This window comes from Apium graveolens, chromosome 9, assembly GCF_009905375.1.
Source record: "Apium graveolens cultivar Ventura chromosome 9, ASM990537v1, whole genome shotgun sequence".
Lineage (NCBI taxonomy): Eukaryota > Viridiplantae > Streptophyta > Magnoliopsida > Apiales > Apiaceae > Apium > Apium graveolens.
The window spans coordinates 12,700,831-12,845,009 of record NC_133655.1 but is presented as its reverse complement, the minus strand read 5'-3'; the positions used below and the strand labels follow the sequence as shown (position 1 = coordinate 12,845,009).

The 144,179-nt window shown below is 36.9% G+C and overlaps 3 long non-coding RNA genes and 1 other non-coding gene across 4 annotated transcripts; all 4 read right to left on the bottom strand.

Annotated features, from left to right (window-relative positions):
- Window positions 1–47,066: 47,066 nt before the first annotated feature.
- Window positions 47,067–49,039, bottom strand: LOC141682988 (uncharacterized). Its single transcript, XR_012560035.1, has 3 exons — window positions 48,934–49,039; window positions 48,724–48,863; window positions 47,067–47,296 (listed from the first exon to the last, which is right to left on the bottom strand). It is a non-coding gene; the product is annotated as an uncharacterized LOC141682988 (long non-coding RNA).
- A 3,542-nt stretch (window positions 49,040–52,581) lies between these two features.
- LOC141688077 (small nucleolar RNA R71) lies at window positions 52,582–52,688 on the bottom strand. The gene has a single exon (XR_012561544.1). It is a non-coding gene; the product is annotated as a small nucleolar RNA R71 (small nucleolar RNA).
- A 21,450-nt stretch (window positions 52,689–74,138) lies between these two features.
- On the bottom strand, window positions 74,139–104,011 carry LOC141683241 (uncharacterized). The gene is made up of 3 exons (XR_012560199.1): window positions 103,917–104,011; window positions 75,465–75,536; window positions 74,139–74,644 (listed from the first exon to the last, which is right to left on the bottom strand). It is a non-coding gene; the product is annotated as an uncharacterized LOC141683241 (long non-coding RNA).
- A 1,795-nt stretch (window positions 104,012–105,806) lies between these two features.
- On the bottom strand, window positions 105,807–107,060 carry LOC141682918 (uncharacterized). Its single transcript, XR_012560005.1, has 3 exons — window positions 106,915–107,060; window positions 106,716–106,793; window positions 105,807–105,854 (listed from the first exon to the last, which is right to left on the bottom strand). It is a non-coding gene; the product is annotated as an uncharacterized LOC141682918 (long non-coding RNA).
- Window positions 107,061–144,179: the final 37,119 nt, after the last annotated feature.

Genomic DNA, 144,179 nt, shown 5'->3' with positions numbered 1-144,179 from the left:
GCTGAATGTTTGTAAAATCTTGGACACATTCTCAAGAGGTGTGTGGAGACCAATTTGGTTCTCAATTGGGAGAAATGTCACTTTATGGTGCAACAGGGTATTATTCTCGGGCACAAGGTTTCTAATAAGGGTCTTGAGGTGGACAAGGCCAAGGTGGGGGTCATTGAGAATCTTCTTCCACCCATTTTTGTCAAGGGAATTCACAGTTTTCTTGGTCATGTGGGTTTCTATAGGTGTTTCATCAAAGACTTTTCTAAGATTTCGAAGCCATTGTGCAGTTTGCTAGAAAAAGATGTTCCTTTTAAGTTTGATGGCTAATGCCTTACAGCTTTTGAGACATTGAAGAGGAGTTTAATCACGGCACCTGTCATAACTGCACCTGATTGGAGCCAACCTTTTAAAATGATATACGATGCAAGTGACTATTCAGTTGGAGCAGTTTTTGGGCAGAGGAAGAACAACATATTTCATGTGGTCTACTATGCTAGTAAGACCCTAAATGGTGCTCAACTGAATTATACTACTAAGGAGTAAGAACTTTTGGCTATTGTCTATGGTTTTGAGAAATTTCGATCCTATCTACTTGCGACTAAGGTGACAGTTTTCACTGATCACGCCGCAATTTGATATCTCGTCTCAAAGAAGGAATCGAAGCCTACATTGATTAGATGGGTTCTTTTGCTTCAAGAATTTGAACTAGAGATCAAGGATAGAAAGGGAACTGAAAATCAAGTCGCTGATCATCTCTCACATTTTGAGAATCCTAATGCTACTTCATTGGATAAGACATTGATAAATGAGTCTTTTCCCGACGAGCAGTTGTTTGGAGTGCAAGAAGAAGAACTATGGTTTGCAGACATTGTGAACTACCTTGTGAGCAATATCATGCCTCCTGACTTATCTTATGCTCAAAGGAAAAAATTTCTACATGAAGTGAAGTGGTATTTATGGGATGAGCCGTTTCTTTTTCGACAAGGAGCTGACCAAATCTTCAAGAGATGTATTCCTTACAGCGAAATGGGGGGGGGGGCGGATCTTACGAGATTGCCACTCAACGGTTTATGGAGGACATTATGGTGGCGAAAAGACAGTAGCTCGTATTCTTCAGGAAGGTTTCTTTTGGCCGACCTTGTTTAGAGATGCTCACCACTTCATTTTGAAATGTGATCGATGTCAACGTGTGGGTAATATGTCTAAGAAGGATAAGATTCCTCTTAATGTGCTTTTAGAGGTTGAGGTCTTCGATGTTTGGGGAATTGACTTCATGGGGCCATTTGTCTCATCTTGTAACAATTAGTACATCTTGTTGGCAGTTGATTATGTGTCGAAATGGGTTAAAGTTAAGGCTTTGCCAATGAACGATGCGAAAATGGTGCTTAATTTTCTTCACAAGCAGATATTCACAAGGTTTGGAACTCTAAGATTTATAATCAGTGATGAGGGGTCGCATTTTTGCGATCGCAAGTTCGCTGCTATGATGTAAAGGTATAATGTGAATCATCGCATTGTCATGGCTTATCATCCTCAGACAAATGGTCAAGCTGAGGTGTCTAATAGAGAGATCAATCACATTTTAGAGAAAGTTATGTGTCCATCGAGGAAAGATTGGGCTTTGAAGCTTGATGAAGCTGTTTGGGCGTATAGAATGACATATAAAACTCCATTGGGAATGTCGCCGTTTCAGTTGATTTATGGTAAAGGATGTCATTAGCCTGTAGAGCTCGAGCATAAGGCATATTGGGCTTTGAAAAAATTGAATCTGGACTTGGATGCAGCTGGAAAAAAAGAGGATGCTTCAATTGAATGAACTCGACGAGTTTCGACTTCAAGCTTATAAGAACAACAAAATATATAAGGAAAAAGTCAAGAGGTGGCACGATAGGGGTCTATTGCTCAAATCATTCGTGTCGGGGTAACAAGTTCTTTTGTTCAACTCTGTCTCCGTTTTTTTCCTAGAAAGTTGAAATCAAGGTGGTCAAGTCCCTTTATAATCAAAACTGTGTTTCCACATGGAGCGGTGGAAATTATTGAGAATGATCCAGGCCAAGCATTCAAAGTAAATGGACAGAGGTTGAAGCATTACTATGGTGACATGGCAAACTGTGAGGTGGTTAGTGTTGTTTTATTGTTCATTTGATCTCGCATTTCTACGTCGAGCTAGCTACGAAAAACAAACGCTTCTTGGGAGACAACCCAAGTATGTTGTACATTCGTAGGTAGAGGAAGCAAGAAGAAAGGAGAAAAACATAAAAAATCAGAAAAAGAATAAATTTCATGGCCAACTACAGAAGCAAGGCGCGCCCGCGCTAATCTAGCACGCGGCCGTGCCGTTTTTCAGTAACCAAGTGCGGCCGCGCTGTCCAAGCACGCGGACAGCGCGGCCGCGCCGGTTGTCCAGAGAGTAAGCGCGCCCACACTGTCCTAGCGCGCGGCCGCACCGAGTCCTGTTCGAAATTTTTTTATTTCAGCAGAATAAAGAGAAAAATCGGGAATTTTACTCCAAAATCAATTCCAACCCAATTTTTACTCTTCCATATCCCTAATTCCCTCTCCAAATCAAACCTATTACTTCCACGATTCCCATAATTAATTCCTACTTCTATTCCTTATAGAATTCTCACCTCTCCACCTATAAATACATACACTTATACACAACTTCTCCACCAATTCACAAACTCTCAAACACAAATTCTCTAAACACTTACACTTTTATTTTCTCTTCTTCAATCCCGATGGTACCCAAGAGACAAAGAACACAAGTAAGCAGCAGCAACACCGATTCTTCATATGCGGGTGGTGTGAGGCCCAGGTTTTCTACTCCTGGGGCTGAAGAGGAGTACACGAGGCTTCTCTCGAAGCCTATTGCTGAGGAGCGTGGTTTTCTACTATCAGGGAATGATGGTAAACTTTTGGAGATGATTCTTGAGATGAGCTGGGTTCCTTTTTGTGAGGCTCCCGTTACTGTGCCCATGAGTGTTGTGCGAGAGTTCTAAGCCAATGCTAAGGCGGAGAAGAATGGCTTCACGGTGGTTAAGGGGATGACTGTCGAGTATAATGCTGATGCTATTAGGAGGGTGATTGAGCAGCCTGCGAGAAAGCCCGGTCAGGACACTTGGAATGATAAGACTCCGGAGGACTTTGATTTAGATCTGATCATTGTAACTCTTTGTGTGCCTAAGACTCATTGGAAGTTCAAAAGGGGCATTACTGAGTACTCCACTTTCCCTGCGTCAAGCATGAACAGGTTTGTACGAGCATGAAACTTATTTATTTGTGCTAACATCATGCCATCTTCGCCTATGCATGAGATTACTGTGGAGCGTGCTCATATACTATAGGGTATTCTTCAGGGTGATTAGATTGATTTAGGGATGGTGATTTATCAGGGGATTCTGAGATTTTTGAGAGGAGGTACTACAGGTGCTATTCCGTATGCGTCCGTTGTGACGAAGTTGTGCGTGGCGGTTGGTATTCATTGGCCAGCACATGAGCAACTGTAGCTTCCTAGTGCTCCTATTGATAGTTCTACGCTACACAACATGGTTGAGTGCTATAGCGGCAAGCCCGATCCTAAAGGGCTTGGGTACTCTTTTGATCATCTGCCAGGTGGTAGGCCCATGGAGGCTGCTACTTTGGGAGGTTCTCAGCATGCCCGTCGAGCATCTTGGAGAGCTCAGTATGGAGAGGAGGCTGGTCCATCACAGTAGGAGCAGGAGGGAGTGGGAGCAAATATTGGAGCTGGTTTGAGTTCGGCGCAGTATAGGCGTCTTGCGAGGAGGATGGATGTGATGCACGACTTCCATAGTTGATTTGCACATGATCTCACCCAGGCACTTGGGACAACTTTTAGAGCCACCGGAGTTGACATCCAGTGGCCAGTTTTTGGTGAGGATTCTGTGTATCCACCACCAGACACGCCTGACACTCCTCCCATTGAGGGTGATGATTCTGATTCGCAGTAGGTATGCCTGAATTCCTTACTATTACCTTCACTGAGGATAGTGAATATTTTAAGTTTAGGGGTAGTAGTTGAAGGAATATGTTTGTGTGTGAGTCACATATAGTTGCATGTTCATGATAGTTTAGTTCATATAGTTTGCATATTTTGACATGTAGTTTTTTTTTACTATTATTATTTTTGGTGGTTTTATGCATTTGCATTATAACATGATCCCTTAGATGATTTTTCCAATTAATTGGTGATATTGATGCTAGTTTAGTGATGTCGTATTTAGTGATGTTGAGTCTTATCGAATTGATTTGCTTGCAAGAGACACTTGTATTTCACTAAGTCTTATAGGTTGCTAGAGTGTTAGATCATGATCATGGTTTGTTGGTTTGTCGAGGTTTAATCGCTTGTTTATATTTAGAATTTAGGATATTCTCTTAATAATAAAAGACATGGATATTTAAAAATTGGAGAAAATTGGATTTTATTTCTAGTTGTATGGCTACGTGAATGGCTAGTAGCCGGCTCATATTTATATGAGTAGTCTAGGGTTGAATGAGATGGAGCGAAACACACTCATTCAAAAATTTGTTGAAAAAAAGAAAAGAAAAGAAAAAAAGAGATTAAGTGTTATGTATAATTGATCACAAGTGGGCTCTTTAGTACTCGAGTTATTAAGTTCTTAGGGGACTTTATGCCTAGTGACCTAAGGCTTTTATAGTCTGGGATCCGCTAACCTAACGCTCGCTACATGGGTACTATTGTATAAGTCTTTTGTGGACCTCACTCATTGCACGATCAAATAAGCATGTTTGTGTTGTTTTGAATAAAAGCATGATTCCATAGAAAACTCCGATATAAGAATTGAAGTGTTATAAGTTATTTTGAGTCTAGCTTTTATTCTATTTATAGATTAGCGATTGTCTTGGTGAGTAGTGAGTCATGATTGTTGATCTAGTTGCGATATTATATCTGTAAGCATTTGCATACACGCACGTCTCTGGTTTGTAGATTGGTTTGTGAGGTTTGATTGATCTTTATGCGAATAACTGCATTTGGTGAGGTGTTATTTGTTTATTTGTTTAGTTATTCTTTGGGGATCATTGCATTCATTTAGTTGCATTCATACATTTTTATTTTCTTGTTCTTTGAGTCTGTTTATGCTTGACGACAAGCATCGATTCAAGTTTGGGGGGATGTTGAGTGGCATTTATGACACTTTATTATGCTCTAATAAGCTTTGAATTGATGCATTTGTACTCAAGTTGTTAAGTGTTTTAACGTGTTTTCAAGTGTTTTTGCATTTCAGGCATTATCTAGGTAATCAGGTGAATTAGCATTGTTTTGGTTCTAATTTGGTGTCAAGGTGGTGTTGGAATAAAAGCTCGTTGAAAGCCGGCTCAAATCTGCAAGAAAAATAAAGAAGTCAAGTTCTGGCAGAAGCCCAGTGTGCCCGAGCTGATCAAGCACACGGCCGCGCCCAAAGTACAGAAAGTCAGCGCGCCCGTGCTGATCAAGCGTGCGGCCGCGCCAGGTCAGGATGCAGAATTCTGATTATATTCTAATTCAAATTGGAAGACTCCTCTGTTGATTAGGGCTTCTATATAAACAACTTTAGGTCATTTTAATAAGATATTAAGCTAGAGACATATCAAGGAGAGCCGTAAGAAGACCGTGTTTAGCACAATTCAACGAAGACGAAGAAGATCTTGTTTTTACTTGTGAATCTTTGTTCTAAGTTGTAACTTGGATGCTAGTTTTCTTATTTGTGAACCTTAATCTTGTTTTGTACTTGGTTTTATTTATTCGTTATATAGACTACGTTTGTGTAATAACTTGAATTTTTGAGACCTTGTAAAACGTTTAATGAATAGTAACCCTGACGGACGGGAAAAACTTTTGAGCCCACACTATGTAGTGCATGAGAAAATGAGTTTCGGAGTTGATATTGTGATTATACGTACCAAATGAGTGTATGTAAACGCTATTAGTTTTCGAAGAAAATGAACTTTGAAAAACGACCATATTTACGACTCATCGAGGATTACGGGAATCACAATATAATTACAAGATTAAAACCCTACGGATTTATATCCAAGTATGATAATTCAAAACATAAGGAATAAATACGAAAGGAATTACGTCGCGAACCATTTACGAGGAAGTATTACGAAAATGTTTAAGCGACCGAGCGAACGCGTAAACGATTAAATAAACGTAACGCACTAACTAACCATGGTAAGAAAGTAACCATGGTTACTTTATCAAATAGTGAGCTAGATATAGGATGATCAACCAAGGCTAATGAAATAGTGAGCTAAAGAAGCTAAAACAAGTAGCTTAGCTTATAAACTAGGAAGCTAGTTAGATTTGTCCATGGATTTGGCAACAAGAATAAACCTAGAATTCTAAACTAGAGAATATCAAATCAATATAATTTATCACCAACATAATTTCCTAGAAGAAACCAAGGAAGAGTTAAAGGGATCATGAGGTGCGCATCCTGAATTTGGATTCCAAATGTGCAAGAGTTAAAGGATGAGCTGCTGCACGAAGGGCACAGCTCCAGATATTCAATCCACCCAGGAAGTACGAAGATGTACCGTGACCTTAAGGAATATTATTGGTGGCCTAACATGAAGAGAGAAGTAGCAGAGTGGGTCAGCAAGTGCTTGACATGCCAGAGAGTGAAGGCTGAACATCAGCGACCTAGTGGACTATTACGGCCCCTGAAAATTACGGAATGGAAATGGGAGCATATAACCATGGATTTTGCGACAGGCCTACCAAGGACGAAGACCAATCAGGACGCCATATGGGTTATCATAGATAGATTGACAAAGTTCGCATACTTCCTACCAATCAACAAAAGGTACATCGTAGATAAGCTGGTGGATATTTATTTGAAGGAAATTATAGTGAGACACGACGTTCCTGTAGCCATAGTGTCAGATAGAGACCCAAGGTTTAATTCCGGATTTTGGAGAAGCTTCCAAGAATGTGTAGGCACCAGACTAAACATGAGTACCGCTTACCACCCCCAGATTGATGGACAAAGCGAAAGGACTATTCCGACCCTATAAGATATGCTAGGAGTATGTGATATTGATTTTGAAGGAAATTGGAATGACCACTTACCCCTGATCGAATTTTCTTAAAACAATAGCTATCACGCTAGCATAGGAATGCCTCTGTATGAAGCTCTTTATGGACGGAGATATCACTCTCCCCTATGTTGGGATGAAGTTGGAGAACACAAGATAATAGGACCGGAGTTAGTCCAACAGGCCAGGGAAATGGGGGGACTCAGCAAGAAAAGACTGGTAGCAGCTCAGGACATACAAAAGAAGTATGCCGACCAGACCAGGAAGGATAGGGAATATGAAGTAGGAGATTTAGTGCTATTGGAGGTATCTCCGTGGAAAGGAGTGATTAGATTTGGGAAGAAAAGGGAAGTTGAGTCCCATATTCATAGGACCCTTTAAAATTTTGAGGAGGATAGGACCTCTAGCTTACGAGCTCGCCTTGCCTCCTAATCTGCAACAAGTGCACAACGTGTTCCACGTGTCCATGTTAAGGAAGTACCATGCAGATGCACGACATATAATAGAATACGAGCAGGTTGGTTTACAACCAGACCTGACCTACATCGAGCAGCCAGTAAGGATAATGGACCAAAAAGAACAAGTGCTGAGGAACAAGACTGTGAAGATGGTTAGAATCTTATGGAGAAATCAAAATGTCGAAGAGTCAACTTGGGAACTTGAAGAAGCAATGAGGAATATATATCCCCACTTATTTTCTAATTGATTCCGGGACGGAATCCTTGTTAGAGGGGAAGACTGTAATAACTCGAATTTTTGAGACCTTGTAAAACGTTTAATGAATAGTAACCCTGATGGACGGAAAAAACTTTTGAGCCCACACTATGTAGTGCATGAGAAAATGAGTTTCAGAGTTGATATTGTGATTATACGTACCAAATGAGTGTATGTAAACGCTATTAGTTTTCGAAGAAAACGAACTTTAAAAAACGACCATATTTACTACTCATCGAGGATTACGGGAATCACAATATAATTACAATATTTAAACCCTACGGATTTATATCCAAGTTTTTTAACAACAATCTTGAGGAGTAGTTAAAAGCAAGATCTTAATTTTTTAGAGAGAGATGCTCTCCCTTCTCTCTAGAAATGTTTTTCCCCGGCTTTACTACTTTTATTTTATCCGGATCTAATATCCATTAGTCCGTGTGTTTCTTTCACTTAATTACTACTTTTGTCTCCCGCCCATTGCAATTTACTTCCCCCCTTTTTATTTCTTTCCTTTTTTACCTTATTACCTCATCTTCTCCATTTATTCACTGAATATTCCGCCATTGATTTCTTCTCACGAGCTCTGAATTATATAGCTTCTACTCGATTTAATACTATCTAACTTCTCCATGGGGTCAGGGAACTCATAAAATTCGGGTAGCATGAACTCTGAAGAATTTTCGAACTTTATTGGCCACAACTACATCGCCCCTCCCTTATTGGCTTTACCAGCTCCTCATCACGAATTTTTGTTTGAAGAGGTAGCTTATCCAATCCCTCTATCTCCAGATACGTTTCGCAGGGTACAAAAAGATGTTAATCTTATTATAGCAGGTGGTTCTACTCGAATTGAACCTGGTCCAAGCCAGGAAGCTTCTCAATCCTCTAAGAATTCTTAGACAACGTCAATGGATTCTATTACTCAGCAAGGTAAAAACTCAACTCCTGTTCTCGAGGATTTACAAGATAGTTTTCATGTGCAAAATGGGATATTGACTGTTTTTGTGCCTAAAGATTCTGAGAATATTAATAATTTGGTTAATTCTGAGATTGTTGAACATGTTGTTTCTAATACAAGTACAACAGAACTTGTTGTTTTACCTGCACAAACCCCCCCCCCTTAAAAAATTGGAGCTCTGTTATTACGAAGAATATTCCAACTGTGGGAGCTAGTCAAAATCACAATATCCAGATTATTTTCAATGAAGACGGGTCGGCAACTTTAAAACCTCCAAAATATTTTCTTCAGAATGCAAGAAAGATGTGGGATACGAGTCTTTTGGGCCATTTTATTGGTGGAAGCTTTGATTTTAAAAATATGTCCGAATCTGCTTTCAAAATGTGGAAAAATAAAGGTTTGATAAGGGTGTTTTACAGTTCTAAAGGCTATATCACCTTCAAGTTTAATACGGTCCAAGAAAAGAATGCAGTTCTGGCTTTAAATTCGGTTCAAATTGGTGGTAGAACCTTGTACTTAGTTCCATAGATGGAAGAAAATTAGTTCAAAAAGAATGTGATCGAGACGGTGCCATGCTGGATCAAATTCGAGGAAGTGCCTCATTCTTACTGGTCGAGGGAAGGTCTCACTTTTTTGGCCAAAGTAGTTGGAGTGCCCCTGAAGTTTGATGAATTCACAGCTAAATTCGAACCAACAAAATATGCCTCGGTTCAGGTATTACTCACTTATTCTAGTCCAAGACCTGATTATATTTGGGTTCCAGTTTTGGACGAATGTGGTCATGAAGAACTTGTGAAAGTTAGTATTATTTACCCACAGCTGCCATATTCATGTAGTCATTGCAAAGCCTTCAGGCATTCTTTCTCTAGATGTATACATAACCCTGATGCAGTGAAACCAGCACCCAGATATAGGGCTGGAGGAGTAAACCCTAGAGCTGCCAAGGCTGCTAAGGTTAATTTAAATGGCAAAAAACAGGCTCCAACAGATTCTGCTGCAGACAATGAAACAGGTAATTTGCTTGGTTTATCAGGTGTTAACACAGATGTCAATCCAGATCTGCTAGGGGAGTTTATGGGTTGTGATCTGGTGCTAGATGAAGATCAAACAATAGAGGATGTTCAGACAATTGAGGATATTGGTTTGGACCAAGGTGGTGATGGTTTGGATAATCTGGTAAACTTGAGTAAAGATTTGGACATTGTCCCGGTTGATGATTTGGCAAATTCTGAGAATCAAGCACCGGAATTTATCCCGGGTGCTCGATTTAATTCTGATAAAACTAACCAAGATGGTGACTTGGTGTTAGAGCAAATTACCACAGCTGTTGATCAGACTGCATCAGCTAATTTGGAGAGTTTGGAGAATTTGGAGTCAAACACTCTTCGTTTGATCTCTGCTACAGTTCAGGGAAATGATTTGGAACCTTCTCAGCTACCTGTTGAACAGATTGATTTACCAGCTAAATCCCCAGGTCGGAAACGTCGGCGTGGACGTAGCTAGGATGCAGCCCGTAACCCTGCACCTGTAGCACCTTTGACTCGAGCTAGTGCTACTGTGGCTGCTGCAACTTCTAAACAACAATCGCATCCTGTGGTTATTGCTCTAAAAGCTTCCAAGGCAGACTTAGTTGATGAAGACGGGTTCACTTTGGTGGTAAACAGAAAAAGTCCTGCCAATAAACAGAGTTCCAAACTAGCGTTGCAGCCAGTTAGCCTCAGAAGGTTACAATGATTTTTGCAACTTGGAACGTAAGGGGCATCAACAAAGCCCCTCATCAAAAAGAGTTACAAAATTTCATTTTTGTCAATAAATTGCATTTTATGGGAATTCTGGAAACAAAAGTTAAGAGTGATAAGGCTTTAGCTATCTCGAAGAAAATAAAAAAAAGAGTGGAAATGGTTATTTAATTATACTCACCATTACAATGGTCGAGTTTGGGTTGGATGGAATCCTGATGTTTGGGATATTTCGTTGCATTCTATGACTAGCCAAGTTATTACATGCAATGCAGTTGTTTTGGAAAAGAACCTTTCTTTGCTAGTTTCTTTTGTGTATGCGCATAATGACGCGATTGATCGAGTTCCTCTTTGGAACTACTGTTTGAATCTGAGTTCTACCACCTCTCCTTGATGCCTTCTTGGGGATTTTAACTGTGTGGTTAATCTTAGTGAAGTTTTTGGAGGTAGGGAGCACTTTACCCCGGACATGCAAGTTTTTCAGGACTGTCTTGCCAGTTGTGGTTTGGGCAGGGTTCGTACTGTGGGAGACAATTTCACATGGACTAATAAACGTCTCACTAATCCCGTGTTTAAATGTTTAGACAGAATGGTGGCGAATGGGGTTTGGTTTAATCTTTTTACTGAAGGAAATATTTTTGTTAAGCCTCGCAGTCTTATGGATCACAATGCTCTTCTTTTCGAAGAACCAATGCAGCTTCAAAGAATTGGAAAACCTTTCTAGTTTTTTAATTACATGATTGATGTCCCAGGGTTTCAGGATTCTGTTGAAAAAGCTTGGTCTATGTCTTGCTCGGGGTCTTGTTATGCTAAATTTGCCTGCAGGCTTAAGATATTAAAGGTCTTACTTCGTCAACTAAACAAGGCTCATGGCAACGTCTCCTCTAATGTGTTAGTGGCTCGAGCTAACCTTGAACAACTCCACGTGAATATGCTTAATAACCAGGATTCTTCACTTCTTTCTGAGGAAAAGAATTTGATTAATATTCTGAATTTAGCTTTGGATGAGGAAGAATCTTTGTACTTGCAAAAATCTAGAGTTAAATGGATGGGCCTTGGCGATGGAAACAACTCCTTCTTTCATCAACAATGCAAAGCTGATTGGAACCGAAATAAAAATTTGGTGCTTGAAAATGACTCCGGGAATTTGGTGCATGGCCAACATCTTTGTGCTAGTGTAGCTGTTCAATACTTTCAAACTTTGCTTAGGCCTGAAGTCACTCACTCTCCCATTGACCTAGATGTTGTTGATTGTCAGGTTCTGACAGATTCTCAAGCCACTATTCTCAGTGCTGTTGTTAGTGATGTTCTTATTTACAACACCTTGAAGAAGATGAAGAAGAACAAATCACCTGGACCAGATGGGGTTAATGTCGAATTTTTTCTCACAACTTGGAGCATTACTGGTACGGATTTCTGTAATTCAGTCAAGTCCTTCTTTGCCACAGGGTTTCTTCCTTCAGGAATAAACTCCACCCTCATTTCCTTGATCCCTAAAGTTAATTCACCTACTAGAATTGATTATGCCCACAGTGATAGATATTGCCCGATCTGCCTTTATACATGGGAGATCCATTTTAGACAATATTCTGCTAGCACAGAAATTGTTCAGAGGTTATGGGAGGGATACTGGGACTTCTAAGTGTGCCCTAAAAATTGATCTTCATAAGGCTTTCGACTTCTTGCATTGGGACTTCATATTAGCTGTCTTGGTTCGGTTTAATTTTCCTGACATTGTGATTAAGTGGTTGAAAGCATGCTTATTTACAACCAAATTCTCTGTTAAATTAAATGGGATCATTCATGGTTACTTCAAAGGGATGAACGGTATTCGACAAGACGACCCTTTGTCACCCTACATTTTTGCTCTGTGCATGGAAGTTTTATCTGGGTTTCTCAACAAGGTTCCTCTAGGGTTTCGTTATCACTGGCATTGCAGAGAGATGGGATTAACCCATCTATTTTACGCAGATGACGTTCTCTTTTTCAGCCATGGCTCTCAAGTGTCTGTAATGCACATCATGGACTCCATAGCAAGGTTCTCTACTTGGAGTGGCCTAGTCCCGAGCATCCATAAGAGTAACAGCTACTTGTGCAACTTTGATAGCAGTTTTACTACTTGGTTTGATACTTTGTTAATTCCAAGAGGTACTTTACCAGTTCGGTTTCTTGGAGTTCCATTGATTATCACCCAGCTCTGTGTCAATGATTGCATGCCTCTTATCAACAAAATAACGAGTAAACTGAACTCATTGACTACGTTACTTCTATCTTTGGTAGGGAGAACCCTTCTTCTCAAGTCAGTTATCTGTGCTATAGAGATGTTTTGGTGTAATCACTTTCTTCTTCCAGGTACAGTTCATGCAAATATTCAATCTCTTCTCACAAGGTTCTTATGGCGGGGTAATATAAATCATAAAGGTGGTGCAAAGCTTTCCTGGCAAACTGTATGTCTCCCCAGAGAGGAAGGAGGTCTTGGTTTAAAGAACATGCTCGAATGGAATAAATCCCAGATCATCTGTCATTTGTTAAAGGTAGTAACCAAATCCACCACCCTATGGACCTCCTGGGTGAACAAAACGGTGCTCAAAGGTAAAAACTTCTGGACTACAAAAATTCCTTCAGATTGTTCTTGGATTTGGAAAAAACTGTTAAAGTTGCGTCCTTTGGCTATGCGGTTTGTGTCGTTTAAAATTGGAAATGGAGAGTCTATCTCGATTTGGTTTGATCCCTGGTGGCAACACACATGCTTAGCATCTTCTGTGTTCTCCCCCATTATTTCTCAGAGTGGATTGCACCATAACGACAAACTCGACGCTATTATTTGCAATGGTGTGTGGTCTCTCCCAACAGTAAACTCTCGAAGCCATCACCTTGACCCTATGCCGGTACATTGGCTTTCAACCTTTGAGCACCCAGCTTTGCATGTAGGGCCTGATCTTCTGTTATGGAATGGCGTTGATGCTTTGAAAGCCAAACCTTGGCATATTTGGGATTCTATCCGGTTTAAAGCAGAATTAGTTCCTTGGTACAAAGGAGTTTGGCATAAACTTCGAGTAAATCGTTATGCTCACCACCTTTGGATTACATGTCATGGCAGACTCTACACTCTAGCTCGTCTGCATAGATTCGGTCTTGTGGTTTCTCAGCAGTGCTTCCTGTGTATTTGTGGTCGAGAAACAGACTCCCACCTCTTCCTGCATTGCTCGTATAGCAACTGGGTTCTTCGCAACCTTATATCCCCTTTCGATATTGCCTTTCAAGGGGAGTATTGGAACAGTTTCATCATCTTTCTTATAGATCTCCCGGATAAAACAAAGAGCATATTAGCACTGTGTTGTGCTCAAATTTTCTGCTACCATATATGGCGTGAGCGTAATGCTAGAGCTCATGACTCGGGAATCCTTGGACCTAGGAAGCTTTTAAATGGAATCAAGAAGGACTTTGTTGCTAGACTTCATAGCTCGGCTTGGTTTTCTAAAGTTTTAGAAAGTAGACCAGATTTTATTCACTGTACTAGCTTGTAGTAGGGTTTCTTTGTTTTGTTGCTTTCTATCTCCAATCTTTTTGTTTTAGATTGGTTATAGATAGTCTCTCTATGGCCTGTCATAGAGCATAGGGTAGATCCCTTCTGTTTCCCTTTGTTTATTGCTATATACATAATTTAGCAACAAAAAAAAAATATGAAAGGAATTACGTCGCGAACCATTTACGAGGAAGTATTATAAAAACGTTTAAGCGACCGAGCGAACGCGTAAACGATTAAATAAACGTAACGCACTAACTAATCATGGTAAGAAAGTAACCATGGTTACTTCATCAAATAGTGAGCTAGATATAGGATGATTAACCAAGGCTAATGAAATAGTGAGCTAAGAAGCTAAAACAAGTAGCTTAGCTTGTAAACTAGGAAGCTAGTTAGATTTGTCCATGGATTTGGCAACAAAAATAAACCTAGGATTCTAAACTAAAGAATATCAAATCAATATAAGATATCACCAACATAATTTCCTAGAAGCAACCAAGGAAGGAAGCATAAAAAAAAACTCTCCCCATTTCTTCATTTGTTCCATTCGGCCTTTTTCATCAAGCCAAGGAATTCAAAATCAAAACCTCAAGTTCTAGCCATGGTTAAATCCTCCCATTAATTCTAAAACTTCCTAACAACCAAACTAAGGTAAGATAAATCTTTGATCTTTTTTATTAAGGTTTTATGGGTGAAATAAAATCAAGAAAGTTGAGAATGAATAGTATGAATAGTAACTCTTCTTTGGTTTCTTGATTTCAGTGGTGGTTTTAGGTTCCAAAAGCTATATTAATCACTCCCAATACTTCACCACCATCAAGAAGACAACTCAAGATCTCAGTAAAGGTAAAAATATTTGACCCACCTTTATTTAAGATTCAATTTCAAGATCCTTTTAGTATGTAGTTGTAAACCTAGTTTTAGTGGTGATATTGTTAAGATCTTGATGTTTAGTTAAGTAGATTTAAGGTTGATTGTTATTTCCTCAAGAACGTGATGTTCTTGAGAGGAGTTATTTTTTTGATGATGATATGATGATTGTTAGTGGTAGTATAAAGATTTAAGGCGTAAACGAAACTACGATCGTAAATGTAATCTCGTTAAAACGAACAAAACGTAACTTTAAGTTTCTGCAGAAAGTCCCGAAGATGTAAATTATAGTTTCTTGAAAAATAATCCTTTATTATGATAGAAAATGTTATAAGGATCATTTAGGCGCTTGAATCGCTTGATTCCGATTTACGGATCAAAAATTATGGCCGTTTTACTAAAAGTGATTTACGCGACAAAAACTGCTACGAATTACGAACTTTAAAAATATAAAGGATCAACTTAAGAAGGTTCATAAATCATGATATTTTCACAGAGAGTGGAATATTTAGTTTCCTAACTTCTATAAAAATTTCAAGTGAGAATAATGATTTTTCGATTTTATAAAAATATCGGACCCGAGACCGCCCGATTAGAAACCGTAGAATCCATAAGCGGAGCCGACGGCGAAAATAAAAATGAACTGATGATACTTAGAAAAAGGAAGTGGCCATAATGTGTATAAGGACTTAAAGGACTAATATGGGTAAAATAAGTTGAGAGGGTGCATAATAAGTAGCGCATGAGTGCGAGTCGCCGTAAATTAGAACGGGACCTCACGAAATGAATTATGTTTATGATTATGGATTTCCGAGCGGAACCTAGAGCATCCTCCACCTCGAGATACCCAGGCAAGTTTACAAACCCAACTCCATTTACTGTTGTGTTGTGAAAGGATTGTTTTATTATCATTGCATAAATACCATATTTTCCATGATACGTAGTTATTGAATTTTCGCATAATGTAGCGATGTTGTACGATATGTATATATCGTGAAATGTTTATTCCGCTATAAGCGTGACGTATTATAATAAGACCGAGAGTCGGTCAGGATTTCAAGATAAAAACCCGGGAACCATTCCGGTGATATTATAGGACGATTACAAGTCCATAGTAGTATGTTTTAAAGGGACTCAACGTCCACTTACAAACATTAAAAAACCTCAAATTTTTATTAAAACGATTTTCAAAGATCGTATTTCCTCAACTATATTTTATTGTTCGAATAATTAATATTATATACCTATTTATTTATTATGGGAGAAGTATACTCCAACGATTATTTATTTCAAACCCGCTTAAACATTAAAGATTATTACATTACGTAGACATAAATTAGTTGAGGAATATTATTTCAAATATTCTTTTAAAGTAAACTCATTCGAGGTTTAACCATTTATCGATTAATATTTAATTATTTATTATTTAATAAAGGATTTATTTACGATTTATAAATCATAAAATCTGATGTAAAATACTTTCTGATTTTCGGCAAATCATTCGAATAGTTTCAGATCGTCGAAGAATATTATCTCGACTTATTTTGAATATTTTGATTATAGTTCAAAGAGAAACTTTCCCCCCTTATCTAATTATCTGTTGACAACGGTCAACTCACATCCTTAGTACTTCCTCCGAAAACTTCTGAAAGTATATATATATATATATATATATATATATATGAAGTAAAGCTATGCCTATCAAAAAGTAAAAAGCTTGGTGGAACATCGATGTGGTTCGAGTTCTCGAGATATGATAGGATTTCCTGAAGGACAAGGGAGGGGTAGGATCCAAGTACTTCGTGTATTGGATAGACTACTGGTACCGTAGGAGACAGTACAATATGTACCTAAGGACCTGCGAAGTGTGTGTATACCCGAAATGAGGACACATAGCCCGTATGCGGCAAGGGTGATAACCGAGATGCGAAGGTGTCGTCCTTCTACTAGTAGAGAAGGTTACTTTTATCGTAGTACGACTGATCATCGTATGCGGTGGCTCCAATGAATGTCCTATTCTTCCAATTGGAATTGCGATGCAATATTGTAACCCAAGCCTAGGTGCTGGGTTCACTATTAAGGTATTCGCAGGATAACAAAATCCCCTACATAATTGTTTTTATAAGAAGGTGTGTATCACCAAGGAAAACTATTTTTGAATAAAATATAATTATCATATATGATATTTTACATAAGTTTATCATACAGTTATTTTCATACTGTACATTATTATGTTGGGCATTATAGCTCACACTCATTTTCTTAAATTGACACAACACAACAGTGAATCAAGATGCCTTCCATGAGAACCACAACCAAGAAATGGGTAGGAAACGGCCAGCTATTCCATAGATTGTTTGTTGCTGCACAACAGTTAGTCCGAATAAGCTGGATTGGTTTCCAGTTGTTTTTAGTTCGGCTGATTTATAAGTATGACTTTTGTAAGGTAATAAATAAGAAACATATATTTGGCCGAAGGACTAGCCTTACTTAAAGTTTATTCCCCGGTAAGACTTAACTACTTTTGGGTTGTAATAATTATCACTTTATGGTTTGGTTTACTCTAGTAATGAATGGTTGGTTTCCAAGACAATAACCTATAAGTGTGAGTGTGTGATAAGTGTGGGGTCGTGAAGTGTGAGTATTTATATATTATAGTGTGAGGTATATGGTTTATTGTGGTTTAGATGGCGTGGCCTCCGAGACTCCTGACCCCGGATTTTGGGGCGGATGGTATCAGAGCCTTAGGTTATATCAAATCTTGGAAATGATAGGATATAAAATACGTAGACTTAAGAATAATAAATAATCAATTAGAACTCAAGTCGAGTTCGTCGTCAGGCTATATGGGTAGTCTTGGCAGTTTTACCTTCAAGGGAATTCCGACTCTAAGTTAGTAACACCTTGCCTATTGTGTCAGGTACCAGTGGAGCCTATGAGAGAGGTTGACCCTGTTGATGATGTTATGGTTCCTGAGCGAGACCCTACTTCTGAGCCAGAGAACCCACCCATTGATGACTCAGATAATGACCCTACTGAGGATGCCCTGAAGGAGGAGACTGACCTTCCTATCCCCATAGTTAATGATGTTGAGATGCCCCAGGGAGATGACTTAGGCTGGAGGGATGTAGAGATATACCCTCTCCTAACTGTTCGCTCTCCTACACCACACCCAGGGATGCAGAGCGCTTTGCCCTATACTGATGATAATGAGGAGGATGGGATATATGCATAGATCTACGAGGCTTATGATATATCCTCTAGCAACCCAAACTCACCTTTACCACCCCCGGCGATCATACATGTAGTTGTACACGACTGGATAGTGGCTCATCCTAATACAGAGATCACTGCAGCATCTGCTCGCATTGTGTAGTTACGCCAGGAACTGACGGCTGAGAGAGCCACCAGACTAGGATACCCAGGGGATTTCAGAGCTACTTCCCCAGCCATAGCCTGTAGAAAGATTCATGGGATTGAGCTTCGTACCCGAGTTCAGATGAGGATGACGGTGATTGGAGGATACATCCCGGTAGTTGACGCAGAGCTAATGTTGGCCGGAGCGATGAGGAGAGTGTGTGATCTCATGCGCAATGACTGTGACTGAGGGACTAGTGACTAGATATGGACCTTGAAGAAGGCTAGGTGACTTTTCACCAATTTTGATAGGATAGCTAGTAGTAGATAGCTTTCCTAGCCCTTCAGGGTACATGACTTATGTATTTGCATTTCAGTATTTAGGACAAGTAATGATGTATTATAATCAGGCCATGTATGAACTCGGTTAGTTGTTTTATCCCCAAGATATAATTGGGAAACCCTACGGTATATATATCTAGCAGTTAGTAAGAAATTGGTTTCCATATTATTGCACTTAATAAAAACTTGCTAGATAATAAATGACATGCATATATATGAATAAATAATCCAATTGTAAAATATTGCAACTGTATTGACAAAATTTTCCTTATCAGAACAATGCCACCCCGTAGAAGAAGAACCAGGGCACAACCCGCAGAATCTGTTAACCAAAAATGGAATGACCCTGACCCTGTAGTGAATGAAGAAAGTGAAGAGGACCTAGACTATAATGAATATGATGAGCAAGAATATATAGAAGAAGAGGCTGAGGATACCCATCAGGGAGGGAACCCCATGAATGAATTTATGGAACTTTTAAGAGCAAATCTGAACCAACAACCGCATGCTGCCCAACAGACTGCAGCCACTGCCTTCAGGGCATTCAAATCCCTCAAATCCCCAGAGTTTCTAGGATCTGCCGACCCCGTAGAAGCACGGGCCTGGCTCAAGGAGATAGAAAAGTCCTTCGAGATACTAGGTGTAGAAGAACGACACAAAACCATTTTTGCTTCTTACATGTTGAAAGGAGAAGCTAATTACTGGTGGGAGTCCAGACGAAACCTAGAAACTGATGTTGTGATTCCATGGGATAGGTTTACCCGACTGTTCTTAGACAAGTATTTCCCTAGGTTTATGGAGACCCAGATGGAGATTAAGTTTCTGGAGTTGAAAGTGGATAAGATGACTGTGGCAGAATATGAGGCCAAGTTTACTGAGTTGTCGAGATTTGTGTCTGAGTTTGTGAATACCGAAGAGAAGAAAGTGCGAAGGTTTCAGCTTGGTCTAAAATAGTGGATCCAAAATCGAGTGTCGGTACTAGAGCTGACAGACTATGCCACCTTAGTACAGAAAGCCTCGATTGTTGAAGCTGGCAGTGAACAAAGTGTGAAGGAAAAGGAAAATAGGAAGAGGAAGATAAGAAGCCAAGGCGGAAGAGGAGAAGTAGGAACCGGGAACAGGAGCCTTCCAAGCAGGTTTATCAGGGGAGTAGTGTCCCAACCTGTAAGAGGCCCCGGATTTAGAAAGGCCCCTAGTGAGAGTGTTGGCCAGGGCGGCGGACCATCTAGGGCAACATTTCATAGCAAACCCCGTGCCCTAACACCGGAATGTTAGACATGTGGAAAAAGGCACCTTGGAGTATGCTCCCAGGCGAGAACCCCTCTGAAATGTTACAGGTGCGACCAACCCGGATACCTTGCCAACAACTGTCCCCAATACAACAAGATATGTTTCCAATGTGGAAAAGTAGGGCACATGAGGAAGGATTGCCCGACATTGAAGCCCCCATCCTCAGGGATGAGCAGAGCTGTATCCAATCGACCCCCAGCTGCTAGGACCTTCAACATGACCGTTCAGGATGCTGTCCTAAACACTGACGTGATAGCAAGTACCCTTCTGATTTTGCCAAAAATTTAAAACTTAACGACATACCCTTACGTGAGATATTACAAGTGGAAATAGCAAACAAAGAAATAATTCCTGTGAATCAAGTACACCCTAAGTGCAAGTTGAAATTAAAAGGGAAGGTCTTCAAGGTTGACCTAATCTCATTTACGTTAGGAGAATTCGATATAATCTTAGGAATTGATTGGCTATCCAGTAATGGAGCGCAAATAGATTGTGAGCGGAAAAGAGTAAAGATAAGAAGAGTGTTAAATGGAAAAGAAGTAGTGTTTAGAGGTCAACGACAGAACCAAAAATTAACCCTTTAATTGATTATTCTTATTAACCAATTAACTAATAATTAAAACACCTTTGAATCATTAATCCCTTTTCTAAACACTTTAGAAAAATAATTCTCTCACTTGATTTAATTTCCAAAATTAAATTCTTAATTAATAATATTAAGAATTAATTAAATCTCATTTAATTAATTATTAAATCTGCTAATTAATTATTTATTTCACAAATAAATAATTACCAGCCATTATTAATTAATTCCTCCACCATTAAATCATTCTCTTTTATGGTGTGACCCTGTAAGTTCAATATTAAGCCGGTAGTAGAAATAAATAATAATAAAACTATTTTATCATTATTTATATAAATTCTCTAATTCATTAAATATGATTAATTAATAAATTAATCATATTTATTCTACATCGTGAGGGATACTTCTCAGCATATCGCGACTATCCGGATAATACAAATTCACTGCTTAGAATACCAAGAACCTATTCAGTGAGTAGTTACCGTACAATCAATTCCTTCTACCCTGCAATGTCACGATTAAATACAAGGCATGGAACTTGTGTCAAGCCTATCTTATTTAATCATTTGCTTTCCCATTCATATGCTTGGTTCTATTTAATGTAAATTAGAAACTCCTTTCTAATTTCATTCACTCGGGCCAGAGATTCCTGAACTAGCATAAGTGGATCAGCATTGAGTATTCTCTTCCTTCACCGGAAGGGGTAGATCCTTTATTGATCATACACTATCTTCGTGTATACATTCCTATACCCAGTAGAGCCCTTATAATTGTCCCTGGAGAGTAAGAACTAAACCAAAGCATAGTTCAGTGTACACAAGATGACCTCAAGTCTAAGGATACTTGTACAACTATCACTATGTGAACAACTGCTGACACGTGAGTGAACTCCATCAGTTGTTCAGCTGTGTGAGTCATGTTCAGTGAACTTATTCTATAATTAGCACCTACATACTAGCTATAGTGTCATCACATAAATGTCTATGAGAACAGACATCCTTCATAATGAAGCAAGCATAGTATGTACCGAACTTTGCAGATTACTAATTACCAGTTAGTAATCCTACGACCAGGAAATATTTAAGTTTAGAGTTATCATCTTTTAGGTCTCATTATTATGATCTCATCATAATCCATAAAAAGCTTTACTCTAAACTATGGTATATCTTATTTAAACACTTAAATAGATAAAGCCCGCAATAAAACCAAAAAAAGTCTTTTATTAATATCAATGAAATCAAAATAGATTACATAAAAGTTCTTCCTAAATCATCATACATGATTAGACTTAGGACACATTTCTTTCAGTAGATACCAAGAAGGAAGTTCCTAATATACAGGACATACCCATAGTGAACGAATTCGAGGATGTGTTTTCAGAGAACTTACCAGGGTTGTCACTCGACAGGGAAATAGAATTCGCTATAGAATTAGCACCAGGAACAACACCAGTATCCAAGGCCCCATATAGGCTAGCCCCAGTTGAGATGAAGGAATTAGCTTCTCAACTGCAAGAATTATTAGATAAGGGAATGATAAGACCCAGTGTGTCGCCATGGGGAGCGCCAGTACTGTTTGTAAAGAAAAAGGACGGCAGTATGAGATTATGCATAGACTACCGAGAATTGAATAAGCTGACAATTAAGAATATGTGCCCACTCCCTAGGATTGATGACCTATTCGACCAACTCAAGGGAGCTGTATATTTTTCCAAAATAGATTTGAGGACAAGATATCATCATTTGAAAATCAAACCTGAGGATATACCGAAGACTGCTTTTCGTACTAGGCATGGGCACTATGAGTTCTTAGTAATATCATTTGGACTAACCAATGCACCCGCAGCCTTTATGGATTTGATGAACAGAGTGTTCAAGAAGTACCTAGATATATGTGTGATAGTTTTTATAGATGATATTCTAATCTACTCAAAGACAGAGCAAGAACATGCAGAACATTTGAGGATGAAATCTTGAGGAATGAGAAATTATATACCAAGTTCTCGAAATGCGAGTTTTGGTTAAGGGAAGTTGTAAGTCATATGTCATAGCCTATTTGTATATTCGAGGATTCAACTCAACTCAAATAAGAATGTAATAAGTAAATAGTGGATCTACCGTCAGAGAGATCTCGCAAAGTAACATCTGTCAGAGGATTCAGAAACAAGGTTCATCTACAGACTTGAGGAGTTAATTCACTGGAAGAAGCTCAAGAAATTGATCAAGCCTCAGTGATGCAAATCAAGATTGTGGATTTAATCAAGTGACAGAGATCTCGTCGGATTATCATTAATTACAAGGATTTAATCTGAAGAAAATCAAAGTGTCAAAGTCAAGACATGAAGAAACGTCACGGAAGTTAGTCACTCATGAACCAGACAGTACATCGAGTGTCAACATTGAAGTGGTGGAATCGATTCATAATTGACAGTGATTTTCAGAAGATTTTCAGAAGAATGGTTGCTGCTCAGGATTAGTATTAATTATTTATTAATTAATTAAGTCATATAATTTAATTAAGAAAATAAATTATATCTGCAATGATTAATTTATTTATTAATTGAATAAATTGATTAATTAATTCAGAATTAATATTAAGGATTTTCAGAATTTAAATTGAATTAAAATTCATTTAAATTCAGCAAGACAAATCCGATTGTACTAATATGACAATCGGTATGACAATCAATAGTCATACCGAAAGTCATGCTAGTACAAATAATTGTCTTGCCTAAAGTTACACTGGAAGAGGATTGTCTTTCTAGTTCAATCAGGTTGTCTTGCTAGTTCAATGAGATAGTCTTGCTAGTTCATTCGATAGTCATACCGAAAGTCATACTAGCTCAACTGATTGTCTCACCGAAAGTCTTGCTAGTTCAAAAGGATTGTCATGCCAGCTCTATTCTATTCGGTTGATTACTTAAAGACAGAAGCAGCAATACATTCAACATCCAGAATATCCAATCCAACACACAGAACTCGAGAACAAAAAGAAAAAGAAGCAGACACAATATTTCATCTTCTCTGCTACTTCAAGATTAAATTTCTAGTTTGTAAAGTTAAATCCAAACCACTAGAAATCTTTATCTTGTTCTTGTGTAACAATCTAGCGGATCAAAATCCCTAGAACTTAATCTCAAATCGCGTTTAGCATTTGATTCTAATTATTGCAAAAATAGAAAAAGTTCATGTCAAATTTATTCTAAATTTGTGATAATTAATTTGAGATTAATTCCTTGTAATCGATACAGTTGTTGTAACACCTTTCAAGTTTAATAATATTTTTATTTAACTTGAATTTTGTTTCACATTTTTTATTCCGCATTTAATTCGATTATTTGGTATTGTTTGTATTCAACCCCCCTTCTACAAACTCATTGGGACCTAACAGAAGTTTAGTTCTTAGGACATGTGGTGAGTAGCAAGGGAGTTTTAGTTGACCCCGCCTAGATAGAGGCAGTGTCTAACTGGGAAAGGCCAACTACCCCAACAGAGGTTAGGAGCTTTGTGGGTTTAGCAGGATATTACCGGAGATTCGTGCAAGACTTTGCTAAGATAGCTGGTCCACTGACTAGAATTACCCGGAAGACAGAAAAGTTTGTATGGATAGAGAAATTTGAGAAAAGCTTTCAGGTCCTGAAAAGGAGGCTGGTGTCAGCACCAGTGCTTGCTCTTCCCGATGGAAAAGGAGAGTTTGTGATATACAGTGACGCATCGCTTAAAGGATTAGGATGTGTTCTTATGCAACACGGAAAAGTTATAGCGTATGCCTCTCGACAATTGAAGGAGTATGAGAGCAGATACCCGACGCATGATCTAGAATTAGCAGTCATAGTGTTTACCCTGAAAATTTGGAGACACTACCTGTATGGTGAGAAATGCGAGATTTACACTGGCCATAGGAGCCTCAAATATATTTTTACTCAGAAAGAACTGAACATGAGACAGAGCAGATGGTTAGAGTTGATTAAGGACTACGACTGTAAAATTTTGTATCACCCGGATAAAGCCAATGTGGTGGTTGACGCCCTTAGTAGGAAGGAAAGACTCAAAATGATAATGACATCTGAAGAATTAATTAAAGAATTTGAGAAAATGGAAATTGACGTGAGGACGACCGGTAAAGGAACAGAAGGATTATTTGAGATTAAGCTAGTGCCGGAACTGACTGAAAATATACGAGTATGTCAGGAAAAGAAGATGAGTGAAGAAAGAGGAACATTGACCGGAGAGGAAGTGAGATGTGAGAAGGACGAGAAAGGGATCATGAGGTATGCATCCCGAATTTGGATTCCAAATGTGCAAGAGTTAAAGGATGAGCTGCTGCACGAAGCGCACAGCTCTAGATATTCAATCTACACAGGAAGTACGAAGATGTACCGTGACCTTAAGGAATATTATTAGTGGCCTAACATGAAGAGAGAAGTAGCAGAGTGGGTCAGCAAGTGCTTGACATGCCAGAGAGTGAAAGCTGAACATCAACGACCTAGTGGACTATTACGGCCCCTGGAAATTTCGGAATGGAAATGGGAGCATATAGCCATGGATTTTGTGACAGGCCTACCAAGGACGAAGACTGATCACGACGCCATATGGGTTATCATAGATAGATTGACGAAGTCCGCACACTTCCTACCAATCAACGAAAGGTACACCGTAGATAAGATGGTGGATATTTACTTGAAGGAAATTGTAGTGAGACATGGCGTTCCTGTAGCCATAGTGTCAGATAGAGACCCAAGGTTTAATTCCCGATTTTTGAGAAGCTTCCAAGAATGTGTAGGCACCAGACTAAACATGAGTACCGCTTACCACCCCCAGACTGATGGACAAAGCGAAATGACTATTCAGACCCTAGAAGATATGCTACGAGTATGTGCCATTGATTTTGAAGGAAATTGGAATGACCACTTACCCCTGATCGAATTTGCTTACAACAATAGCTATCACGCTAGCATAGGAATGCCTGCGTATGAAACTCTTTATGGACGGAGATGTCGCTCTCCCCTATGTTGGGATGAAGTTGGAGAACACAAGATAATAGGACCAGAGTTAGTCCAACAGGCCAGGGAAATGGGGGGACTCATCAAGAAAAGACCGGTAACAGCTCAGGACAGACAAAAGAAGTACGCCGACCAGACCAAGAAGGATAGGGAATACGAAGTAGGAGATTCAGTGCTATTGAAGGTATCTCCGTGGAAAGGAGTGATGAGATTTGGGAAGAATGGGAAGCTGAGTCCCAGATTCATAGGACCCTTTGAAATTTTGAGGAGGATAGTACCTCTAGCTTACGAGCTCGCCTTGCCTCCTAATCTGCAACAAGTGCACGACGTGTTCCACGTGTCCATGTTAAGGAAGTACCATGCAGATGCACGACATATAATAGAATACGAGCAGGTAGATTTACAACCAGACCTGACCTACATCGAGCAGCCACTAAGGATAATGGACCAAAAAGAACAAGTGTTGAGGAACAAGACTATGAAGCTGGTTAGAATCTTATGGAGAAATCAAAATGTCGGAGAGTCAACTTGGGAACTTGAAGACGCAATGAGGAATAGATATCCCCACTTATTTTCTAATTGATTCCGGGACGGAATCCTTGTTAGAGGGGAAGACTGTAATAACTCAAAATTTTGAGACCTTGTAAAATGTTTAATTAATATTAACCCTGACGGATGGGAAAAACTTTTGAGCCCACACTATGTAGTGCATGAGAAAATGAGTTTGAGAGTTGATATTGTGATTATACGTACCAAATGAGTGTATGTAAACACTATTAGTTTTCGAAGAAAATGAACTTTGAAAAACGACCATATTTACAACTCATCGAGGATTACAGGAATCACAATATAATTACAAGATTAAAACCCTACGTATTTATATCGAAGTATGATAATTCAAACATATGGAATAAATACGAAAGGAATTACGTCGTGAACCATTTACGAGGAAGTATTATAAAAACGTTTAAGCGACCGAGCGAACGCGTAAACGATTAAATAAACGTAACGCACTAACTAACCATGGTAAGAAAGTAACCTTGGTTAATTTATCAAATAGTGAGCTAGATATAGGATGATCAACCAAGGCTAATGAAATAGTGAGCTAAGAAAGCCAAAACAAGTAGCTTAGCTTGTAAACTAGGAAGCTAGTTAGATTTGTCCATGGATTTGGCAACAAGAATAAACCTAGGATTCTAAACTAGAGAATATCAAATCAATATAAGATATCACCAACATAATTTCCTAGAAGCAACCAAGGAAGCAAGCATAAAAAAAACTCTCCCCATTTCTTCATTTGTTCCATTTGGCCCTCTTCATCAAGCCAAGGAATTCAAAATCAAAACCTCAAGTTCTAGCCATGGTTAAATCCTCCCATTAATTCTAAAGCTTCCTAACAACCAAACTAAGGTAATATAAATATTTGATCTCTTTTTTATTAAGGTTTGATATGTGAAATAAAATCAAGAAAGTTGAGAATGAATAGTACGAATAGTAACTCTTCATTGGTTTCTTGATTTCAATGGTCGTTTTAGGTTCCAAAAACTATATTAATCACTCCCAATACTTCACCATCATCAATAACACATCTCAAGCTCTCAAGAAAGGTAAAAATCTTTGACCCAACTTTATTTAAGATTCAATTTCAAGATCCTTTTAGTATGTAGTTGTAAACCTAGTTTTAGTGGTGATATTGTTGAGATCTTGATGTTTAGTTAAGTAGATTTAAGGTTGATTATTGTTACCTCAAGAACATGATGTTCTTGAGAGGATTTTGTGTGTTGATGATGATATGATGATTGTTGGTGGTAGTATAAAGATTTAAGGAGTAAACGAAACTCCGATCGTAAACGTAATCTCGTTAAAACGAATAAAACGTAACTTTAAGTTTCTGCAGAAAGTCCTGAAAATGTAAACTGTAGCATATTCATGAAATTTAAAAATATAAAGGATCGACTTAAGAAAGTTCATAAATCATGAAATTTTTTACAGAGAGTAGCATATTGAGTTTCCTAACTGCCGTACAAATTTCAAGTGAGAATAGTGATTTTTCGATTTTATAAAAATATCAGAGCCGAGACCGCGCGATTAGAAACCCTAGAATCCATCAGCGGATCCGACCGCGAAAATGAAAATAAACTTAAGATACGTAGGAAAAGGAAGCGACCATAATGTGTATAAGGACTTAAAGGAATAATATGGGTAAAATAAGTTGAGAGGGTGCATAATAAGTAGCGCATGAGTGCGAGTTGCCGTAAATTAGAACAGGACCTAAAGAAATGAATTGTGTTTATGATTATAGATTTTCGAGCGGAACCTAGAGCATCCTCCACCTCGAGATACCCAGGCAAGTTTACAAACCCAACTCCATTTACTGTTATGTTGTGAAAGAATTGTTTTACTATCATTGCATAAATACCATGTTTGCCATGATACGTAGTTATTTAATTTTCGCATAATGTAGCGATGTTGTACGATAGGTATATATCGTGAAATGTTTATTCCGCTATAAGCGTGATGTATTATAATAAGACCGAGAGTCGGTCGGGATTTCAAGATAAAAACCCGGGAACCATTCCGGTGATATTATAGGACGATTACAAGTCCATAGTAGTACGTTTTAAAGGGACTCAACATCCACTTACAAACATTAAAAAATCTTAAACTTTTATTAAAACGATTTCCAAAGATCGTATTCCCTCAACTATATTTTATTGTTCGAATAATTAATATTATATACCTATTCATTTATTATAGGAGAAGTATACTCCAACGATTACTTATTTCAAACCCACTTAAACATTAAAGATTATTACATTATGTAGACATAAATTAGTTGAGGAATATTATTTCAAATATTCTTTTAAAGTAAACTCATTCGAGGTTTAACTATTTATCGATTGATATTTAATTATTTATTATTTAATAAAGGATTTATTTATGATTTAAAAATTATAAAACCTAATGTAAAATACTTTCCGATTTTCGGAAAATCATTCGAATAGTTTCAGATCGTCGAAGAATATTATCTCGACTTATTTTGAATATTTTTATTATAGTTCAAAGAGAAACTTTCCCCCCTTATCCAAATATCTGTTGACAATGGTCAACTCACATCCTTAGTACTTCCTCCAAAAACTTCCGGAAGTATATATATATATATATATATATGAAGTAAAGCTATGCTTATCAACAAGCATAACGCTTGGGGGAACTTCGATGTGGTTCGAGTTCTCGAGATATGATAAGATTTCCTAAAGGACAAGGGAGGGGTAGGATCCAAGTACTTCGTGTATTGGATAAACTACTGGTACCGTAGGAGATGGTACAATATGTACCTAAGGACCTGCGAAGTGTGTGTATACCCGAAATGAGGATACATAGCCCGGATGCGGCAAAAGTGATAACCGAGATGCAAAGGTGTCGTCCTTCTACTAGTAGAAAAGGTTACTTTTATCGTAGTATGACTGATCATCGTATGCAGTGGCTCCAATGAATGTACTATTCTTCCAATTGAAATTGTGATGCAATACCGTAACCCAAGCCTAGGTGCTGGGTTTACTATTAAGGTATTCGCAGGAAAATAAAATCCCCTAAAGAATTGTTTTTATAAGAAGGTGTGTATCACCAAGGAAAACTATTTTTGAATAAAACATAATTATCATATATGATGTTTTACGTAAGTTTATCATGCAGTCATTTTCATACTGGACATTATTATGCTGGGCATTATAACTCACACTTGTTTTCTTAAATTGACACAACACAACAGTGAATCAAGATGCCTGTCATGAGAACCACAGCCAGGAAATGGGTAGGAAACGGCCAGCTATTCCGTAGGTTGTTTGGTGCTGCACCACAGGTAGTCCGAATAAGCTGGATTGGTTTCCAGTTGTTTTTATTTCGGCTTATTTATAAGTATGACTTATGTAAGGTAATAAATAAGCAACGTATATTTGGTCGACAGACTAGCCTTACTTAAAGGTTATTCCCCAGTAAGACTTATCTACTTTTGGGTTGTAATAATTATCACTTTATGGTTTGGTTTACTCTAGTAATGAATGGTTCATTTCCAAGATAATAACCTGTAAGTGTGAGTGTGTGATAAGTGTGGGGTCGTGAAGTGTGAGTATTTATATATTGTAGTGTGAGATATGTGGTTTATAGTGGTTTATATGGCGTGGCCTCCGAGACTCCTGACCCCGGATTTTGGGGCGCCACAGTTTGTTATACCATGCTTTCATCGGAACCCACGTTGATGATGAATCCGATCATGGGCTAATCGTTATCGTGGGGTTCTAGCGGATTTATTTATGGATTTCTTTAGTTAAATTATTTTGATGCCTTAGTATGTGGTGATTGTATGATAGCCTAGTATTGGTTGTGCGTATTCGTCTTATGAGCGTAACGAACTTATAAGATAGTGCGTTAATTCTTAATGAAGCGAAAGTGAATTTAAGGATTTAGAACTTGTCAAGCTAGCATAGGTTCATATTTTGTTATGCATGATTCGTTGGTAATTTTAACCTTCTTACTTGCCCTATGTAATCAAGATAGATAACTTGTGTTTAAACCGTTATGTTGTCAAATTCTATAGACATATAGGGTCTCAATATAATTGGTTTATATTCATCTTTTATCTCTTTTATGGATGCCTGGTAGTATGGTACTCGTGCAACGAAATTTGGCGTTTATCAGTTTCGTGTTATCTGATTAGTGTCATCACTATTGCATGCTAAGGTTGAGAACAATAAGACTATTGAATGAAGTATTTAATGAAGTTAGAATCCCATGTTTGTCATATATATTAATTCAGTCAATTTTATCCTCTTAGTTATAATTGTTAGTTTAATTCTTAGTTATAATCAACTCAATTTGTTATTCATCTTAGCATTGAATAACAACCATATCATCGGTGTATAAGTGCATAAATTAATTAATCAACCAAAGCCAGTCTCCGTGGGAATGAACTAGAAAAGATTCTATACTACTTGCGAACTCGTATACTTGCGTGTATTATTAGCGCGTGTTTAGCGACTAACATTTATACGCGGTACGCGGTAAAGTCTAAGTATGTTAATTTTATTATGTCCAGAATAAAATATAGATAAATAAGGTATTTTTCTGGTAATTTTTAGAGTGGTATATGATTTTATTTTGATTTATGAATTTATTAACTATTTTCTAAATAATTACAAAATCATTTTATAAAGCCGGGAATCGTCCAACCTCAACCGTTTTTATGTTTTTACAACACGAAACTCTTTCGAGAACTCCTTCCTAACCCAATATGGTAATTTCAGACATTTTCCATGTTTTGATTTCTTCAATCCGGATTACGGTTTGACCCGTGCGCGGCCCGGCGCAATATTTTCAATACGCTAACCCTTTTCGATAACATTATCTTTGTACAAATCATTTTATAAAAGCCCGGTTTTGATAATTATCCGAAATAGGGTAACGCTTATCCAAAACAGGATAGTGCTTATCCAAAATAGGATAGTGCTTATCCAAAACAAGGTAATGTTTATCCAAAACGATCGTATTTATAGTTACTTAACGGGTAAGAAACATATTTATCGATCCAACACGATCCAGAACGTACTAATATTCCGTAAATATAAATAGCCCTTTCTTATTTCATTTTACTCGTAAAATTATATTTAGGCAGTACAAACCAGTAAAATACAGAGAAAACCCTAATAAATACCTCGTTCTTAAAAATCAATCGCACAAACGAAGGTGTTATCGAACTCCGATTCGAGCGTGTAATATATCAAAACGAAGCTTTCGAAAACCTCTTTCTGAATCCACCATCTATTTTTGTGCAGAAATCAAGGTATTTTCTTATTTAATTGTTTTAATTCGAATTATTTATGGATAAAATTGTGAAAATTTGTTCTTGATGTTGTTGATGTGATTTGATGACTCCATCGTGTAGATAATATTTTTCTGGTCATTTTGGTATATTATACTTCAAATTTGGAGTTCAATAACATATAGAAAAGGTCGTTTGATTCTTAGAAATAAAATTAGGGTTCTTGATATGAATATTCTTAACTAAGATTAAGGGATTTCTTTGTTAAGGGTTATTCTTTAAAATTGATCGTGCCATATTATAGATCGTGAGAAGACAAATCTATTGGTGTATCTGTAATTAGCAAACGATAAACGTAAAGGGTTAGCCGGAAAATTTAAAGTTCGCCGGAGTCGAGAACTTCCGGTCGAATTTCCGGCGACACCACGAGTCCGTTGTGTGAAGTGATAGCAGAAATGGAATCTTGGTCTTGCACTCTTCTGATATGCGGTTTTTCAACATATTCTGGGCAGGCGAGACGAAGGCCGGCGATGTCGCCGCCTTCGGCGCCGCCAGGTCATGGGAGAAGACAACCGAATTGCAAATCGGCCCCCAAAGTTTTGCCTAACTTGCATTTTTAGTATTTTAGTTATAAAAACTTTCAAAAACTAGATTATTGTTTTAATTATTTTCAAAAACAATATTCCGTTAATTTTAAAATTTTGAAAATGTTTATTTAATTATTTAAATTCAGAAAATTATTTTAATTATTTGTTTACTCAAAAATAAATTGAAATTATTTTTTTAATTAATTTTAATTATTTTATGATAGGGATGAATAAATCCTGATTGCATAATTAAATATTACAGTTTGGGCTGCAAGGCCCAATAAGAAGATGTATGACATTCAGACCAGAAAGGTTAACATGTTGATCAGGCCTGATGGACCAGATCAGGCCTGATGGACCAGATCAGGCCTGATGGAACACAGAAGGCCCAAAAACCCTGTATATTAATTAATTTCGTAATTAATTAATAAGGGAAAAATCAGCTATTGATAAGAGTCCCGATAAGGATATAAATCCTTGCAGATTAGCCTCAAGGGGACCTAAAAGGATAAGGAATCAGTTTCCTACCATCTAGGACTCCAAAGTCCATTCTAATTATGAGACTTGCCCACCAAGTCTCCTATACCAAGTCCAATTCAAGGACTCCCAACATCTATATAAGGGGCCTCACCCCACACATCAGAACTACGTTTTTTGGCTTGATTCTCTAATTCACAGAGATACGTAGGCATCTCGTAAAGGCAAAATTAAGCTACGAAACACGAGAGCAGCCATTAAAGGCCTTGAGCTCACGTACCTTAGTAATAAATACATCAATTATATATATTAGTTTTTTATCCATAACATTTTGCGCCGTCTGTGGGAAAGCACAACAACAACCATGGCGAGAACACGAAGAACAATTAGAGCTCTGGAGGAAGGAACACCATCAGGGACAACCCAGGTGATTTCGTCAACCGTGGAGATTCCTCCCCATTCAACTTATGCATCTACTCAAGGGGAAGCCCAGATAGGGGCAACTCAACCTCAGCCACAAGGGACGACTCCCCCGACTATTCAAGGAAGTGGATATGCTGGGCGGAGTGAAGCACGAGGGCAATCGCCCCCCTATATACGTGGTTTGGCTCCTATCCCCGAGGATCGGGAATTTTCTGGTCCTTACACTGAGAGAGACTCCGAATCTTCGGATGATGAAGTGGCCCCAAGAAGGAGACGTCCTGGCAAAGAGCCGATGGCAGATGGAAGGCAACGCCCTCGAAGCACCCAAGGGGCGAATCCCCAGGAAGTGCAGGAAAGGATCAGAGCTCATGAGGCTGAGATCCAAAGGCTGAGGCGTGACTTGGAAGCTCACCAGGCCACCAGACCCCAGATACCTCCTAGGGGAGGAATCCTCCTCCTGTCATAGACCTGGATGGTCCGGTACAAAGAAGGGTTGTCGCCCCAAGAACTGATCCAAGCAATCTCCTTCTCCTTGGAGATCCTGATGATCCAACTCCACCTTTCACAGAAGAGATAATGAATGCCCATATCTCAAGGAAATTCAAGATGCCCACTATCAAATCTTATGATGGCACGGGAGACCCCGCTAATCATGTTAGGACATTCTCTAATGCACTGCTGCTGCAACCCGTGAATGATGCTATAAAGTGTCGGGCCTTCCCTCAAACCCTGTCGGGTATGGCTCAAAGATGGTACAGTCGCTTGCCCCCAAACTCTATTGGATCGTTCAGAGAGTTAAGTCAGGCTTTTATTAAGCAGTTCATCAGTGGGAGAGTCCATGAGAAAAGTTTAGCATCTCTTATGAGTATTGTGCAGGGAGCTAAGGAATCTTTGAGAGATTACCTGAATCGTTTCACAAAGGAGACTTTAAAAGTCCCAGACCTTGATGATAAGGTAGCCATGATAGCACTGCAACAAGGAACTAGGGATGAGTTTTTCAAGATGTCCTTGGCCAAACGTCCCCCTGAAAGCATGTTGCAGCTCCAAGAGAGGGCAGGGAAGTATATCAAGGTTGAAGAAAGTATGAGGAAGACCGTAGTAAGTAATGAGCCCACTGGAAACAAGAATCGGAAAACTGATTTAGAATATATTGCTAAGGACAAGTATCCTAGAACCGAACAAAATTCTGATTCAACCTCCAAGAAGGGAGGACCTGGGCAAAAGTTCCCTGAATATGCTAAGCTGAATGCTCCTAGAAGCCAGATTTTGATGGAGATTGAGAAAGATAGAGATATTCGCTGGCCTAAGCCCTTGAAGGTTGATCCCGCAAAACTAGATAAGAGCAAGTATTACAGATTTCACAAAGATGTTGGCCATGACACCGATGAGTGTAGGTAATTGAAAGACGAAATTGAGTTTTTGATTCGAAAAGGAAGATTGAACAAGTATACTGGAGAAGGAGGGGACAGGAATAATAATGGAAAGAAGAACTTTGAAGATCGTAGGAGGGACCAAGACGATCAGGGGCGGAATCCCCAACCTAGAGGGCCGGTTATAAATGCAATTTTTGGAGGGCCGCGACCTCGAGGGCCTGTGATAAACACGATCTTTGGAGGTCCAACTGCTGCTGGATTGTCCAAAAATTCCAGAAAGGCATATACTAGAGAGGTTATGCATATTGTAGGAGAAGCCCCGAAGAAGGCCAGGACAGAAGTGACATTAGTTTTTGATGATTCTGACCTAGAGGGTGTAAAGTTTCCTCATGACGACCCGCTGGTCATAACACCGATAATAGGAAATAGCCCGGTTAAGAGGGTCCTTGTGGATAATGGTGCTTCTGTGGATATCTTTCTCCACGACACCTTTCTAAGGATGGGGTATAACGACTCCCAGTTGACACCAACCGACATGCCGATATATCGATTTGCTGGAGTAGAATGTCCTGTAGAAGGGATAATCAAGTTGCCAACCACCATAGGTACGGAACCAAGGCAAGCAACGCAGATGTTGGATTTCGTGGTAGTAAAGGCTAGTTCAACTTATAATGCTATCATGGGAAGAACAGGGATACATGCCTTCAAGGCAGTCCCTTCTTCCTACCATTCAGTCATGAAGTTTGCCACCCGAAACGGGATTGGAGAAGAGAGAGGAGATCAAAAAATGGCTAGAAGCTGTTATGTGGCCTCGTTGAGGGCAGATGGAGTCGGGGGGCAGGTTCTTCCTATTGAAGATATGGATGTCCGAGAAAATGACGAGAAGAGAGGAAAGCCAGCAGAAGACTTGGTTTCGGTTCCTTTAGACCCCGAGAATCCTGAGAAGATGACTTTTATTGGAGCCACATTAGAGGAGCCCCTTAAAGGGAAGTTGGTGAAATTTTTGCAAGAAAATAGTGATATGTTTGCATGGTCAGTAGCTGATATGCCAGGCATAGACCTGGAGCTAATTACTCACAAGTTAAACGTGGATCCAAGCCGGAAGACAGTGAAACAAAAGAAAAGAATTTTTGCCCCGGAAAGACAAGAGGCTATAAAACAAGAAGTAGAAAAGCTCTTAGAGGCTGGTTTCATTGAGGAGATTCAATATTCGGAGTGGTTAGCAAATCCTGTAATGGTGAAGAAGGCTAATGGAAAGTGGAGGATGTGTATAGACTTCACTAATCTGAATGATGCATGCCCTAAAGACTATTTTCCGTTGCCAATGATTGATACTTTGATTGATGCCACTGCTGGGCATGAGATGCTGAGTTTCATGGATGGATTTAGTGGATACAACCAGATCAAAATGCATAAGGATGACATTCCAAAGGTATCATTCATCACTGACTTTGGTGTTTATTGTTATCTTGTTATGGCATTTGGTCTTAAGAATGCAGGAGCCACCTATCAAAGGTTGGTAAATAAAATTTTTAAGGACCTTATTGGAAAGACTATGGAAGTCTATGTAGATGACATGTTAGTCAAGAGTCTAGTAAAGACTGATCATATAACCCATTTGAGGGAAGCTTTTGAGGTCCTGAGGTACCACAAGATGATGTTGAATCCTACGAAGTGTGCTTTCGGAGTAGGATCTGGAAAATTCTTGGGATTGATGGTCTCAAAGAGAGGAATTGAGGCTAACCCCGATAAAATAAAGGCAATCCTGGACATGGAACCACCAAAAACTGCCAAGGATGTTCAGAAGCTCACAGGAAGGGTTGCTGCGCTGGGACGATTCATCTCTAAGTCAGGAGACTAGTGCCTATCATTCTTTAAGTCATTAAAAAATATTAAGGACTTTGTATGGAGCGAAGAGAATCAGAAGGCTTTCAAAGAATTGAAGCGATATATGGCGCAGACCCCGTTATTGGCCAAGCCAGTTTTGAGTGAAGTTTTGTTCTTGTACTTGGCTGTTTCAGAGAGTGCCTTGAGCGCAGTGTTGGTTAAGGAGGAACTAAAAGTCCAGAAACCCGTATACTATATCAGCAAAATTCTGCATGGTGCTGAATTGAATTATTTAACTATCGAGAAATTTGCTCTAGCATTGGTAATGGCTTCGAGAAAGCTGCGTCCTTACTTTCAGGCTCATCAGATTGAGGTGCTAACAAATCAGCCACTGAGAAATATCATTCACAGTCCCAAGGAAAGTGGGAGATTGATTAAGTGGGCAATATAGTTGGGAGAGTTCGATCTCAAGTATAAGCCGCGAACGGAAATAAAAGCCCAGGCGCTAGCTGACTTCGTGGTGGAATGTACCATACCCAACCAAGAAGTCGGGGGGCAGGGAGATACCACACCACGAGACAAGGGAATCGATAATGGGGACAAAGAGAAGGAAAAAGAATATTGGGTTCTCTATTTTGATGGAGCATCAAAAACAAACTCCAGTGGAGCAGGATTGGTTTTGCAAAGCCCTGATGGGTTCTTAATTGAGTATGCTATGAAGCTAGACTTCCCAACCACAAACAATGAGGCAGAATATGAAGCCCTGATAGCTGGCCTTGGCCTAGCGGGAACACTTAGAGTCAAAAACTTAAAGGTCCGTGGGGACTCGAAGCTGATCATATCCCATGTAAAGGGAGAATTTGAGGCAAGGGATGATACGATGGCTAAGTATGTCCGCCTAGTAAGGGCTGTGATGACCCAATTTAATGAATGCCATGTTGAGCACATTCCAAGGGAAGAAAATGCTAAGGCAGATGCGTTATCAAAGTTTGCTTCATCGGAGATAGAAGAAAGTTCAGGAAGTGTGTACTTCCGTGTTTTGAAGACTAGAAGCATAGATGTTAAACTTGTGGCTCCTATAGGCCTGGGGACGTCGTGGATTGATCCTATTAAGGCTCACATTCAAACCGGTTGGTTGCCAAGCGATGCAACTGAAGCACGGAAGTTAACTGTTCGGGCACTAAGGTACTCTTTAATAGATGGGATTATGTACAAAAGATCTTTCGTGGTTCCTTATTTAAGGTGTCTCAGGCCCGATGAGGCACGCTTGTCTCTTGAAGAAGTGCATGAAGGCATTTGTGGACAACACTTGTGGGGCAGGGCTTTGGCTCATAAGATAACTCGTTTAGGCTTTTATTGGCCAGAAATGATGGTTGATGCCAAAGAATATGTGAAGAAATGTGACCGTTGTCAGAAGCATGCACCTGTTGTTAGACAAACCCCTGAGATGCTGACCTCTATCAACTCGCCCATTCCTTTTGCTATGTGGGGAATGGATATTTTGGGGCCTTTCCCCATGGTCACGGCACAAAGGAAGTTTCTGATTGTAGCCATTGATTATTTCACCAAGTGGATTGAAGCCAAACCCTTGGCCAAGATCACAACTAAGCAGGTTGCACAATTCCTGTGGAAAAACATTATGTGCCGATATGGAATTCCCCGTATCCTCGTCACTGACAATGGAACACAATTCAACAATGAGGAAATCAAGAAGTATTGTGAAGAAAATGAAATTGAGTTACGGTTCACCTCTGTGGCTCACCCACAAGCCAATGAGCAAGCGGAAGTAGCAAATCGAATAATCCTGGATGGACTAAAAAAGAGGATCGAGAAGTCAAGAAATAATTGGGTGGATGAGATACTTCCCATATTATGGGCCTATAGGACTACCTGTAGAGTCACGACAGGAGCAACGCCCTTCATGTTGGCATATGGGGCAGAAGCAGTAGTTCCTGTGGAGATATCACATTCCTCTCCAAGGATTCAGGCTTTCAATGCAGAAGAAAATGAGGAAGTGCAGAGGTTAGCCCTGGATCTAATTGATGAAGTGCGAGATGAGGCACATGCAAAGATAGTGGAATACCAGAAAAAAGCTTCGTTTTATTACAACCTAAAGGTTAAAGAAAGATTCTTCAAGGAAGGAGATTTGGTATTAAGGAAAGTGGAAGCTTCTGGTGTAGGACAGAAAGGAAAACTTGCCCCAAATTGGGAAGGGCCGTACAGAGTCAAGAGCGTTCAGGGTAGAGGAACCTACAAGCTGGAGACTATGGATGGTTTTGAAGTCCCGAGAACCTGGCACACACAAAACCTGAAGGTTTACTATGTGTAAGATAATCGAAGTACGATTCTCACTTGTCATTGTGACAAGTAGGTTTAAAAGCACCTTGAAGCGTTGTTTGCGTAGGATTTTATATTCCAGTAGAATTTACATTGTCTAGTTATTATTGATTAGGGTCAAACCCATGCTATATAAGGTTTTGGAAAACCAGACTTCATATTAAAGAGTTTGAAATTATTTCAATCTAAGGATGTTTAAAGTTCAAATGCATATTAAGTATTGTAAAGATAAAGTAGAAAAAGGAAAGTATGAAGGGCATAGGAAAAGGACGTACCGTCGCTAAAGCCTGGGCTCCGATAAGCTCATTCCCCTCTAAGTCCTATTGAAGGACAAAGTCTTGATAGTCCACCGGGGAGATGGAATGCTTAGACCATTCCTTGGCCAGCGCCGTGCTGCCAACGATTGAATCCTTGCCCCGGATCCCCCAAGCAGGTTGAAAATAGGCCCCTGGCCTCTGCTTGGTGCGCAAAACTTGGCTGGGGCCTTCCTCGCCTGGTTCCATTGCTTGGAGGAGGAACTCAGGGAAGCGGTCACCAAGGCGTGGGTCTTTAAAGACCTTTCCAGCCCTCTTCATCCTGGTTGTCTCCAGGTCTTTAGGCTTGGTAGCCTCCTCAATCTTCTCAGCCACTGCGACAAGCGAGATAAGTTCAAGAATCAGCGGAATAAAAAATGAAGGAAATAAAAAAGAGGTAAGGAAGGAAACTTACTTTTCTTAGGGACGGGCGAGAGGCTGTGTTGTACCAGGACGGTCTCCCGGATAAGGTCCCAAGAATGGGAAGTCCCATTATCTTGCGTAAGGAGGTTGAAAGCTCCAGCCTCCTCCTCAGACAAAGTTATATCATTTGGGCTCCCATCGACGACAAGCCCAAAGGACGACCGAAATAGGGTGCCCCAATCTCCACCCTCCCAAACGACGAACAAAAAATATTTCTTCCACCCCAAGTTGTTGTCAGGGATGGACTTCCCGTTCACAATATGGGGAATAGTGGGGCGCTGGTTTAGAGAAACCCAACCCGTACTTTTATCAGGGCTGTTTTTGAACTGGAAAATTTTCCTGAAAATGGCAACGGAAGTAGGGACATTGTGCTTGGTACATTGTGACAGATAGCACAGAATAAGCCTCCAAGAATTAGGGGGGAGTTGGCAAGGGCTGATGCCCACATCAGCCAGTAACAGAGGAATGAACAGATGAAAAGGGAGTCTGATACCTGCCCTTAGAGTATCCCTATAGACGCATAATACGTCCTTCTTCTACTGGCAGGCCCTATCGGCCGGACCTGCAAGAAACAGCTTAAAAGGTTACTTGATTTTGAAGCAGCTGCTCAACTTTTCCAGCTCTTTGGGATCCCGCAAAGCACTAATATGGTCGTGCGCGTCCAGATGCGCATCAGACGGGTACTCATCCCCTCGAGTGTTGATCATGTTGATTAAAGAAGTGTACCCTGATCGAATAGGGAATTTGTTGGACTTTCTAGCCACGTTCATTTTGGCCAAGCGAGTCATTTTCTTGTCAGCCATCTGAAAAGGGGGCGGCACATAGACGTGTTATCCTAAAAAAGGCACATAATGGAAAGAAGACGCAAGAAGTAAAGGGAGGGATTTTACTTGAAGAAGTGCTCCTAAAAAAGGCTTTGAGCTCCAACTTGCTGTTATTGCTCTGAGAAACTTAGCAGGAGTAGAAAGAAGAAAAACTTAGAAATGAGAAACTGAGCAGTAGTAGCCTCTCCTTACTCCTTTATATAAGAGAAAAAGGGAAGTTGAAGGGACAAAAGCCCAGAAAAAAGGAATATTCCAGAATAATTCAAAGGAATTCTAGAGAATTCTAAATCAATAAAGAGGCCCAGTAAGATTTAAGGCCCAATAAAGAGGCCCAGTAAGATTTAAGGCCCAATAAAGAGGCCCAGTAAATATTTAAGGCCCAATAAGAAGGCTAGGCCCAAATCCAATTAGGATTTGGAAAAGGTAATAACCTAAATTTTAGCCCTAAAAGTTGTAAGGCCCAATGAAGTAGCTAGTGGAAGACCAGAATTCAGGTCTAATCACAGGTCGAGAATCCTGCCCGAAATCTTTCGAGCAGGCACCCGAAAATAACGGGTAAAAAAGACCAGGATTCAGGTCGAATTCCAGGTCGTGAATCCTGCCCGAAATCTTTCGAGCAGACACCCGAAAATGACGGGTAAAAAAGACCAGGATTCAGGTCGAATTCCAGGTCGTGAATCCTGCCCGAAATTTTTCGACTAGACACACGAAAACAACGGAAATAACAGGACTGGATTGAGGTCGAAGCTTCGACCAGGAATGAGGTCAAAATGAACCAAGTATTTTTCAAGAATGGAGTTTAAAACCTAGACTAAAACCCAGGTCGAAATCGACTAGGATCCTGGTCGAAAACCAGGTCATGAATCCTAGTCGAAATCCTTCGACCAGGAAGCATGAGAAACAGAGAATTTTCAAACAGGATTTAGGTCAAAACATCGACTAGAATCCTGGTCGAAATCCTAGTCGAAAAGTTCAAGACCAGGAATTGAAAAGAGGGGTAAGTTTTCGACGTAGATCCAGGTAGAAAGTTCGACTAGAATCCTGGTCGAATTCCAGGTCGTGGATCCTAGTCGAACTCCTTCGACAAGAATTGCAAGACTGACCCATATTTTCGACTAGGATCCAGGTCGAAATTTTGACTAGGATCCTGGTCGAAAAAGGGCTGAAAATCTGAAAAATACCAGAAAAATAAGGATAAATTCCAGAAATTAAAGGAAAAAATCCAGAAAATTAAGAAAAAATCCCAGAGTCAAGGGAAGAATTCCTGAAAATTAAGATAATTCCTGAATAAAGGAAATAAAAGTAAATTGTTGTAAACGTGTAGGTCGCTCCACACTTTACGCAAAACGATACCCAGTAAGGGAATAATTGAACTTAACTTTCGCGAAATCTTATACGGTTTCTCAAAAGTTGGGGGGCAAATGATAGGGATGAATAAATCCTGATTGCATAATTAAATATTACAGTTTGGGCTGCAAGGCCCAATAAGAAGATGTATGACATTCAGACCAGAAAGGTTAACATGTTGATCAGGCCTGATGGACCAGATCAGGCCTGATGGACCAGATCAGGCTAGATGGAACAAAGAAGGCCCAAAAACCCTGTATATTAATTAATTTCGTAATTAATTAATAAGGGAAAAATCAGCTATTGATAAGAGTCCCGATAAGGATATAAATCCTTGCAGATTAGCCTCAAGGGGACCTAAAAGGATAAGGAATCAGTTTCCTACCATCTAGGACTCCAAAGTCCATTCTAATTATGAGACTTGCCCATCAAGTCTCTTATACCAAGCTCAATTCAAGGACTCCCAACATCTATATAAGGGGCCTCACCCCACACATCAGAACTACGTTTTTTGGCTTGATTCTCTAATTCACAGAGATACGTAGGCATCTCGTAAAGGCAAAATTAAGCTACGAAACACGAGAGCAGCCATTAAAGGCCTTGAGCTCACGTACCTTAGTAATAAATATAGCAATTATATATATTAGTTTTTTATCCATAACATTTTAATTAATCAATTAATTAGCTAATAAATGATTAAATAATTTAAATAATTATTAATTAATCTTAATTGATTTAATAATTAGATTTAATTATTTAGTTTTGATTTAAAAATTCCGAAAAATAATTTCGAGTTTAAAATATCGGTTTGTCTAGTGTGTGCCCATGGGCACATGCTAAGAAAGTGTGATTGATAAGTTGTAAAAATTTGATTGGTGGGGATTTTTGTGCATGCATGGGGCTCAATCATTATTAATGAGCTCTCCGCCAATCAAATTTTTACAACTAATTTGTCATACTTTCTTAGCATGTGCCCATGGGCACACACTAGAAAAATCTAAAATATTATTTTTAAAGCTCGATAATTATTATAAAATTATTTTAAAGTCAGATTCGGGTGTTCGAACTCTATTATTTAATTATAAAATGATTCGGAGCTCGATTTTAATTCCAAAAAATGTTCAAAAATTCATATTAAATACCTGAAAAATCATTTTTACCCCGAATCTTCTTTGAAAAATTATTTTGTTCAAATATCTTACGTGCTATGTGCTATATGTGATCTGATTGTTGTATAACATGATTGTATGTGCATTGTTTGACTGTTTTTGCTGTAAGTTTCAATCCGTACATCGGATTTGGGTGAAACGAAGGGTAGATAAAAGCTTGTATCGAATCGAATGAGATGGGAAGTAGTGTTGATGAGTATATGTGATGTCTAATATAGGAAGCGAGGTGTAGAAAGGGAAAGCAAGTGGTCAGTGAGTGGGAACCAATTGACAAATATTAGTAAAGTGAAAGCGAATTGATAAGGAAAGTGTCCCTCAACTTTCTTGTAGTATAATTGCGAATACTTTTGAACTCTTTTTATTATGTTACAATTATTCCATGTAGTTCCTATTCTATATTGCAAGTACTTTGAAGTATTTTTAACCCTAAACCCTGATTCTTAATGAACTTGAGCCGCGAACCTGATTTCTTGTAAACCACTGATTGTTGAATTCTTGGATACGAACCACACATATCCAATACTACTCCACAAATACATATCTACCACATACTGATCTTTGATATGAGATTGCTTAACAGACGAACCTTTATGCCTTGTATAACAGAAGACCATTCCTTGTAACCTTTGAACCCTTGGTCTTCTACACTCTGATCTTTCCCTGGATTGATAGTCAATCTCCTTGTTTACCTTGTTATACCTTCATGGTGTTGTGAATCACCTGATGTTTCAAGATAAATGTTGTTTATGATTCAGTTTATTGAATTACATTATTTATCATATTATTATTATAGAATTGGATTGTTTTTAAATATGGACCAGATTCGTGGTCGGGCCAGATTCGTGGTCATAATAGGCCAATGTGTGCCTTGGATCAAGTATATAGAGTAAAGCTGGGAGCCTTGCTCGGGGTTAGTGCGTGACTGATCAGCAGCCTAACCTTGGTTTTTAAAAATGAAAGTGAATATCCAATTCTAATCATTGCTTATCAGAAAACTTGATTCCCTTTATCATTTTAATTGATCATTATCTAATCTCAATGCTGTCATTATGACTTGCTGAGCTAGTTAGCTCACTCTTGCGAATCTGTTTGTGTTCTTTTCCAGTTAAGAAGGAAACGAGTGGTGGCGAGGATCCCCAGTCGAGTGTGCAAGCTAGGTTTTCAGGTTGAAATGGAATAAGCTAGTGGAAGTTGTGTGGCTTAGTATGTGTTAAAAATTTGTAATAAAGCTTGAATTTAGATGTAAGATAAATAAATTTGGGAATTGGTACATTTGTAATAAATAAGATTGTGGCTTGTGGACATAGTTTGAACTATTGCGATCCGTGGATATGGTAAGTAGGGTTATTGCATATATTTTTATTATATAAACAGGTTTAAATATGGTATGTGTGAGTGTGTCATGGACCCCAAACTTCTGACCTGGGTTTGGAGGGCGCCACAAGTTTGGTATCAGAGCTAAGGTTTAAAGTCACTACCACAAGCCTAGATTGTCGGGAATAGGTAGAGGCTTAAGATTAGAATTAATAAATGGAAAAATAGAACGTCGAGAGGTTGAGTGCGGCTAAATAGTAGGTTTTAGTATGATTCGTGACGAGATGCAAGATTCTTATCTAGCAGTGTAATTTTCAGATAGCGGTGATGTCAGATTCCTTTATCTCGATATCATCTAATCACTCGGAGCCTTCAGTTGGAGAACTGTTAGCTGATCCACGCCCTGCTCTTCCACCGGTGTCAGCTATAGTACAAGTTGTGACGGTTGCACCATTACAAGCTATTCCACTTCCTAGCGTGAGACCACCTATTCGAGGACCCCCACCTGCTGATTCTGACTCTACCAGACTTTCAATGGCGAGTGCATCTTTTCAATTTACTCCACACCTTGTCCCATATCATAAGTATGAGGCTCTTCTTTTAGAATGAGAGGCCTTGTTGGCCCATATTCAGGAATTACAGCACATCATAAGGACTATAGATGTTGACAGGAAAGTAAAGGAGCTTCGGAATGAGATTCAGGTGACCCTTAGAATACTTGAGGCTAGATTTCATGGAGCTACCTGCGAGTATGTAGCCCCAGATGCTCTTATGGGGTGGGCCAGAGAAGCATTGGAGGATTTTGAAAGGCTTGGTGAACCACAGTTTCCATAACAGAAATGATGTGACGACTAATATATGCATAATAGTGTGTAGTGTGTATTATCGGACTTTTGGTAGGAATGCGAATAAACTAAACCTACTGAATAAGGTATAGGCCTGTTGTACCTTTGCCTTTAATAAAATATTTTGCGCTTGTACCACCAAACTTTGATATATATATCAGTACCTTTCCTTTCCAGCATTGTCATTTAATTACCATACATGTTTTATCTTATTACACCAGTTATAAAACTCTTGTGATAACATATACCCTATTCCCCTTAACTGTTTACATTCTGTAAAGAAGCATGCAATTTACTTAGTTCAACTATTGAAAATGTTTTAAAAAAGAGATATTTCTGTTTTACAAAATCTTTTCATAAAAAAGATTTTGTTTTAAAGGCTAAATAAATTGTTTGATTCTTTACAGAAAATGTCTCCCAGAAGAAATTCCTGTTCCACCAACCAGAATGAAGAAACCTACAACAACTACAACAACAACATCCAAGACAACAACAACCAGAATGCCAACCCAGGTCCCATTGACCCAACTGTAGCCCAGATTCTTCAGATCTTGGCTCAACAGATAGTTCACCAGACTCAACAACAGCAGAAGCAGACCAACATTCAGGTAACCTTTAAGACCTTTCAGGCGGTGAATCAACTGGAGTTTAAGGGTTTTGTAGATCCTATTGAGGCAAGAGTCTGGCTGAAGGAAATTGAGAAGGCGTTTGCCTTAGTTAAAGTGAGAGAGGAGCAGAAGACTGAATTTGAAAGTTATTACTTGAAGAATGAAGGCACCTACTGGTGAGAAATTGTTAAGATGTTGGAAGGTACAAATGATGTTACATGGGATAGATTCAAGGAGCTATTTTTAGAGAAGTATTTCCCCCAGTTTATTCAGGATCAAATGGAGTTGAAGTTTCTAGAGCTTAAGTAGGGAAATATGTCAGTGGCAGATTAGTAAATCACTGACAGAGGTTTCTATGTCGTGTTTTATGATACGTACTGTGAAGTAGTTCATAAGATCACAAGGAAAACTGTTTTCAAAGATTACAGACATGGAAACCTTTACGAAGCCAAACTTCATGCAAATATTAATGGTCTAGAAACTTGTCTGGTAAACAAAGCATCAATAGATGAAAGTTGGAATTGGTACAAGAAGCTTTCTCATCTAAACTTCAATAATCTCAATGAACTGGCACTACACCATATTTGACCTGTAGCAGCACAAAAAAAAGTGTTAAAATGGTCAAAAGTGTTACCTAAAGCAAAAAAACTGGCTATGGTTACAATTTTTGAAACTTTGGGGGTGCTGGATTTGCCTCTGCTACAATAGGTGTCTACGGTTACACTTTTTGAAAATTTGGCAACACCTCTCAATGTGTTACAATATAGTACCTATAGTTATATTTTCTATTTCTATGGTAACAAGTTGAAGGTGTAACCACAGTTCTGTTGGAACACACATTACCCTTTAGTGACACCAAAAATATATTGGAATAGACTATTTTGTAACACCATTTTAGCTATTGTAACACAAGATTGTAGTACGGTTAAATTCTTGTTACACTCTTATATTTTTAATAACAATCTTTCTTGTTTATACCAACATAACAAAATGTAATATTGGTTACACTTTCTGAATTTGAAAATGTAATAAAATATAAATCTACTTCACTTGATCAAAATATAACATTAAGGATTGAATACATAGTCAACTTGAAATTCATCCGAACATTACAAAGTATTAATAATAATACAGAACATCCTAGCTACTGTCAGCAAACACATCTTTCCTCTTCTTATCAAGTAATATTGACGTAGCCTGCGAACAAGTAGAAAAGTTACCAAAATGCAACTTGCGCACCAGCATTTCTTCCTCCACCTAAACAATCAAGTAGGTGATTCAGACAGTAATGCTAGTTTAAAGCAGAAGAAACTAGACAAAGAGTCACCACCATATTATAGAATTACGGTTACACCAAGAAATCAAAAGACTTAAAAGGGTATAATTAGAAACTAAAGCTATTGGAATATGTACAGAGACGAGCATTAGATGATTTAAAATAGATAAAATCAACATGTAAGTAGTGAGGGCCAATGCTTAAAGTAAATCCGACAACCAAACTATAAGAACATGTAGAAATTATGCCAACCATTACAGCATCTCCCTGAAGGCTTGCGAAAGAATGCAACACAATTAGGTTGAAGGACCGCAACTCCTACCACCACCACCACTAACTTTTCCTGCATAAATCCATATTGAAAGTAATATCCAGAGCAACCAAATTGCTTTCTTGGAAGCCGTGAATTCCACTTACATTCTGCTCTAATTTTCAAAGTATGATATTTTATGAAGTGTGCCTGTTTGCTCACAAGCAGAATAGTTTGGAATTAATAAAAAGACTACCAATATATCATGGTGTACCCTGTTAAGCAATTTTATTAGACAATTAAGTCATATAAGAACTCCACAATGAAGTAATAGAACTTCTACCATTACATTAATTAAAGTAACATAATAGTAATAATGATATATTTTATATTAAATATCAAGGACAGTTTAAACAAAGTGAAGTACGATGACACCAAACTTGGAATACATGATTATAAGCCATGAGTTCTATATCCCTGTAAATCTCTGTCACCATCCATATTCCAAGGGCGTACAGCTCTTTTAATTTCTCTTTGGCATCATTGATACGGGAGTCAACTTCGTGAAGCTTGTCATGCAGGGATTGCGGAAATTGAACTTGTTCAATATAGTTCAGACAATTGACCAGCCATTTTATGCTAAATGATCTCTAGAGTTGGCATTGGCTTTTCTGGCAACAAATTTTGAGGGGTCAGAGTCACAAGTAATATCTTATTATCAACTTAAACATATATGCTCACAAATTAAATGGACTACTCTATGGCCTCCATGTCAAGTACAAATATCTATCTTCATCAATCTTACACAATAAAGCTGATTTGAGAAATGTTATTGAGGTAGATCCTTAAGGTTTTAACTTAAGGTCACCTTTTAGGGTTTCTCGGTGATGAACAGGTTCAATCAGAGCACTTGGAGTAAGGTCCAATATGAAATGATATTAGCCTTCTTGTCTTTTTTCGAATACTATCGGCCCTGATTTTTTCTTCTGGAAAACGTGAGAAACTTTGTATCCTTCAACAAAGGACAAACATTTCGTTTAACCTTGGCTTCCCTCCTAGAAATGGGCTATCAGGTACACATTTATCTTTTTTTGATTACATGTTTTCTCACATAATGCTTATTAAAAATGGTCAATATTGAGAGGTTTGCATACAAGGAAATCTTATTTAAAGTATCTTCCTCTACACCCTAGGATCTTTGAGAAATTTGTTGATAATATTCTGCCAGTAAAACAGCCTACTTAACTTCCTATCTAGAGATACAAAATCAGCCTATCAAATTGTATAATAAAATCCAATAATGAGCTTGAATCAGCTACAAGTTTCATACATGTGCAGCTTATAATTATGAAAAAATTAACCCTGTTAACAGATCATGACACCTCAACCATGATTGAATTCGGAAGATACTTCTACCAATCACATTTTAGAAGGTTATAAACGAAGAAGGAACTGTTAAAGTAATTGTTTGTTTTTATGTTGTTTAGGTACGGTTCGGGATCCTAGAAGCTGGGGCTTCTGGAGTTTCCCAAAGCCGCAAATGTGCATTTATATGGGAAGCCTCCCCTGAAGAGATTCTCCCTGAGTGGCCAGAACCGATGCACATTTTTGCTGGCCCTAAACTTAAAATTTCCTTAAGCAAAGGTGTGCAATATTCCGCTGCCCGAAGCACTGCAACTGGTGCCCCGTTTTGTGCTATAACTGTGAAGGATATAATTGGAGACCTTCCTGTTGTTCGAAACGGGGCTTCGGCTACACCAATGGAGGTTAGCGGTGTTCTATAATTTTAAATAAGTTGTTCTATTTGTAATGTTCCATATTATTGTTTATTTGACTACTCTATATATATATTGTATTTGACAGTACACAAATGAACCTGTCTTTTGGTTTCAAAAAAGGATCCGATGAGAATCATAGGTCTTTTGTGATAATAACTTCAGAGAGTTTCTTGCCACAAGACAAAACATCCTCAAAAACCTATTTTTTACCCCTTATTACAGAAGTGACTCAACACTTGAGTAATAAATGGACCTTAACAGTTAGCACCAAAACTAAATGTATCCCACTAAGGCAACGGATGTAAAAATAGGTGACATACCTGGGAGGGCTGCATACATTCCTCATAAACTGCAAATGGCTAACTTTTAGGATGTTTAAAAGTCACGTGCCTATTTGCTTGATTCCGGTTTGCTTGATAGTGAGTGTAAGAATATGGGTGAGGTGATTTTGAGAAGCCACCTGCACCCCGTAAATATAGAGTCAACCTGCATAAAAATGATATTTGGTAATTAAAGTGCATTTAACTCACATATACTTCAGTCATTTGCTTAGAAACTTGTCGATTAATGCAGATCGGTTCATCAGGCGACTCCCCATAACTTAGAACTTCAAGTTCCAATATGGCAGCTTTACCTATAAAATAAAAAGACATGCCATAATAACAAAAGCGAGTTAATTTAATGGTGACACCAATCAGGTAACATGTATGTTTAGGGGAATGAAAGCTCAATAAAATGATTGTGCGTGTAGGTAATAATAATATCGCTACCACTATCACCGCAACAAAGTAATTACAAAATACATAGATTCTAAACTCTAAAAAAATCACATTCGGTTAGGATTTACAATGCTATATATATCAGATCATTCATAAACCTTTATCATACAGTCCCACAATATTTGTTTTATTCCGTATTTGCATCAACAATAAATTTCAAAACTTGTAATAATAAAAGTTTGAATTCGGGATAGTTAAGCAAATTCTTATTTAATTTTTTTTATATTTGCGTGAGCACACACACACACCACTATACACGAAAATCTCTCCAGGAGAGTATTACTAATATCCATATAGAAGAAATTATAATATCCATATAATAGAGTATTTGATTTTGGGGGCATTTCAATTTGGGAAGCAACAACTTTAGTAAGAGCCATGGAAATTGAGAGAGGGAGAGGGAGAGAGGGGGAGGGAGAGAGAGAGTGTTGAGTGGCGTTTATGACACTTTATTATGCTCTAATAAGCTTTAAAATTGATGCATTTGTACTCAAGTTGTTAAGTGTTTTAATGTGTTTTCTAGTGTTTTTGCATTTCAGGCATTATCTAGGTAATCAGGTGAATTAGCATTGTTTTGGTGCTAATTTGGTCTCAAGCAAGTTCTACATCTACAGCTACGGTTCATTCTATTCTCACCTTGGGCTCCTGGGTTTTACCGAGTCCCAGTTCTCGCCTTCAACACAGGCGACCGCTCCTCCAATTCTGGTTGCAGCACTTTTATTACCCCCAAGTCGATTCTCACAAAGAAGACTGTATATTATGGATTGATAGACCCCTTCACAAACTCAAAACTTGGCAAATTTGGGACTCTTTCAGAATTCATTTCCCTATTGTCCCTTAGCACTCGTCTGTTTGGCACAGATTAGCCATCAACAGGTATGCTCACTTGAAATGGATTCTGGCTTTGGGGAAACTGTATACTTTTGACATATTAGCTTTTTTCGATATTGATCTGTCTCGAGAATGTCTTCTATGCCCGGAAGGCCTAGAAACTGCTAATCACTTATTTGTGCAATGCCCTTACAGTCATTATATTTTATGTCGCTTGGCGTCCATGCTTGGTATTTCTATTAGCCAATACTTCTCCTGGGCCGATATTATACATCAATGGGCATCCCTTGTCCCTGCTGCATTCGTCAACTAGCTCTCTTATCCCTATAGATTTTTTTATCATTTATGGCGAGAAAGAAATGCAAGACTTCACAACAAAGGAAACCATGGGCCTGCAAAGCTTTTTGAAGGAATGCTCATTGATATCAAAAAAAAACTCCACTCCTCCATCTGGTTTTTGAAACAGACTTGTATTCACCATTATAGTATTTGGCTAGATTAGATGATCTCCCTATTTTGTTCTTTCTATCTGTAATCTTGCTTGTAGATTGCTTAGAGATAGCCCCCTCTAGGGCTTATCCTGGAGCCAGGGTCATCCCTGTATATTCTTTAGTCTTTTTTATATATATTCAATTTAGCCAAAAAAATTGGTGTCAAGGTGGTGTTGGAATAAAGCTCGTAGAAAGTCGGCTCAAATCTGCAAGAAAAAGAAAGAAGTCAAGTTTTGGCAGAAGCCCAGCGCGCCCGCGCTGATCAAGTGCGTGGCCGCACCCGAAGTCCAGAAAGCCAGCGCGCCCGTGCTGATCAAGCGCGCGGTCGCGCGAGGTCGGGGTGCAGAATTCTAATTCTATTTTAATTCAAAGTGGAAAACTTCTCTGTTGATTAGGGCTACTATATAAATAACTTTAGGTCATTTTTAATAAGATATCAAGCTAGAGACATATCAAGGAGAGCCGTAAGAAGACCGTTTAGCACAATTTAATGAAGAAGAAGAAGATCTTGTTTTTACTTGTGAATCTTTGTTTTAAGTTGTAACTTGGATGCTAGTTTTCTTATTTGTGAACCTTAATCCTTAATCTTGTTTTGTACTTGGTTTTATTTATTCGTTATAAAGACTATGTTTATGATACCATGCTTTCATCGGAACTCACGTTGATGATGAGTCCGATTATGGGCTAATCTTTATCGTGGGGTTCTAACGGATTTATTTATGGATTTCTTTAGTTAAATTGTTTCGATACCTTGGTTGTGGTGATTGTATGATAGCCTAGTATTGGTTGTGCGTATTCGTCTTATAAGCGTCGCGAACTTATAAGATAGTGTGTAAATTCTTAATGAAGCGAAAGTGAATTTAAGGATTTAGAACTTGCCATGCTAGCATAGGTTCATGTATTTGTTATGCATGATATGTGGGTAATTTTAACCATCTTACTTGCCCTGTGTAATCAAGATAGATGAATTGTGCTTAAACCGTTATGTTGTCAAATTCCATAGATATATAGGGTCTCAATTAAATTGGTGTCTATTTAGCTTCTATCTCTTTTGTGGATGTTTGGTAGTATGGTAATCGTGCAACGAAAGTTGGCGGTTATCAGTTTCATGTTATCTGATTAGTGACATCATCATTGCATGCTAAGGTTAAGAATAATAAGGCTACTGGATGAAGTATTTAATGAAGTTAGGTTCCCATGTTTGTCATATAAATTAATTTAGTCAATCTTATTCTCGTAGCTATAATTGTTAGTTTAATTCTTAGTTATAAACAACCTCAATTTGTTATCATCTTAGCATTGAATAATAACCGTACATTGTTGCTCAAGTACATAAATTAATTAGTTAACCAAAGCCAGTCTCTGTGGGAATGAACTAGAAAGAATTCTATATTACTTTTGAACACGTATACTTGCGTGTATTATTAGTGCGTATTTAGCGACTAACAAGTTTTTGGCGCCGTTGCCGGGGACTGCAGAGTTAATTTTTAGTTTATGTATTTTCCATCAGTGGTCATTAAAGTTCATTGACTCGGACATTGTTACTTATCTGTTTCCTTTTCTTATTTCAGGTGATCTAGCGAGCGTGTATGCATACGCGTTCTCAGACACGTAAGAGAAATCTGGATCAAGCCGAGGAAGAAGCGATAGTGGTTCGTAGGGAAGTTTTCGAGGACAAAGAGAAGGTAGAGGAAAAAGAAAAAGTTGAAGAACCAGTTGTAGTAGCGATGGGAGATCAAGCAGAAATTCTGAAGGCTTTGATGGACTATTCTCAGCCTAAGATCAATGATATTCAGTCTAGAATCATCAGACCATCCATCAGGGCTAATACTTTTGAGATAAAGTCAAGCACGATTTAGATGACCCCAACATGCACATCAGGGATTTCATCGAGATCTGCGACACTTTCAAGTTCAATGATGTGACTGAAGATGCTATCAAGCTGCGACTCTTCCCATTCTCTCCGAGGGACAAGGCTAAGTGTTGGTTACATTCTCTACCACCAGGGTCTATCACCAAATGGGAGGATCTTGCGTAAAAGTTTCTCACTAAATTCTTTCCTATGGCGAAGACTGCTGCAATCGAGAATGCTCTTACTCGGTTTGCTCAGTAAGCAGGAGAACCTCTGTGTGAGGCTTGGGATCGATATAAGGAGATGCTAAGGAAGTGCCCACACCATGGCATGCCTGATTGGATGATTATAAACTATTTCTATAATGGATTTGGTGCTACTTCTAGACCCATGCTTAATGCAGGACCAGGAGGAGCCTTGTGGGCTAAGAGCTATACTGAAGCTTATGAACTTATTGAACTGATGGCTGCTAATGAATACCAGAATCCTTCCCAGAGGCTGACTCAGGGAAAAGTTATAGGAATTCTAGAGTTGGACGCAACAACTGCTATCGCTGCCCAACTTAAGGCGTTGACGATGAAGGTGGACACTTTGGCTAATTATGGAGTTAATCAAATTGTTAGTATCTGCGAGCTTTGTTCTGGTGCCCATGAGACTGATTAGTGCACAATTTCTAGTGAATCCGCTTAGTTCTTAAGCAATTTTCAGCGATCGCAGCAACCTGTGCCAACCACCTATCATCCTAACAACCGCAATCATCCTAATTTCAGCTGGAGCAACGCTCAGAATGCGGTTCAACAGCCTTATCAGCAGTATCTAGATAAGCAGTACAACCCCCCAGGTTTTCAGCAACCACAATATGAACCAAGACAACAACTCCAGGTACAACAAGCTAATGAGAAATCTGAATTAGAGGAGTTGAAGCTTATGAGCAAAAGCCAAGATGTTTATATCAAGACCTTGGAAAATCAAATCAGACAAATTGCAAATGCCTTGCTAAATCGTCAACCTGGTACATTGCCTAGTGACACTGAAGTGCCAGGAAGGAAGGAAGCTAAGGAGCAGGTAAAGGCAATCACGTTAGAAAGGTTGCGAATCCCGAATAAACTCAAGAGTTGACTGAAGAAGCTGGGTTTGAGGAAGAAGTAGAGCAGCAGGAAGCAAAAGTGGAACCAAGGAAGACTACTGTTGAGCACACTCCTCCTGAGGGTAATATAGGGGAGAAACAAATCTATCCTCCACCGCCTTTCCCTAAGTGGCTGCAGAAGAAAAAGTTGGACAAGTAATTTAAGAAGTTTCTGGAGGTGTTCAAGAAACTTCATATCAACATACCTTTCGCTGAGGCTCTTGAGCAGATTCCTAGATATGCAAAGTTTATGAAAGGTATTCTCTCTCGGAAAGTGAAGCTAGATGATTTAGAGACTGTCGCTCTCACGAAGGAATGCAGTGCTGTGCTACAACAGAAGTTGCCTCCAAAGCTTAAAGATCCTGGAAGCTTCACTATTCCGTGTACTATTGGAAAAGTGTCTTTTGACAGATGCTTATGTGACTTGGGAGCTAGCATCAATCTGATGCCCTTGTCAATCTTCAAGCAGTTGGACTTACCTGATCCAAAACCGATTTATATGACCTTGCAGTTGGCCGACCGTTCTATTACATATCCGCGAGGTATTGTGGAGGATGTCTTGGTCAAGGTTGATAAACTCATCTTCCCTGCTGATTTCGTAATTCTTGATTTCGACAAGGATAAGAAGATTCCCATAATTTTGGGAAGACCTTTTTTGGCAACTGGCCGAACTTCGATAGATGTGCAGAAGGGTGAGCTTACGATGCGAGTTCTGGATTAGGATGTTATTTTTAATGTGTTCAATGCTATGAAATTTCCTACGGAAAATGTGGAGTGCCTAAAAGTGGAGTTGGTTGATTCTGTGGTTACTTCAGAACTTGATCAACTGCTAAGGTCCGATGCCTTAGAGAAAGCCTTATTGGGAAATTCAGACAGTGAAGATGATGAAGGTGAAGAATAATTGAAGTATTTGAATGCTTCTCCCTGGAAGAGGAAGATAGATATGCCTTTTGAATCTCTTGGATTGGAGGAATCGAACAAAGCTCCTAAACGCCTCAAGCCATCTATTGAGGAAGCTCCTACTCTTGAGCTTAAGCCTTTACCTGAGCATTTGAGGTATGCGTTTTTAGGTGATTCATCTACTTAGCCTGTTATTATTGCATCTGACCTTTCAGGTAGTGACGAGGAAAAGCTTCTGAGGATTCTCTGAGAGTTTAAATCGACAATTGGATGGACTATAACAGATATCAAGGGAATCAGCCCTTCTTACTGAATGCATAAAATTCTGCTAGAGGAAGGTAGCAAGCCTACAGTCAAGCAGCAAAGAAGGCTCAATCCGATCATAAAGGAAGTAGTGAAGAAATAAATTCTTAAATGGCTAGATATAGGGATCATCTATCCTATTTCTGATAGTTCATGGGTGAGCCCAGTTCAATGTGTGCCAAAAAAATGTGGTATTACTGTGGTAGCAAATGAGAAGAATGAGCTTATTCCTACACGAACAATCATGGGTTGGAGAGTTTGCATGGACTACAGAAAGCTGAACAAAGCCACAAGGAAGGATCACTTCCCTTTGCCCTTCATTGATTGAATGCTTGACAGATTAACTAGTCACGAGTACTACTGTCTTCTGGATGGCTATTCGGGTTACAATCAGATTTGTATCACTCCAGATTATCAGGAGAAGACTACCTTCACTTGTCCATTTGGTACTTTCTCCTTCAGACGAGTTTCTTTTGGTCTGCGTGGTGCACCGGCCACATTTCAGAGATGCATGTGAAGGGTTTTTAGCACATAAACGCAACGAAAGCGTAAATTTAAATCTTAAAAAAACGAAACCCTCCGCAGGATCCATGCGAAAAATAATATTTAATTCATAGTTCAGTATGTTCACCTTAAGAAGCTTTACGTTAATGGAAAGATGGAGGTCTTTAATGGTGATCCAAAAATGATGAACGGAGATCCTTAGCAGCTGCTCCTCAAGTGTGAAGCACTCCACCGGTATCCACCAAGAAAACGATGTAATGAAGGAGAAGGAGATGGAGAGAATTAGGGTTTTGTATATCTTTTTGGTTGAGGCAAAAATAGGGTCTATAATAGTATATTTATAGGCAAAATTTTCACCTGAAAATTTTCCCATACAATATTATTATTATTAACCCTTTATTATTCTCACTAATAATTAAAACACCTTTTAATTATTAATCCTTTTTCTAAACTCTTTAGAAATAATTCTCTCACTTGATTTAATTTCCAAAAATTAAATTCTTAATTAATAATATTAAGAACTTTTTCTTAATTTAATTTATAATCAATTAAATCTTATTTAATCAATTATTAAATTTGCCAATTAATTATTTATTTCATAAATAAATAATTATCAGCCATTATTAATTAATTTCTCCACCATTAAATCATTCTCTTTTATGGTGTGACCCTGTAGGTTCAATATTAAGCCAGTAGTAGAAATAAATAATAATAAAAACTATTTTATCATTATTTATATAAATTCTCTAATTCATTAAATATGATTAATTAATTAATCATATTAATTATACATCGTGAGGGGTACTTCTCAGCATATCGCGACTATCCGGATAATACAAATTCACTGCTTAGAATATCAAGAACCTATTCAGTGAGTAGTTACCGTATAATTAATTCCTTCTACCCTGCAATGTCACGATTAAATACAAGGCATGGAACTTGTGTCAAGCCTATCTTATTTAATCACTTGCTTTCCCATTCACTATGCTTAGTTCTATTTAATGTAAATTAGAAACTCCTTTCTAATTTCATTCACTCTGGCCAGAGATTCCTGAACTAACATAAGTGGATCAACATTGAACATTCTCTTCCTACACTGGAAGGGGTAGATCCTTTATTGATCATACACTATCTTCGTGTACAAATTCCTATACCCAGTAGATCCCTTATAATTGTCCCTTGAGACTAAGAACTAAACCAAAGCATAGTTCAGTGTACACAAGATGACTATGATGACCTCAAGTCTAAGGAACTTGTACAACTATCACTATGTGAACAACTGCTGACACGTGAGTGAACTCCATCAGTTGTTCAGCTGTGTGAGTCATGTTCAGTGAACTTATTCTATAATAAGCACCTATATACTAGCTATAGTGTCACTACACAAATGTCTATGAGAACAGACATCCTTCATAATGAAGCAAACATAGTATTTACCGATCTTTGCGGATTATTAATTACCAGATAGTAATCCTACGACCAGGAACTATTTAAGTTTAGAGTTATCATCTTTTAGGTCTCATTATTATGATCTCATCACAATCCATAAAAAGCTTTACTCTAAATTGTGGTATATCTTATTTAAATATTTAAATAGATAGAGCCCGCAATAAAAACAAAACAAGTCTTTTATTAATATCAATGAAATCAAAACAGATTACATAAAAGTTATTCCTAAATCCTCATACATGATTGGACTTAGGACATATCTCTTTCAATCTCCCACTTGTACTAAAGCCAATCACTCTGGTATCTAATACCCATCTTGTCTTTATGATGATCAAAGTGACTATGAGAAAGTGGCTTTGTGAGTAGGTCTGCTACGTTGTTATGTGTGTCAACTCTCTCGACATTGACATCTCCTCTATTTTCAACTCAGATTCACCACCAAAAACAAGAAAAATGTCCTGAGTCCTTCGCAAGTACTTAAGGATGCTTTTCACTGCTTTCCAGTGGTCTTCACCTGGATTGGACTGATATCTGCTCATCACACTAATTGAATAAGCAACATCAGGCCTTGTACACAACATCGCGTACATGATAGATCCTATTGCTGAAGCATAAGGAATCTTACTCATACGCTCTCTTTCCTCAGGTGTCTTAGGAGACATTTTTCGGAAAGGGACACTCTATGGCTCATCGGTATGAGACCTCTTTTGGAGTTTTCCATGCTAAACCTTTTAAGCACTTTCTGGATGTATATACCCTGGGTAAGACCTATCATTCTTCTAGATCTATCTCTATAGATCTTCATACCGAGAATATATAATGCTTCTCCCAAGTCCTTCATGGTGAAGCTCTTTGATAGCCATACTTTGACTGATTATAGCATCGGTATATCATTTCCTATAAGAAGTATGTCATCCACATACAATACAAGAAATGTTACCGTGCTCCCACTAACCTTCTTGTAGACACATGGTTCATCTATGTTTTTGATAAAACCAAACTCTTTGATTGTCTCATCAAAACAGATGTTCCATCTACGAGAAGCTTGCCTTAAACCATATATGGTTCGCAGCAGCTTACACACTAGGTGTTCATTTCCCTTGGAAAGAAAACCCTCTGGCTATGTCATATAGACTTCCTCCTCAAGTTCCCCATTGAGGAAGGCCATTTTCACGTCCATTTTCCAGATCTCATAGTCGTAGTAAGCAGCAATCGCAAGCAAAATCTGAATTGATTTTAACAGGGATACAGGCGAAAAAGTTTCATCAAAGTCAATCTCTTGCCTTTGTTTGAATCCTTTTGCCACGAGCATGGCCTTATAGGTCTCCACCTGGCCATCTGCTCCAATCTTTCTTTTGTATACCCACTTGCACCCAATAGGCTTAACACCTTCAGGCGCCTCAACCAGAGTCCATACTTGGTTGGTATACATAGATTCCATTTCGGATTGCATGGCACTATGCCATTTCTCTGAGTCAACACTACTCATAGCCTCATTATAGGTCACAGGGTAGTCATCATCAATGACTCACAACTCATTGTCATTCTCAATGACAAGGCCATAATACCTCTCAGGTTGGCGAGACACTCTCCCTGTCCTACGAATGGGCTGTTCCACAGAAGGTTGTTCAATCTGAACAGGTGTTTCCACTTGATCCGTAGTAGTTTGTACTTCTTGAACTTCATCAAGTTTAATTTTGCTCCCACTATTTCCTTCAAGGATAAACTCCTTTTCCAAGAAGGTAGCATGTCTGGAGACAAACACCCAATGATCAGTGTAAAAGTAATACCCCAAAGTCTCTTTAGGATATCCCACAAAATTACATTTTATGAATCGAGATTCCAACTTATCTGGGTCAACTATCTTGACATAAGCTGGATATCCCCAAATCTTAACGTGTTTAAGACTCGGTTTCCTTTCTTTCCATATCTCATATGGTGTTTGAGAAACAGATTTGGAAGGCACCTTATTCAGTAAATATGCTGAGGTTTCCAGTGCATAACCCCATAGGAATACTGGAAGATTCGCATAGCTCATCATGGACCGAACCATGTCTAACAAAGTTCGATTTCTCCTTTCAGATACCCCATTTAATTGTGGAGTATATAGAGGAGTCCACTGGGAGACTATACCATTTTCTTTGAGATAATCTAGAAACTCTCCATTCAAGTATTCACCACCTCGATCTGATCGAAGAGTTATAATACTGTGTTTGGTTTGTTTCTCCACTTCATGTTTATATTCTTTGAACTTTTCAAAGGCTTCAGACTTGTGTTTCATCAAATACACATATCCGAATCTAGATCTATCATCTATGAAAGTAATGAAGTATGAAAATCCACCCATGGCTTGCATAGACATTGGTCTACATACATCTGTGTGTACCAATCCTAGCAAATCTGCAGCCCTCTCTCCATGTCCACTAAATGGAGATTTGGTCATTTTACCCAATAGACAAGACTCGCATGTAAGATATAATTCAAAATCAAAGGGGTCAAGTAACCCTTCCTTATGCAATGTCCGCAGTCTATTTTTACTAATATGACCTAGCCTACAGTGCCATAAATAGGTCAGATTTTCATCATCTCGTTTTCTTTTATTAGTTTGTTCAATCTGAAGTAAATCATGCTCTACGTCACATACATACAGACCATTAATTAAAATGCCACGTCCAAAAAGAATATTATCTCTAAGGATAGAACATTCATTATTCTTAATAATAAATGAAAAACCATCCACATCCAACATAGGAATAGAAACAATATTCCTCACAATAGAGGGAACGTAATAACAATTATTCAAAATAATAGTCTTTCCCGTAGGCATATGTAAACTAAATGATCCTACAGATATGGCCGCAACCCTTGCTCCATTGCCCATATGTAAAATCACCTCATCTTTTTCAAGAGTCCTACTTCCCTTTAGTCCTTGCAATGAATTACAAATATGAGAACCACAGGCGGTATCTAATACCCAAGTAGAAATTTGACCTAGTGACATATTAACTTCGATCATGAACATGCCTGAATCAGAAGCGGTAGTCTTACTACCCTTCTTCTTCTTCAATTCTGCAAGGTAAACCTTGCAGTTCCTCTTCCAGTGCCCCAACTTGTTACAGTGAAAACAAACAGCTAAATTAGGACCGGTCAACTTATGAGCATCTAGTATGCTCCGCAGTGATAGTGCAGAAGACATGACGAATATAGTAAATCTGTAAATGATAAACACATATCAACACTTAGCAAATATTTAATTTCATTTCAAAACACTATATGGATCGGGTCTTTATTCATAAGTGTCTCCCACTAGTTTATCTAATTTTTTCAACCCCCTAAGTGAAAATTAAGCATTCATAATGCTAGTGGGAATAGGGATCCTACATTCCATCACACAACCTCGGCTGTGGCACGAAACGTCATGTGATGTTCAATAGGTAGACAACTCTTGTCAATTACATCTTATGTTATTCCCTAATATAAGTTTAGCCTCTTGAATAATTGAGTCACGACTGTGGCACGACAAACTCAATATTCTAAGTCAAGTCTAACCCAACATTTCGTACAATTGAATCAGTCTCCAACGGCCCACGGCTGTAGCACGTACCGACCTTTAGATTCTAATTCAATGTACACATCTCTATGTAATAGATAAGTATTTCTTATTTCGAAATCAAAGCCCTCGGCTGTAGCACGAAATAACAATGATTTAAAAATAAGAACCACTTTCTACCATGTTGGAAGGCTATGACCGACACAAGCCCGTTGTGTCATTGGCCAATTACTACTTGATATTATTTAATTTTAGAGGGATTATATTACGTTATAATTATAATCATATTATAAAGAGATTCTTCCTTTTAAATTAAATATATTTCAAATCAATAATCGATAATCAGATGATTCCCAGATCGGGTGGAGCATTGTCAAGAGGCGTCACTTAATAACCCTTTCTTACAAATAGAAATCTGTTGTTGACAGAATCATCCTTTCTCTCAATATTGAAAATTCATATTCAATTACGTGTTTCATAAACACAAGAATCTCATGATCGTATTCATAATATTTATTGTTAAGGCAAGAAACGATTCCTATTCTAGATTTTCTAGAGCACGCCTTATATTGATTTAAGTTCACCTAAATCTATCATCGCATTGTAAACATAGGCATATATCTCATATATAAAATTAAATAAACAAGTAAATGTAAAGTGTAATAAAGTAAATATGTTTGGTTATGGCCCCATCCTATGTGATCTTTATCAAGCTCATGATAAAGATCAAGGTTAATCTAATATGGTGATGGAAATAAATACAACTACTTATTACATAAGTCTTCTTCTTTGTTTAGACTTCTTGTATGCCTCGTCTTCTTCTTTGTATCACCTCCATTGGATAGCCTTCTTGAGTCTTCAATTACATTACATGATTGAAAGTAAAACTAATCTAATGAACTTACAAGAATAACTCGAGTTACATTCGAGATTTATGATTACAAAGATTGACGACATGCAAGTCGTATTTAAAACCAAAACCAAAACCATTACACTAAGGTTGAAAGGCCATAACCATCCTGTTGTAAATTTCATTAACAAATATTGCAATATAGAGGCAAGTGTATAAAGAATTTAGCAAGTTCAGGCCAAGACCACAGTCAACAAAACAAAGCATGCATGTAAACAAAATCAGTAACTGAAATAACGAAGAGAGAAAGGAAGATGTACCCGAAACCGTAGCTTTCAACAGTGTCTGAAAATAATGGCACACAGATACAAAGAAAACCTAGAAAATATGATCACAGCTGAGTCACCGGGCCTTGCTCGAAGTCCTGGCTGCTCTTGAAGAGAATATTGCCCCCTACCTGCTGCGTTTGGGATGCGTGCAATATCTCCACCAGGATAAAACAGCTCAGAGTTGATGTTAACAGCAGCAACAAAACCTCCACCTCGACCAGCACGTCAGTCGCCGGAAAAACCAACCTACAGCACTTCGAACTTGTGTTTTTGGGAGAGAAAATGCAGAGAGGGAGAAGAGAAGAGAATGTTGTGTGGTATCTAAAATACATTCACTCTAGCCTCTATTTATAGGAGAGGAAAAATGAAACTGTTCCACACTTTAATGTCTGAATTAAACTGCACCATTAATTTAAAAAATCAAAACTGATCAGATTTTGAATTTAAATTATTTGTAACAGTTTTTTCATTTAACACCCATATTATTATAAGATTTAATTTTAATTCATTCATCAGTTACAGATCAGATCAGATTACTTGACCAGGTTCAATGTATTTAGACTAAGCCCACTAACAAAGTGACTTAGCCCAATTAGTATCAAACCTAGCCCAACAATTTATTATTATAATAATAATAATCTAGTCACCGATAAATAAATTCGAATTAAAATTAATTCTCAAATAAATAAAATCCTCGACTATCACAGTGAATAGCAATAGCAGGAAGCGGTCTGCTTACTACAGGTATTGCAGAAATAAGTCCGTGTAACCATTCAGCCTCCGTCCCTGTGGCATCAAGTACGCACAACTCAGCCTCAAAAGTAGACCAAGTAACTATAGTCTGTCTGCTTGACTTCCAGGATATTGCTCCACCAGCCAAGATGAACACGTATCCAGTCACTCCATTGGAACCAGACTTCTTAGCTATCCAACTTGCATCACTGTACCCTTCAAGCACACCAGGAAATCTCCTATAGTGTAAACTAAAGTACATTGTTCCTTTTAGATATCTAAGTACTCTATCAAGAGCATCCCAATGAGTTCTATTTGGACAACTTGTATATCTAGCCAATTTAGACACAAAATATGAAATATCTGGTCTAGTACAGTTAGCAAGATACTGCAAGCTCCCAATAATCTGAGAATACCTTAACTGAGACACAGGCACTCCTGAAGTATTCTTGACAAGGGCAACTTTTGAATCATAGGGTGTACTAGCGATTCTACACTGTGAATAACCATATTTCTCAAGTATAGATTTCTCTATATAATGAGATTGAGTCAAGGTTATTCCTTCAGTGGAATGAATCAGTTTGATTCTAAGAATCACACTTGCCTCACCCATATCCTTCATTTCAAAATGCCTTTTGAAGAACTCTTTAATCTCGTTAATAATCTCAATATTGGTTCCAAACAGTAAAATGTCATCCACATATAGGCACAAAATAACACACTCATTACCTTTAACTTTTATGTAGACACACTTATCACTTTCATTAATCTTATAACTGAAAGGCAATACAGTTTCATCAAACTTTTTATGCCAATCTCTGGGAGCTTGTTTCAAGCCATAGATGGATTTGATCAACTTACATACTTTCCTTTCATTGCCTGATGTAACAAATCCTTCAGGCTGATCCATATAAATCTCTTCTTCAAGTTCACCATGAAGAAAAGCCGTCTTTACATCCATCTGATGGACGATAAATCAATTCCTTCCTTTTGCTTAAAACCCTTAGCTACCAGTCTAGCTGTACTTGTCTATTGAGCCGTCAGGGTTCAACTTCCTTTTAAAGACCCATTTGCACCCAATAGTAGAATACCCAGGAGGGAGATCAACCAACTCCCATGTTCCATTAGAAATAATAGAGTCAATTTCACTCTTCACAGCGCCCTTCCAGTGCCTTGACTCAGAAGAATACATAGCTTGTCGGAAAGTTAAAGGTTCGTCCTCGATATTGTAAGTGATGACATCACTTCCAAAATCATTGACTACCTTTGCACGCTTACTTCTCCTTGGTTCCTCTAGTTCCTTAGGAATAGAGCTACTACTAGGTTCCGCCCCCACATTTGTCATATTTTCCACATGATCAGGAATAGAACTTAATGTGTGAGTAGGATCTTCCTCAGAAGTCATTTCCGGTATTCCAGTCTTCATAGGGTAGATATCCTCAAAGAATGTCGCATCTCGAAATTCAACTATCGTGTTTGCCACTATACCATCTATGTCAGATTTTAACACTAAAAATCTCATAGCTGTAGTGGTTTCAAGATAGCCCAGAAAGATATAGTCAACAGTCTTTGGACCTAGTTTCTTTCTCTTGTGTTCAGGAACAAGCACCTTAGCAAGGCACCCCCACACATGAAGATACTTAAGACTAGTCATCCTGCCTTTCCATAACTCTAAGGGTGTTTTATCCATGTGTTTCAGAGGGACTCTATTCAAAATATGGTAAGCCATATTTAGAGCCTCCTAGAGGGACTCTATTCAAAATATGGCAAGCCGTATTTAGAGCCTCCCCCCACATGTATTTAGGTAACCCAGAGTTAATAAGCATACTATTAATCATATCTTTAAATATTATGTTCTTTCGCTCAGCAACCCCATTAGACTCGGGTGTGTATGGTGGAGTAACTTCATGAACTATACCATTGTTTGCACAAAATTCATTAAAAGCATTACTCGTATACTCACCACCTCTATCAGATCTCAACCTTTTAAGTAACTTAAAGTTTGTTTTTCTACTTCAGTTTTATATATAATGAATTTACTAAGTGCTTCATCCTTATGTCTAAGTAAATAAACATAACAGTATCTACTACTATCATCTATAAAAGTAATAAAGTATCTAAACTGGTCTTTGGTCAACACACCACCAAATTCACAAATATCAGTGTGTACTAAATCTAACAAGTCTGAATCCCTAACAACGTTATGAAAAGGTTTCCTTATTTGTTTAGCAGACACACATACTTGACATTTAGAATTCTTTTCTATGGTATGTTTTGGTATCAACTCTAAGTTCATCATGTTTTTAAGAGCACCAAAGTTTAAATGACCTAGTCTAGCATGCCATATATTCGAGGATTCAATACAATTAACAGAAGGAATAACATTATTATTCAAATCTCCCAAAACGGGATCCGCATTAATAACAAATAAATCATTTGACAAGTAACCCTTGCCAAAGAATGTACCAGTGTGAATAAGAACTACTTTATTACATTTGAACGAAATTTCAAAACCACTAGAAACTAAACAACTTCCACTTATTATATTTCTATGCATGTCGGGAACATGATGCACTCTCGTCAGAGATAGAATACGTCCTGAAGGGAACTTCAGATCCACGTTTCCAACTCCATGTACTTGAGCAGCACTAGCATTCCCCATCTTCACAGTCAGGCTATGACTCTGTTGATAAGATACAAATAAACTAATATCAACACAAATATGTACATTAGCTCCAGTATCTATCAACCATTCATTTGACAGATAGGTAGAAAATATCACAGGGTTGTAGGATACATACCGGTCAACGTCGGTTTCAGAAGCCGTAGCCTCACCAACGACCATGTTCACTACAGGCCCACTTGCGGTTCCAAGCACAACATTTGCTTGTGCTACCTCGGTTTTCTTCACTTTCTTCGTAGGGCAGTCCTTACTCCAGTGCCCAACCTGCCCACAAGACCAGCATGGTTTGTTTGCCTTGGGTTTCTTGGCCTTGTCCTTGTCACTCTTAGGTTTATTACTATTAGCTTTCTTAGCAAAAGCCTTCCTCTTCTGTCCTGCAGTTGCTATATTTACCTTCGAGGTACCGTGTTCAGTTGGCATCACATGTCCCTGTTTGGACTTGTGTTGTTCTTGTACCGAGATGTCCAGCATAAGGTTGGTCCAGGTGATCTCTCCTTTCTGTCTTTTCAGGGAGAGAGAGAACTCTTCCCAAGACTTCGGGAGCTTTTCAATCACACTCATCACCTTGAATTTCTCCGGGAGATTCATTCCAGACTCCTTCAAAGCATGCACTATCATCTCGAACTCATGCACATGCTCAGTCATGGATTTACTGTCCACCAGCTTGAACTCGAGGAACCTTGCCACAGAATACTTTTCTAGACCTTGTGAGTCAGTATTATGTGTCTGGTCCTGCTTCTCCCATAAGAGTTTTGCAGAGTAGGCATCAGAAGAATAGACATCAAACAAAGTGTTTGTTAGTGCCGCCAGAGGGCCGCCCTAGCCACTCCATCCTTCTTAGCCCACTTCACAAAAGCCTTAACTGTGTCAGCCTTCTCTTGATCCACCACTGGTTTCTCATATTCCACAACCGGCCACAGACCCTTTATAGTCAGCCACAACTTCATCCTTTTCTGCCAGCGAGAAAAGCCAATGCCACCGTTGAATTTCTCCGATAAACCGGTTAGTTCAACAGTTTGTGGGAAACTATAGGTGGTCCAATCAATGGCCCCAGCAGTTGCACCCGAACCGCTACCACCACCAACGATAACCTCACTTTCGTTAACCATTATGCTAAATTCTAAATAACTAATATTCTCTTCAAGAATGTTGTAAATTTCATTAACAAATATTGCAACATAGAGGCAAGTGTATAAAGAATTTAGCAAGTTCAGGCCAAGACCACAGTCAACAAAATAAAGCATGCATGTAAACAAAATCAGTAACTGAAATAACGAAGAGAGAAAGGAAGATAAACCATAGCTTTCAACAGTGTCTGAAAATAATGGCATAGAGATACAAAGAAAACCAAGAAAATATGATCACAGCTGAGTCACCAGGCCTTGCTCGAAGTCCTGGCTGCTCTTGAAGAGAATATTGCCCCCTACCTGCTGCATTTGGGATGCGTGCAATATCTCCACCAGGATAAAACAGCTCGGAGTTGATGTTAACAGCAGCAATAAAACCTCCACCTCGACCAGCACCTCAGTCGCCGGAAAAACCAACCTACAGCACTTCGAACTTGTGTTTTTGGGAGAGAAAATGCAGAGAGGGAGAAGAGAAGAGAATGTTGTGTGGTATCGAAAATACGTTCACTCTAGCCTCTATTTATAGGAGAGAAAAAATGAAACTGTTCCACTCTTTAATGTCTGAATTAAACTGCACCATTAATTTAAAAAATCAAAACTGATCAGATTTTGAATTTAAATTATTTGTAACAGTTTTTTCATTTAACACCCACATTATTATAAGATTTAATTTTAATTCATTCATCAGTTACAGATCAGATCAGATTACTTGTCCAGGTTCAATGTATTTAGACTAAGCCCACTAACAAAGTGACTTAGCCCAATTAGTATCAAACCCAGCCCAACAATTTATTATTATAATAATAATAATCCAGTCACCGATAAATAAATTTGAATTAAAATTAATTCTCAAATAAATAAAATCCTCGCTCAGGTCGCCTCGTGTACGCGAGACGCCGAGACATTCGTCCAAATCGCCCTTTGACCCGACCCGGTCCGGTGCGTGGCGTGGCGGGGCGGCGGCGCGTGTGTGTATGTGCGCGCGTGAAGCACATGACAACACAATGGACCATCACACACCTTAGTAGTTGTATACTACTCATGTGGGTAATCCCATATAAAGCACACAACCCCCTTTATTTATTTCAATGTGGGACAAACATTCTCAAAATTTCAAGCTTTTGCAAGCTACTTTCAACTCTCAATTCATATGGATTTCATTAAGGAAATTCTTAAAACCATACATGAAAATTTAAGTTCAAATATCATTGAACAATTTCCAATCATTAGTTTTTAGGATTAATATCAAGAACATAATTAAATTAAGCTCTAAAATCCTAATTTTCTAACACATCCACCATGCTCATACAACACATAAAAGCATGTTAAAACACATAATCTGATCTTAATATATCATATTATCCATGATCTAATCATAAAAAGAAAATATGACAAAAATTAGAAAAATCAGAATCAAATCAGAAAAACAAGAATCACTGTTTACGGGCAGTAAACGACGTCAAACGCCTTACAGACGAATCGTTGATAGCTTTAGCTATCAGTTTTGTTCAGACGCTCATTTATCTATGGAATAGGGTATTCGTTTGCGTAAATCGGACACCAGACCCAGATTTCAGCAAATCTGCAGCAGCAAATTCAGAATCCGTATCTAATATGATTCTCATAATTAGAACAAATATAAATCATGTATATATCAGTATATATACAGATTACATAATCATCTTCCGATTATACAACTCATATGAATATCATATATTTAAAACAATACATATATAAACATATTATATCAACATCAAATCATGGTGAATCACGTACATGCTCATATATCGAAAACAGTTAAACACATAAATTAATTAAAAACTTTTCGCAAGTAGCTCTGATGCCAATGAAGGGTTTTTAGCACATAAACGCAACGAAAACATAAATTTAAATCTTAAAAAAACGAAACCCTCCGCAGGATCCATGCGAAAAATAATATTTAATTCGTAGTTCAGTATGTTTACCTTAAGAAGCTTTACGTTAATGGAAAGATGGAGGTCTTTAATGGCGATCCAAAAATGATGAACGGAGATCCTTAGCAGCTGCTCCTCAAGTGTGAAGCACTCCACCGGTATCCACCAAGAAAACGATGTAATGAAGGAGGAGGAGATGGAGAGAATTAGGGTTTTGTAAATCTTTTTGGTTGAGGCAAAAATAGGGTCTATAATAGTATATTTATAGGAAAAAATTTCAGCTGAAAATTTTCCCATAAAACATTATTATTATTAACCCTTTATTATTCTCACTAATAATTAAAACACCTTTTAATTATTAATCCTTTTTCTAAACACTTTAGAAATAATTCTCTCACTTGATTTAATTTCCAAAAATTAAATTCTTAATTAATAATATTAAGAACTTTTTCTTAATTAATTTATAATCAATTAAATCTCATTTAATCAATTATTAAATTGGCCAATTAATTATTTATTTCATAAATAAATAATTATCAGCCATTATTAATTAATTTCTCCACCATTAAATAATTCTCTTTTATGGTGTGACCCTGTAGGTTCAATATTAAGCCGGTAGTAGAAATAAATAATAATAAAAACTATTTTATCATTATTTATATAAATTCTCTAATTCATTAAATATGATTAATTAATTAATCATATTTATTCTACATCGTGAGGGATACTTCTCAGCATATCGCGACTATCCGGATAATACGAATTCACTGCTTAGAATACCAAGAACCTATTCAGTGAGTAGTTACCGTACAATTAATTCCTTCTACCCTGCAATGTCACGACTAAATACAAGGCATGGAACTTGTGTCAAGCCTATCTTATTTAATCACTTCCTTTCCCATTCACTATGCTTAGTTCTATTTAATGTAAATTAGAAACTCCTTTCTAATTTCATTCACTCTGGCCAGAGATTCCTGAACTAACATAAGTGGATCAGCATTGAACATTCTCTTCCTACACTGGAAGGGGTAGATCCTTTATTGATCATACACTATCTTCGTGTATAAATTTCTATACCCAGTAGAGCCCTTTTAATTGTCCCTTGAGACTAAGAACTAAACCAAAGCATAGTTCAGTGTGCATAAGATGACTATGATGACCTCAAGTCTAAGTATACTTGTACAACTATCACTATGTGAACAACTGCTGACACGTGAGTGAACTCCATCAGTTGTTCAGCTGTGTGAGTCATGTTCAGTGAACTTATTCTATAATAAGCACCTACATACTAGCTATAGTATCACCACACAAATGTCTATGAGAACAAACATCCTTCATAATGAAGCAAGCATAGTATGTACCGATCTTTGCGGATTATTAATTACCAGTTAGTAATCCTACGACCATGAACTATTTAAGTTTGGAGTTATCATCTTTTAGGTCTCATTATTATGATCTCATCACAATCCATAAAAAGCTTTACTCTAAACTGTGGTATATCTTATTTAAACATTTAAATAGATAGAGCCCGCAATAAAAATAAAACAAGTCTTTTATTAATAACAATGAAATCAAAACAGATTACATAAAAGTTATTCTTAAATCCTCATACATGATTGGACTTAGGACATATCTCTTTCAGCATGATGGCCATCTTTTCTGATATGATAGGCCAGAATATGGAGGTGTTCATTGACGACTTCTCTGTATTTGGCGATTCTTTTGATGAATGTTTGTAAAATCTTGGACACGTTCTCAAGAGTTATGTGGAGACCAATTTGGTTCTCAATTGGGAGAAATGTCATTTTATGGTACAACAGAGAATTATTCTCAGGCACAAGGTTTCTAGTGAGGGTCTTGAGGTGGACAAGGCCAAGGTGGGGGTCATTGAGAATCTTCCTCCACCCATTTCTATCAAGGGAATTCGTAGTTTTCTTGGTTATGCGGGTTTCTATAGGCGTTTCATCAAAGACTTTTCTAAGATTTCGAAGCCATTGTGCAGTTTGCTAGAAAAAGATGTTACTTTTAAATTTCATGGCGAATGCCTTACAGCTTTTGAGACATTGAAGAAGAGTTTAATCATGGCACTTGTCATAACTGCACTTGATTGGAGCCAACCTTTTGAGATGATGTGCGATGCAAGTGACTATACAGTTGGAGCAGTTCTTGGGCAGAGGAAGAACAACATATTTCATGTGGTATACTATGCTAGTAAGACCCTAAATGGTGCTCAACTGAATTATACTACTACGAAGAAAGAACTTTTGGCTATTGTCTATGGTTTTGAGAAATTTCGATCCTATCTACTTGGGACTAAGGTGACAGTTTTCACTGATCACGCCGCAATTCGATATCTCATCTCAAAGAAGGACTCGAAGCCTATATTGATTATATGGGTTCTTTTGCTTGAAGAATTCAAACTAGAGATCAAGGACAGAAAGGGAACTGAAAATCAAGCCGTTGATCATCTCTCGTGTTTTGAGAATCCTAATGCTACTTTATTGGATAAGATATTGATAAATGAGTCTTTTCCCGACGAACAGCTGTTTGGAGTGAAAGAAGAAGAACTGTGGTTTTTAGACACTGTGAACTACCTTGTGAGCAATATCATGCCTCCTGACTTATCTTATGCTCAAAGGAAGAAGTTTCTACATGAAGTGAAGTGGTATATGTGGGATGAGCCATTTCTTTTTCGACAAGGAGCTGACCAAATCATCAGGAGATGTATTCCTTACAGTGAAATGGGGGGGATCTTGTAAGATTGCCACTCAACGGTTTATGGAGGACATTATGGTGGAGAAAAGACAGCAGCTCATATTCTTCAGGCAGGTTTCTTTTGGCCGACCTTGTTTAAAGATGCTCACCACTTCGTTTTGAAATGTGATCGATGTCAACATGTGGGTAATATGTCTAAGAAGGATGAGATGCCTCTTAATGTGCTTCTAGAGGTTGAGGTCTTCGATGTTTGGGGAATTGACTTCATGGGGCCATTTGTCTCATCTTGTAACAATCAGTACATCTTGTTGGCAGTTAATTATGTGTCAAAATGGGTTGAAGTTAAGGCTTTGCCAATGAACGATGCGAAAGTGGTGTTTAATTTTCTTCACAAGAAGATATTCACAAGGTTTGGAACTCCAAGAGTCATAATAAGTGATGAGGGGTCGTATTTTTGCAATCGCAAGTTCGCTGCTATGATGCAAAGGTATAATATGAATCATCGCATTGTCATGGCTTATCATCCTCAGACAAATGGTCAAGCTGAGGTGTCTAAAAGAGAGATCAAGCGCATTTTAGAGAAAGTTGTGTGTCCATCGAGGAAAGATTGGGCTTTGAAGCTTGATGAAGCTGTTTGGGCGTATAAAATGATATATAAAACTCTATTGGGAATGTCGTCATTTCAGTTGGTTTATGGTAAAGGATGTCATTAGCCTGTAGAGCTTGAGCATAAGGCATATTGGGCTTTGAAGAAATTGAATCTGGACTTGGATGCAGCTGGAAAAAAGAGGATGCTTCAATTGAATGAACTCGACGAGTTTCGACTTCAAGCTTATGAGAACAACAAAATGTACAAGGAAAAAGTCAAGAGGTGGCCCGATAGGGGTCTAGTGCTCAAATTATTCATGTCGGGGCAATAAGTTCTTTTGTTCAACTCTCATCTCCGTCTTTTTCCTGGAAAGTTAAAGTCAAGATGGTTAGGGCCCTTCATAATTAAAACTGTGTTTCCACATGGAGCGGTGGAAATTTTTGAGAATGATCCGGGCCAAGCATTCAAAGTAAATGGTCAGAGGTTAAAGCATTACTATGGTGACACGGCAAACCACGAGGTGGTTAGTGCTATTTTATTGTCCGTTTGATCTCGCATTTCTACGTCGAGCTAGCGACGTAAAACAAGTGCTTCTTGGGAGGCAGCCCAAGTATGTTGTACATTAATAGGTAGAGGAAGCAAGAAGAAAGGAGAAAAACACAAAAAAATCAGAAAAAGAAAAAATTTCATGGCTAACTACAGAAGCTGGGCGCGCCCGCGCTAATCTAGCACGCGGCCGTGCCGTTTTCCAGTAACCAAGCGCGCCCGCGCTGTCCAAGCGCGCGCCCGCGCCGGTTTTCCAGAGAGTAAGTGCGCCCGTGCTGTCCTAGCGCGCGGCCGCGCCGGGTCCCGTTTGAAAATTTTTTATTTCAGCAGAATAAAGAGAAAAATCAGGACTTTTACTCCAAAATCAATTCTAACCCGATTTTTACTCTTCCATATCCCATTATTCCCTCTCCAAATCAAACCCATTACTTCCACGATTCCCATAATTAATTCCTACTTCTATTCCTTATAGAATTCTCACCTCTCCACCTATAAATACGTATACTTATACATAACTTCTCCACCAATTCACAAACTCTCAAATACAAACTCTCTCTAAACACTTACACTTTTATTTTCTCTTCTTCAATCCCGATGGCACCCAAAAGACAAAGAACACAAGTAAGCAGCAGCACCACCGATTCTTCATCCGCGGGTGGTGTGAGGCCTAGGTTTTCTACTCTTGTGGCTGAAGAGGAGTACACGAGGCTTCTCTCGAAGCCTATTGCTAAGGAGCGGGGTTGTCTACCATCAGGGAATGATGGTAAGCTTTTGGAGATGATTCTTGAGATGAGCTGGGTTCCTTTTTGTGAGGCTCTCGCTGCTGAGCCCATAAGTGTTGTGCGGGAGTTCTAAGCCAACGCTAAGGCAGAGAAGAATGGCTTCACGGTGGTTAGAGGGATGACTGTCGAGTATAGTGCTGATGCTATTAGGAGGGTGATTGAGCAGCCTGCGAGGAAGCCCGGTCAGGACACTTGGAATGATAAGACTTCCGAGGACTTTGATTTGGATCTGCGTTGTGCATGAACTGGTTTGCACGGGCATGAAACTCGTTTATTTGTACTAACATCATGTGGCGCCCCAAAATCCGGGGTCAGAAATCTCGGAGGCCATGCCATCTAAACCACCATAAACCACATACCTCATACCCCAATATATAAATACTAACACTTCACGGCCCCACACTTATCACATACACACACTTACAGGTTATTGTCTTGGAAACGAACCATTCATAACTAGAGTCATTCAAACCACAAAGTGATAAGTATTACAACCCAAAAGTAATTAAGTCTTATCGGGGAGTAACCTTTAAGTAAGGCTAGTCCGTCGGTTAAATATACGTTTCTTATTTAATACCTTATATAAGTCATACTTATAAATAAGCCGAACTAAAAACAACTGGAAACCAATCCAGATTATTCGGACTACCTGTGGTGCAGCACCAAACAACCTACGGAACAGCTGACCATTTCCTGGCTGTGGTTCTCATGGCAGGCATCTTGATTCACTGTTGTGTTGTGTCAATTTAAGAAAACAAGTGCGAGCTATAATGCCCCGCATAATAATGTACAGTATGAAAATGACTGTATGATAAGCTTACGTAAAACATCATATATGATAATTATGTTTTATTCGAAAATAGTTTTCCTTGGTGATACACACCTTCTTATGAAAACAATTCTTTAGGGGATTTTATTATCCTGCGAATACCTTAATAGTGAACCCAGCACCTAGGCTTAGGTCACGGTATTGCATCACAATTCCAATTGGAAGAATAAGACATTCATTGAAGCCACCGTATACGATGATCAGTCATACTACGATAAAAGTAACCTTTTCTACTAGTAGAAAGATGATACCTTCATATCTCGGTTATCACCCTTGCCGCATACGGGCTATGTGTCCTGTTTTCGGGTATACATACACACTTCGTAGGTCCTTAGGTACATATTGTACCGTCTCCTACGGTACCAGTAGTCTATCCAATACGTGAAGTACTTGGATCTTACCCCTCCCTTGTCCTTTAGGAATCCCATCATATCTCGAGAACTTGAACCACATCGAAGTTCCCTCAAGCGTTTTGCTTGTTGATAGGCATAGTTTTACTTTATATATATATATATGTACTTCCGAAAGTTTTCGGAGGAAGTACTAAGGATGTGAGTTGACCGTTTTCAACAGATAATTAGATAAGGGGGAGTTTCTTTTGAAACTATATTCAAAATATTTAAAATAAGTCGAGATAATATTCTCCGACGATCTGAAATTATTCGAATGATTTTCCGAAAATCAGAAAGTATTTTTAAATTAGGTTTTATGATTTTCAAATCATAAATAAACCCTTTAATAATTAATAAATAATTAAATATTAATCGATAAATAATTAAACCTCGAATGAGTTTACTTTGAAAGAATATTTAAAATAATATTTCTCAACTAATTTATGTCTACGTAATATAATAATCTTTAATGTTTAATCGGGTTTGAAATAAGTAATCGTTGGAGTATACTTCTCCCATAATAAATGAATAGTTAATAAATATTCATTATTCGAGCAATAAAGTATAGTTGAGGGAATACGATCTTTGGAAATTGTTTTAATAAAAGTTCGAGGTATTTAATGTTTGTAAGTGGACGTTGAGTCCCTTTAAAACATACTACTATGGACTTGTAATTGTCCTATAATATCACCGGAATGATTCTCGGGTTTTTATCTTGAAATATCGACCGACTCTCGGTCTTATTATAATACATCACGCTTATAACGGAATAAATATTTCATGATATATACTTATCGTACAACATCACTACATTATGCGAAAATTTAATAACTACGTATCATGGCAAACATGGTATTTATGCAAAGATAGTAAAATAATTCTTTCACAACACAATAGTAAATGGAGTTGGGTTTGTAAACTTGCCTGGGTATCTCGAGGTGGAGGATGCTCTAGGTTCCCCTCAGAAATCTATAATCATAAACACAATTCATTACGTTAGGTCCCGTTCTAATTTACGGCGACTAGCACTCATATGCTACTTATTATGCACTCTCTCAACTTATTTTATCCTTATTATTCCTTTAAGTCCTTATTCACATCATGGTCGCTTCCTTTTTCAAAGTATCTTAAGTTCATTTTCATTTTTGTCGTCGGCTCCGCTTATGGATTCTACAGTTTCTAATCGCGCGGTCTCGGCTCCGATATTTTTATAAAATCAAAAAATCATTATTCTCACTTGAGATTTTTTTTTCATTAGTAAACTCAATATACTACTCTCTGTAAAAATTTCATGATTTATGAACCTTCTTAAGTCGATACTTTATATTTTCAAACTTAATAATTTGTAGCGGTGTTTGTCTCGTAAATCATTTTTAGTAAAATGGCCATAACTCTTGATCCGTAAATTGAAATCAAGCGATTCAAGTGCCTAAACGATCCTTATAAGATTGTATATCATAATCAAGAGTTATTTTTCAAGAATTACATCTTCGGGGCTTTCTGCAGAAACTTAGAGTTATGTTTTGTTCGTTTTTGCGAGATTACGTTTACGATCGGAGTTTCGTTTATGCCTTAAATCTTTATACTACCACCAACAATCAACATATCATCATTAAAACACTAACTCCTCTCAAGAACATCATGTTCTTGAGGCAACAACAATCAACCTTAAATCTACTTAGCTAAACATCAAGATTTCAACAATACCACCACTAAAACTAGGTTTACAACTACATACTAAAAGATCTTGAACTTAAATCTTAAATAAAGTTGGGTCAAAGATCTTTACCTTTCTTGAGAGCTTGAGATGTGTTCTTGATGATGGTGAAGTCTTGGGAGTGCTTAGTATAGTTTTTGGAACCTAAATCAACCACCAAAATCAAGAAACCAAAGAAGAGTTACTATTCACACTATTCATTATCAACTTTCTTAATTTTATTTCAACCATTAAACCTTGATAAAAAGAGCTCAAAGATTTATCTTACCTTAGTTTGGTTGTTAGGAAGCTTGAGAATTAATGGGAGGATTTATCCATGGCTAGAACTTGGTGTTTTGATTTTGATTTCTTGGTTTGAAGAAAAGGGTCGGATGGAAGGTTTTAGAGAGAGGGAGTGTTTTTATGCTTGCTTCCTTGGTTGCTTCTTGGAAATGAGGTTGTGATATCTTATATTGATTTTTATTCCTTAGCATATATCCTAGGATTTGATCTTGGTTGCCAAGCTTGGAGACAAAACTAACTAGGCTTCCTAGTTTACAAGCTAAGCTACTTGTGTCAGCTTCCTTAGCTTACTATTTGATAGTCTTGGTTGATTATCCTACACCTTAGCTCACTATTTTCTAAAGTAACCATGGTTACTTTCTTACCATGGTTAGTTAGTGCATTACATTTATTTAATCGTTTACGCGTTCGCTTGGTCGCTTAAACGTTTTCGTAATACTTCCTCGTAATTGTTCGCGACGTAATTCCTTTCGTATTTATTCCTTATGTTTTGAATTATCATACTTGGATATAAATCCGTAGGGTTTTGAATTCGTAATTATATTGTGATTCCTGTAATCCTCGATGATTCGTAAATATGGTCGTTTTTCTAGTTCATTTTCTTCGAAAACTAATAGCGTTTACATACACTCATTCGGTACGTATAATCATAATATCAACTCTGAAACTCATTTTCTCATGCACTACATAGTGTGGGCTAAAAGGTTTTTCCCCGTCCGTCAGGGTTACTATTCATTAAACGTTTTACAAGGACTCAAAAATTCGAGTTATTACACATCATGCCATCTTCGCATGTGCATGAGATTACTGTGGAGCGTGCTCGTTTTCTATGGGGTATTCTTCAGGGTGATTACATTGATTTAGGGATGGTGATTTATCAGGGGATTCTGAGATTTTTAAGAGGAGGTACTACAGGTGTTATTCCGTATGCGTCCGTTGTGACGAAGTTGTGCGTGGCAGTTGGTGTTCATTGGCCAACACATGAGTAACTGTAGCTTCCCAGTGCTCCTATTGATAGTTCTACGCTCCACAGCATGGTTGAGTGGTATGGCGGCAAGCCCGATCCTAAAGGGCTTGGGTACTCTTATGATCATCTGCCAGGTGGTAGGCCCATGGAGGCCGCTACTTTGAGAGGTTCTCAGCATGCCCGTCGAGCAGCTTGGAGAGCTCAGTATGGAGAGGAGTCTGGTCCATCGCAGCAGGATCAGGAGGGAGTAGGAGCAAATATTGGAGCTGGTTTGAGTTCGGCGTAGTATAGGCATCTTGCGAGGAGAATGGATGCGATGCACGACATCCATAGTCGATTTGCACATGATCTCACCTAGGCACTTGGGACAGCTTTCAGAGCCACCGGAGTTGACATCCAGTAGCCAGTTTTTGGTGAGGATTCTGTGTATCCACCTCCAGACACGCCTGACACTCCACCCGTTGAGGGTGATGATTCTGATTCGCAGTAGGTATGCCTGAATTCCTTACTACTACCTTCAGTAAGGATAGTAAATATTTTAAGTTTGGGGGTAGTAGTTGAAGGAATATGTTTGTGTGTGAGTCACATATAGTTGCATGTTCATGATAGTTTAGTTCATATAGTTTGCATATTTTGACATGTAGTTTATTATTATTATTATTATGTAAGAAATATTTGTGATGTCATGACTAATCTGATGTGTTTAGTTTCAGAACTTAATATCAGGACTTATCAGGACTTACTGGGAATCAGGATTTACTGAAGACAGGAAGATATCAGAATTTAAGGTATCAGAACTTGTGATATCAGAACTTAAGGAAGATATGCTTCAGGAGTAAAGTACGCGTGATTTACAGGAGAGGATCTGGACTAAAACACTGGAAGATATGCTTTAGAGTTGGAAGACTAGAAGACTTGTAAAAAGATAATATCTGATTGATATATTTTAGGAGACATAATTATATTCTATATCAATTAGAAGATATCTTGTAACTGTGTACTATATAAACACAACTTATGGTTTATACTATATGTGTTATCACTCTCGAGAAAGATTATTCATTGTAACCCTAGCAGCTTTTAGTGATATTGTTCATCATTGAGAGAGTAGTTTAACCTACTTTGTAACAGATCTTATTATATTGAATAAACTTGATTATTGTTACATACTTGTGTTCTAAATCGATTTGATTGTATAAACACTATATTCAACCCCCTTATATAGTGTTGTGTGACCTAACAAGTGGTATCAGAGCTTCTCTGTTGATATACAAACAGTGTGATCCAGTTTATAATCATGTCTGATGAAACACAAACTCCACCTAAGCCCACCAAAACTCAAGATACTCAAAACAATCAAACCCACAGTCGATATGAAAGTATTAGCGTTACCATACTGAGAGCATCTGAGTATCCTATATGGAAGGTAAAGATGGCTATGTTTCTGGAAGCCACAGATCCATAATACCTTGATAGAATTAATGATGGACCATATAAGCCTACCAAGCTTTCTGTTGCAGTTGCTGATCAACCAATAAAGACCATACCAAAGAAGAAAGGTGATTACACACCTGAAGACATCTCATCTATTGCCAAGGATGCAAGGGTAAGGCATTTACTTCATAGTGCAATTGACAATGTCATGTCAAACAGAGTAATTGGATGCAAGACTGCAAAGGAAATATGGGATGCTTTGGAGACAAGATGCCAGGGAACTGAAGCCATCAAAAAGAACAGGAAGACAATACTCACACAGGAGTATGAGCACTTTGACTTAAAATCTGATGAGTGACTAACTGATTTATATGACAGATTTGCCAAACTCTTGAATGATCTGTCACTGGTGGACAAGAAATATGATCTTGAAGATTCAAATCTAAAACTCCTTTTAGCTCTTCCTAAAAATTGGGATTTGAAGTCTACTACCATAAGAGACAACTATGACCTTGCTGAAACTACTCTTGATGAAATTTATGATATGCTAAAGACTCATGAACTTGAGATGGATCAAAGGAGCAAAAGGCATGGAAGAAAGTCAAAGACAGTTGCACTTAAAGCTGAGGAGGAATCTCCTAAAGTGGTTGTCTCAAAGAGGGGCAAAGGAAAGGCTATCATTATACAGTCTGATTCAGAGTCATCATATTCTGATGATGATGATTCAGATGCTGAAAATTTATCTGAAGTGGATGCTGATGCAGAGATGATGCAACTGTGTGCTCTTATGGTGAAGGGTATCACAAAGATAGCCTACAAGAAATTCAGAAAGGGTAAGAAGTTTTCCAGGAAAGGTGGAAGTTCTGAAAAGAAAGGGTTCAGAAAGATGAAGGCAAAGGAGGAAAGTATGACAGAGGAGACAACTCAAATGTCAAATGCTACAATTATGGTGAAAGAGGCCACATCTCTCCTGACTGCAAGAAAGGAAAAGGTGATAAAGTCCAGGCACTTATCACAAAGAAGAAAAACTGGGCAGACACTTCAGATTCTAAAGAAGAGGTGAACTAAGCTTTGATGGCAAATGCTGATAAAAGTTCTGGAACTGCTGAATTGAAGGTACCTCATTCAACTCTTGCTTTTCATACTGATGATATTTCTGAGCTAAGATTATATCTTAAAACCATGTTCATTAGTTTTAGAGATCAGACTTTAGAAAATAAAAGATTAAAATCTGAAAGTCTTGCTCTTAGAAATAGAAATGACTACTTAGAAAAAGAGTTAGTTATATTTCATCAAACTCAGAAAGAAAGAGATGAGGATTTGTATGTTAAAGATGAACTGCTAAAGCTGAATAAATCTCTTAAATCTGAACTAGAAAAGGAAAAGGATATAATCAAAACTTGGACTAACTCTGGAAGAACAACTCAGAAAAACTTAGAAAATGGAAATTGGAAAGAAGGACTACGTTACCTAGATGATAAAGAAGAAAAGGAAACTGTGTCATCTAAACCAAACTTTACCAAGAAAGCTGAAAAGCCTAAAGTTAATCCTGTCAAGTTTGTGTCAAATTCAGACAAGTCAAAATCTGAAAAGATGAAAGACTCTAACACAGAAGTCAAAGAAAAGTCAACTTCTGACAAAATAAAACATGATAAACCAGCTGTAGTAAACATTGTCTTAATGACAAAGAAGCAGCTTAAGTATAAGCTAAAAGAGATTAAAAATGTGAACAAGGTAAAGAAAGCTAGGAAAAATAGGAATGGAAAGGAAGGTGTGAATAAAAGCAATAATTATATGCCTATTCCTAATGCTCCTAGAAAGAAATGCTATAATTGTGGAAACTCTAACCATCTTGCTTCTTTTTGCAGGAAAAATAGATATATAAACTCTTTACCTCCTAGATCAGGAGTTAAGAGTCAGTCTGTTAGGTTTAAACCACAAAATCCTTGTTTTCATTGTGGTAGTTTTTGGCATTATATTTATACTTGTAAGGAATATCATAGTTTGTACTATGATTATTATCAAATAAAACCTTCTTTAAAGAAAGTTAGTGTAATTCCTTCTAGTATAAATTCTGATACAAAGTCTGATATTAAGTCTGATAAAATGCATGTTAGCATAAACTCTGAAACTAAATCCGCTGCAAATGCTAACAAACTTAATAAGGCCAAAGGATCCAAGAAAGTCTAGGTCCTTAAAACTAACCAATAGTGGTCTTTGTGATTGCATGGCAACAGGAAAAACATCCCAGTTCTGGACAGTGGATGTTCATGACATATGACTGGAAAAAAAGCCCTGCTATCAGACTTTGTTGAGAAAGCTGGCCCAGGAGTTTCTTATGGAGATGGCAATATGGGAAAAACTTTGGGATATGGCAATATCAATCTTGGGAATGTCATAATTGAATCAGTAGCTCTTGTCTCAGGACTTAAACACAATCTGCTAAGTGTGAGTCAAATCTGTGATAGAGGTTATCATGTGGATTTCTTTGAAGAACACTGTGAAGTTGTAAGTAATTCTACAGGAAAAATGGTTCTGAAAGGTTACAGACATGGTAACATATATGAAACCAGACTTTCAACAAATTCTGATGGTTCTGCAATCTGTCTGTTAAGCAGAGCATCAATTGAAGAAAGCTGGAATTGGCACAAGAGACTCTCTCATTTAAATTTCAACAACATAAATGAGCTAGTAAAGAAAGATCTTGTGAGAGGACTTCCAAAATCAATATTTGCTCCTGATGGTCTTTGTGACTCATGTCAAAAGGCAAAACAAAGAAAATCTTCACTCAAGAGCAAAACTGAATCCTCAATTCTTGAGCCTTATCACTTACTGCATGTTGATCTATTTGGTCCAGTCAATGTCATGTCCATTGTAAAGAAGAAATATGCTATGGTTATAGTGGATGAGTTCACAAGATACACTTGGGTGTATTTCTTACACAAGAAGAATGAAACTGCATCTACTCTAACTGATCATGTTAGACAGCTGGATAAGTTAGTCAAAGATTTTGTTAAAATAATAAGAAGTGATAATGGCACTGAGTTCAAGAATTCAATCATGGAAGAGTTCTGCAAAGAGCATGGAATTAAGCAGGATTTTTCTGCACCTGGAACTCCACAGCAGAATGGAGTTGTAGAAAAAAAGAACAGGACTCTTATTGAAGCTAGACGAACTATGCTTGATGAAGCAAAGCTACCAACCTATTTTTGGGCTGAAGCTGTGAAGACTGCTTGTTTTACATAGAATGCTACACTCATAAACAAGCATGGAAAAACACCATATGAGATGGTGAAGAAAAAGAAGCCAAATCTCAAATATTTTCATGTATTTGGATGCAAGTGTTTTGTTCTTAAGACTCATCCTGAACAGCCGTCAAAATTTGATCTAAAAGCTGATGAAGGAATTTTTGTTGGATATCCACTTTCCACAAAAGCCTTCAGAGTCTACAATTTAAGAACAAGGATTATCATGGAATATACCAATGTATCTTTTGATGATAAAAAGATTACTGGACTTGAAAATTTAATGATCATGATCAGCTGAGATTTGAAAATGAAGATGTAAATTCTGATTCTATAAATTCTAATGACCTAAATCCTGATCATGTAAGTTCTGACTGGTTAAATTCTGATGTCATTGAAAATGTGGTAACTGCTCCAAGGGAAAATGCACCTGTTCAGGGGGAGCAAGCTGATGATCATACCACATCTCAAGACTCTCAAGAAGCATCAGATTCTGTCACTGGCTCTTCAAGTTCTGATTCATCAAGTGCTAATGAGCCAAATTCTGACAATTCTGGAACCTCTGATTCTTCAATTCCTGAAGGATCCAACTCAAATTCTGGAATCTCAGAGAGCATAACTTCAGGGGGAGCATCAGATAATGCTGATGGAGACAGCATGGATCATGGGGGAGGATCCAGTTCTAGAGATTAACTTCCATCTGCAAGGAAGTGGACTAAATCACATACACCTGACTTAATAATTGGAGATCCTGAAGCAGATATCAGAACTAGAACATCAACATCAAATGAATGTCTCTATCATTCTTTTCTATCTCAGACTGAACCAAAGAAAGTGGAAGAAGCTCTTCAAGATACTGATTGGGTGCAAGCAATGCAGGAAGAGTCAAATGAATTTGAAAGAAATAAAGTTCGGACCCTAGTGTCAAGACCAAAGAACAGATCCATTGTTGGTACAAAATGGGTGTTTAGAAATAAAACTGACAGTGATGGCATAATTACAAGAAACAAAGCAAGGCTGGTTGCTAAAGGTTACTCTCAACAGGAGGGTATTGACTATGATGAAACATTTGCTCTAGTTTCTAGACTGGAAGCTATATAAATCTTTTTAGCTTATGCTGCTCATAAGAAGTTTAAAGTCTTTCAAATGGATGTGAAAAGTGCTTTTCTCAATGGAGAATTGGAAGAAGAGGTATATGTTGAACAACCTCCAGGCTTTATAGATCCAAAACTTCTAAATCATGTCTACAGGCTTGATAAACCACTTTATGGCCTTAAACAAGCTCCAAGAGCATGGTATGAAACTTTGGCTCAATTTCTTCTGGAAAGTGGATTTAACAGAGGCACAATTGACAAGACTTTATTCTACCTCAACCATGGAAATGACTTACTTTTGGTACAGATATATGTTGATGATATCATCTTTGGCTCTACAAATATAAAACTTTGTGAAAGATTTTCCAAGTTAATGCAGTCAAGATATCAAATGAGTATGATGGGAGAACTTAGCTATTTTCTGGGACTTCAAGTCAAGCAAACTAAAGAAGGTACTTTCATAAATTAATCCAAGTACACCAGAAATTTACTCAAGAAGTTTGGAATGCAAGACAGTTCTACTGCATCAACTCTCATGGCCACTGCCACCAAGTTAGACAAAGATACTGAAGCATCAGTAGATATTACTAACTACAGAGGTATGATTGGCTTTTTACTCTATTTAACTGCAAGTAGAGCAGATATCATGTATGCTACCTGTCTTTGCGCAAGATTTCAGGCTGATCCAAGAGAACGTCATCTAATAGCTGTGAAAAGAATTTTCAAGTACCTCAAGGGAACAGCTGATCTAGGATTGTGATATCCTAGGGAATCAGATTTTAAGCTAATAGGTTACTCAGATGCAGATTTGCAGGATGCAAAATAGACAGGAAAAGCACTAGTGGAAGCTGCCAATTTCTTGGAGGCATATTGGTTTCTTGGTTTAGCAAGAAACAGAAATCAATTTCCACATCAACTGCAGAAGCATAATATATTGCTGCAGGAAGCTGTTGTGCACAGATTCTTTGGATGAAGAATCAGCTACTGGACTATGGGTTAGAATTTTCTAAAATACCTATTTACTGTGATAATCAAAGTGCTATTGCTATGACAGGAAATCCAGTTCAACACTCAATGACAAAGCACATCAGCATTAGGTACCATTTTATAAGGGAACATGTGATGGAAGGTACAGTGGAATTGTATTTTGTTCCAACAGATCAACAACTAGCAGGTATCTTTACAAAACCACTATGTGAAGCTACCTTTACAAGACTGGTAAATGAACTTGGAATGGTTTCAGGTTCTTTCTCAAAATCTGTTTAGTTTTTGTTCTCATGCATCAGACTTTATGATCAGTATTTACAGATTCTCTTATCTCAATGTAATCTGTGCTTAAATTGTTACATATTAAACACTGCTTGTTATCTGATGTGATTCTATAAACTCTGAAAGTGTTTTGAATGTTCTGTGACTATTCAATCCAATAAGGATTATCTTGGTAGATGCTGACTTAGTAGTCTTTAACAAACTATATATCCTATATTTGAATTAGTTATTTATGTGGAAATCCATTACACAAGCAAATTCTTATTTTGATCTTAGTCAAATTTACTTTGTGTATCTTATTACTAAGACACAAACTAGATTATTGCTTCTTATCTGTCAAATTCTGATTTCAGTAAATCTTAAGGATGAACTACATGCTTGATAAGCCTCACTTATCTGAAGAAAATAATAATAATAAAAAAATTGAAATCAGGTACTCCTTTGAGATCTAGAGTAAATATGTGAAAGGGAAGACCCAAGTGCATTGCTGTTTTAAGTAATATGCATTAGAAAAGCAAATTAATTTTTCTTGATGACTTTTCACATTCTCTGATTACTGGAGAAATATTCTGATAACAGCATAAATTCTGATGGCAGTTGTAAATCATTTACACTGAGAAGCCACTGTCTAAAGAATTTTAAAAGATGCATAAAATGAGCACAAACAGTTGAGGTGGACTCTTGCATAACTTTATTCTACGGTAGACTTCACAATTAAAGGCAGATTTTAAGCACTTTTCTTAGTTATGCCTTCTTTCTAAGATATACTGAAGTTTATCAGACTTTAATCTTTATCTGATCATTTGCACATACACACACTATCACTCCATATGAATAATGAAAATTACTGTGGTGATTAAGTTGTTTCTGACAAACAGTTAAGTATAATTTGCATAAATTCTGAGGACAAGTTCTGATATAGGTTCTGATGATTAAACTCTGACAAAACCAGTCAGTATTTGTGTGAAAAATCACATAAACAGTCATTCACTTTTTGAGTGCAGAAGCCATGTTCAGATGACCGTTAAATTATGATAAGAGTCAAGTTCGGATGCAAACTCCGATGCTTACGTGTCAAATTTCAATTACTTGACTTATTTATGGTATTTACTGTAACGGTCATATTTATCAGAAAATAATTAAGTGATATAAAAAACAGTGATAATCATTTGGTTAATGGGTTGAGTGTTTGTTTTGGTAACCGCATGTGAGCAATAATTACTGCACATTTACCGTGCCCACTAATAATGTTTTGACTGTTTACATGCTGCCAGATGTAAAATATTGGTTTTACTTCCAAAAAGAGCCGTTGAGTGGAAAGAGTATAAATATTAGAGATAAAAGATTATCAAATCTTTTAAGTTCTCTCTTATCATATCTCTTATTTCTTATTCTCTCTCTCTATTATTCTCTGAAGCTATTTTCTCACAGGCATTTTATCAAACACTTAATACACACACAACTTTTCACTTAATTTTTCACAGAAATGGCACCTAAGGACCTTATCTATGATGGAGCCAAGTTTGTTCCCAACAACTACATGGCTATTCTCAACAAGGACGAGGCTCCTTCAGAACTTCACTTTATTCAAGATTTTCTTGCTCGAAGTGAAATTGGGTATGCTCTGACCTAACCACAGCTTCTCTCAGGCAAACAAATTCTAGAGTTCTGAAGGTCTGGGGTATATGATGATAGTGGTAAAGATGGGTCCCCAAGTATCATTTTCACAACTGGGGAAGATGAGCATCTGGTTACCTTATCTACTTTACGACAAGCATTGCATCTTCCAGAAAACTGTACTTACAGTTCACAAGTTGGAGAGTCAGTACTTCAAAACATGATGGCAAATCTTGGCTATGAGAAATCTTTGTCTAAGCTGGGACAACTGAAGAGGCCCTACATCAAGAGGGAGTGGAGCTTCTTTTTCGATTGCATTACCAAAGCCTTTGCCAACAAATGCTCCAACTTTGATGTTATACCAATCCTGAGTCAGCAAATTGGGTATGCTCTTATTAATCAAACTTATTTAGATTATGCTAGTGTTGTTCTAGGGTTTATAGGTGATAGGATGAAAGAAGATAGTAACATAGTATATTTTGCTAGATTCTGTTAGCTTATATACAATTTATGTTGTTCTGATGCATCTCAAAGCTTTAGTGAGAAATTAAACCCTTTAAACTTCACAAAAGGGCTTTCACAGACTTATTATCTACTGATAATAAGAAGGATATACTAAGACCCCTTCAAATTCCTCTATATGTAAAACAGTTCTTAGTAAACTCTGATCCTCACACATATACAACCATATATCCTGATGTTGCACCTACACAGGCTACTACTTCTCAACCTCCACCAACCCAGCCTTCCAATACTCAACCACAGCCTACTATCAGAACCTACTTTCAACCAGCACAATCCTCTCAACCAACCTATGGTACTTCTCAAAAGGTGCCAGTTGTAAAATCTGCTACAACATCCAGACCCAGATCTTCAAGAGCAAAATCTGTTCCTCAATCTCCACCAAGGAGAAAGAGAAGGCTGATTCTGAGAGATGAATCTGATGAGGAAGAACAAGTCCAGGTTTCTGCATCAGAACCCGTGACAATAGAAGCTGAAGAATCAACTCTTCAGAAGGAGAATGAAGCTGAGGGTTCTGGAATTTTGAAAAGGAAAAGGTCTTCAAATTCTGATACAGATCATGTCACTCCACCATCTAGAAGATCAAGGAAGACTAGAGTAGGTGTGAAAATTACACAATCTAAATATGAAGATGCTGAGGAAGGGGATCAGGAATCTCTAATCTCATCAGTACCTATTATAATTGAAGCCCTTCCAGCACCTAAAGACACTGTTTATGACACAGTGATCACACCTCCTAACTCTCCATTCAAAGAAACAGCTACAGTTAAAGATTCAGGGTTAAGTCCTGAAATTAACATTCACAGGCTGAATATTCCAACTGTCTTGTATCTGGAAGCACCATCAGCAACATAGTCAACTCCACCTATTTCTCCAATAATAAATGCTGAAATTCCTACTACTCCAATTCTGAATTTGGAAACTGAAGATCAGAATTTGGAAACAGAAGCTCTAGAATCTCCTTCTGTTACACACACTCTGGTGTTATCCAAAAATGAAGAGATTTTATCAGATTCTGGAGATAGTGCTTCAGAAAGTGCTCCAGTAAATGCTCCAATTCTTCGCAAGGAGGCACTGCTTAAATTTGTTGAAGAAGATGCTCATGTTCCTTGGGAGGACACTCACAGAGGAGTTGAATGGACAAAGAAGTGGAATGAACCTAACTTCATTCCCAGCTCACATGGTTTGTCAGAACATGTTGCAAAAGCTGATGAGTTGCTGACAAATTCTAATTTCAAGCACCAACGTAAAGTCACTGCTCTTAGTAGTAAAGCACTTCAAGGTCTACACTCCAAGACTCATAAAAAGGTTGATAAACTTTTGGAAGCATCTGATAAGCTAGACCTGATGCTCAAGCTAGACGAATAGTTTATCAGACCAATTCATGAAAAAGTGGAAGCTATTGAGCAAGTTCAAACAAAACAGCAGGCCCAACTGGATGAGGTCTTGCCGAATCAAGCTTCTCAACAAATACAGCTCAATGAAATCCAATCTTCACTGGAACTCCTTCTTTCTCTACTCCTGTCAAATAATGCCAAAAAGGGGGAGAAGGTAGTTAAGTCCAAATGCTCAATTAGAAAATCACTGAAAAAAGGATGATTCTGAAGATGACCAGGGAAACCCTAGCAAGGGCAAAGGTCAAAATCAAGGCAAGCAAAGCAGCAAAGTTTCTTCACAAAAACTAATTTCTGATTCTAGCAAATCTTCTACACAGAAGAATTCAAGTTCTGAAGCTGTGAATGCTCAAACTTTGATATCAAGTTCTGATATTCTGATTTAGTCTGGAAGTCAAGACTCTCAGAAGTTTTTACAAACTCTGAAGCTTAAGGGAAGGGAGACTATTGTCTACTATAAGGATCCCAAGATTCAAACTCTTGATGAAGAAATTGCTAAAAGATTGTTTCTCAAGGATAATCCTAGAATGGATTTAGAGACTCTAAAGGAGGAAGAAGCTAGATTTGCAGCTGAGAAGACAAATCCTAAGTCTAAAGCTTCTAATGCAAAGAAACCTCCAAGGCCTAAGGAAAAAGGCATTGTGATAAAAGAAAGATCTGCCACAGAGATTCCAAGATCAAGCACTAAATCTCAAATCACTACTGATCCCAAAGACAAGGGAAAAGGAAAAGTTGGGGAGACAGTCAACAAACAGAAAATGAAGATTCCTCAAATACTGATGGATCCTGTGTGCAAGATGGTTCAGGTTTTTGATGATGCTGCTCCTGAAGATAAAACTGTTGAAACTCTGAAAAGAAGAAAGATGACAGAAGAATCTAAGAAAACCTCTGACATAGCTCAAGTTATTCAGAGTGAAGAAATTTCAGAACAGCAAGTTACAGAAGAATCTACAAATCCTGAACAAGTTATCAAGACATCAACCTCTGACAGAGCTCAAGTTGATTTGAACAAGATGATAGTTGCTGATAAGAAGAAACTTCTATGAAAAACTGTTAAACCATCAGATCCTAAGAAAAGTCAACTGCTATCTGATTTCTTGACTATTGGATTGAATGCCAGAGAAGCAAGAGACAGATCTGGGTTAGGATCAAGTGAAGCCAAGCTGAAAATAGGAGTTGAAGTAACTATCAAAGATCCATTCTTATTAACTGACAAACCACTTGAGGAAGTTACACAGAAACACCTTGACAAGGTTATATCTGTTCAAGTGGTACTGGATACTCATGATAAGAGTAATGTCAAAGAAAAGCTGATTCTATTTCTTAAAGATAGAAGAACATACAGAATGTCAGAATCAGATGTGCTGAACAAATCTCTGAAAGAACTTCAATTCTTTTATTATCTTTTGGAGATGAAGTCTGAGGTTACCAGAAGATGGTCAAATTTCATGATAAAGACCATTAGGGATAAATCCAGAATCTTTGGATCAAGGGTTGCAGAATTTATTCCAAAGATAGTTGAAGATGATGGAAGTGAAATTCCAATGAAGAAGAATTCTACTAAGATAAAAGTTATTCTGAAAGAGAAATATCTATGCTACAATGAAGACTCCTCTCACCCAAGAGTAATCAGACTCGGTGATGGTTTGGAAATAAATTATATTTCAGCACTTAGGACTGCCATCTACCAGATTGTAAGTCAAGATGAAGAAATAAAGCAAGTCAAAGCTACATTAGCTCAAGTCCTGAGAAATGCAGAAGAAAAGCTGATATCAAACTTTGTCAGGAATCATTTTGGATTCAGATTGATTCAATATGATTGGTAAAATCTGCAAGGACTGTAAGTTGTAGTTAGTTGTCTAAATAAACTCTTATTGCATTTGTACTTAAATATTTTTGACATCATCAAATCTATGAACTTGTATATTTTTCATAATTTACAAGTTGGGGGAGATTGTTAGATATATTTATAATGTCATGACTAATCTGATGTGTTTAGTTTCAGAACTTAATATCAGGAATTATTAGGACTTACTGGGAATCAGGATTTACTGAAGACAGGAAGATATTAGAACTTAAGATATCAGAACTTGTGATATCAGAACTTAAGGAAGATATGCTTCAGGAGTAAAGTGCACCTGATTTACAGGAGAGGATCTGGACTAAAACACTGGAAGATATGCTTTAGAGTTGGAAGACTAGAAGACTTGTAAAAGATAATATCTGATTGATATATTTTAGGAGACAGAATTATATTCCATATCAATTAGAAGATATCTTGTAACTGTGTACTATATAAACACAACTTATGGTTTACACTAAATGTGTTATCACTCTCGAGAAAGATTATTCATTATAACCCTAGCAGCTCTTAGTGATATTGTTCATCACTGAGAGAGTAGTTTAACCTACTTTGTAACAGAGCTTATTATATTGAATAAACTTTATTACTGTTACATACTTGTGTTCTAAATCGATTTGATTGTATAAACACTATATTCAACCCCCTTCTATAGTGTTATGTGACCTAACATATTATTTTTGGTAGTTTTATGCATTTGCATTATAACATGATCTCTTAGATGATTTTTCCAATTAATTGGTGATATTGATGCTAGTTTAGTGATGTCGTATTTAGTGATGTTGAGTCTTATCGAATTGATTTGCTTGCTAGAGACACTTGTATTTCACTAAGTCTTATAGGTTGCAAGAGTGCTAGATCATGATCATGGTTTGTTGGTTTGTCGAGGTTAATCGCTTGTTTGTATTTAGAATTTAGGATATTCTCTTAATAATAAAAGACATGGATATTTAAAAATTGGAGAAAATTGGATTTCGTTGCTATTTGTATGGCTATGTGTCAAATGGCTAGTAGCCGGCTCATATTTATATGAGTAGTCTAGGGTTGAATGAGATGGAGTGAAACACACTCATTCAGAAATTTGTTGAAAAAAAAAGAAAAAAAAAGAGAATAAGTGTTATGTATAATTGATCACAAGTGGGCTCTTTAGTACTCGAGTTATTAAGTTCTTAGGGGACTTTGTGCCTAGTGACCTAAGGCTTTTATAGTCCGGGATCCGCTAACCAGCGCTCGCTACATGGGTACTATTGTATAAGACCTTTGTGGACCTCACTCATTGTACGATCAAATAAGCATATTTGTGTTGTTTTGAATAAAAGCATGATTCCATAGAAAACTCCGATATAAGAATTGAAGTGTTATAAGTTATTTTGAGTCTAGATTTTATTCTATTTATAAATTAGCGATTATCTTGGTGAGTAGTGAGTCATGATTATTGATCTAGTTGCGATAGTATATCTGTAAGCATTTGCACACACGCACGTCTCTGGTTTATAGATTGGTTTGTGAGGTTTGATTGATCTTTATGTGAATAACTGCATTTGCTGAGGTGTTGCTTGTTGATTGGTTTAGTTATTCTTTGGGGATCGTTGCATTCATTTACTTGCATTCATGCATTTTTATTTTCTTGTTCTTTGAGTCTGTTTATGCTTGACGACAAGCATCGATTCAAGTTTGGGGGTATGTTTAGTGGCATTTATGATACTTTATTATGCTCTAATAAGCTTTGAATTGATGCATTTGTACTCCAGTTGTTAAGTGTTTTAACGTGTTTTCAAGTATTTTTGCATTTCAGGCATTATCTAGGTAATCAGGTGAATTAGCATTGTTTTGGTTCTAATTTGGTGTCAAGGTGGTGTTAGAATAAAAGCTCGTTGAAAGCCGACTCAAATCTGCAAGAAAAATAAAGAAGTCAAGTTCTGGCAGAAGCCCAGTGTGCCCGAGCTCATCAAGCGCGCGGCCGCGCCCAAAGTACAAAAAGTCAGCGCGCCCGCGCTGATCAAGCGCGCGCCCGCGCCAGGTCGGGATGCAGAATTCTGATTATATTCTAATTCGAATTGGAAGACTCCTCTGTTGATTAGGGCTGCTATATAAATAGCTTTAGGTCATTTTAATAAGATATTAAGCAAGAGACATATCAAGGAGAGCCGTAAGAAGACCGTGTTTAGCACAATTCAACGAAGACGAAGAAGATCTTGTTTTTACTTGTGAATCTCTGTTCTAAGTTGTAACTTGGATGCTAGTTTTCTTATTTGTGAACCTTAATCTTGTTTTGTACTTGGTTTTATTTATTCGTTATAAAGACTATGTTTGTTATACCATGCTTTTATTGGAACCCACATTGATGATGAATCTGATCATGGGCTAATCGTTATCGTGGGGTTCTAGCGGATTTATTTATGGATTTCTATATTTAAATTGTTGTGATGCCTTAGTATGTGGTGATTGTATGATAGCCTAGTATTGGTTGTGCGTATTCGTCTTATGAGCGTCGTGAACTTATAAGATAGTGTGTTAATTCTTAATGAAGCGAAAGTGAATTTAAGAATTTATAACTTGTCATGCTAGCATAGGTTCATATTTTGTTATGCATGATTCGTAGGTAATTTTAACCATCTTACTTGCCCTATGTAATCAAGATAAATAACTTGTGCTTAAACCGTTATGTTGTCAAATTCTATAGACATATAGGGTCTCAATATAATTGGTGTCTATTCAGCTTCTATCTCTTTTGCGGATGCCTGGAAGTATGGTACTCGTGCAACGAAAGTTGGCGTTTATCAGTTTCGTGTTATCTGATTAGTGTCATCACCATTGCATGCTAAGGTTGAGAACAATAAGACTATTGAATGAAGTATTTAATGAAGTTAGAATCCCATGTTTGTCATATATATTAATTCAGTCAATTTTATACTCTTGGTTATAATTGTTAGTTTAATTCTTAGTTATAATCAACTCAATTTGTTATTCGTCTTAGCATTGAATAATAACCATATCATCGGTGTATAAGTGCATAAATTAATTAATCAACCAAAGCCAGTCTCTATGGGAACGAACTAGAAAAGATTTTATACTACTTGCGAACTCCTATACTTGCGTGTATTATTAGCGCGTGTTTAGCGACTAACATTTATACGTGGTAAAGTCTAGGTATGTTAATTTTATTATGTCCAGAATAAAATATAGATAATTAAGATATTTTTCTGGGTTTTATAGTGTTATATGATTTTATTTTTATTTATAAATTTATTAACTATTTTCTGAATAATTACAAAATTATTTTTATAAAGCCGGGAATCGTCCAACCTCAACCGTTTTTACATTTTTACAACACGAAACTCGTCCGGACATTTCCATGTTTTAACTTCTTCAATCCGGATTACGGTTTGACTCGTGCGCGGCCCGACGCAATATTTTCGATACGCTAACCCTTTTCGATAACATTATCTTTGTACAAATCGTTTTATAAAAACCCGGTTTTGATAATGATCCAAAATAGGATAACGCTTATCCAGAACAGGATAGTGCTTATCCAAAACAGAATAATGTTTATCGAAAATGATCGTATTTATAGTTACTTAACGGGTAAGAAACATATTTATCGATCCAACACGATCCTGAACATACTAATATTCCGTAAATATAAATAGCCCTTTTCTTATTTCATTTTACTCGTAAAATCATATTTAGACAGTACAAACCAGTAAAATACAGAGAAAACCCTAATAAAATACCTCGTTCTTGAAAATCAATCGCACAAACGAAGGTGTTATCGAACTCCGATTCGGGCGTGCAATATATCAAAATGAAGCTCTCGAAAACCTCTTTCTGAATCCACCATCTATTTTTGTGCAAAAATCAAGATATTTTCTTATTTAATTGTTTTAATTCAAATTATTTATGGATTAAATTGTGAAATTTTGTTCTTGATATTGTTGATGTGATTTGATGTTTCTATCATGTAGATAATCTTTTTCTGGTCATTTTGGTATATTATACTTCAAATTTGGAGTTCAGTAACATATAGAAAAGGTGGTTTGATTCTTAGAAATAAAATTAGAGTTCTTGTTATGAATATTTTTAATTAAGATTAGGGGATTTCTTTGTTAAGGTATATTCTTTAAAATTGATCGTGTCGTATTATAGATCGTGAGAAGACAAATTTATTGGTATATCTGTAATTAGCAAACGATAAACGTAAAGGGTTGGCCGGAAAATTTAAAGTTCGCCGGAGTCGGGAACTTCCGGTCAAATTTCCGGCCACACCACGAGTCGGTTGTGCGAAGTGATAGCAGAAATGGAATCCTGGTCTTGCACTCTTCTGATCTGCAGTTTTTCAGCATGTTCTGGGCAGGTGCGACGACGGCCGGCGATGTCGCCGCCATCGGCGCCGCCAGGTCGTCGGAGAAGACAACCGAATTGCAAATCGGCCCCCAGAGTTTTGCCTAACTTGCATTTTTAGTATTTTAGTTATAAAAACTTTCAAAAACTAGATTTTTGTTTAAATTATTTTCAAAAAAAATATTCCGTTAATTTTCAAATTTAGAAAATTTTAATTTAATTATTTTAAATTCAGAAAATTATTTTAATTATTTGTTTACTCAAAAATAAATCAAAATTATTTTATTAATTAATTTTAATTAGTTTTTAATTATTTTAATTAATCGATTAAATAATTAGTAATTGATTAATTAATTTAATTAATTATTAATTAATCTTAATTGATTTAATAATTAGATTTAATTATTTATTTTTGATTTAAAAATTCTGAAAAATAATTTCGAGCTTTAAAATATTGATTTGTCTAGTGTGTGCCCATGGGCACATGCTAAGAAAGTGTGATAGATAAGTTGTAAAAATTTGATTGGTGGGGATTTTTGTGCATGCATGGGGCTCCATCATTATTAATGAGCTCTCCGCCAATAAATTTTTTACAACTAATCTATCACACTTTCTTAGCATGTGTCCATGGGCACACACTAGAAAAACCCAAAATATATTATTTTAAATTATTTTCAAAGCTCGATAATTATTATAAAATTATTTTAAAGTCAGATTCGGGTGTTCGAACTCTATTATTTAATTATAAAATAATTCGGAGCCCGGTTTTAATTCTGAAAAATGTTTAAAAATTCATATTAAATACCTGAAAAATCATTTTTACCCCAAATCTTCTTTGAAAAATTATTTTGTTCAAATATCTTACGTGCTATGTTCAAATATTGTTGTATAACATGATTGTATGTGCATTGTTTGACTGTTTTTGCTGTAAGTTTCAATCCGTACGTTGGATTTGGGTGAAACGAAGGGTAGATTAAAGCTTGTATCGAATAGAATGAGATGGGAAGTAGTGTTGATGAGTATATGTGATATCTAACAGAGGAAGCGAGGCGTAGAAAGGGAAAGTAAGTGATCAGTGAGTGGGAACCAATTAACAAATGTTAGTAAAGTGAAAGCGAATTGATAAGGAAAGTGTCCTTGAAGTTTTTTGTAGTATAATTGCGAATACTGTTGAACTCTTTTCATTATGTTGCAATTATTCCCATTAGTTCCTATTCTATATTGCAAGTACTTTGAAGTACTTAACCCTAAACCCTGATTCTTATTGATCTTGAGCCGCGAGCATGATTTCTTGTAAACCACTGATTGTTGAATTCTTGGATACGAACCACACATATTCGATACTACTCCACAAATACATATCTACCATATACTGATCCTTGATTTGAGATTGCTTAACAGACGAACCTTTATGCCTTGTATAACAGAAGACCATTCCTTGTAACCTTTGAACCCTTGGTCTTCTACACTCTGATCTTTCTTTGGATTGAAAGTCAATTTCCCTGTTTACCTTGTTATACCTTCATGGTGTTGTGAATCACCTGATGCTTCAAGATAAATGTTGTTTATGATTCAGTTTATTGAATTACATTGTTTATCATGTTATTATTATAGAATTGGATTGTTTTTAAATATGGACCAGATTCGTGGTCGGACCAGATTCGTGGTCATAATAGGCTAATGTGTGCCTTGGATCCAGTATAGAGAGCAAAGATGGAAGCCTTGCTTGGGGTTAGTGTGTGACTGATCAGCAGCCTAACCTTGGTTTTTAAAAATAAAAGTGAATATCCAATTCTAATCATTGTTGATCAGGAAACTTGATTCCCTTTATAATTTCAATTGATCATTATCTAATCTCAGTGCTGTCATTATGATTTGCTGAGCTAGTTAGCTCATTCTTGCGAATCTGTTTGTATTCTTTTCCAGTTAAGAAGGAAACGGGTGTGGCGAGGATCCCCAGTCGAGTGTGCAAGCTAGGTTTTCAGGTTGAAATAGAATAAGCTAGCGGAAGTTGTGTGGCTTAGTATGTGTTAAGAGTTTGTAATAAAGCTTGAATTTAGATGTAAGATAAATAAATTTGGGAATTGGTACATTTGTAATAAATAAGATTGTGGCTTGTGGACATACTTTGAACTGTTGCGATCCGTGGATATGGTAAGTAGGGTTATTGCATATATTGTTATTATATAAATAGGTTTAAATATGGTGTATGTGAGTGTATCGTGGACCCCAAACTTCTGACCTGGGTTTGGAGGGCGCCACAGGTTTGGTATCAGAGCCAAGGTTTAAAGTCACTACCACAAGCCTAGATTGTCGGGAATAGGTAGAGGGTTAAGATTAGAATTAATAAATGGAAAAATAGAACGTCGAGAGGTTAAGTGCGGCTAAATAGTAGGTTTTAGTATGATTCGTGACGAGATTCGAGATTCTTATTTAGCAGCGTAAGTTTCAGATAGCGGCGATGTCAGATTCCTTTATCTCGATATCGTCTAATCACTCGGAGCCTTCAGTTGGAGGACCGTTAGCTAATCCACGCCCTGCTCTTCCACTGGTGTCGGCTATAGTACAAGTTGTGACGGTTGCACCATTACAAGCTATTCCACTTCCTGGCGTGAGACCACTTATTCCAGGACCCCCACCTGCTGATTCCGACTCTACCAGACTTTCGGTGGTGAGTGCATCTTTTCAATTTACTCCACACCTTATCCCATGTCATAAGTATGAGGTTCTTCTTTTAGAATGTGAGGCCTTGTTGGCCCATATTCAGGAATTACAGCACATCATAAGGACTATAGATGTTGACAGGAAAGTAAAGGGGCTTCAGAATGAGATTCAGGTGACCCGTAGAATACTTGAGGCTAGACTTCATGGAGCTACCTGCGAGTATGCAGCCCCAGCTGCTCTTATGGGGTGGGACAGAGAAGCATTGGAGAATTTTGAAAGACTTGGTAGACCACATTTTCCATAACGAAAATGATGTGACAACTAATATGTGTATAATAGTGTGTAGTGTGTATTATCGGACTTTTGGTAGGAATGCGAATAAACTAAACCTGCTGAATAAGGAATAGGCCTGTTGTACCTTTGCCTTTAATAAAATGTTTTGCGCTTGTACCACCAAACTTTGATATATATCAGTACCTTTCCTTTCCAGCATTGTCATTTAATTTACCATACCTGTTTTATCTTATTACACCAGTTATAAAACTCTTGTGATAACATATACCCTATTCCCCTTAACTGTTTACATTCTGTAAAGAAGCATGCAATTTACTTAGTTCAACTATTGAAAATGTTTTCAAAAAAAGATATTTCTATTTTATAAAATCTTTTTTTAAAAAGGATTTTGTTTTAAAGACTAAATAAATTGTTTTATTCTTTATAGAAAATGTCTCCCAGAAGAAATACCCATTCCACCAACCAGAATGAAGAAACCAACAACAACTACAACAACACCCAAGACAACAACAACCAGAATGCCAACCCAGGTCCCATAGACCCAACTGTAGCCCAGATTCTTCAGATCTTGGCTCAACAGACAGTTCACCAGACTCAACAACAGCATAAGCAGACCAACCCTCAGGTAACCTTTAAGACATTTCAGGCGGTGAATCAACCAGAGTTCAAGGGTTCTGTAGATCTTATTGAGGCAAGAGTCTGGCTGAAGGAAATTAAGAAGGCGTTTGCCTTAGTTAAAGTGAGAGAGGAGCAGAAGACTGAGTTTGCAAGTTATTACTTGAAGAATGAAGCCACCTACTGTTGAGAAACTGTTAAGATGTTGGAAGGTACAGATGATGTTACGTGGGATAGATTCAAGGAGCTATTTTTAGAGAAGTATTTCCCCCAGTTTATTCAGGATCAAATGGACTTGAAGTTTCTAGAGCTAAAGCAGGGAAATATGTCAGTGGCAGATTATGAAAGTAAGTTTGAGGAGTTGTCTAGGTTTGTGCCATCATATGTGGACACTGATAGGAAGAAAGCTAAAAGGTTTCAGCAAGTACTTAAGCCATGGATCTGAGTGAAGGTGGCCATATTTAAGTTGGACACGTATGCGGGAGTTGCAGAAGGCTATGATTGCGGAGACAGAGAGTGAAATGTTTCAGAAGGAGAAGGAAGGTAAAAGAGGAAGTTTGAGGGAAGTGAATGACAGTCCCAAGCAGGGAAATTTCCAAATTTTAATCAAAGGAAGGGCAAGTTCCAGCTCGGAAGAAATTTTAACAGACAGAATGCTGGCAACGGAGGCCAAGGTAACCGTCCAGCCATTGAAAACCCGCCAACCCAGTAGAGGCCAGCTATACTAGACTATTAAGTCTGTGGGAAGAAACATGGTGGAGTTTGTAACAAGTTGAATATGGTTTGCTACAAATGCAACCAGAAGGGGCACTATTCAAGGGAGTGTCATAATCAGCCAGACAGAGAGCCAGTCAATATGGACCAGCCTACCAAATATCAGGCAAGCAAGGTTCTAGCAATTGGATTTACTTATTTCAAGTGCGGGAAGCCAGGACACATAGCCAGGGATTGCAAGGCACCAGTTCCAGACAATAATACACTAAGAATCATGGGAGCTACCTCAACAGTGAATGAACCTCCCAAAGCTAGAGTTTATGATATGTCTGTAAAGGATGCTATCATGGATACTGATGTTGTGGCAGGTACGCTTACTGTGAACACCTTATGTGCTAAAGTGCTAGTAGATACAGGAGAAACTCGATAATTTATTTATCAAGGATTTGTTGATAAGTTGAATTGTCTAGTTGAATTGTTAAGTGAGATTATGATAGTAGAATTAGAAAATCAAGAGCGTGTATCTGTTAACCAAGTGTGTAAGAGCTGTGAGATTGAGATTTCTGGCCATAAGTTTGATACTGACTTGATACCATTTAAGTTAGGAGAGTTCGACGTTATTTTAGGAATGGATTGGATATCTAAGCACAATGCTCAGATAGACTGTCGTAATAAGAAAGTAATATTGAAGACACCAAACGAGAAAGTGGTGACGTTTAGAGGCCAGAGACAAGCAAAGAGGTTCTTGGTGATGATCTAAGATAGGAAGTTACTACGACAAGGATGCGAGCATTTCATTGCTTATTTGATAGATAGAAGTCAGGAGCCCGCAAAGCTGGAAGACATTCCAGTGGTAAATGAATTTCCAGACGTATTTCCAGACGAATTACCAGGACTTCCTCCAGAAAGAGAAATTGAATTTATGATCGACTTAGCACCTAGAACAGAACCAATATCTAAGGCCCCGTACAGAATGGCGCCAGTGGAAATGAAGGAATTGGCAAAGCATTTGCAAGAATTGTTGGAGAAAGGAGTGATTAGACCTAGTATATCCTCGTGGGGTGCACCGGTACTATTTGTTAAGAAAAAGGACGGAAGCATGAGGTTATGTATCGACTATCGAGAACTCAATTAGCTTATGATCAAGAACAAGTATCCATTACCTCGAATTGATGATTTGTTTGATCAGCTGAAAGGAGCCAAGTACTTCTCTAAGATTGATTTGAGATCTGTATATCAGCATTTAAAGATGAAACCCGCAGATATACCAAAGACAGCTTTCAGAATAAGGTACGGTCATTATGAATTCTTAGTAATATCTTTTGGATTGACCAATGCCCCCGCAACATTTATGGACTTGATGAACATAATTTTCAAGGAGTATCTGGACAAGTTTGTCATTGTGTTTATTGATGATATTTTGATTTACTCAAAGTCAATGGAAGACCCCGCGGAACATCTAAGGACAGCTTTGGAAATTTTGAGGAGGAAAAAGTTATATGCCAAGTTTTTAAAGTGTGAGTTTTGGTTGTAAGAAGTTCAATTTTTAAGACACATAGTCAGTAGTGAAGGGATCAAAGTGGACCCAGCGAAGATTGAAGCTATTACGAATTGGGAAAGGCCAAAAACACCACAGAGGTGAGAAGTTCAATTTGTTCAAGATTTCTCTAAGATTGCAATGCCTTTGACGAAGCTTACCAGGAAAAATGAGAAGTTTGTATGGAATGAGAAGTGCGAAGAAAGTTTTCAAGAATTAAAGGAGAGATTGATCATGGAACCTGTTTTGTCACTTCCAGATGATCAAGGGAATTTCGTAATCTATAGTGATGCTTCTCATAAGGGATTAGGTTGTGTTTTGATGCAGCATGATAAAGTCATTACGTATGCGTCTAGACAACTGAAACCTCATGAGCAGAAGTATCATACTCATGACTTGGAACTAGCAGCGATAGTATTCGCCTTGAAGATTTGGAGACACTATGTTATATGGAGAAAGATGCGAGATTTATATGGATCATAAGAGTTTGAAGTACATATTCTCGCAAAAGGAGCTTAACATGAGACAGAGGAGATGGTTGGAGTTGATCAAAGACTATGATTGCACGATTAACTATCATCCAGGAAAAGCGAATGTGGTGGCAGATGCGTTAAGCAGAAAGGAAAGACTGAACATGTTGACAGTACCTGAAGAGTTATACAAGGAATTTTAGAAATTGGACTTGAAAGTCAGAATCTGCAAACCTGATAAAGCAAAAATGTATAGTATGACTTTTCAACCAGAATTGTGAGAAAAGATAAGAAAGTGCCAAGAGGAAATAATGGATCAGGATATCAATCATTTGGTCGGAGAAGAGTTATGCACTCAGAAGGACGATCAAGGTATTCTCATATTTTCATCCATAATTTAGATACCACTAGTGGCAGAACTGAAGAATGAAATTCTACAAGAAGCTCATAATTTAAGGTATTCTATTCATTCGGAAAGTACCAAGATGTACAGAGATTTAAAAGAGAATTATTGGTGGCTAGACATGAAGAGAGAAATTGCGGAATGTGTTAACAAATATTACACATGTCAGAGAGTTAAGGCGAAGCACTAGAGACCAAGCGGATTATTGCAACCACTAGGGATTCCAGAATGGAAGTGGGAACACATTGCTAAGGATTTTATAGTTGGCTTACCAAGGACGAAAGCGAACCACGATGCTATTTGGGTTATAGTGGACAGACTAACCAAATCAGCTCATTTCTTGCCTATCAATGAAAGATTTTCATTAGATAAGTTGGTTCACATATATTTGAAGGAAATAATAGTGCGTCATGGAGTGCCTGTGTCTATTGTGTCGGATCGAGATCCACGATTCAATTCAAGATTTTGGAGAAGTTTTCAAGAATGTTTGGGAACTAAGTTAAATATGAATACGGCCTATCATCCGCAGACGGAGGGCCAAAGCGAGAGAACAATCCAAACAATTGAAGACATGTTACGTGTGTGTGCCATTGATTTCAAAGGCAATTGGGATGAGCATTTGCCCTTAGTGGGGTTTGCTTACAATAACAGTTATCATGCCAGTATCGGAATGCCTCCCTATGAAGCTCTTTATGGACGCAAATGTCGATCACCGGTGTATTGGGACGAAGTCGGAGAACGTAAGATACTTGGACCCGAATTGGTACAACAGACCAAGGAAGTTGTTGAGATCATTCAGAAGAGGCTAATTGCATCGCAAGATCACCAAAGGAAATATGTAGACCAATCCAGAAAGGATATGAAATTCGAAGAAGGAAACTAGTGTTATTGAAGGTGTCCCCGTGGAAAGGATTATCGAGATTCGGAAAGAAAGGGAAGTTGAGTCCTAGATACGTTGGACCTTTTGAAGTTTTGAAATGTGTTGGCAAGGTGGCATACGAGTTGGCGTTACCCCCGCACATGGAGCATATTCATAATGTTTTTCACGTATCGATGCTTAAGAGATATAATCCAGACTCTAGGCATATAATTGAGTATGAGTCGATATAACTTCAGGCAGATTTATCGTATATAGAGAATCCAATAGAGATTCTAGAAAAGAGAGAAAAGGTATTGAGAAATAAAGTTGTGAATCTAGTACGAGTATTGTGGAGAAACCCTAAGGTGGAAGAATCAACTTGGGAGTTAGAAAGTGATATGCGAGAAAAGTACCCTCAATTGTTTACTTAGGAGATTCTGAGGACAGAATCCTTTTAGGGGGGGGGAGGATGTAATATCCGGGACATGACGTGTGATTATTTTTATCAATAAATGATTACTATGTGATTACTATGTGATTTTTGGTGAATTATTTGATGATTGGTGTTATTATGTGAATGTTTATACGTGGTAAATTCTAGGTATGTTAATTTTATTATTTCCAGAATAAAATATAGATAATTAAGGTATTTTCTGGTAATTTTTAGAGTGTTATATGATTTTATATTGATTTATGAATTTATTAACTATTTTCTGAATAATTATAAAATTATTTTATAAAGCCGAGAATTATCCAACCTCGACCGTTTTTACATTTTTGTAATCCGAAACTCTTCCATGAACTCCTTCCTAACCTAATCTGGTAATTCCGGACATTTTCCATGTTTTGACTTCTTCAATCCGGATTACGGTTTGACCCGCGCGCGGCCCGACGCAATATTATCGATACGCTAACCCTTTTCGTAACATTATCTGTGTACAAATTATTTTATAAAATCCTGGTTTTGATAATTATCCGAAATAGGATAACGCTTATCCAAAACAGGATAATGCTTATCCAAAACAGGATAGTGTTTATCCAAAACGATCGTATTTATAGTTACTTAATAGCTAAGAAACATATTTATCGATCCAACATGATCCAGAACGTACTAATATTCCATAAATATAAATAGCCCTTTTCTTATTTCATTTTACTCGTAAAATCATATTTAGATAGTATAAACCAGTAAAATACAGAGAAAACCCTAATAAAATACCGCGTTCTTGAAAATCAATCGCACAAACGAAGGTGTTATTGAACTCCGATAACAGAAGAACATTCCTTGTAACCTTTGAACCCTTGGTTTTCTACACTCTAATTCTTTCCCTGGATTGAAAGTCAATCTCCCTGTTTACCTTGTTATACCTTCATGGTATTGTGAATCACCTGATGCTTCAAGATAAATGTTGTTTATGATTCAGTTTATTGAATTACATTGTTTATCATGTTATTATTATAGAATTGGATTGTTTTTAAATATGGACGAGATTCATGGTCGGACCAGATTCGTGGTCGGACCAGATTCGTGGTCATAATAGGCTAATGTGTGCCTTGGATCCATTATATAAAGCAAAGCTGGGAGCCTTGCTCGGGGTTAGTGCGTGACTAATCAGCAGCCTAACCTTGGTTTTTAAAAATGATAGTGAATATCCAATTCTAATCATTGTTTATCAGGAAACTTGATTCCCTTTATCATTTCAATTGATCATTATCTAATCTCAGTGTTGTCATTATGACTTGCTCAGCTAGTTAGCTCACTCTTGCGAATCTGTTTATGTTCTTTTACAGTTAAGAAGGAAACGGGGGGTGGCGAGGATCCCCAGTCGAGTGTGCAAGCTAGGTTTTCAGGTTGAAATGGAATAAGCTAGCGGAAGTTGTGTGGCTTAGTATGTGTTAAAAGTTTGTAATTAAGCTTGACTTTAGATGTAAGATAAATAAATTTGGGAATTGATACGTTTGTAATAAATAAGATTGTGGTTTGTGGACATACTTTGAACTGTTACGATCCGTGAATATGGTAAATAGGGTCATTGCATATATTGTTATTATATAAACAGGTTTAAATATGGTGTGTGTGAGTGTGCCGTGGACCACAAACTTCTGACCCGGGTTTGGAGGGCGCCACAGGTGCGATCTCGTGGGCTCGCACTCGCGGGATCAGAAATGCTAATGTTGGAAAATTCCGAGCCTCAAGATGCGACCAGGAATTTTGGAGGGTAGTTGTTATGCCCGCTTTTGGTCATGGACCCTAAATAGGTCCTTGTGGGTGTATTTGAGAATTGGGCTCACACATGTAAGCCAGAATTGTGGATTCATATGTGAATTGGGCTAGCACATGCGGGCTGACCTCTCATGTGCTAGCTGAGCTCCCATGTGCGAGATAGGCTCCCACATACGAGTTGGGCTCGTGAGCTAACATCAACTCATAATCAGGATTGATGGGCAGCCTGCCCCTCAATGGGGGATGAGCTCAGGTGACTATACGCGGGCTGGACTCATAAGCTCATATGCGGGCTGTGCTCAGGTGACTATATGCGGGCTGCGCTTATGTGCTCATATGCGATCTGGACCCATGAGTCCACATCTTGTGAAAAATAAAGGAAACAACTTATTTATTAATTTAGGAAAAAGGCGGTGAGGGCTGAGGCGACCAGGCCGGCCCGCATTAGAGGACTTTGTGTATAACATGGAAACTGACTCATAGATGACTGAGTTACACGTAAATTTCGGGGCCGACATGGGGTATTCCTGCAATCATGGGAAGAAATACGGAGATTGTAACACCCCCAAATCCAAGGTCGTGAATTCGGGTTGTTACGATCACTTATTAATTAAATAATTCTCTTTTCACAATATTACTCGACCTTTTATTCAGACTCACACACACACAGGTTATATGCTTGGAAACATTATTAAATAAATCATTTCCACTTATCTACCTGACGGGGCTGGCGCACAAAAAGCCTACGGAACTCACGAGCGTTCCTTACCCGCCTAAGGACAACAGTCCTGGTCTGATCCATGCTGGTAGTCTGTTGTGATATGATATATAAAAGCAAGGGTGAGCATTAAAGCTCAGCAAGGTATATATCCCCATAATTAAGTATGTAAGGATAAATAAAACCAATAATTATACTTTGTATCTCCAAAGCGTTCTGAAAGTTTATATGCTTATCAAATTTATAAAATTCTCAAAATCAACTACAATAGTATATCCACTGAATACTTGTATTCATCTCCTTCTCAAAATCATTTTATACTCGTACTCATTTTATTTCAAAATCTCAAGATGTTACTCGAACCAAGATTCTCATATGGGTGTGATATATATTCGTCAACATCCCAATTTAAAACTCAGCCTTATCGGCAGATTTCTCAAATGGATTTGATATATATTCATCAATATCCTTATTTAAAACTCAGCCTTATCGGCTCTCTGTTGTATATTTCACAACAGTTTTTCCAAAATGGAAGAAAGGGACTATACTGGAATAAACCACGTATCGGTGATCAGCCGAATACGAAATTTTCTCTACTAGTAGAAGGAATACAAACCTAGCCGCCTTTGGGCTCATCAAGACACTACACGGTGGTTGCCCATTGCCGTGCAAGTCCGAAAGTCAATGGTCACATAGACCATATAACCGTACAATGCGCCACTCCGCGCTTGCATAATGCGCCACTCCGCGCCTGGTCACTGCCCGATACCACTCCGTGCCGGGCAGGCCACATTCCAGTCCCAAAACATTTATATCTTTTGCTCAAAATCCTTTTTCGAAGGAATAGGTCGTTAAAAGTTGACCTGTAAATAAGATGTTTTATTCATTACTTTTAACTCAATTGATCTTTGGGAGTTGTCGGAGTTTTGAATTTAAAATCATTTTCAAATCCCTATCTGTAGTAGGGTGACACATATATTACTCACTTGTTCTTTATTGAACGAGGAAGCAAAACTCTTATGCTTCTAGACTAAGTTCCCTAAGGTTTTGATACGTTTCAAATGATTAATCTCTTTCAAGAGTTTTGAATAATTTAGAAAGTACCTTTGGGAAATATGTCTATTTTTAAATAAGTTTTTAGAAGTCCGAAGACATTAAATATCTAAGGTCTCATAATAATCTAAGAGGGATTTAATGAATTGATAAAATCTTATAAATAAAACATCTCTGTATAAGGTTCAATGAATTGATAAAATCTTAAGTACAAAGTATTTCTAATTAAGGTTCAATGAATTAATAAAAAACCTTAAATACAAAATATTTCTGAATAAGGTCCAACGAATGGAGACACCTTAATCAAATAATCAAAACAGGATTTGGTATCCTATAATTGCTCTTTGAATAGTTAAATCTTTATTAAATAACGTGAAATGATTTATAAACTATTCAGTATATTTTTAAATACTTTCTTTATATTTAATAATCCCTTAAGTATCGCTTTATAAAATAATCAATCAAGTAAGGGTGTCCCTTAAATGAATAAACCAATATTTCTCGAAGTTTAAGTCAAAATCTCAATCGTTCGCTTGATATATATATTACGCGAACGTACTTTGTTTATCGAAATAGAAATCTTTCGCGTTCGGCTCTCTCCGGAATTAAATCGTTATTAAAATATTTCCGACTCCCATTATCCTATATTATATTTGAAATACGTTTCAATTTCTCATACTCGTGTAAAACGAAATTTGTTTTCGTAAACAATCGCATAATTCGTATGCATTGATATCATAGACAAGCATATATATTTGAACTGTAAATCATGCCATCAATATCACAACAGTATATAAATATATAGCATGGATAGTATGAGATAGGGTTTCGAAAACTTGCCTCGAGTAATCGAAGTGGTATGGTATCTAGTGTTTGGTTGGCGATCTATAAACAAGAACCAACAGTCTAAGTTAGTACGCGATTAACGTCTCGTTTTTATTAAGCAACTTTCGCAACTACTCAAGTATAACGAATCTCCGATCGTCACATTCTCAACACTTATATTCTCACTTTATAACATGGTCGAGTTTTGAAATCGATCGTTCGCTTTAGAAAATTCATTTCGAGTTTTAAGCTCGAACGTGAGAAAACGCGCGTCAAAACTTGGTTTTTATGCGTTTCTCGCTTGCGCTCGCTTTACCAAAATATTTTTATAAAATCGAAAAATTAATATTTTCTCAAAATTCTTTTTGGAAAGTCTTCTCTACTGTCATATCCATTTTTTATAATTTTTCCAGAATCTCGAAATTATTTTAAGTCCTTCAAAATCACCATGCAAGTGGACTTAAGTGCAGTTGGCTAATCGCAGAAATGTTTTACACTAAAACGACCATAACTCCTAAACCGTAAATCTCCTCATGATGATATACACATGTATAGAAACTACAAAACAAGATCTATCTGGTTATGGCCAGTGGTGTTCAAATTTTAACCATTTTCATGGCCGAATGTCCTGCAGAAAACAGATAAAGTGCAAGAATGCCCAAACTCAATTTCTACTACTTGATCTTAACACAATCACTACCTATAACCATCATAAACACAAGTACTTCTCAAGATCCACCCACATACACCTTATATGCTCTATATAGTACCACATACATGGATTACAACTCAACATCTCAAGCCTTTAGCAAGAACATAATCAATACAAACTCAAACAAACACAATCCTTTGGATCTTAACACTACAACAAACATAACTCTTAAATCCAACCATAAAACCTTAAAGGGTTGAAACTTATACCTTCTTGGACACTAGAAAAGGTAGTGCTAGGATTATTGAGGCTTGGTTTGCTTAGAAAACACTTAGAAGGGCTAGCTCCTTAAGAAACAAAACCAAGAAACAAGTTAGAATTTCGGAGTTACATTTCAGCACCTCATTCAAACATTTTTATAAAATTGAAAAAAAATAATTTGAGGCTGAAATTTGGTACGAAGCTTACCCATGATATAGAGAAGATATGGTAAAAATTTCATGATATTTGAATGAGTATATTTTGAGTTATGAATTTTTCTTTCTCCCTTGCTCAGAAAATCCGAACTGCTGGAATGAAAAATGGGAGAGCTTTAAGTGAGGGAAAAGGGGTTGTTTTCTTTTGTGGCTAAAGTGTGGGAGTGTATAATGAATATATGGGATGTATGCAGCAGATTTGACAATAATTTGGCAAAGGTATGGGTTGGTTTGATTGTGTGGTGAAGTGAGAAAAGGGAGAAGTATGGCTTGTGTACTTGTTTGTCTCCCATCACTATTCAACACTATTCCACTAACTATTCTAGTTACTTCTAATCATCTAGTTACACTCCTAACTACTAGCTAGGACTTGGTTATGCATGGCCAACTTGCATGGGATTTAATTTCTCATTCGTTTATTTATCGTAAACGCAATCGTCGTTCCATTCCGATAGTTTCCACGTATAACGACTTATTTCGTAGCGATTTCTTTTATCGCTTATAATCCTATAACCAATTCCATTCCTTCTCTTGATCATAGAAACACCTTGATATATTATTTATTTCATGTAGTATTCCCGGTTCTACGCCATTCTTTACGGATACGAAAACACGTAGTATAATTGTGAATCTTCGAATTCCGTTGGCTTTTACATTCACTTATTTTCCTCGATAAACAAGAATATGATCTCGAATTCTCAAAATTCCACTATTCATTTTATGATGACCCCCATACGTATTACTTAATTAGCTCAAGTTACTATTCACAGAAGTTTTAAAATATTACAAAAATCAGGGTTCTTACAGTCTCCCCCCCTTAAAAGGATTCCGTCCCGGAATCAACTCACAAATAGATGGGGGTACCTTTCTCGCAGGTGGCTCTCTAATTCCCAAGTCGATTCCTCGACCTTGGGATGTCTCAATAAGACTCTGAATAGCTTGACACTCTTGTCCCTGAGTACTTGCTCTTTTCAACCAATGATTTCAACTGGTTGCTCAATGTTGGACAGATCTAGTACTTACTCATGTTTCACTATATTCTTGGTATCCGCATTATACTTTCTCAACATTGGCACATGAAAAACACTATGAACCTGTTGAAGGTTTGGAGGTAAAGCCAATTCGTATGCCACGGTTCTATTTGTCACAAAATCTCAAAGGACCCATATATCGGGAACTCAACTTCCCTTTCTTTCCAAATCTCATCAGTCCTTCCCATGGTAACACTTTCAAAAATACCTGGTCACCCACTTCATACTCTCTGTCTTTTCGTTCTAAGTCGGCATATTTACGCTGTCGGTCTTGGGCTGCCGCTAAGCATCCTCTGTTCAACTCAACTATGTCCCTCGTTCTTTACACCAAGTCGGGACCTAGTAACTTTCTTTCACCAACTTCATCCCAGTACAAGGGTGAATGGCACCTCCGACCATACAGCGCCTCATGTGGGGGCATTTCTATACTCGCATGATAACTATGACTGTAGGCAAACTCTATCAAAGATAGGTGTTCATCTCAATAACCTTAAAAATCAATTACACAATTTCTCAACATGTACTCCAATGTCTGAATGATTCACTCACTTTGTCCATCGGTTTGGGGATGGTATGCAGTACTCACATTCAGTTTGGTTCATAAGCATTCCTGAAAGTTCCTCAAAAAAATCTGAAGTTGAATCGGGGATTTCTGTCAGATACGATAGCTACAGAGACTCCATGTCTTATCACAATTTCCTTGATGTATAGCTCTGCTAATCTATCCACCATGTAGGTTTTCTTGATTGGAAGAAAGTATGCTGACTTGGTCAGTCGATATATAATTACTCATATTGCATCACGGTTAGCCTTAGCTCGGGGAAATCCTACCACAGAATCCATGGCTATTTGTTCCCACTTTCACATCGAAATTCCTAAGGGTTGTAGGAGTCCCCTTGGTCGCTGATGTTCCACCTTCACTCTTTAACAGGTCAAACACTTACTGACCCAATTGGCCACGTCTCTTTTCATGTTGGGTCATCAATAATATTCCTTTGGATCTCGATATATCTTGTTACCTCCAGGATGAATTGAATATCTAGAATTATGTCCTTCGCATAAAATTTCATCTTTTAATTCTCGAACATTCGGAATCCAAATCCGGTTCGTATATCTCATAATTCCCTTCTCATCTTTCTCACATTTGACTTCTTCTCAGTCAAAGATTCTCGCTCTTCATTCGTCTTCTCTTCCTGACAATGTCCCATCTTTTCTAACAATTCCGGTTCTAATTTGATCTCAAATAGTCCATTAGTCCCTTTACCGGTGACTTCACCTCTATCTCCATCTCCTCGAGTTCTCTCACTAGTTTCTCCGGCGTTGTCAACATCTTGAGTTTCTCTTTACTACTAAGGACATCGGCCACCACATTGGCCTTCCCTGGGTGATATAAAATCTCACCGACATAGTCTTTCATTAACTCTACCCATCTCCTCTGTCTCCTGTTGAGTTCTTTCTGAGTAAATATATACTTAAGGCTCTTATGGTCAGTGTAGATCTCACAATTTTCTTTGTATGGATATTGTCTCCAATTCTTCAAAGCAAAACTATTGCTGCTAATTCTAATTCATGAGTAGGGTATCTTACTTCATATTCCTTCAGCTGCCGTGAGACATAAGCAACCACTTTCCCATGCTGCATGAGCATGCATCCTAATCCTTTATGTGATGCATCACTATAGATCACAAATCACCCTTTCCATCGGCAATGCCAGCACGAGGGCTGTTACCAAACTCCTTTTCAATTCCTGAAAACTATCCTCACATTTTCATTCCACGCAACCTTTTCCGTTTTGCAAGTAGGCCTAGTCAAAGGTCCTGATATCTTGGCGAAATCCTGTACGAACCTCTCATAAAACCGGTTAATTCCCAAAAAGTTCCTACTTCCGTAGGTGTGGTTATTCTTTCTCATTGGAATACTGCCTCAACATTGGTAGGGTCAACTAACACTCCTTCACTGCTCATCAATTGTCCTAAGATCTGAACTTCATTTTGCCAGAATTCGCACTGTGAGAATTTGGCAAACAACTTTTCTCTTCTCAATGCTTCTACCACTATCCTCAGATATTCCGCATGTTCTTCTTCCGTTTTAGAATAGACTAAAATATTATCAATAAAAAAATAATGACGCACACGTCCAAATACTTTTTAAACACTCGATTCACAAAGTCCATGAAAGCTACTGGGGAATTCTTTAGCCCGAACGACGTCACCAAGAACTCATAATGTCCATACCTCGTGCGAAATACGGTATTTGTCCCCTGTTTTAATCTTCAGTTGGTGATATCCCGTTCTTAGATCGATTTTCGAAAAGTGTACAACTCCTTCAAGTTGGTCAAACGAATCGTCAATTCTAGAGAGAGGGTATCTGTTCTTAATAGTCAGCTTATTCAGTTCCCTATACTCTGTGCACAATCGCATACTGCCATCCTTCTTTTTGACAAACAACATTGGTGTGCCTCATGGTGACACATTAGGTCTCATCATTCCTTTGTTCAACAGTTCTTGCAACTGTGAAGTCAATTCTTTCATTTCAACCGGGGCTAGCCTATATGGGGCTTTTTGAAACTGATGTCATTCCTGATGCTAATTCGATAGCGAACTCTATCTCTCGGTCAGGTGATAATCCTGAAAGGTCTTTGGAAAACACATCCTCAAATTCGTTAAAAACTGGTATGTCACATACATCGGGGCTTCTCTCTTGGTACCCGCCACGTATGCTAAATACGCTTTGCTATAATTCCTCAATAATTGCTTCGCTTGAGCAATATTCAAAAATTTCTGGGTCTGACGCTGACCCTTAATCACAATTTCCTTACCGTTAGGCATTCGGATTTTAACTTTCTTTCCTTAATAATCAATCTAAGTACCATTGCTCGACAACCAATCCATTTTTAAGACCACATCAAATTCTCTCAGCCTGAAAGGAATTAAGTCCAACTTAAAGTCCTTCCCTCCTAGTTCCCACTTGCAGATTAGATGAATCTCATTAATTGGAACAACCTCTAAATTCACTATTTCTATTCGCAATAATTCTCGCATTGGAATCACATTAAGTTTTAACTTGGCCAAAAATCTCGCGATATAAAATACTTAGTTGCTTCAGAATTAAACAGAATATTTGCAGTAACCAAATTGAGTAAAAGGTTACCTGCTATCACGCCCTAGCTGGGTTGGGGCAGTTGCTAGAATAATGTCTTGGTTGGTTGCAATTAAAGAACCTCAGTAGCTCTTTTCCCAAATTACATACCCCGAGATGTTTCTCCCCACATGACTTATGATCTGGTAGGGGTGACCGAAACTGGTTATAAAACATAGTCCTATATTGACCACCTCCCTGGGCGATACTCTTGCTTACCGGTTCGCTAAACCTGGTACCCACTACGGGTTGGGACACCGCTCCCCTCTCAGTCCTAATCGGAAACTTCTATTTATCGCTCTACCGCCTTGGCTTCCGAACTCCTCTTCTTGCTCTCTTCCTCTTTTTGACCTTGCTCACTCTCTGCCTCTACAATCGAGGCCTTTTTGCACATAGTCTGTTATCTCAAGTAATGACACTCGGTCCTGAATTCATTGTTTCAGCCCTTACTGAAATCTCCTTGCCTTTTTCTCTTTCGTGTTCACAAACTCCGGCACGAATCTCAACAGTTCAATAAATTTGGCTTTGTACACAGCCACTGACATCTTATCTTACTTAATCTCTAGAAACTTCAACTCCATCTGAGCCTCCATAAACCTGGGAAATACTTTTCCCCATGTGATAATCACATCAGTCTCCAAGGTTCCTTTAGGTTCCCACTAATAATTTGCTTCTCCTTTCAACATATAATTGGTGAACACGGTCTTTTGTGTCTCTTCTATAGGCACTATCTCAAAGCTCTTTTCCATTTCTTTCAGCCAAGCTCTGGCCTTAACAGATTAGCAGTCCCTTGAAATTTCTGGGGGTTTTAACAACCTAAAGGCCTTAAAGACATTAGTAACTGGAACATGATCAACCTGGGTTGAGGGTGACAATTTAAATTATCTCGAAGAAGATTCATAATTTGGTCCATGGGGTTTCCGCTCTGGCCTTCCCCCTCGTTAGTATCCATAGTTTCTTCTTCATTGTAATCCTCTAAGTCGAATTCATTATATTCGACTTCCTCGTGTTCTTGGTTATTTTGGTTTACCAATTCAGCAGGGTTTGCTCTAGTTCCCCAATATGTCGGGGTGGCATCGTTATGCTAATATTAAAGATCACCAATATAACATTATTCGCGTCTCTCCTCATTATGTTAAAGTCGCTTAATAACTCGCTTTGCCACAAATACATTCTTCATTCCTCTTTAGTTACTCGCAACGTTGTGCCCACGCACCTGATTTGATGCGTTAACAAAAGACGACATCCTGTCGAGAATATACACGTAGCTCCTAGTGATATCCCACTCTTGCAATTCTGCGTCAGACTTATTGGTCTTCTCCTCCAGCAGTTCGGAGCTTGCTGCGTTGATTGCAGGAGCATGAAACTTTTCGAAAATTATTCTGTCGATTCTCGCTTTCCGTGCCGAGCTATAATGGCTTAACGGACGAAATGATTTCATATTATCGCATAGCATTCTCATCTTGGGACACGCTAAAATCTTCCTTATAGGACATAGATTCCTCAATAGTATAGCGAATACCCTTCTTGGTAGAATCGCTGTTTATCATGTATTGAACCCTTATTATCGGAACAATACTTTCAACCAATTCAGGTAACGTAATAACCTTAATAGTAAAAGAATTAAGAATCTTGATTCTTGCCTAATATGTCTCCTCAAGGACCCTCTATAAAGAGCTATGAGTAGCAAGACTCGGGTTTTCCAATCAACCCATGGTATTGGGGTATCGTTCTCATCCCGCTTTCTCCGGAGACTTAGCTCCACTTCTATATCAACATTATAAAAATCATGTACAATTTTCTCCTTTCCTCATTTTGTCGATCTTAAACGATCCCATCAATTTCCGTATAACACTTCACATAAACACTTCAACATAACTCCTGGTAGTCCATCAACAAACTCTATCGGCTCAACCAATGGACTCTCTTTTGCATATAACTCTTAGCACTCTTTTCTCTGAGTGCTACAACTCATTCTCTTCCCTTAATGTCGGCTTTTCAATCAACTGTTAATAACTCAACCAATGCCTCAACTCTTAAGGCTAAGGTCCCCTTGGGTACTACTGTCGCGACTACTCCATAGTAATCCGACTACGAACTCGATGAAAGTTCTTGTTAACTTTTAGATCCTCAGTCTACCCATTTTACTCTTACTGTTTCCAAGACTTATAACCTTTGGCTCTGATACCATTTCTGTAACACCCCCAAATCCAAGGTCGTGAATTCGGGTTGTTACGATCACTTATTAATTAAATAATTCTCTTTTCACAATATTACTCGACCTTTTATTCAGACTCACACACACACAGGTTATATGCTTGGAAACATTATTAAATAAATCATTTCCACTTATCTACCTGACGGGGCTGGCGCACAAAAAGCCTACGGAACTCACGAGCGTTCCTTACCCGCCTAAGGACAACAGTCCTGGTCTGATCCATGCTGGTAGTCTGTTGTGATATGATATATAAAAGCAAGGGTGAGCATTAAAGCTCAGCAAGGTATATATCCCCATAATTAAGTATGTAAGGATAAATAAAACCAATAATTATACTTTGTATCTCCAAAGCGTTCTGAAAGTTTATATGCTTATCAAATTTATAAAATTCTCAAAATCAACTACAATAGTATATCCACTGAATACTTGTATTCATCTCCTTCTCAAAATCATTTTATACTCGTACTCATTTTATTTCAAAATCTCAAGATGTTACTCGAACCAAGATTCTCATATGGGTGTGATATATATTCGTCAACATCCCAATTTAAAACTCAGCCTTATCGGCAGATTTCTCAAATGGATTTGATATATATTCATCAATATCCTTATTTAAAACTCAGCCTTATCGGCTCTCTGTTGTATATTTCACAACAGTTTTTCCAAAATGGAAGAAAGGGACTATACTGGAATAAACCACGTATCGGTGATCAGCCGAATACGAAATTTTCTCTACTAGTAGAAGGAATACAAACCTAGCCGCCTTTGGGCTCATCAAGACACTACACGGTGGTTGCCCATTGCCGTGCAAGTCCGAAAGTCAATGGTCACATAGACCATATAACCGTACAATGTGCCACTCCGCGCTTGCATAATGCGCCACTCCGCGCCTGGTCACTGCCCGATACCACTCCGTGCCGGGCAGGCCACATTCCAGTCCCAAAACATTTATATCTTTTGCTCAAAATCCTTTTTCGAAGGAATAGGTCGTTAAAAGTTGACCTGTAAATAAGATGTTTTATTCATTACTTTTAACTCAATTGATCTTTGGGAGTTGTCGGAGTTTTGAATTTAAAATCATTTTCAAATCCCTATCTGTAGTAGGGTGACACATATATTACTCACTTGTTCTTTATTGAACGAGGAAGCAAAACTCTTATGCTTCTAGACTAAGTTCCCTAAGGTTTTGATACGTTTCAAATGATTAATCTCTTTCAAGAGTTTTGAATAATTTAGAAAGTACCTTTGGGAAATATGTCTATTTTTAAATAAGTTTTTAGAAGTCCGAAGACATTAAATATCTAAGGTCTCATAATAATCTAAGAGGGATTTAATGAATTGATAAAATCTTATAAATAAAACATCTCTGTATAAGGTTCAATGAATTGATAAAATCTTAAGTACAAAGTATTTCTAATTAAGGTTCAATGAATTAATAAAAAACCTTAAATACAAAATATTTCTGAATAAGGTCCAACGAATGGAGACACCTTAATCAAATAATCAAAACAGGATTTGGTATCCTATAATTGCTCTTTGAATAGTTAAATCTTTATTAAATAACGTGAAATGATTTATAAACTATTCAGTATATTTTTAAATACTTTCTTTATATTTAATAATCCCTTAAGTATCGCTTTATAAAATAATCAATCAAGTAAGGGTGTCCCTTAAATGAATAAACCAATATTTCTCGAAGTTTAAGTCAAAATCTCAATCGTTCGCTTGATATATATATTACGCGAACGTACTTTGTTTATCGAAATAGAAATCTTTCGCGTTCGGCTCTCTCCGGAATTAAATCGTTATTAAAATATTTCCGACTCCCATTATCCTATATTATATTTGAAATACGTTTCAATTTCTCATACTCGTGTAAAACGAAATTTGTTTTCGTAAACAATCGCATAATTCGTATGCATTGATATCATAGACAAGCATATATATTTGAACTGTAAATCATGCCATCAATATCACAACAGTATATAAATATATAGCATGGATAGTATGAGATAGGGTTTCGAAAACTTGCCTCGAGTAATCGAAGTGGTATGGTATCTAGTGTTTGGTTGGCGATCTATAAACAAGAACCAACAGTCTAAGTTAGTACGCGATTAACGTCTCGTTTTTATTAAGCAACTTTCGCAACTACTCAAGTATAACGAATCTCCGATCGTCACATTCTCAACACTTATATTCTCACTTTATAACATGGTCGAGTTTTGAAATCGATCGTTCGCTTTAGAAAATTCATTTCGAGTTTTAAGCTCGAACGTGAGAAAACGCGCGTCAAAACTTGGTTTTTATGCGTTTCTCGCTTGCGCTCGCTTTACCAAAATATTTTTATAAAATCGAAAAATTAATATTTTCTCAAAATTCTTTTTGGAAAGTCTTCTCTACTGTCATATCCATTTTTTATAATTTTTCCAGAATCTCGAAATTATTTTAAGTCCTTCAAAATCACCATGCAAGTGGACTTAAGTGCAGTTGGCTAATCGCAGAAATGTTTTACACTAAAACGACCATAACTCCTAAACCGTAAATCTCCTCATGATGATCTACACATGTATAGAAACTACAAAACAAGATCTATCTGGTTATGGCCAGTGGTGTTCAAATTTTAACCATTTTCATGGCCGAATGTCCTGCAGAAAACAGATAAAGTGCAAGAATGCCCAAACTCAATTTCTACTACTTGATCTTAACACAATCACTACCTATAACCATCATAAACACAAGTACTTCTCAAGATCCACCCACATACACCTTATATGCTCTATATAGTACCACATACATGGATTACAACTCAACATCTCAAGCCTTTAGCAAGAACATAATCAATACAAACTCAAACAAACACAATCCTTTGGATCTTAACACTACAACAAACATAACTCTTAAATCCAACCATAAAACCTTAAAGGGTTGAAACTTATACCTTCTTGGACACTAGAAAAGGTAGTGCTAGGATTATTGAGGCTTGGTTTGCTTAGAAAACACTTAGAAGGGCTAGCTCCTTAAGAAACAAAACCAAGAAACAAGTTAGAATTTCGGAGTTACATTTCAGCACCTCATTCAAACATTTTTATAAAATTGAAAAAAAATAATTTGAGGCTGAAATTTGGTACGAAGCTTACCCATGATATAGAGAAGATATGGTAAAAATTTCATGATATTTGAATGAGTATATTTTGAGTTATGAATTTTTCTTTCTCCCTTGCTCAGAAAATCCGAACTGCTGGAATGAAAAATGGGAGAGCTTTAAGTGAGGGAAAAGGGGTTGTTTTCTTTTGTGGCTAAAGTGTGGGAGTGTATAATGAATATATGGGATGTATGCAGCAGATTTGACAATAATTTGGCAAAGGTATGGGTTGGTTTGATTGTGTGGTGAAGTGAGAAAAGGGAGAAGTATGGCTTGTGTACTTGTTTGTCTCCCATCACTATTCAACACTATTCCACTAACTATTCTAGTTACTTCTAATCATCTAGTTACACTCCTAACTACTAGCTAGGACTTGGTTATGCATGGCCAACTTGCATGGGATTTAATTTCTCATTCGTTTATTTATCGTAAACGCAATCGTCGTTCCATTCCGATAGTTTCCACGTATAACGACTTATTTCGTAGCGATTTCTTTTATCGCTTATAATCCTATAACCAATTCCATTCCTTCTCTTGATCATAGAAACACCTTGATATATTATTTATTTCATGTAGTATTCCCGGTTCTACGCCATTCTTTACGGATACGAAAACACGTAGTATAATTGTGAATCTTCGAATTCCGTTGGCTTTTACATTCACTTATTTTCCTCGATAAACAAGAATATGATCTCGAATTCTCAAAATTCCACTATTCATTTTATGATGACCCCCATACGTATTACTTAATTAGCTCAAGTTACTATTCACAGAAGTTTTAAAATATTACAAAAATCAGGGTTCTTACAGAGATTCCGCGAGATTGTAGGAAACGTGTGGAGCTGGTCGAGATTTTTGTGACTAATTGGCTCAAGGCCTGACTTTATCATGGGTTTGGGCTGCACGGGTCGAAGAACCCTAACCCTAGCATATGTGACTTGTTCCCGAAGAATCCCTATAGATAGGGTACGTAGGAACTTGTATAAGACATGAGTCGAAACTTAATAGATAATAACTAAAACCCTATTTCGTTCCAAAAAACTAAAACTCTATTCTTTCTATCTAGAGGAGTCAACATACAAGCTCAGCCACCACCATATACAATTTTCCTCGGCCCTCAAATACCACCCTAGATTTTTATCAGATCTTTATCTCGGCCGTCAACCTCCAAAACACTGTTATACGAAATTTTTCCTATAACAAGTAGCAATTGATCTTTTCGATACCATGTATCGTATACCGGGTTTAAAGCTATTGTTTCCTTTTCAGTGAGATCCTTTAGGGGTACTCCCGTTGTTCGGTCAACGTAACCTTTAAGTTTGTAACCTGCAAGAACAGTTAGAAATTGCAAACGCCAGGCTAATATTTGTTATTAAATTTAACTTTAACTAGCAAATGAGCAGCAACATTAATAATGAAAAGAGCGGCATTATTAGCAGAAGAAAGAATAGGAGCGATGTTCGTTGCCAAAGACATGATGTCCGCAAAAGAAATAAAATAATAAAAATATAGATTTAAAAGATACTCCCTCCGTGCCGTAATACATTTCCTATATTGATTTCGGACACTATTTATGCTAAGCGATTGATTATTAATTTACGTTTAATCTATAAGATCAAATATAATCATGAGTGATCTCGTTAAATTCGTATTTATGAATACTTTAAGATAATGAAATTTTTATATTTAATACTAATATGAAATTAAAGATATTAACGATCAAAAGTGTGTATTGGCAAACGTGTGATGTTGTTGTAATGGAGTGAAGTGATAACCACTGTTGTCATGAATTCTATTTATAATCAATTTATAGTTAATGGTAACAGTATTGTAAAAATCGGGAATCGGGGAAGATCGGTCGAGTTACTGATTTAGGATTAATTGAAAATCGGGGATTAATCGGAAGGATTAATCGGAGTAAAAATCGGATGTATTATAATATTAAATTATATTTAATATATTATTATGATTATATTAGTTATTTCTTAATAAATATATATTTATTATATCATAATTTCTATAATTATTCATATTTAAATTAATATAGTATTTTAATTTTAATAAATAATTATATATACTGCAATAAAGAAAAATTCGTAAAAATAAATCGGATTTCAAAGATCGAATCGATCGGATACTTTATAGGGGATTAATTGAGGATTTTTTAAAAAATCCGGGATTTTTAGAACACTAAATGGTAACATAAAATAAGTTATACAGATAAGTCTTATCTTCTTTTACAACAATCCTACAAGTTATTGTGATTAACAAAAGTTCAGTCGAGTCGGGCAGTTAGATGTGATGAAATTATATTATATTAACCGTGTATGAAATAAAACCTAAAATAAACGGCGCCGCACTTTACATATATTAAGTAGTTTTTTCTTTCTTATTCCACATAAAAAATTTTATCTATAATTGTTTTTTATTTATGAATAAAAAATTTTTTTTGTCATTTACTCTATATTAAATATATTACTTTATAATTTTTATTAGGCTATGTTATGTATTAGAATTCTATTTTTGAATACAATTTTCACATATTACTTGTTTATTTTAAATTACACTTTTTAATTTAGATTTTAAAGTACTACACTTTATTTGTAAAAGATCTACAATACGTTATGCACTCTACTTTTCAAATATATTTTTTCACATAATATTTTATTCTACAAATTGCATTATATTTTTTTATTTAGGTTTAAAAGTACTACATTTTACAATTTTAAGTACTACACTCTATTTATGAAGTTCTGCGATATGTTTTGCACTCTAATTTTTTAATATGTTTTTTCCACATAATATTTTATTCAACAATTGTATTATATTTTTTATTTAGATTTAAAAGTACTAAATTTTTATTTATGCATAAATATTTTTTCATTACTCCACATCAAACATATTGCACTATAATTTTTATTAGACTAAGTTATGCTCTAAAAATCTATTTTTGAATATATTTTTCACATAATATGTGTTTTGCATGTTAAATTATATTTTTTATTTAAATTTTAAAATACTAAACTTTATTTATAAAAAAAATCTGCAATATGTTCTGCACTCTATTTTTTCTAATATATTTTTCACATAATATTTGATTTGCAATTTGCATTATATTTTTTATTTAGGTTTAAAAGTACTAAACTTTATTATTTTAAGTACTACACTCTATTTATAATATTCTAGAATATGTTCTGCCTTTCATTTTTTTAATATTTTTCACATAATATTTTATTCTACAAATTGCATTATATTTTTTATTTAGGTTTAAAAATATTACATTTTATGATTTTAAGTACTACATTCTATTTATAAAGTTCTACAATATGTTCTGTACTTTTTTTTAATATTTTTTACATAATATTTTATTATGCATGTTGCATCACATTTTTTATTTAGGTTTAAAAGTACTACATTTTATAATTTGAAGTACTACACTCTATTTATAAAGTTGATATGTTTTGCACTCTATTTTTTAATATATTTTTTTTCGCATAATATTTTATTCTGCAAATTGCAATTATATTTTTTATTAAGGTTTAAAAGTACTAAATATCTATTTATGCATAAATACTTTTTTTTGTCATTTACTCCACATCACATATATTCCACTCTAATTTTTATTAGGCTAATTTATGCACTAGAACTTTATTTTTGAATATATTTTTCATATAATATGTGTTCTGCATGTTAAATTATATTTTATATTTAGATATTAAATACCACATTTTGTTTATAAAAAAATCTATGCACTCTATTTTTTCTAATATATTTTTTACATAATATTTGATTCTGTAAGTTGCATTATATTTTTTATTTAGGTTTAAAAATACTACACTTTATAATTTGAAGTACTACACTCTATTTATAAAATTATATTATATGTTCTACCTTTCATTTTTTTAATATATTTTTTCACATAATATTTTATTCTTCAAATGGCATTATATTTTTTATCTAGATTTAAAAGTACTACACTTTATATTTTTAAGAACTACACTCTATTTATAAAATTCTATTTGATTTGCAAGTTGCATTATATTTTTTATTTAGGTTTATAAGTATTAATTTGTCTTTCACTTTGCATTCATCTCTAACCGCATAATCTTACAAAATCTAACTCAGTTATATAGGTTTTCAAGTATCCAAATAATATTAGTTTCCACTTAACCCATGATAACTCCAGATTCATAGCAGTCGATTACAGGTTATATTGATATCGTTGCATAAGATAACTACATCTTATAATTATCGTCTGATATCACTTTTGTTCTGGCATAATGTGTCCGGTCAAGGAATACAAGAATAAAAATATTACATTAATTTGTGTGCAATTGTGGATAATTTTTTAGTAACACTAATCATCTATGTCTTTATTCAATGATACTTTTAAGGTGTGTTCAATAATCAATGACATATAATATAATCACAAACTCTAGTGAATTTGATATATTTTTATTGATGAAATTATTGCCTATACGCAGAAATTCAGGCATAATTATAATTAGGAAGACAATTAAAAAGCACATAGATCCCTACATATACATAATAATTCTACTAATGAAAAACACCAAACTCAAAATCGTATTTACTGTGTATTTTTCGGCGACACTAGAAATTATTTTTTGAACTCTCTACGCGAAAACTAAGTAATCTAGAAAAGTCCAATCAATCTTTTTGTAATTTAGCCATCTATGAATTATTTTAAAAATACAATTTATAAATGCTTTCAATTATTTAGATAATTAAATTAAATTTAACTCATAACCAAAATGACTAAATGACGAAAAAATTGTCTTAATAAATAAATTATAAATTTATTAAATAAATTATAGATTGATTTTCTATCTCCCATCATCATTAGTGGAAGAAGGAAGATGTGGTATGCATATCTGTTAATAATAAATAATTTCTTGATTTCAAAATTAATAAAAAAAATATAATAAAATATTTTTTCATAAACATTAGTTTTTTTAAAAAAGTTGGTGCATAACTAAACTTTCATTTAAATATTATTAATACTGTGATAAATTATTCTAAACTAAAATATTATGTTTCGGTTCTACATAAAAAAATACAAGTGGTTTTAAGGCTTCTCTAAAATATTGATATTTTAGATGGTAGGTTTCAGTATTTATATTATAACTATATTGTTTTTCTAATAAAAGTTGTCAAAGTTATTTTCGAAAGGTTTTTTATAAAAATGAAGAAGATAATGTGTTTTAAATAAAAAGTCAAGAAAATAATTTTTATTAATTATTATCTTGTTATTTTATTTTATAAATATAATTATCTTGATATTTTGTAAAGGGACGGCTTTTAGGTGGGAAAAAAACTTATTTTAATAGAAAAGCATAATCACTTAAGGGTAAATCACCCCACTCAACCAACAAACTATTATATTTTAATGTGTAGTATGTTAAACTTGTTAAGGTAATTAGATATCCACCAAACAAATTTTCAGTATATTTTGTTTACTATAATACAGTGAAAGCCTAGAATGTACCAATATGGCTTTGCTGTATTTTTTGGAATTTGAATCTAAACTATTTCATAATGTAATTTTTATTTTCTTTAGTCAGACATATGTGCAAATTGTTTTAATCTTGATTTAGTTGTGTGTTTGTTTGAGTAATGTTAGGAAGAGTCTTTGAATAACAATTCACATTTACCCTTATCAACAAAGATAACAAGAACTAGGGGTCTCCATTTGTAACCTATTGCATCATTAATCTGAAGCTTAGACTATTTATAACCTGTTGTGTTGGTTTATATTTTAATCTGAACTTGTTTGAATTTGAAATACTAATGGTTTGAGTCTGTATGCATTACTAACATAGTTTTAGCTGCATAAATAAGTCAACTGTTAGGTTAGAGCATTTGTAGGATCATAGAGTAGTAAGTGGGGTGGTGGAGTCTGATCAGGAGTCCTAGTTTTAGCAGTTACTAGTTTATCGCTACCACTCTGTTGGTAAGCCTATTTCTGTATCTTGTATTGCATTTTTCAAAATATTAGACTTTTTACGTATTTGCTATCTTCATTCTTTTCATATACACGCATATAGTTACTAGTATTCAGTTTATTTTCATCATCTGATATCAGAGCTTACCTGGTGAATGCCCAAATACATGCCTAAATCTACCACCATGGAAACAAATAAAGTAAAAGAAAATTTTGTTGGAATCAGCTACCCGATGTTGACAAAAGCAAACTATATCACTTGGGCTCTAAAAATGAAAGTCTATATACAAGCTCATGGCATTTGGGAAGTAATTGAGCCAAAGGATCCAAAGACCACAACAGTCAAAGAAAGGATGGATAAAATGGCTTTGGCTGCTGTGTATCAAGGGATACCTGAAGACGTGCTGTTGTCCATTGCAGAAAAGGACACGGCAAATGAGGCTTGGGATGCAATAAAAACAGTATGCTTGGGGGCTGACAGAGTAAAGAAGGCAAGGGTCCAGACACTAAAGGCTGATTTTGAGATGTTGAACATGAAAGATACTGAAAAACTGGACGAGTTCTTAACAAGGCTCAACGAAATTGTGACAAACATACGTGCTCTTGGAGAGAAAGTCGAGGAGGCATACGTGGTAAAGAAATTGCTTCGAGCAGTTCCGTCTAAGTTTATTCAAATTATCTCAACACTTGAACAATTTGGAAACTTAATTAGATGAGATGTCGGTTGAAGAAGCAATAGGATCCTTGAAGGCACACGAAGAAAGGCTTCGCGGGCAGAACGAAAGTAGTAGAGGACAACAACTCTTACTCATGGAGGAAGAGTGGATGAAAAAGGAGAATGGTGAGGGACAACTTCTGCTCACAAAAGAGGAGTGGATGAAACGAAGAACAAGAGGAACAGATGTATATCAGGGGTTCAAAATTTCGGGGAAAAGAGGGAACTAGAGGTGGACGAGACAAGAGTAAGGTTAAATGTTGGAACTGCAACATTTATGGACATTACTCAGCAGAGTGTCGTAAACCCAGACGTGAAAAGGACACGAAGGCTGAGATAAATATTGCACAAACTCATGACGAGGAGCCAGCTTTGTTGTTGACAGAGTGTGAGGACGAACCAATTGACAACTTGTTTATGAATAAAGAACTCAACCTGCAGAAAACGGTGGAATAAAAGGATGTTAAAGGAGATCTCAACATGTGGTACTTAGATATCGGAGCATCAAATCACATGACGGGGAAACGATTAATGTTTTCAGATTTGAGCGAGAATGTAGCAGGGGAGGTAAGATTGGGAGATGGTTCGTTGGTAAATATTAAAGGAAAAGGCTCTATTATACTTAAATGCAAGAATGGGGAAGGGAGACTGCTAAGGGGAGTTTATTACATACCAAACCTGTGCAACAATATCATAAGTCTGGGTTAACTTTCAGAGGAGGGCAATAAGGTGCCGTTGAGTGGAAATTTTATGTGGGTTCACGACGTGCATGGAAGGCTTCTCATGAAGGTTGAGAGATCCACAAATCGATTGTACAAGCTGCTTATTGAGGTAAGTAAACCATCATGTCTTATTTCTAGGGTAGAGGAATCATCGTGGCTTTGGCATACACGTGGCCATGTGAATTTTCAGGCCATGCACCTGATGGTAAAGAATGGTATGGTAAATGGAGTGCCAGAGTTAGCTCGTCCAAAAGAACCTTGCAGAGGGTGTTTAATGTCGAAGCAGTCACGCAAACATTTTCCTCATCAGTCAAATTTTAGTGCCAAAAGGGTTCTGGAACTCATCCACGGAGACTTGTGTGGTCCAATCACTCCATTTATAAAAGGAGGTAATCAATATTTCTTTCTTCTTGTTGATGATTATAGTCGAATGATGTGGGCTTACATGCTGAAAAACAAAGATGAAACTTATGAGGTATTTAAGAAATATAAGGCCATGGTGGAAAATGGAAAGGATGAAAAAATAAAGGTGTTTCGATCGGACAGGGGAGGTGAGTTTTTGTCAAATGCATTTTTTAATTTATGTGAAAATGTTGGTATCACAAGACACTTCACTGCACCTTATTCTCCCCAACCAGAATGGGGTGGTTGAAAGGCGCAATAAAACGGTCGTGGCTATGACATGAAGTTTATTAAAAGAAATGAAACTACCAGCCACGTTATGGGGGGAAGCTGTGCGTCATTCAATCTACATTCTTAATCGCTTACCTACTAGAGCATTATTAGGGAAGACGCCTTATGAAGCATGGAAAGGGAAAAAGCCAGACTTGGGGCATGTAAAAGTGTTTGGGTGTGTCTCCCACATGAAAATTCCTAGTGCTCTAACTAGGAAATTGGACGATAGGAGCAGGGCTGTCATTCACCTTGGAAATAAACCAGGCACCAGAGCATATTAGCTTTACGACCCAGAAACTGGAAAAGTGCATGTCAGCAGAGACGTTGTTTTTGAAGAGACAAAATACTGGATTTGGAATGAACAGCAACAAAAGTTGTTTCCTTCGTTTCTCATAATTTTTAATGTGACAGGTATGCATGCAACAAAGTCTGGAATAGAAGAACAAAGCAATATGGGAGACACTCACTCGAGCACTGGTACACCATCAAGGTTTGTAACATAGTTACAACAATCAAATGAAGAGAGCAGCAACACTTCATTCCCAGATATGTCCAGTAACGAGAGCAATGCAGACTCTGGTGCTTCCAGTAGCGATAACACATAGTCTGGTGGAGCATCCAGGAGTGACAGCGCACAAACAGGTGCTTTCAGTGACAGTAGTGTACCGAGGAAACTCAGACCACTTGCTGAAATCTATGATGAAACTGAGGAAATTGAACTTGGAGATGAATTATTCTTCCTTGGTGTCAATGAGCCTGTGAACTATAAGAAGGCTGCTCAAGATCAAGATTAGAGAAAGGCAATGTCAAGCGAAATGGAATCAATCGAGAAGAACAACACAAGGGTTCTAACCACACTCCCACCTGGACACAAACCGATAGATTTGAAGTGGGTTTTCAAGCTTAAACGGGACAAAAATGGAGAAGTGATTAAACATAAAGCGAGAATCATGGCCAAGGGATATGTTCAAAAATACGGTGTGGACTTTCAAGAGATATTTTCTCCTGTGACTCGACTTGAGACAGTCCGTTTACTGCTAGCCTTGGCTGCTAAGAATAAGTGGGATGTACATCACCTTGATGTAAAGTCAGTTTTCCTCAATGGTGAAATATAAGAGGAAGTGTACGTTTGTCAACCAGAGGGTTTTTTGAAACAGAATCAGAAGCAGCTCGTGTACAAGCTGATTAAAGCACTATACGGACTACGTCAGGCTCCACGTGCATGGTATGCAAAATTGAGCAAGAGTCTTGAAGGTCTTGGTTTCACCAGATGCCCGTATGAACATGATGTGTATACTAAGAAGGAAGGAGAAGAAGTTCTTATAGTTGGGGTCTACGTGGACGATCTTCTTGTTACTGGTACAAGTGTTCCCAGAATACTGAAATTCAAGAAAGAGATGAATGATAAGTTCGAAATGAGTGACTTGGGAAAGCTAACATACTATTTAGGAATGGAGGTTAATCAAGGTGATGGGTTTATTGAATTGAAACAAACGGCATACGTGAAAAAGGTTTTGGAGAAGGCTGGGATGTCAGACTGCAACTCAATAACGTATCCAATGGAACCCAAGGATCAAATCACGAAGGATGAACAAGGAGAACCAGTTGATGCTACACAGTACAAGAGCATGGTGGGGGGGGCTACGCTACCTTGTGCACACTCTCCCGGATATAGCCTATGCAGTTGGTATAGTGAGCCGTTTTATGGAAAGACCAACAACCATGTACTTTAATGCTGTAAAAAGAATTCTAAGGTATATAAAGGGCACTCTGGACTATGGGCTGGTATATTCTAGTGTGAGTGGAAATAACATGTTGACAGGATACTCGGACAGCGATCTGGCTGGGCACATTGATGACAGAAGGAGTACGGGTGGAATGGTATTCTACGTAAACGAGAGCTTGATAACATGGGTTTCACAGAAGCAAAAATGGGTGGCTCTGTTATCGTGTGAGGCAGAGTTCATGGCCGCAACTGCGACTGCGTGTCAGGGAATCTGGCTACGTAAACTGCTGAGTCAAGTGACTGGTACACAAGTTGGTCCCGTGATAATATATATTGATAACAGGTCTACCATTGATCTAGCTAAGAACCCAGTGTTCCATGGGAGAAGCAAACACATTGACATTCGCTATCATTTCATACGCGAATGTGTAGAACGTGAAGAAGTCATCATCAAACATGTCCGTACAGACTTGCAGCGAGCTGATGTTTTGACAAAGGCTTTGTCCACAGTAAAGTTTGAGCATATGCGGAGGCTGCTGGGAGTAAAGGATTTGTGCAAACAAGTTTAGATTACGGGGAGTATGTTGGTTTTATATTTTAATCTGAACTTGTTTGAATTTGAAATACTAGTCGTTTGAGTCTGTATGCATTAATAGCATAGTTTTAGCTGCATGAATAAGTCAGCTGTTAGGTTAGAGCATTTACTGGATCATAGAGTAGTAAGTGGGGTGGTGGAGTCTGATCAGGAGTCCTAGTTTTAGCAGTTACTTGTTTATCGCTACCACTCTGTTGGTAAGCCTATTTCTGTATCTTGTATTGCATTTTTCAAAATATCAGACTTTTTACGTACTTGTTATATTCATTCTTTTCATATACACGCGTATAGTTACTAGTATTTAGTTTATTTTCATCATGTTGCATCACCAGTGGGAAGCTTAGACTAAAACTGGTAGAAAATGGGAACCGAGACAAAATGCTATCCATTCAAAAACTGTGCTTATTTCAAGAACCCTCAGATTCTATTACATTACCAGGTGATTGCATCCATGTCACTGTGAATGATTACTCCCTCCAAATATAGGAGGATCGGTCACCCAAATGAACGTGTTTATGAATTACTAGAAGGAACTTATGTATATAAGTAGGAACTTATGTATATAAATTGTTGGAGATTAAAAAGAAAAAAACTTATTCTAAATAATTCACATAATTTCTCACGCAAGAGATATAAAACTCACAAATGTATTTCATTTAAAATAATTTACTAAAACTTATAATTACAATTGAAAAAGTGTCCCTATTTATAGTACTCCATATAACCTATTAGAATGTTTCCTGTACATGTAACTCCCTACGTACATGAAATACTAGAGGACATGGAATTCAAAAGCCTTAGAACCTCAAAAGTCTATGAACTCAGAGGTATATGAACATAAAAGGTCTATTTTAAAAAAATTCAAGAACATTCGACATAAATAAGATTGTTAAATAAAGTTTTGATTAATATTTTAATTTTAACATCCCCATTGAGTAAACTTTGCACATGCCAAGTTTCTTCTTTAGCTCTTAGATAACGTCGCGCCTTAGAGACTTTGTGAAAATATCACCAATTTGATCACGTGAGTTACAATATTTGATCACAACTTATTCGTTTTTCACCAAGTCTCAGTTAAATGATATTTGATTCTTATGGGCTTGCTTTTTTTATGAAATACCAGATTTTCCATATGTGTTATTGCTGAATTATTATCATAAAATATAAGTGGACTTTTTTAGGGGCATACTTGAGTTCATCCAACACCCAAGTGATTTATAGAGCTAGGCAATTAGTAATGACACAATTTATATAATTCACCCCCGCTGTTAAGAGAGCCACAACTCGTTGTTTCTTTGACATTCACGTGATTGCACTAGAGCCCATGAAGAAAATATTTTGCAAAGTACTTTTACTATCATAAACACTTCCGACCCAATCACTATTACAATATCCAAGTACCTTAGAGTCATGTGCCTGATGATAGTAAAGTCCATCTCCAAGTGGACCACAAACGTATCTCAAAATTCTTTTTCCAGCTTTTCAATATGTCTTTTTTTGGTTGCTTCATGAATCTACTAATCAAAGTAACACCATATGTGATATCCGACTAAGTGGTGTTCAAGTACATCAAAATCCTAACAAGACATATATATATATATATATATATATTTTAGGATCAACATATTTACAATCATCATCCTTATTTAATTTCAAACTTGAGGGGAGTGCTAGTTAGTTTAGCGCCTTCCACTATAAACTTCTTCATCAAATCATTTGTATACTTCTTTTGGGAGATAAAAAAATTCATTCTCATCTTATTCAACCTCAATACCAAGAAAGTAGTGAAGTAGCCCCAAATCGGACATCTCAAATTCTTGTATCATATTTTTCAATATCATCGTGATATAGCTCATGCTCAAATGGACACCTCTTGAATCTCATCTTCATAAAATACTATCTATGTCGCTATCAATCCACGTGGGGCTTGCCACTTGTTTTGTGTAACACTCCATTAAAAAACAGATTTGACATCCATTTAGTTAACTTGCCACTTATTTTGTACGACCACAAGTGGAAAAATTTATTTGTAATCAATATCTTACTTTTATTGGTAGCCTTTTACCACCAATCGCGTCTTATGGTATTCAACTTCACATTGTGCATTTAGCTTTGTCTTGTTAACCAACATGACTCCTAAGGGTTTCTTCCCTTAGTGTGCTTCAACGAAATTTCATGTTTGATTTTTTTCAATTGTATCATTCTTTTTATTCATGGTTTGTCTCCATTTATTTTCTTTATTGATGTCTTCAAAAGCAATCAGATCCACATTTGCATATTAAAAAAATCATTAAACCCATCTTCCGAAATTCTTTGCGTCGCTCCATAAAGAAACACCACAATTATTGTCTTTCTAGCTGGTGATTCGGAATTTCAAGATGATGATGATGATTAGTTTGGGAGAGAATTAGATGGTGGTGGAGTAGGTGGAGTGGAGCCATCTTTTTTAATTGGATCAAATGCATCATCATCAAGAAAAAAACTTAAACTTTGTATCTTTTTCTTCCATTCCCACAAAGTCTTCTTATTGGAGATAACATCACGACTAATCATAACCTTTCTTGGGATATGATTGTATAATTTGTGTATCTTTAAAGCATCACTATAGCTAATAAAATTGTGTTTTTCAGATATGTTATCAAACTTGTCTCTCTTTTCATCGGGCACATGAGAGTAATAAATGTTTCCAAAATTCTGAAGTGAGAGATGCATTGCTTCTTATGGGGGTTTTCCATGTACACCTTTAGTATGTGCACAATTGAGAACCTAAGAAGTTCATGCCACTGCCACAACCCGCAATCCATTTATTTTCAACATACATTGGACAAGATCTATGATTACTCAGATTTTCCTCTTGGCACCCCATTTTGGTGAGGGGTTGAACGAACCATTAATTGATGGAGAATTCCATGCTTTTTAAGAGGCTTTCAAATTCTTAGAACATATATTCACCTCCAAATTCTTCGAACAAATATTCACCACCATAATCATATAGTAATATTTTTAAAGAACGTCCACTTACTTTTTCCGCATATGCTTCAAAAAATTTTAAATACTTCAAATACTTGAGATCTTTCCTTGAGAAAATAGATCAACATCTTGCGACTATAGTCATCAACAAAAGTGAAGAAATAACGATTATATCCAACAGAGTTTGTACACATAAATTCACATAAATCCGAATGTACCAACTCTTATGATCTTTTAGCTCACCATGACTTCTCTTTTAGAAATGGATCTCGATGTTGTTTGCCAAAAACACGATCTTCACACACTTGATCTTGCCTTTAAGTATTTAGCATGCATCTTACCATATGCCCTTACAAATCTTGGACAGAGTGCTAAAATTGAAGTAATTATATCAAAGATACCAAAGCCAGGACTTATCATTTGTAATATTAGCAAAGCATGGAAGAGACTCACTTTGAATTTTGAAGAAAAACATTTTAGTTGAGGTCATATTGACTCTTGCAATAAAAAAAAACCATTTTTATCTTTGCTCACAAAACTCATCTTTAAAATTTACATGATGTCCCTTTCTCAAAAAAAAATCCAACACTTAAAATATTATACTTAAGATTGGGAACATAATAAATAATAGAGATATAGTTTGTACCTTGCTTTGTTCGGATTGGAACATCTCCACCCCCTTTGACGGCGAGCCTTTGGTTGTTACCCTTTTTGACTTCTCGTTAGACACCTTCATCAAAATTCACAGAGTAAATTTTATTTTCGGTTATGTGGTTGCTACAACCACTATCGATATACCAAACATCATCAAGTGATTCTTCTTGAACATTGGTAACAAGAAGCATACTTTCATCTTTGTCCTCGACATCCTCATGTAGAAAATTGGATTCATTTTTTTCATCATTAATTATTTTATAACAACCTTTATTTATATGCCTAATTTAATGATAATATTAGCATTGAAATTTAAAATAATTACCTATTCCTCTTTCATTGAAACAACCACGAGTTCTTCTTCTTCCTGTTTGATATGAGTTAGAATTTTTGTTTTGCATCTTTCCTCTTCCTTGTCCTCAACCACAAAATAATCTTCTTCCACCTCATCCCCTAAAATCACCACGACTAGTGTTTTGAACTTGGAAAGCTTTCTTAGAATGAGAGGAGTCAGATTGCTTGATGCGGAGTTTGTAGGATTGTATTGAGCCCAACAATTCTACAAAATAGACATCATTTAAATTATTTAATTATTTTGTCTTAAATTTATTCTCAATTGACACGAATTTGATTAACAATCAAATTTTTTCTATTATAGAATTCTTTACCCTTTCACTTTTCTTCATCTTAAGTAAATTAAATTCAGCTTTGTACGTCTTGTTCACGATATCCCATGCCTTCATTGATGTTGATGCTGTTGAAATTCTCTAAAAATTACTTTATTCACCGCCTGAGAAATTCTTAATAACCATAGTTAGTAATTTTGCAGAATCTCCCAAAAATTTTGAGAGCCATACAACACCCTTTATTGGTTGTAATTCTTTCCCGTCAAACATGGAAGTTGAGGTTCCACCATATAATTGTTGGAAGTCATCACTTAACCTTACTCTTTATACCACTTTGTAGAAGTTTAAGTATATAATTTGTTGAAAATTGAAGAGACGAAACTTGTTCTCACTAATTTACATAACTTCTCACACAAAAGATAGAAAAATTCCATATATATTTCACTCAAAATGATTTACTAAAATTTGAAGATTAGAAAACTTAAAATAGTGTCCTATTATAGTACCGCCTAAAACCTAATAGCATGCTTCTAGTACATGTAACTACCTAGATACATGCAATGCTAAAGGACATGAATTTCTTCAAAAATCTTAGAGCATCTCCAATGACATTATGTAAACTTGTTAGCTAAAACATCATTAGCTAAAATTTTGTTGTACCGGTAAGGATTTATGGTCTAGTGGTATTAGCTATATCCAAAATATTATTTTATTTTTAATTTTCAATATAAAATTAAAATTAATTTAAGCTATTTATATTCAATACAATTGAAAATAAAACATGTATTTAAATCAAATATTTAATGACAATATTTTTATTTTTTATATTTATGAAAATATTTTAAAGTAAATATTATAAAATTAAAAATTATTGCAATTATAAATATAATAACATATTTAAAAATGGAAAAAATAAAATTAACAAACATTACCTACATATAAATATAATTTTTAACTGAAGAATAGTTTATTATAATATAATATTAGAATTTTTATTTTTGGTTAATAATTAAATAACATCTAAAAATTACTTAAGGTAGTATGTTATTTGTTATAAAATATTTATAAAATAGAATATAAGGTAAGATTAGGTTAAGTGTTAGACCATATTTTAACAATAAACTGAGGTGGGTGAGCTGACGTGTATTGATTTAGACGATGGGAGTACATTCAATAAATATAGTCTTTCCTTTTCTCCTCATCTAAAAATATACTTAACAGGAACTCCCGTTGGAATGATAAATTTTTTACATATTAGATATAATATTATATTAGATTACCACATAAACATTATATCTAACAGATGATCAGCATCGGAGATATTCTTAGAACCTCAAAAGTCTATAGAGTCAAACGTATATGAAGTTAAAGGGATAAAACTTTTCAAGAAAATTCTAAATAAATAAAATTAATGCATATAGTTTAGGTTAATTTTTTAACACTACTTGGCAAAGCGTGTCAGAGATTGGACATTCAGGGTTCAACTGTTTTGTTTTATTGTTTAAGTTGGTGTCTTTTTATGAATGTCTTGTACATGTTGCACATTTCTGATATTCATAAATTAATAATTCACATGTCGGGTGTACCTATAAATGTGTTTTGAGTGATCTGTGCTGGCAATCACAAAAGATAATTAGTATACGATCATATAAAATAAAATGTATAAACACATACTATAAATGTATTCTGCTTGATCTCTAGGAATCACATAAAATAATTAGTTTAACAATTCGATTATTTTGGCAACAATACAACTTAACCACTGCGTCCAACTTGTGCTATCTGTCTTTTGTTGATCATATATTCAGCATGATACAACTAAACAATTATTTTAGTATATAAACTAAAATAATTTACATTCTGCTTTCTCCTTGTCCCTTGGCCTTATCGCATAATATTAAACTCAGGTCATCATTCTTACAACACATGGCACCATGCATGCATGGCACCATGCATGGCACCCGCAGACAGCAGTCCTCAGTTTATACCAAAATAATTGTGTCAAAGCACAGGTTGATATTGGGAACAAGCACAATCCTGTCCTCTCCAACTATGCCTATTTCAAGAACCCTGAAGATTCCAATGCATTACCAGCTGGCTTTGGCTTCCAAGATTTTGATGTTGCAGTCAACTTGGAAATTAAGCAGATGGAGATTGGGGTTTGTGCAGTGTGACCATGTTTATTTAATGATATTAAGCAGGGGATATGTTTATAATTCTTTAAATTTTTCAATCCCAAGTTTGTTTTGTAAAAAATTAGTGAAGAGTTATCCATAGATTATAATCATTTAAATTATCCTATCATGTTTGTTTTGTTGGAGAATAGGATAGGACTATAATCCCATGTTTGGTGGGAGGAGATATTGTTTTTGTTGGAAAATATGGGTATAAGTCCCATATTGGTAAGTCATATTTTTGAGCATTATGACTAAAAGATGTGTGAGATATGATGATATTCTCTTAATAATGGAAATTATTATTTTCCATTAGAATTTGGCTCAAATATTATGGCATAAATTAATTTGATTTTGTTTCAGATTAATTGATATGGTGTATGTCTTGATATATTTAATTTGATTCTGTTTCAGATTATTTATGGAATAGAGTAGCTTGCAAGTATTACACCGATTCCATAATTAATGATATTTAATTATGGAAAAGAGTAGCGCACAAGTCTATCTACATCTATATAAACACCTCTAAGGCGTCAGGGTTAGACACACCAAAAACATATTCGCCTCAAAATACAAATCTCTCTCTCTCTCGGTGATAGTTTCGTGCCCGTTCAAGCTCGCTGAAGGTGCTCGTTATCCGTAACGCCGCCGCTACCTCGTTTTATCCTGGGAGGCTATCGACTCGCACATACGGTGAGAGGCGAAATAGCTTTAAGGAGACAGTTTCAACTGGACTCGAGGATCTCTCTTCTGTTTATATCTTTTCTTCCTCCGTTTGATTTCGTTTACTCACGCACACACTTGTTTGATTATTTGTATTAATCGCAGATTATTTTCACAATCTTAAAGCTATCTATTTTATATACATCTGTGACTGATACATCTGTATCTGCTTGTTTTGTTGAGTAACAGATCGATGGAGAACCAAACTGTGAACGATTCGATGAACATGACGGCTGATCCCAACGCACAGATCACTGGATCTGATGGGGTTCACCAGCAGCCGATTAACCCTAACGCACGGATCGTACGATCTGATGGGGGTCAAACGCCTGTTGGACATGTGCCTTCGGGACATGTGCCTGTGGGACACACTGTCATTGGACAGTTTAGTGTTCCTCTTGGACAGATATCGGCAGGATTCACTCCTCCGATCATACCTGCGGTGCCTACTGGTGTGCATACACCTGTAGTACAGACGCACGTACCATCTGTTCCACCCGTGGTGCCTGCTGCACCTGTTATGCCAATTGTGCCTGCTGCACATGCTGAAAAACCTGAGAAGTTCAACGGAACGAACTTCAAACGTTGGCAACAAAAGATGCACTTTTATCTGACCACGTTGCATATGGATCGCTTCCTTAAGGAAGAACCACCGTTGCTCACTGCTGAGAGTAACATGCAGACTGTGTATGCTGCTGATGCTTGGAAGCACTCCGACTACATCTGTCGGAACTATGTGTTAAATTGTTTGTCTGACTCGTTGTATAACGTATACAGCGCGAAGCCAACAACTAAGGTCTTATGGGAGTCACTTGACCATAAGTATAAAACCGAGGACGCTGGGGCAAAGAAGTGGATTGTTGGCCGCTTTCTTGATTATAAGATGGCAGACTCTAAGACTGTGGTCAGTCAGGTGCAGGAACTGCAGGTGATCATTCATGACATTCATGCTGAGGGAATGGTCATAAGTGAGTCTTTCCAAGTTGCTGCTGTTATTGAAAAGCTTCCACCTGGATGGAAAGATTTCAAGAACTACCTTAAGCACAAGCGAAAGGAGATGTCTATGGAGGATCTTATTGTTAGACTTCGTATTGAAGAAGACAACAGAGGGTCCGAGAAGAAAGTTAACGTTGCCACTGAGAAGGCAAACATGGTGGAGCATGCTCAAAGCTCCAAGCCCAAGAAGGCTAATTCTGGTAAAGGGGCAAAGCTGGCACCCAGGGGAGGGATTTCGAAGTCGAAATTTCAAGGGAAGTGCTACAACTGTGATAAAGTTGGTCATAGGTCTTCTGACTGCAAGAAGCCCAAGAAGCCCAACAAGAAGAAAGAAGCAAATATGGTAGAGAATATCTCCAAAGAGATGGGTGACATAGACCTCTGTGCTACGGTCTCTGAAGTGAACCTGGTCGGTTCTAATCCACGTGAATGATGGATTGATACTGGTGCTACTAGGCATGTTTGCTCAGACAAGGCGGTTTTCTCTAGCCTCAAAGCTTCCGATGCTGGTGAGAAGCTCTACATGGGGAATTCAGCAACTTCTACCATTGAGGGTGAAGGCACGGTGATCCTGAAGATGACCTCTGGGAAGAATCTGACTTTGAAGAATGTACTATATGTGCCTGATATTCGCAAGAACCTTGTGTCTGGTTCTCTGTTGAATAAGCATGGCTTTCGCATTGTAATAGAGTCAGATAAAGTTATTTTGTCTAAGAGTGGTATGTTTGTAGGCAAGGGTTATTTAACTGATGGGCTTTTTAAGCTCAATGTAATGTCCGTTAAGGACGATAATGAAATGAAGAATTCTTCTGCTTACTTGCTTGAGTCTCCTAATTTATGGCATGCTAGATTAGGACATGTAAATTATGACACTTTACGACGTTTAAGTGCAAAAGAATACATACCTAAACTTACTATCGATCCAAAACATAAGTGTGAGACTTGTGTTGAGGCAAAATTAACGAGATCATCATTTAAACGTGTGGAAAGGAACACCAAAGTGCTAGACCTAATACATAGCGACATATGTGATTTAAAATTCGCTCCAACAAGAGGAGGAAACAAGTATTTTATTACATTCATTGATGATTGTACAAAATACTGCTATTTATATTTGTAGAAAAGCAAAGACGAAGCTATAGATAAATTTAAAATCTATAAGGAAGAAGTTGAGACACAACAAACTGAGAAAATCAAAACGATACGAAGTGATCGTGGAGGTGAATATGTTGAACCGTTTGGGGAATTTTGTTCACAACATGGTATAATCCATGAGGTCACTGCACCATACTCCCCTCAGTCAAATGGTGTGGCTGAAAGGAAGAATCGCACTCTGAAAGAGATGATGAATGCGATGTTGTTAAGCTCTGGGCTCCCACAATCGATATGGGGAGAAGCCATCTTAAGCGCAAATAATATTTTAAATATTACGATGCGCAAGAATAAGGATGTAAGTCCTCATGAAATGTGGAAGAAAAAGAAACCAAGTTACCAACACCTGAAAGTGTGGGGGTGCCTTGCAAAGGTACTGATCCCTACACCGAAGAAGGTGAAGATAGGTCCTAAGACTGTGGATTGTGTCTTCATCGGATATCCTCCACACAGCACTGCATATCGGTTTCTTGTTCATGAATCCAAGATTCCTGATATTCAAAAGAATACCATTATGGAATCAAGGAATGCCTCATTTTTTGAGACGATGTTTCCCTGTAATCCAGGAAACCAACAACCTACGACGTCTAGACGATCTCATTAGTCTGTAGATGACGATAATGAGAGTGACGAAAGTGAAGACGAAAATGTGGGGGTAGTGAGAAGGATCAAAAGACAACGAACGGAGAAATCCTATGGGTCTGATTTTATGACCTATTTGCTCGAAGAAGGTGACCCAAAAACTTATAAGGAGGCGGTTACCTCACCTGATGGGCCTATGTGGAAAGAGGCCATCAAGAATGAAGTTGATTCAATTATGCAAAATCATACTTGGGAACTAGTGGACTTGCCAACTGGTTGCAAACCATTAGGTAGCAAGTGGGTTTTCAAGAAGAAGTTGAAAACTGATGGCACTATTGATAAGTATAAGGCCAGACTTGTAATTAAAGGATACAAGCAACAAAAAGGCCTTGATTACTTTGATACATATTCTCCTGTAACGAGAATAACGTCCATAAGGATGATGTTTGCTATTGCTGCAATGCGTAATCTAACTGTACATCAAATGGATGTGAAAACAGCTTTCCTAAATGGAGACATAGATGAAGAAATCTATATGGAACAACCTGAAGGGTTTGTTGTCCCAGGACAAGAAAGGAAAGTGTGTAGATTGGTGAAATCATTGTATGGTTTGAAACAAGCGCCTATGAAATGGCATGAAAAATTTGATGAGGTCGTGCTGGCCAATGGTTTCAAAATCAATGAATGTGATAGCTGTGCCTATTACAAGGATAACGAGAACAGCTATGTCAAGGAGAATGACAATGGCTATGTCATGATGACACTATATGTAGATGATCTACTTATTGCTGGAAGCAATGATAAAGTTATCAAATCTACAAAGGACATGTTGAAATCAAGGTTCGACATGAAAGATATGGGACTAGCAAATGTAATTCTGGGAATTCAAATTTCTAGAACATCAGAGGGTCTCGCATTAAGTCAACCACATTATGTTGACAAGATCCTTGAGAAGTTTCTTAAGGATGACTTTGAGAAAGCTAGGACACCTGTGGATATGACTTTGCACCTATCCAAGAACAAAGGTGTAGCTGTTTCCCAATTGGAATACTCGAGGATAATTGGTAGTCTGATGTACCTCATGAGTTGTACAAGACCAGACATTGCATACTCAATTAGCAAGTTGAGTAGGTTTACGAGTAATCCGGGAGCTGATCACTGGAAAGCGATTATAAGGGTACTAAGGTACTTGAGGGGAACTCGAGACTATGGACTGCACTATGGCAGATACCCAGCAGTATTAGAAGGATATACTGACGCAAATTGGATATCTAGCAAGAAAGCACTTAAGTCTACGAGTGGCTATGTGTTTACATTAGTTGGAGCGGCAATTTTTTTGGAAATCCTCAAAACAAACGGTGATAACTCATTCCACGATGGAAGCTGAGTTTGTGGCACTAGATAAATGCGCCGAAGAGGCTGAATATCTACGTCAGTTTCTGGAGGATATTCCAAGATGGCCAAAGCCTGTAACTGCAATAGGGATTCACTGTGATAGTCAATCCGCTATTGGCAGAGCACAGAGCACGATGTATAATGGAAAGTCTCGTCATATACGACGAAGACACAGTTCCATTAGACAATTGATCTCAACCGGAATTATCACTATTGACTATATACCGTCAAAGGATAATATCGCGGATCCACTAACCAAAGGGTTATCAAGAGAAGTGGTTGAGAAATCATCGAGAGGGATGAGCCTTAAGCCTATTGCTTAACGGCATCATGGTGGACACCCAACCATTGCTGACTGGAGATCCCAAGAACTTGGTTCAATGGGACAACTAAATCATGATGACCAAATCACTGTGGGGGTAACCCCTGGCCTGTTCCTATGATGAGGAAACAGTGAGACCCGTAAGGTACGAGGTTAAGCTTTGAGCCTTTAATGATCTTTGATGAATACATGGAGCTCAGGAGTGAACGCATGGAATTCAGTTGAGTAAACGCGGGTTACTCTATAAGATAAAGATCACCTATGTGGGAGAGAAGTGGGGCCGCTTCAAAGGAGAATTGCGAGGCACAATTCTTTAGAAACTTCTGCAGAACCAGGACGATGTTCCATGGCCAAAATGGACATACTCATGAGAGCTGAACGAGTCAGAAACGATATAGTGATAAGTATATCATCGTTTACATAAACGGTCGAACAGTTCAAGGACAAGCACGTCTACTGTCTACCAGTAAAGTCGGTATGTTTACTCGAGCGAAGGTTCAAGGAGCATTCTCTACCTATCGTATGCTATATCTGATCGAAGAAACTATCACCAAGTCAAACTCCGTGTCTGTCTGTCTGTCTGGTGTGTGCTACTAAGATCACCAATCTCACCCATGTGGGGGATTGTTGGAAAATATGGGTATAAGTCCCATATTGGTAAGTCATATTTTTGAGCATTATGACTAAAAGATGTGTGAGATATGATGATATTCTCTTAATAATGGAAATTATTATTTTCCATTAGAATTTGGCTCAAATATTATGGCATAAATTAATTTGATTTTGTTTCAGATTAATTGATATGGTGTATGTCTTGATATATTTAATTTGATTCTGTTTCAGATTATTTATGGAATAGAGTAGCTTGCAAGTATTACACCGATTCCATAATTAATGATATTTAATTATGGAAAAGAGTAGCGCACAAGTCTATCTACATCTATATAAACACCTCTAAGGCGTTAGGGTTAGACACACCAAAAACATATTCGCCTCAAAATACAAATCTCTCTCTCTCTCGGTGATAGTTTCGTGCCCGTTCAAGCTCGCTGAAGGTGCTCGTTATCCGTAACGCCGCCGCTACCTCGTTTTATCCTGGGAGGCTATCGACTCGCACATACGGTGAGAGGCGAAATAGCTTTAAGGAGACAGTTTCAACTGGACTCGAGGATCTCTCTTCTGTTTATATCTTTTCTTCCTCCGTTTGATTTCGTTTACTCACGCACACACTTGTTTGATTATTTGTATTAATCGCAGATTATTTTCACAGTTTTATCCCCTCCTACAAAGTCATTTTTTATAAGATTATAATCCCCCTTATTGTTATTACATATGAAACAAACATAGGATTGGAAAATTTAAAGTACTATATTCCAATCCTAATTACTATGCCACTGCAAAACAAACATAACATAAAGTTTAAAGGATTATATTCCAATCTTACACTTAATTCTTTCAAACAAACTTAGTATATGATTATTTAAATCCATATGACTAATTTTGATTGGATTAGTTATCCCCGGATTATTATCCCGGGATTATAATTCCACGAAACAAACATGACCTGTATGACTGATTGTATGACATGGTTTGAATGATATAGCATCATCACCTGTTAAGGAGCAAAATACAAAAGCTAATGCACAAGCAAGAAGGAGAAAGTAGTTCATATGTTTCTGCATTTCTACGCTACAATATATGATGAATATTATTAAATATCCTCCTTATTTATTCCTGCAGGAACATTAACGGAGTTTAATATATAGATGAATATGATTCATCCAGAACATTAAAAGCAGCCAAGTCTTCTGTGGTCATGAAGGAGAGATGATAACAAGTTACGTAAATCACACTGCAGGAGTGGAAACTGGGTAACCAAGTCGTCTTCGCATACAGTACACAGGAGTCAATATGATCATGAACGAGACATGATAAGGAACATGAACCACACAGATAAAGAAGACAAAGAAAGGAAAACTCGACCCCCAGGTCCGATTTAGACGGGTCGAGTTTAAACGAGTTGTCCCATTTGCTACCGATCGAGCTCAAGAATAATAGATATTAAAAAATATTATGAAAACTTAACTAATTTTCAATATTTAAATACTAAAAATAAAGTTTAATGATAATTTATCTTAAATTATTTACGACTTCGAGTTTCGAGTCGCACCGAGTTGGTATTATGAGTTCGAGTCATGTTTTAATTGAGCTCAGCACAGACTCCAAGCGGCTGGTTTAATTAAATAAGGTCGTAATAATATTTCAAGCTAGAACTCATATTTCAAGCTCAGAATATATACAAATTTGAGTCGAGTCAAGTCGAGCTTTACTTTATGAACTCGAACTGCCCGATTGAATTGCAGCCCTACTTGGTAGTTGGCGGTTCCCATGTACAGTGATCGACAATTCATTGTGGAAGACATGATAAGGAACATGAACCACACAGATAAAGAAGACGAAGAAAGGAAGAGTTGACCCCAAGTCGGTCTTCGCATTGCTATTAATAGTCGGGTCTATTGCTATATATGCACCCGAAAGCTTGCACACAGATCTGGCCTCTGGGACCAGAAATCGGGTTCGGTATAAAAAAGTCGAAAATTATGTGTTCCAGATATTCGAAATTAATCTAGCTATAATTTGTCCAATCAAATCGACCAACATATTTGTCCAGAAATCGGGTTTGAACCATGGCATGATATGTTAACATTCCCTCACTCATCAGCAACCCTCGGAGGAAGTAAATATTTGAGAAATTCTGGGAATCTCTGTTTGAACCCCAGATTTCTTTTATCTTGGGTTTATGTTATCTTGGGTTACACGGAGAGATAATGTTTATAAAGTTTATCTTATAGGTTGAAGGTTTGATTATGTAGATGTAGTGGCACTTAAATAATGAAAACTAGCCTATAACCCGTGTCATGTACGGGCTAAAATCTTAAAAAGTCCTCCTATAATTTTGTATGTAAACATTATTATTTTGTTATATTATAATTTAAATTAGAAAAATTAATTTTGAAAGTGTTTGATTCCTACAAAGAAAATAAGAAAAAGAAGTTAAATGCGATTAGAAATTAAGTTGAATAATTTTTTATAGAGTTTGTAGTTATATTTGATACATGTTTTAATTTTTTAAATTAAATTATATTATTTATTTAAACCTTATTTTGGAAGATGTTAACATACTTTTTAGGAAGGTGTTAATCAACCGGCCAAATGAAACATGATTTCGCTTGTAATAGTATAGTACATATTTTGAATATTAATTTATTTTAATTATGTTTATATTGATAAAATAATATTGTGAATATTAATTTATTAATGAGAGTATTTTATGTTAAATAAAATTTATATAAAATCTTAATTTGTGTTTTTAGAAGATTGTGTTTTTAAAAGATGCTAATATTTTTTTGGAAGGTGTTAAGCAACCAATTAAATTATCTTATATTTTGTTTGTAAAAGTATAGTTTAATAATATGGATAAATTGTTAAAAATAATTAATATTATTAAAATAATTAGTAATTTGTAAATTGTTTATATATTTTTTTCTTATATTATTTAAAATAGGCATCGCTTGGTTATTCGAATGGAAGAAAATTCAGAGGAGGAGTACGCTATGTTGTGTTTACAATGAAGTGTTTATATTGTGAATATTAATTTATTAATGAGAGTATTTTATGTTAAATAAAATTTATATAAAATCTTAATTTGTGTTTTTAGAAGATGCTAATATTTTTTTGGAAGGTGTTAAGCAACCAATTAAATTATCTTATACTCCCTCCTTCCATTTCAATTGTTTACATTTTTTAGAGAGTATCCGACACGCATTTTAAGGTGCATGTAAAGTATAGTTCTGTAATATTTTTTACAATTTTATTTTTCTGAATAAAAATTAAAACATTCAACTTTTATTCAGAAAAAGAAAATTGTAAAAATAAGTTGCATAGCTATACTTTTGATACACCTTAAAATGACACTTTCTCATAAATGTAAACAATTGGAAGAGACTGAGCGAGTATTTTGTTTGTAATAGTATAGTTTAATAAAATGGATAGATTGTTAAAAATATTTAATATTATTAAAATAATTGGTAATATGTAAATTGTTTATATATTTTTTTTCTTATATTATTTAAAATAAGTATCGGTTGGTTATTCGAATGCAAGAAGATTTAGAGGAGGAGTATGCTATGTTGTGATCACAATGAAGTGGTTGTATGTATGTACGTCAATTTTAAAAAAATAATATAAAATTCTTAATTTGTGTTTTTAGAAGATGCTACTATTTTTTTGGAAGGTGTTAACCAAATTATCATATATTTTGTTTATAATAGTATAGTATAAATATGGAGAATTTTCTTATTTTAATTCTTCATTCTTCACTACATATTTAGCCAAAAACACAATACATGCATGCTCAGCTATGTCGTTTGTCCCGAAACATGTAAAATAAATTTACCTACCGATAGTTTGGCTATAACCCACTTAAAACATGTGCAACACATTTAAATTTTTTAATCTCGTCCTCCCATTATATTATACAGGTATCTTTGATTTTTTCCATATATTTTAAGATAAATAAAAAATAAATATACTAATGATTGTTTCAAATTATATCCTCATATATAATACTAGTAAGGAAGATAATAACTGAGTACTACCATAGGTCAAGGATCACTCCTCACAATTACAATTTAATAATAATATTTGTGATATAATTGTTTAACCACTTAAAATATTTATATTAAATTAAATTCAATAAAATAAAATAAAAAGTTTATAACAACTTGCGGAGCTATTGTTTTTGCACACCTAAGAACATCTCCGATCATCACCACCTATTAGCAAAAAAGTTAATGTGGCACTGTTATATACATATTAGCTAAAATAGCTATTACGTCTGTGTCTTATTTTATCTAACTTTGCACATTAATTCATACATATCTTAAAAACTAATATATATAATCGCTGTATTTATTACTAAGGAACGTGAGTTTCGAGGCTCGATTTGACTGCTCTTGTGTTTCGTGACTCAATCTGCCTGAACAAGATGCCTACGTACCTTGCTGATTGCCAATGATCAAGTCAAAAAACGTAGTTCTGATTTGTGGGGTGAGGCCCTTATATAGATGCTGGTGGTCCATGAATTGGACTTGATATAGGAGTTTTGGTGGGCAAGTCTCATAATTAGAATGGACTTTGGAGTCCTAGATAGTAGGAAACTGATTCCTTATCCTTTTGGGAAACCGTATAAGATTTCGCGAAAGTTAAGTTCATTTATTCCCTTACAGGATATCATTTTGCGTAAAGTGTGGAGCGACCTCCACGTTTACAACGATTTACTTTTATTCCTTTTATTCAGGAATTATCTTAATTTTCAGAAATTTTTCCCTTAATTCTGAGATTTTTCCTTAATTTCCAGGAATTTTTCCCTTTATTCTGGGATTTTTCCTTAATTTCCAGGATTTTTCCCTTTATTTGGGATTTTTCCCTTTATTCTGGGATTTTTCCTTAATTTCCAGGAATTTTTCCCTTTATTATGGAATTTTTCCCTTAATTTTCTGGATTTATTCCTTATTTCTGAATATATTAACATTTTTCAGAAAATTGTTCAAGAAATTTCCTTATTATCCTGCAATTTTCTATAAAAATTTTCAAATTTCCAGCCCTTTTTCGACCAGGATCCTAGTCGAAATTTGGGCCAGCTTTGCAATCCTGGTCGAAGGAAGTAGGATCCACGAC